This window comes from Amphiura filiformis, chromosome 19, assembly GCF_039555335.1.
Source record: "Amphiura filiformis chromosome 19, Afil_fr2py, whole genome shotgun sequence".
NCBI classification, from domain to species: domain Eukaryota; kingdom Metazoa; phylum Echinodermata; class Ophiuroidea; order Amphilepidida; family Amphiuridae; genus Amphiura; species Amphiura filiformis.
In genome coordinates this window covers 53,158,422-53,302,600 of record NC_092646.1, presented here as the reverse complement: position 1 = coordinate 53,302,600, position 144,179 = coordinate 53,158,422, and the positions used below count along the sequence as shown (strand labels likewise).

General features: G+C 36.8%; 3 protein-coding genes and 1 long non-coding RNA gene across 5 annotated transcripts in view; 2 read left to right on the top strand and 2 right to left on the bottom strand.

The window, feature by feature from the left end:
* LOC140141488 (cystinosin homolog) overlaps window positions 1-12,261 on the top strand; it is a 20,894-nt gene extending 8,633 nt beyond the window's left edge. Inside the window, exons 4-8 of one of the 2 annotated variants that reach the window (XM_072163370.1) lie at window positions 2,934-3,033; window positions 6,121-6,246; window positions 7,469-7,648; window positions 8,651-8,768; window positions 11,765-12,261. In XM_072163370.1, the coding sequence (XP_072019471.1) occupies window positions 2,934-3,033; window positions 6,121-6,246; window positions 7,469-7,648; window positions 8,651-8,768; window positions 11,765-12,009 (769 nt within the window). In that variant the 3' untranslated portion in view covers window positions 12,010-12,261. The remainder of the gene's footprint in view (window positions 1-2,933; window positions 3,034-6,120; window positions 6,247-7,468; window positions 7,649-8,650; window positions 8,769-11,764) is intronic. The other variant, XM_072163371.1, reaches the window with a different exon arrangement.
* Window positions 12,262-22,900: 10,639 nt separating this feature from the next.
* On the bottom strand, window positions 22,901-30,422 carry LOC140141478 (uncharacterized). The gene is made up of 4 exons (XR_011857417.1): window positions 29,771-30,422; window positions 24,582-24,747; window positions 24,003-24,109; window positions 22,901-23,132 (listed from the first exon to the last, which is right to left on the bottom strand). It is a non-coding gene; the product is annotated as an uncharacterized lncRNA (long non-coding RNA).
* A 5,984-nt stretch (window positions 30,423-36,406) lies between these two features.
* Window positions 36,407-63,571, top strand: LOC140141477 (cartilage acidic protein 1-like). Its single transcript, XM_072163355.1, is given in 10 exon segments — window positions 36,407-36,720; window positions 41,570-41,877; window positions 44,530-44,633; window positions 44,959-45,222; window positions 48,866-48,985; window positions 50,013-50,150; window positions 50,867-51,003; window positions 51,667-51,883; window positions 57,281-57,691; window positions 61,341-63,571. Coding segments are annotated over 9 exon segments (1,662 nt in total). The 5' UTR covers window positions 36,407-36,720; window positions 41,570-41,671; the 3' UTR covers window positions 61,406-63,571.
* A 7,640-nt stretch (window positions 63,572-71,211) lies between these two features.
* On the bottom strand, window positions 71,212-129,289 carry LOC140141475 (uncharacterized). The gene is given in 12 exon segments (XM_072163354.1): window positions 71,212-73,749; window positions 75,698-75,831; window positions 77,936-78,027; window positions 78,030-78,236; window positions 79,604-79,682; window positions 80,894-81,000; window positions 84,020-84,161; window positions 84,820-84,925; window positions 88,336-88,493; window positions 91,127-91,351; window positions 94,890-95,027; window positions 129,116-129,289. Coding segments are annotated over 12 exon segments (1,578 nt in total). The 5' UTR covers window positions 129,164-129,289; the 3' UTR covers window positions 71,212-73,607.
* Window positions 129,290-144,179: the final 14,890 nt, after the last annotated feature.

Genomic DNA, 144,179 nt, shown 5'->3' with positions numbered 1-144,179 from the left:
ATATCATTAAATGCTGTCAGCAGTAGATAACATATCATTTAATGCTATCAGCAGTAGATAGCATATCGTTTAATGTATCAACAGTAAATAACATATCATTTAATGCTACCAGCAGTAGATAGCATCTCATTTAGTGCTATCAGCAGTAAATAACATATCATTTAATACTATCAGCAGTAGATAGCATATCGTTTAATGCATCAGCAGTAAATAACATATCATTTAATGCTATCAGCAGTAGATAACATATCATTTAATGCTATCAGCAGTAGATTGCATATAATTTAATTCTATCAGCAGTAGATTGCATATCATTTAATCGTATCAGCAGTAAATAACATATTATTTAATCGTATCAGCAGTAGATTGCATATCATTTAATCGTATCAGCAGTAGATTGCATATCATTTAGTGCTGTCAGCAGTAGATAACATATCATTTAATCGTATCAGCAGTAAATAACATCATTTAATCGTATCAGCAGTAGAATGCATATCATTTAGTCGTATCAGCAGTAGTTAACATATCATTTAATGCTATCAGCAGTAGATAACATCTCATTTAGTGCTATCAGCAGTAGATAACATATCAATTAATGCTATCAGCAATAGATTGCATATCATTTAATGCTATCAGCAGTAGATAACATATCATTAAATGCTGTCAGCAGTAGATAACATATCATTTAATGCTATCAGCAGTAGATAGCATATCGTTTAATGCATCAGCAGTAGATAGCATATCGTTTAATGCTATCAGCAGTAGATTGCATATCACTTAATGCTAACAGCAGTAGATTGCATATCATTTAATGCTATCAGCAGTAGATTGCATATCGTTTAATCGTATCAGCAGTGGATTGCATATCGTTTAATGCTATCAGCAGTAGATTGTATATCATTTAATGCTATCAGCAGGCAGTAGATTGCATATCGTTTAATGTTATCAGCAGTAGATTGCATATCGTTTAATGCTATCAGCAGTAGATTGCGTATCGTTTAATGCTATCAGCAGTAGATTGCATATCGTTTAATACTATCAGCAGTAGATTGCATATCGTTTAATGCTATCAGCAGTAGATAGCATATCGTTTAATGTTATCAGCAGTAGATTGCATATCATTTAATCGTATCAGCAGTAAATAACATATCATTTAATCGTATCAGCAGTAGATTGCATATCATTTAATCGTATCAGCAGTAGATTGCATATCATTTAGTGCTGTCAGCAGTAGATAACATATCATTTAATCGTATCAGCAGTAAATAACATCATTTAATCGTATCAGCAGTAGAATGCATATCATTTAGTCGTATCAGCAGTAGTTAACATATCATTTAATGCTATCAGCAGTAGATAACATCTCATTTAGTGCTATCAGCAGTAGATAACATATCAATTAATGCTATCAGCAATAGATTGCATATCATTTAATGCTATCAGCAGTAGATAACATATCATTAAATGCTGTCAGCAGTAGATAACATATCATTTAATGCTATCAGCAGTAGATAGCATATCGTTTAATGCATCAGCAGTAGATAGCATATCGTTTAATGCTATCAGCAGTAGATTGCGTAACGTTTAATGCTATCAGCAGTAGATTGCATATCGTTTAATACTATCAGCAGTAGATTGCATATCGTTTAATGCTATCAGCAGTAGATAGCAAATCGTTTAATGCTATCAGCAGTAGATTGCATATCGTTTAATGCTATCAGCAGTAGATAACATATCATTTAATGCTATCAGCAGTAGATTGCATATCATTTAATGCTATCAGCAGGTAGTAGATTGCATATCGTTTAATGTTATCAGCAGTAGATTGCATATCGTTTAATGCTATCAGCAGTAGATTGCGTATCGTTTAATGCTATCAGCAGTAGATTGCATATCGTTTACTACTATCAGCAGTAGATTGCATATCGTTTAATGCTATCAGCAGTAGATAGCAAATCGTTTAATGCTATCAGCAGTAGATTGCATATTGTTTAATGCTATCAGCAGTAGATAACATATCATTTAATGATATCAGCAGTAGATTGCATATCATTTAATGCTATCATCAGCAGTAGATTGTATATCGTTTAATGCTATCAGCAGTAGATTGCATATCGTTTGATGCTATCAGCAGTAGATAACATATCATTTAATGCTATCAGCAGTAGATTGCATATCGTTTGATGCTATCAGCAGTAGATAACATAATTATCATTTAATGCTATCAGCAGTAGATTGCATATCGTTTAATGCTATCAGCAGTAGGCAGTATTCCGTTTGATGTTATCAGCACGAAAAAGAATGTTTGTGTTAATTTGTTTGCCCCTTTGCCGGTCATGTTAGCATTTGTTCTGTTATACATGTATCCTATTAATATTTCATTTGAAACTATATTTAGCAGCTGGCCTGTTCTGTTTTTAGAACAATTTCTTCCAGGTTAGAATATCTATCTTTTCATAATTATCAATCTGTATTTACCAGTTGGCCTATTCATTATAATTCCCCTCACAGGATGTTTTCATTTTTTATCTGTCATTTCACATTTCGCCATCAATTCAAATATTTCAAATCAAACTATTTCTAACAGCTGGTCTGTTAACAATAATCATTTTTATCCGTTTATTTTGATTTTTGATTTTCGAGTGTGCAATTATCTATATAATTATGTATTTCATATTTTTATAATATGCGAATGTTCCTAGTCTACTATTATTTTTATGTCATTTTATGTTTTGTTTTTTTAATATATGTAATTTGGCGGTTCGACCACTTATGTAAATTTGAAAAAAATATAAGCTATCACGTATCATTTCAAATAATTATTTGACCCTTTTGTGAAGATTATGGAGCCTTTATTGCTATCAGCAGTAGATATAGCTGTTCATTATGTTAATTGACACACATGTTTTGTTCATACCATTTTAATATTTCAGTGTTGTTGGTCTTAGTTTTGACTACTTGCTGCTTTCATTGATAACCTTCTTCACATTCGCTACATTTAACATAGGAAGTTACGCCAGCACAGATGTTCGGGTGAGTCTGTACTATCGATAAGATTAAAACAAAAATAGAATTGTTGAAAGGAGAAATGGCCTTTGAATGGGCCTGCCCAGACGGATCACATAATTGTGAAGTATGTCATGATAATAATACCCTTAATGATTTTCAACAATGTTTTTTTTTATTATGTTGTAGTTTGAAATGATTGTCCTGTATAAAGAATTCAAGGACAGATATATAATTTATGGTATAAATTATATATGTCCTTGATTTATGGTATTTAAAATAAAAATACCTTTAAAAGGGAGAGCTTGGCCTTGGAATACCCAAACTGAATGAAATATATCAAAAAATAAATACAAAGAACATACTACAGTTCTACAGGAACTCATATTGCAGTAGGCCTATAGGCTATACTCGGTTATATGAAACGATCTGATCCAATCAGTCCAAGTCAGCACTGGCCCTTAATTTAAACACCTGCTCCAACAGCAACTACCATCTATAGGAGTACCTGACCTCCCGCCTGACCTATAGATGCATTGTTACCTTCCTACCTATAGGCCATATATACCTACCTATAAACATAGACTTTGCATAGACCATTATAGTCTAGATCTGTGCTATGAAATACCTTAAACCCGTACCTACATGTATACAATCTACTACCAACGCACAACCTAAATACCCACCTACCTATAAAACAGTAGCTATCCATTCTCCCAAACGTCAAACATGACTGACAAACTCCACATATTAAATCAAGAATTTTGCAGTAACATAGACCATGGAAGTAAAACACATGAATACACTGTGGTATTACACTCTCTTATACCATGTATACTGTGATGCGAAAGTTCATTAACCACCAAAACTGTTCTTGGTCAATTGTTCCATGTCCAAGGACAATATAATAATTATTGGAATTTGGTTAAATTTATCTTGGAAACCCAAGCAAGTTCCATGTTATATGGTACACCTGTCAACAGTCATTAAAACTCATCATCCTTCAGGTCAAAAACAGTCACTACTGACCACTGCTTTAAGAGGGAAACAAGGTTACCTGGAGGTTGCTATTTCATCCCTGGGTTAACATGGTCAAGTCAAAGAGTTCACTGCTGAATATATAGCTAAATGAATTAAGTCATAGGGGAGTGAGGCTACTCTTTAGCCTCCTGCAAACCCACAACTTAAATTTTAAGCATTATCCTACAACATTGTTTTACTGGGGATGAAGTAAATGCATGTTAACAAGACTAGTTTCCTACTTCAGGTCAAAGGTCGAGGTCGCAAACGAATGATAATAGTGCTTGGCTATAATATTGCTTGGTCTTGTAAGCCAAGCAAAAAACCACGATTTTCATAAATTGCATGAAACTTTGTTTTTGGGGTGGTGTTTTTTTTTCGAAGTCCCTCAGCATGCACGAATTATGTTCACGCGTCTGGTTCCTACGGTGTTCCATCGACGCCAAAATTAAAAAAAATCAAAAATCAATTTGTCAAAATGTCAAAATTGGTAGGTTACGTACAATAGATTGATTTTTATATAGGATCCAAAATGGACCGTCCGATGTACATAAATCGCGGAGAAAAAAACATTGGTTTTAGGTGATAGGCGTATGGGATCACCACCCGGGTGGATGTGGAATTGAAGTGGTGTATTTTTTTTTTTTTTTTTTTCTGGGGCAATGGGTAAAACAATTACCCACTTTGGGTAAAAATGAGAAATTGTCCATTTGTCTGATGCCAGGCACACCGACATCGCCTTGCTAATAATTACTTGGTACACCAGAGATACTAAAATCAATACCTGAGATCGATACACGTGATCTGTGCTATGCACGATTTTGATATTCAGACGAAAATCTTTGCATACCGGGGTAGAAAATGATGAATATCTCCCGTAAATGATTTCGTCTAAAGAAACCAGACTGTGGTTCCTTGCACTTGAATATAGGCCTATGTGTTGAACAGATATGATAGTCGTTAGCTTGCGTCTTGAGAAAGAAGCTTGCGTCTTGAACCCAAAAACTGACAATAATTCTGATTTTATATGTGCCGAATTATATAGCGCAGTGTATAGGCCAATCGTGGGTAGTCTAAAAGTATATGACCTATGGCGTACCATGCTCGACTCACACACAGCGAGGTCAGTCACCAAGGCAATTGTCAGTAGCCTTAGTCAGATGTCCTTCGGCCCATTATGCGTCTCAAACTATTAAACAGGTCGGAACAAAATGGCCATGCGTGGCGGTGGATTCAACCTACCATGGCGATTTCTGCCATGAAGATATCGGGGCGATGACACTGTGTCAGGCTGACTACCAATCGGGGGCCATCTTTTTTTTTTTATATATATATAGGCCCCTGCCTTTTAACACCTGATCTTGACCTTTGATCAAAAATGGATTCAACACCACCCAAAAACCCATTAAAGGTGGTATTATACATCGTTCTAGAGCAAGAAGTTCAAAAGCTCAATTTTCAAGATGGGGAAAATAACATCAGAAATGAATTCTACACATCCAATGAACAACTTCAACCAGTATGATACAATTCTGGGGGTATTACAGTGGTTCAGTCACCAGAACTTGACCTTGAATTGAAAAAATAACCTCAAAAATGGATTCTACACCTCCCCAAACCCCGTAAAATTGGTATTATACATCATTCTAGTTCAATTTTCAAGATGGCGTCCGGCGGCCATTTTGGATTTATATGCTAAACACTAGTTGCGCAAAATTGATTAAATTTCTTCTATGACCCCATGGGATAATAAATCTGAAAAAAAGAATGTCTAGGAAAGTATATTTCTAGGATCAGGATAACAAACGGCCAATATCTCAGTCTTACCCATTTGATTATTTCATACTGCTCAAGTTGTGAACATAATCAAAATGTACGAGAATAAAAATTCCTTTAAAAGGAATGGGCGCCCAACTGTTTGGATACTTTTTTTTCTCTTTAAAACAATAATGTAATATTAGCATAGAAAGCAAAGAAAGATTTGGAAAATTCTGAGGTATGGTATACCGTTCTTGAGTTCAATATGCAAAAAGGTCAAAATGTCAATTTGTATTGCACTAATGTACGTAAACTGAATGTGATTCATCCATGCAGGAAGCTGATTTGAATTCTGACCCGCAAGCACCGGGAGTAGATTTAATTAATCTAGCCGATGTGTTGAATTCTGTCACCAATTTGGTTGTCATATGTGCTATATGTGCTCAATGCTACAGATATGAGGTGAGACTGAAGAAGAATAACTAAGAAGAATTAGGGTTTAAATAAACTTAAATAAATGAGCCCTGGCTTCGCCTTTCCTATGCTGATGCTCTACTCTCCTCTCTCTCTCCTCGACACTCAGCTACTCTACTCGAATCTTCTCTCCTCTCCTCTCCCCTCTCCCCCCGGCCCTCTCCTCATCCATGTATCATCGTTATAAACACGTGTTTCTAGATCATTATAGAAAAAGCTATAAACTCGGGAAAACGTTTGTGTCATCGACTCATCGCATTGTCGGATTGTAGTATTTACTCTCTAAGTATAAAAAAATGAAAATACTACTCACATTAATTTTGTTGAGTAAAAATTAGTTTGGAAAAAGTGCTTTCACAATCCTTTTAGATTAAATGGACCACTCCATCCCAAAAGCGATGTCCTTCATCCCACTCTTTTGCTTTGAGCGAGTCGAGTCCCAGCAAACACAAAAACGTTTTAAAAACATTTTAAATAAGTTATATTTTGGCTTTTGGTTTAGGTAAAAACGTTTTAATAACATTAAAATGTCGGGTTATATAAAGGTCATGATAACGTTTTAAAACGTTTTGTATTAAAACACACTACAACAATATTTTTAAAAAAAAAAAAAAATGTTACTGTAAACTATTTTTGCAAACATTTTGTCAAATATTGTGTCAATACTTAAATAACATTATGTTAAAATATTTGAACCCAGCAAACACAGAAATGTTCTTAAAATGTTTTTTCAAAACCTTTTAATAACATTTAAATGTCGGGTTATATAAAGGTCATGAAAACGTTTTTAAAACGTTATTGAAAATATTTTGGGCAAACATTTTTCGCAAAATATTTTTTCAACTCCCAAAATAACATTCTGTTTAGAATGTTTTGTATCAAGTTTTCAAAAATGTTTTTGGAATGTTATTAAAACGTTTTTATACCCTTTATATAACCCGACATTTAAACGTTTTCTGTAAAACATTTTTGTTTGCAGAGCAGTAGATTATCATAAAATGTTTTTTAACGGTTATGAAAACGTTTCATACTCTTAATATACCCTTTATATAACCCGACATTTAAACGTTTTCTGACAACCTTTTATAACCTTTTGCGAATGATATCGAAAACGTTTTGTGTTTGCTGGGGTATACAGAACTTATACAGTAGCTTGCTTCTGTTTTTAATAACACCTTTCTTTTGAATTTTGGTTTATTTCATTTCACAGAAAGGAGACCAGCATGTTTCCATCATCGCAAAGGTTCTACTCGTCATCATCAAATTTGCAATAGCATTGTTTTTCATTATCATGTTAGCAAGCCAATTTAAAGCCATCAGTTTTGTCACTTTTATAGATATCATGGGTTATTTGAAACTACTGCTGTCATTTTCTAAATACATTCCACAGGTGAGTTCCAATATAGGCCTAGAGATAAATCATGGAATACCCGTGGTCAAGTGGTACACACGCAGGTCTCGTAAACTTGACGTCCTGTGTTCGATTCCCTTGCGTCCGGCGAAACTGTTGAATTGAAACCTTGTGAAATTTGAGGTCCCGCGGTTCGAGATATACCGTATGTTAATTGTCGAGATCACACCATATATGTAAACGTTCATTGAAATAAATGTCACAAGGTTTCAACACTTTTCATTGTCGGAAAGTATTGAGCCACCAGTGCATGGCGTATAGCCAGGACATTATGGGGGACTTGAAACGTGAGAACAGAAGGAAGAGAAATGGAAACAGATAATGGGAAAAAGAGAAGAGACTTAGGAAAAGAGACAAAGGCAGAAGAGAGAAGAGACAACTGAGAGAATAAGGAAAGCGAAAAAGAAGAGAAAGAAAAGTAATGGGAAAAGGAGAGGAAAGAGATGAGGAGAATGGAAAAAGCTTCTGAAAATGAAATTTAAATAATCTTGCCCACCCAGATGAATGAAGCTGGCTAGATCTTCAGCAAAACCGTTGAAAGGTGTTAATAGAGGGTAAAAAAACCCAGATCACTGAGAACTTTTTCAAAAGTTTTTCAATAAGTCCTATCCTATAAGGGTAAATTTGTTTTTGGCCAAACTTGGTTTTGGGGCAAACTTTGGTGTAAAAAGTGGCGCAGCCAGGTTTTCGCCAGTGCGCTCAAGAATGGGGGGGGGGGGGGTAATTTCTTGAAAAATAAAATATACTTCTATTGTACTTGTACTACATAGGTACTAAGTCTCAGCTAGATAGTCCTTATTAGGGTAAAGGTAGGGACTTGGAGACCGTTAAACTCATTTGCATAATTTACATAAACATGAACAATGACACGCACTAAAAAGGTTGGTATTTTCTTTAGGAACTTCTCTATATAAAATGGTGAACATAAATTAATTGATTGTTATAAATTATTTTTAATTGGCACCAAAACCTTTTTTGCAGGTTCACATGAATTATGAAAGGAAGAGCACAGAAGGTTGGAGCATAGCCGTAGTCATTCTTGATCTTCTCTGTGGTGCTCTAACAGTGTCTGGCATGTTTATTGTAGCTTTCAATTACGGTGAGTGTAGGCTACCGTCTCCATGCGCGTATTTTTTGGGGGGCTTTAGGGCGACAGCCCCCGGGGTAAAAGTAGGGGCGGCAAAAAAGGAGGGCGACGGAAGATAAAGGGCTGCAAAATGAGTAAAAAAAGAAAAAAGGGCGGGATTTAAGGGGCGGCAAAAAAAATTATGAAGGGAAAGGGGCGAAAAATTATTGAAAATTAATGAAAATATACCTTTTTGACTGTCAACAGGGCTACAGGTCTAAGTTTTTAAGCTGTGTGGGTTATTAGGGGGGGTGTAATACATGTAAAATGTACCTTGAAAAAAATTGGTTGAATTTTTTAGCTCCTACCCCCCCCCCCCCCCTCCCCCACTTTTTAGATTTTCGAGAGTCGTCCTGGCTGGAAAAAATTGGGGTCAACCTTTTCTCTCATGATGTGAGAGACAATCTCATACTCCCCCTCTTCCTCCCCGGCCCCCTCCCTATCCCATTCTCTTCCTTTTCTCCCTCCCTTCCTTCTCTCTATCCCATATCTTTTTCTCTTCCATTCTCTCGCCAGGGGGTTTCCACCCCTACTACACCCCCATGGCGACGACCCTGGTTCAAGCTATGATATTACTCTTTTGGGGTTGGTTCAGCTAGATGTTGAGAAAGCCGTTGACAGAGCGTCACAAGAATATTCACATCAAGCACTGTATCAGAGTACCCCATGATAGGGTCAGACCCAACGCACTGAATGGTCTATTGTTCTATTGTGTCCGATTTGAGCGCTGACATATTGGAAAATGTTGCCAATCAATATTCATGAGAGTGTACATTCAACGTCCAATTTTCGAAATTGGGTGACTTGTGCTTGGCAGGTGTAAAATACATCTGACTGGGCGTTTTAAATACGTAACGCATAAAGGCATTGACATCATCGAATGGCTGCCTATAGTGCTGTTAGTGTTAGGCCTATGTGTGTAGGGGTGTGTGTGTGGGGTGGGGGCTGTGTTTAGTTTCTATAATAATTATTATAAGGCCTACATTTATTTGTCATTCCTTTATTTTCCTTTCTCTAGCTGTACTTGCTAAAGTATCACTCCCTCTTCTTATCGCCCTTCCCTTCTCCATCCCCTCTTACGTTTTGTCCCCTCCTATTCCTACCATTTTCCTTACCTTTCTATTTATTTACGTCTATTTACTTATTTCTCTTTATTTCTTCCTCTTTCTCTCTTCCTCCAGTCCCCTCTCATTCTTCATATCCCCTCCTCCACCCTCATCCCCTTATCTCACATAAGAGCTGCCCCCCTTCAGTACGCCACTGATTATGACATTCTCCTTCTTAAAAGTAGCTATTTAATACCATTATTGTACTATAGACATGCAGACATGGCAGCCTTGATGTGTAATCATTCAGCAAGCGCATTCAATTTATTTAAATGAAGCACCTAATGTCAGTAAGGTGACAACGAACTATACATTAGCGGCTAATGTGTGCCTTTTGTGCTTACGGCTACTCAATCACACCCTTGGGTTTATGGCAACAATAGGTACTTTTCGTTCCATTAGGCGCTTTCACACGACTTTCATTTGATCACTTATTGACAGTAGCCTGCTAGGTAAAGCGTTAATACACTGTTGGGTCAGCTTACCGATTTAATGGCGGAAGCCCTTTGTCCCAAACAAAAGGTACCTTTCGATGAATAGCTTGTCAGATTTCAAATGGGCACAAGGTTTCAATGCGTTACGTAATCTATTTCTTCTCCATCTTTAATAGCTCCATGGTCAGACCCGGTTGATGGTATGATGTTAGTTGTTGATTACACAGCCGTGACGTTAGTCACGGCTGTGTCTTTTTTCTTACAGGTTCTTTACACAGCCGTGACGTTACGTTAGTCACGGCTGTGTCTTTTTTCTTACAGGTTCTTTCTGCCGACCACTACATTTGCTCTAGCACTTACATGCTTACACCGATTTGGACCTAACTTGGTCAAAACCATCATTGACCATGCCCCTACATGTCACATGAAAATCGTGGGGTCAAAGGTCACGCTGGGGTCATAGGGGTCAAAAACGTGATTTCAACTCAAAATGCTTCTTCTCCTACAGATTACGTATGACGGTGACCCCACTTGCACACATGCATTGCTATTACCCAGTGTCTATGGGGTCCTCACAGATTTGGGGTCAAAGGTCATTAAGGGGTCACTTCCGGTATAAAACGAAAAACCTTCAAAATTTTTATTTGCTAAGAAAAACATAGTACAGTAACGGTATGTTCACACATAAATTGTAATTACCCTGTGTATATGTGGTATTTTTTATTTAGGGTCAAAGGTCATTAAGGGGCCACTTCCGGTACAAAACGAAATACCTTTAAAATGCTTCTTCTCCCACAAATTACGTAGGACAGTAACACCACTTGCATACATGCATTGTTATTACCCAGTGTCTATGGGGTCCTCACAGATTTGGGGTCAAAGGTCATTAAGGGGTCACTTCCGGTAAAAAACGAAAAACCTTCAATTTTTTTTATTTGCTAAGAAAAACATAGGACAGTAACGGTATGTTCACACATGAAGTGGGGTTGCCCAGTTCATATGTGGTATTTATTTATTTGGGGTCAAATGTCATTAAGGGGTCACTTCCGGTATAAAACGAAAAACCGTCAAAATTTTTTATTTGCTAAGAAAAACATAGGACAGTAACGGTATGTTCACACATGAATTATGGTTACCAAATTCATATGTGGTATTTTTTTATTTGGGGTCAAATGTCATTAAGTGGTCACTTCCGGTCTGAGACGAAAAACCTTCAAAATGCCCCTTCTGCCACAAGTAACATAGCAAAGTGGTGCCACATGCACCCATGCATTGACATTAGCCAATGTCTATGGCCGTTTTCATATATTTTGGGGTCAAAGGTCATTAGGGGTAACAACACGGCTGTGTTCGTGGGTTAGACCACAGCTTAGTCTAGTTTGTATTGTATTTGTATTAGTGGATTTGTATTATATCTTCTTTTTTTCAGGTCATTGGATTTCCTTCATCCATTCTCCAACTAGACTTGGTATCGCCTTATTCAGCATCATCTTCTCCACCATCTTCATCATTCAACATTACGTCATCTATAGGATAATATCTGAAGAAGATACCATCCCTATTATTGGGGCTGAAGATGGGGAGAATAAAACCCTGCAGGCTTCAGATGGGGACGAAGATGGGAAAGAAACACGCGATCAGGAGATGAAAATGTTACAGGGAAAGGGAGAGTGATCTTTATGCCCATCCCGGGGGGATTCGGAGAAGTTGGACAATCTTGCAAAAGGAAGGCCCAATTGAAGTTTGGTGCATCATTTTTACGATTTTGGACGATTTTGACATTATGTTTGTGTACAATTTAGTTTAAAAAGTTAGGAAATGGTGTGAAAATGAAGGCCCGATTGAAGCCATTCGTGGACATTATTCACTATTATACTATGAGCCTTACTATCAATTTATTGCTTAAAACATAAAGTGTACGGGTGTAAGAGCCCAATACGTAACAAAATCCCGGTACGTATCAATTTGATACGTATTGGGCTCAACCTCTTCTACCTAGAACAAAAAGTGGCAAAAAATAAATCATCCCGCCCAATACGTAACAACACTAAAATTTAATTAAAATTACTTTATTCATACTCCCTCCTCTGTAGTGGTTTTTGTTACGTATTGGGCTCTATACATTTTTTTTGTTACGTATTGGGCTCCGGTTGTTTTTCAAGCAAATTATGGATATTATGTGCATATGTTTTTATAGAAGTACTTTATATTGACCCAGTAACTCATTTTGAGTCTTTCTAGAACAAAATATTTGACAGTGTTTTATCTTTAGACTTGGAATTTAATTGTTACATATTGGCCTCTGGTTATTTTAAAAGGAAATTATCATGATTATTATCAGAATTACTTTATATTGACTCAGTAACTCATTGTGAATCATTTTGAGTCTTTCTAGAAAACATTTTTCGACAGTGTTTTTTCTCTAGACATAGAATTTTTTGTTACGCAAATTATGGGTTTAGGTGGATGTTTTTGTCATAGAATTACTTGATATTGACCCAGTAAATCCTTTTTTCATTATAGAAAAAAAAACTGTCGGAAAAGCTCTTTTATCCGGATTTTTTCGCATATATGGACATGACTTGACCTCCGGTTAATATTTATCGAAGAAAGAAAACAATTCGAGTGGGTCTAATTTTTTGTTACGTATTGGGCTCTTTACATTTTAATGCGTTTTGGAGGTTACACTGTCGGAAAAACTCTTATCCGGATTTTTTTCGCATATATGGACATGACCTGACCACCAGTTATTATTTATCGAAGAAAGAAAAAATTCGAGTGGGTCTAATTTTTTGTTACGTATTGGGCTCTGTATATTTTTATGCGTTTTGAGGTAACACTGTCGGAAAAGCTCTTTTATCCGGATTTTTTCGCATATATGGACCTGACCTGACCTCCAGTTAATATTTATCGAAGAAAGAAAAAAATTCGAGTGGGTCTAATTTTTTGTTACGTTGCGTTTTGGAGATTACACTGTCGGAAAAAGCTCTTTTATCCGGATTTCTTCTCATATATACGGACATGACTTGACCTCCAGTTAATATTTATCGAAGAAAGAAAAAAATTCGAATGGGTCTAATTTTTTGTTACGTATTGCGTTTTGGAGGTTACACTGTCGGAAAAGCTCTTTTATCCGGATTTTTTCTCATATATGGACATGACTTGACCTCCGGTTAATATTGATCGAAGAAAGAAAAAAATTCGAGTGGGTCTAATTTTTGTTACGTTATGCGTTTTGGAGGTTAAACTGTCGGAAAAGCTCTTTTATCCGGATTTGTTCTCATATATGGACATGACTTGACCTCCAGTTAATATTTATCGAAGAAAGAAAAAAAATCGAGTGAGTCTAATTTTTTGTTACGTAATATGGGCTCTGTATATTTTTATGCGTTTTTGAGGTAACACTGTCGGAAAAGCTCTTTTATCCGGATTTTTTCTCATATATGGACATGACTTGACCTACAGTTGATATTTATCGAAGAAAGAAACCAATTCGAGTAGGTCTAATTTTTTGTTACGTTATGCGTTTTGGAGGTTACACTGTCGGAAAAGCTCTTTTATCCGGATTTTTTCGCATATATGGACATGACCTGACCTCCAGTTAATATTTATCGAAGAAAGAAAAAAATTCGAGTGGGTCTAATTTTTTGTTACGTATTGGGCTCTGTATATTTTTATGCGTTTTGAGGTAACACTGTCGGAAAAGCTCTTTATCCGGATTTTTTTCTCATATATGGACATGACTTGACCTCCAGTTGATATTTATCGAAGAAAGAAAACAATTCGAGTAGGTCTAATTTTTTGTTACGTTATGCGTTTTGGAGGTTACACTGTCGGAAAAGCTCTTTTATCCGGATTTTTTCTCATATATGGACATGACTTGACCTCCAGTTAATATTTATCGAAGAAGGAAAAAAATTCGAGTGGGTCTAATTTTTTGTTACGTTATGCGTTTTGGAGGTTACACTGTCGGAAAAGCTCTTTTATCCGGATTTTTTCTCATATATGGACATGACTTGACCTCCAGTTAATATTTATCGAAGAAAGAAAAAAAAAATCGAGTGAGTCTAATTTTTTGTTACGTAATGGGCTCTATACATTTTTTATGCGTTTTGGAGGTTACACTGTCGGAAAAGCTCTTTTATCCGGATTTTTTTCGCATATATGGACATGACCTGACCTTCAGTTAATATTTATCGAAGAAAGAAAACAATTCGAGTGGGTCTAATTTTTTGTTACGTATTGGGCTCTTTACATTTTAATGCGTTTTGGAGGTTACACTGTCGGAAAAACTCTTATCCAGATTTTTTTCGCATATATGGACATGACCTGACCACCAGTTATTATTTATCGAAGAAAGAAAAAATTCGAGTGGGTCTAATTTTTTGTTACGTATTGGGCTCTGTATATTTTTTATGCGTTTTTGAGGTAACACTGTCGGAAAAGCTCTTTTATCCGGATTTTTTCGCATATATGGACCTGACCTGACCTCCAGTTAATATTTATCGAAGAAAGAAAAAAATTCGAGTGGGTCTAATTTTTTGTTACGTTATGCGTTTTGGAGATTACACTGTCGGAAAAAGCTCTTTTATCCGGATTTCTTCTCATATATACGGACATGACTTGACCTCCAGTTAATATTGATCGAAGAAAGAAAAAAATTCGAGTGGGTCTAATTTTTTGTTACGTATTGCGTTTTGGAGGTTACACTGTCGGAAAAGCTCTTTTATCCGGATTTTTTCTCATATATGGACATGACTTGACCTCCGGTTAATATTGATCGAAGAAAGAAAAAAATTCGAGTGGGTCTAATTTTTTGTTACGTTATGCGTTTTGGAGGTTAAACTGTCGGAAAAGCTCTTTTATCCGGATTTTTTCTCATATATGGACATGACTTGACCTCCAGTTAATATTTATCGAAGAAAGAAAAAAAAATCGAGTGGGTCTAATTTTTTGTTACGTAATGGGCTCTGTATATTTTTATGCGTTTTTGAGGTAACACTGTCGGAAAAGCTCTTTTATCCGGATTTTTTCTCATATATGGACATGACCTGACCTCCGGTTAATATTTATCGAAGAAAGAAAAAAATTCGAGTGGGTCTAATTTTTTGTTACGTATTGGGCTCTGTATATTTTTATGCGTTTTTGAGGTAACACTGTCGGAAAAGCTCTTTTATCCGGATTTTTTCTCATATATGGACATGACTTGACCTCCAGTTGATATTTATCGAAGAAAGAAAACAATTCGAGTAGGTCTAATTTTTGTTACGTTATGCGTTTTGGAGGTTACACTGTCGGAAAAGCTCTTTTATCCGGATTTTTTCTCATATATGGACATGACTTGACCTCCGGTTAATATTTATCGAAGAAAGAAAAAAAAACGGAGTGGTTGTAGTTTTTTGTTACGTTATGCGTTTTGGAGGTTACACTGTCGGAAAAGCTCTTTTATCCGGATTTTTCTCATATATGGACATGACTTGACCTCCAGTTAATATTTATCGAAGAAAGAAAAAAATCGAGTGAGTCTAATTTTTTGTTACGTAATGGGCTCTATACATTTTTATGCGTTTTGGAGGTTACACTGTCGGAAAAGCTCTTTTATCCGGATTTTTTCGCATATATGGACATGACCTGACATCCAGTTAATATTTATCGAAGAAAGAAAAAAAATTCGACTGGGTCTAATTTTTTGTTACGTATTGGGCTCTGTATATTTTTATGCGTTTTTGAGGTAACACTGTCGGAAAAGCTCTTTTATCCGGATTTTTTCTCATATATGGACATGACTTGACCTCCAGTTGATATTTATCGAAGAAAGAAAACAATTCGAGTAGGTCTAATTTTTTGTTACGTTATGCGTTTTGGAGGTTACACTGTCGGAAAAGCTCTTTTATCCGGATTTTTTCTCATATATGGACATGACTTGACCTAAAAAATTCGAGTTGGTCTAATTTTTTGTTACGTTATGCGTTTTGGAGGTTACACTGTCGGAAAAGTTCTTTTATCCGGATTTGTTTTCATATATGGACATGACTTGACCTTCGGTTAATATTTATCGAAGAAAGAAAACAATTCGAGTGGGTCTAATTTTTTGTTACGTATTGGGTTCTATACATTTTTTATGCGTTTTGGAGGTTACACTGTCGGAAAAGCTCTTTTATCCGGATTTTTTCTCATATATGGACATGACCTGACCTCCAGTTAATATTTATCGAAGAAAGAAAAAAATCGAGTGGGTCTAATTTTTTGTTACGTATTGGGCTCTGTATATTTTTATGCGTTTTGGAGGTAACACTGTCGGAAAAACTCTTTTATCCGGATTTTTTCTCATATATGGACAGGACTTGACCTCCAGTTAATATTTATCGAAGAAAGAAAAAAAAATTCGAGGTTGTCTACTTTTTTGTTACGTTATGCGTTTTGGAGGTTACACTGTCGGAAAAGTTCTTTTATCCGGATTTGTTTTCATATATGGACATGACTTGACCTTCGGTTTATCGAAGAAAGAAAAAAATTCGAGTGGGTCTAATTTTTTGTTACGTATTGGTATTGGGTTCTATACATATTTTTATGCGTTTTGGAGGTTACACTGTCGGTAAAGCTCTTTTATCCGGATTTTTTCTCATATATGGACATGACCTGACCTCCAGTTAATATTTATCGAAGAAAAAAAAAAAATCGAGTGGGTCTAATTTTTTGTTACGTATTGGGCTCTGTATATTTTTTATGCGTTTTTGAGGTAACACTGTCGGAAAAGTTCTTTTATCCGGATTTTTTTTCATATATGGACATGACTTGACCTCCGGTTAATATTTATCGAAGAAAGAAAAAAATTCGTGTGGGTCTAATTTTTTGTTACGTATTGGGCTCTATACATTTTTTATGCGTTTTGGAGGTTACACTGTCGGAAAAGCTCTTTTATCCGAATTTTTTCTCATATATGGACAGGACCTGACCTGCAGTTAATATTTAAAAACGCTGTCAAAATCTTTTTTCTAGAAAGACTCAAAATGACTCAAAACGAGTTGCTGAGTCAATATAAAGTAATTCTATAACAAAAACAAATATTAACCAGAGGTCAGGTCATGTCCATATATGCTAAAAAATCCGGATAAAAGAGCTCTTCCGACAGGGTAAGCTCCAAAACGCATAAAATATGTAAAGAGGCCAATACGTTACAAACAATTAGACCCACTCAATTTTTTTTCTTTCTTCGATAATTTTTAACTGCAGGTCAAGTCATGTCCATATATGCGAAAAAATCCGGATAAAAGAGCTTTTCCGACAGTGTAACCTCCAAAACGCATAAAAATGTATATAACCCAATACGTAACAAAAAATTAGAACCATTCGATTTTTTGTTCTTTCTTCGATAAATATTAACCGGAGGTCAAGTCATGTCCATATATGAAAAAAATCCGGATAAAAGAACTTTTCCGACAGTGTAACCTCCAAAACGCATAACGTAACAAAAAATAAGACCCACTCGAATTTTTTTCTTTCTTCGATAAATATTAACTGGAGGTCAAGTCCTGTCCATATATGAGAAAAAATCCGGATAAAAGAGCTTTTCCGACAGTGTTTCCTCAAAAACGCATAAAAAATATACAGAGCCCAATACGTAACAAAACATTAGACACACTCGATTTTTTTTCTTTCTTCGATAAATATTAACTGGATGTCAGGTCATGTCCATATATGCGAAAAAATCCGGATAAAAGAGCTTTTCCGACAGGGTAACCTCCAAAACGCATAAAAAATGTATAGAACCCAATACGTAACAAAAAAAAATTAGACCCACTCGATTTTTTTTTCTTTCTTCGATAAATATTAACTGGAGGTCAAGTCGTTTCCATATATGCGAAAAAATCCGGATAAAAGAGTTTTTTCCGACAGTGTTACCTCAAAAACGCATACAAAATATACAGAGCCCAATACGTAACAAAAAATTAGACCCGCTCGAATTTTTTTCTTTCTTCGATAAATATTAACTGGAGGTTAGGTCATGTCCATATATGCGAAAAAATCCAGATAAAAGAGCTTTTCCGACAGTGTAACCTCCAAAACGCATAAAAAATGTATAGAGCCCAATAGGCGTAACAAAAAATTAGACCCACTCGAATGGTTTTCTTTCTTCGATAAATATTAACCGGAGGTCAAGTCATGTCCATATATGCGAAAAAATCCGGATAAAAGAGCTTTTCCGACAGTGTAACCTCTAAAACGCATTAAAATGTATACAGCCCATACGTAACAAAAAATTAGAAATGTCTTTAAAAAGACAACACCATGGATGAAATTCATGTTTCATAATTATTTCCTAGCCTCTTTACCATAGATTTGGTATGTTACATACCATGTGTCTTGAATAGCTATTGTAAGGGATAAACTGTGCATATGAGATGTGGGTTCAAATGGTTTTAATGTTCACTGGCGTGAACAAAAAGACTGACTACTCAATCCCAGGGGTTCCCTGGCTTAATTCAATCTTTATTTTCTGAATGTGTTGATTATAATTGTTACTACCCAGCTAACCAAAAAACGTTTTCTGAACGTTGTGAGAACGTACCGTTGACGTTTTCTAGACGTTCTGATAAAACGTTTTTAAAACGTAATTTTGTGGAGGGTTTTTGACGTTTTAAAAACGTTATTAAAAGACGTTCTAAAAACGTTTTCGCAACGTAAAAGACGTTTTTAAGACCTATCTTTCCGTTACCCAAGACGTATCCAGGACCTACAGAAAACGTATTGGACGTTCTAGCACGCAACTAACGTACTAAGAACGTTACAGAAACGTCCAAAACGTCCTGAAAACGTTATAGCAACGTAAAAAACGTATTGGAGGATGCATTACTCACCACCAGAAAACGTATGTTACGTTTCTACTACGTTTTAGAACGTTTTCTTGACGTTTTAGTGACGTTTAGAAAACGTGCTATGTTTTATTAGTTTAAGACAATGAAAATAAAGCGAAAATGTAATTTAATAAAAGTCCAAAACAAATATCAAATATTATTAAATTAGGCCAATACAAAATTCATGAAACAAGTTAGTTTGGCAAATTAGTGATACTTACGACTTACACGACACATAATAAATCACACCAGACAATTAATGTTGATTTGATGTGTGATTCATTAGACTTTATTCCTGTGTATGAATACTATTCTTCATTCATTTTCGTTGAAAATACTGCTGAAACATAAATTAATTTTATACAAACATGCTATGCAAAATCACCCCATGGAACATGTGGAACTTGTGTTACCATGTATCGAGTCAACTATTGTCATGACCATTGATGACTGTTTATACACTCTATTACTCGATTTATAATAATTATTGTTTAATACATATGCATGGATGGAACTACTCATGAAACCCGATTATTGTACATTTATAGGATAACAAGTTTTAAAACATGATTTATATACATGAAAACTCTCAAATATAAGTTACTATTTATAATTGAAGACAGAATAATATTCAAAAGACTAGTTTGCGTATAATGTCCTGTCAACCAGACCAAAAATGCCGTTCTGCGCAGGTCAGCAACCAATCACACCGCGCCTTTGCCCTGACGTCAGACGCAAACTAATGTTTTCAATTCGGTCTTCAGTTAAATTCGACAAACTTAATTGATTACTCTCACGTACAAAGCGCAGTTAACACTCTAAGAAATAAAGATTCTAAAAAGATTATAAAGTTGTCCTCACAGGAGAACCCTTAGAGGTTTTCTAAAGAACCAAATATGGTTCCAAGACCATCGAAAATGACCCCAAACTAAAGAACCTTTTAGAGGTTCAAGATCTAAGAGGGCGGATTCTCCTGAGAGGACAATTATTTCTTAGAGAGTTGATGATGACTAGACTTGAAAGTGCTCGTAACTTTTGCCAACACTTTGCTAAAATTAAGTCATAATTATTGTTCATGGTTTACTTTAATTTTGTAGAATTTTGCCATAGGCCTACTATGTTCGTAATGTCTAGCCCCTCTCAAATTTAATTAGCATTTATGCAAAGTAACGTGGTCCGGTTTGACACTTTGACAAGAACGTATTTGCGCGATGTTGACAAGTCGCAACTCACAACGAATATATGGCGACGGAATTAACAACACGTTATACATTTTGATTGACCAAGTTTTAAGGCAGAATTCTGTAAAATAAAAGTACCATGAACATTTATGCATTTATTTTAGGCATAATATTGACAAATGTACAGTTCATGAGCCTTTTCACGGCTCATTACCTAAATTGATTAAATGTAGGCCTATAAAGATGATAAGTCTGCATTTCCCTTATAGAACTAGCCCCGTTCTCAAACCGCGACGCCTCTCGAACAGCGAGCGGAGCGAGCAGCGAGCGCAGTGGAAAATCATCATACAGGTATCAGAGTACAGAGTGCTAGGAACTACCGGTACCCAAAGCATTAACGAGCAAATTAGTCCTATAAACGAAACTACTTTCGTTTTCGGCCATCATCTCCTCCCTGCCAGAAACGTAAATCCACAAATGTTGAAAATTATCTTCTTAAAAGAAATATTTTTACAAACGTCATTGAGATTTGAAACCCACTCCCAAAAACCTCGATCTTTTTGGTTGTTCCTTTAAGGGATGGGGTATGAACGTTTGGACAAAATTTATTGTGGGACATGAGAGCACATCAGACATATCGAATGGCATTCTGAATACGAAGAATGTCATTCTGATATCAAATAATTTTGATTTTTTTAAATTCGCAATGTAATACACATTTTATGGCAAATGATTAAAATTTATATTTTTTGAAAACTTTATAAATTTGATGTTTTATACTTAAAGTGTATTTATTTAGGATAAAAAACCGACGATCAATTTAGAAAATTTTGACCTTTCGTATCATGGATTTTTTCTCCCAAACACCCAAAAAATAGGTCTTTTGGGGAAAAATTCCATATCTTCAATACGGAAGGTCAAAATATTCAATTGATCGTCGGGTTTTCCTCCCAGCTACATACACATTTAAGAATATATCATTAGATTTATAACATTTACTTCGAGGACTGTTAATATCAAAAATGTGAACAATATCAAATGTTAATAATTTGTCATAAAATTTGTATTATACCGTTAATTTAAAAAAAAGAAAATTATTTGATATCAGAAAGACATTCTTCGTATTCAGAATGCAATTCGATATGTCTGATGTGCTCTCATGTCCCACAAAAAATACTGTCGAAACGCTCAAAACGCTCATTCCAGATCCCTTAATGTCATTAAACACGTCAAATAATTTGAATACGCATAGTCTAGTCTCAAAGATAAAATAAAACTCCTCAAATTGAATTATTACCTCTTTACTAGTGTCCCCAAATACAACGTAAAAACCACTAATTTACATTGTTTACACAACATACAGATAATATCATCACTTCCGTTGCTGATGGGCAGAGCGATTAACTGTAAACCGTTGACAAGAGCGTACTTGCGCGATTGACAAGGCACAACTTGCGAGTATGGCGACAGAAATAACAACACGTACGGCGTGTAAAGCACACATAGTAGGCCTACGCTTCGGATCGGAGGCGCATTGTGAACATCGCGGAAGTATGCTCTCGTTTTACAGCAAATTAAAATCACGGTATAGTTACTATAATCGATAAGTCGCTATAATCTGAGGCAGAATTTAAAAGTCCGAGTACATTTTCGGTCTGGTTGGCAGGATGTCAGACGCCAATTAGTCTTTTTAATTCGGGCTCAGATTATAGCATGCCCTCGAGCGTCAAGTCGCAAGCCATACATGGCCTTTAATGCAACTTTGACCAAAGGGCCGTTCATATTACGCCGCAATTGCGGTGCGGTGCGGTGCCGCACTGCAGAATACTTCAATAAATGAAGTTCAATACATTTTAACTTGGAAATGCGACGAGTAGCGTTGAGTTGAGGCAAAAAGTAATCGATTTATCGGTACCGCATCGCACTGCATTGCGGCGTAGTTTGAACGGACCTCGACGCTGCAACAATAAGGCTTTTTGAAGTATGACGGGCACAAATGGAGATGGTGTACTTTTATTTGGGTAATCTTGTGTATGCTTTCTTTCAGCATACAAAAGATTACCCAAATAAAAGTACTCTCTTTTGTGCCCGCCATACTTCAAAAAGGCTTAATATAAATCAGCGATTGTGGAAACGCACTCAGCGAATACTAGGTGATTATACACTGGTGAAGTGACGTAGTTAGTCGGATTAACTACCATAGCAATAGATGAATAAAATTTTGACTGTATCCCCCGTCTGCCTACAACGTCCATGCGGTACCGATGCATTGAACCATATATTATGTCAAAGAAATGCTAATCACTTGCACCTGTAAGATTAGCCTGTTTGAAAAGAGCGGTATTGTATTCAATCTATTATATGATTGAAGACAGGTGATGAGTGCAACCTGCTGTAGTGCAGAGCGATCTATTCAAAAATTGTATTCATCTATTGCTATGGTAGTTAATCCGATTAGGACGTCACTTCGCCAGAAACAAAAACATCTTAACATGCTTATGAGAAATGTTTTAAAATAAAAGTCTATTTTAAACTTAAACCTTATATTTATCGAATATATATACTTCAATAGACAGTGAGCACCTTGTCCGACAATGTTGTAAAACTAGCATGTTTACCAGTACAGTGCCTGTGGTCTTCAGTTTCAATGTGTCCCCTAGTCTTGTTCTTCCTCTTCCTGTTGGGAGCCACGTTCATTTTCGCCGCGCTCATCATCCTCCAATTCCCCTACAGGTACCGCTGCATCCACATTCCCAGCTTTCTATAGATAATAAATGGAAAACAATCTATTTATAAGCATGATCATCATTTTGGGAAACATCATTTTTTAATTGAACTGAAACCCGATTCCCCTTAAATCTATCAGCTCACTAAAATAGCAGCCATGACAAAATATATATAAATAGGCATAAGAAATTCTATGAATAAAAAAATACTATCAGGTTATGGTCACCCTTAGATATCCAGACAACTTATTTATATTATCAGTATCATTAATTCTGAGTAATTTTCAAGGTCTGTATAAACCATAACGAAATCATAATGCGCGCGTGGGGGTGTGTGTGGGGAGGAGGGCATGGTGCCCCTACTGAACCTAAGAGAAGTGAAAATAAACAAAAATGCTCCATAGAGAAAGAAACATCACGTAGGTGTGTGAAATGTAAGGACAAAAAGGTATGTCTCAGATACATTTGGTAAAATAGCTTTGTGCTATGCTTTATTATTTTTTAAACATTATTTTTAAAAGAAAATGAGCTGTGCGATATGCGATATTTTTTCATTTTACATTCAACGAACAATATTTATGCACTTTTGATATTCAGATACAGAAACATAGTAATACACTGCAAAAACAGTGTCTAGAGATTGAACACTTTTTTTTTGTCCTCAATTTGTAAATACGTTTAAAACCTAAACACCAATGTCAAATTTCAAAACATCATATGTTTAATATCTAAACACATTAAGACATATTAATTCCTAAACATGTTTAGCATTTAAACGTGTTTACAAATAGAGGACAAGGTGGTGTCTAGAATGAGTGCTTATATTATAATCCCTAGACATTGTTTTAGGCCTACATGAATTAAATAAATGAATTTGGCATTTCAGCAATGATATTTGAACTTACTTTATACTTTTTTCCACCTGGAAGATTTGGTGTTCTTTTCAGATAATCTCCAAGTCCCTTCTCTATCTCAACCTCCTTAGCTTGAGGATGATTCTTCATGCAAGCTTCTATAGAAAGGTGGAAATGATATGAGTTCAGTATTAAATTAAACTCCTTTATCAAAATAAACGGTCTGTATCTCAATATTAGGATTTTCCAAAAGCCTACATGTCGACGTGTTACCATACGTGCGGTCTGTGGTCTTAGGGGAATTTTTTATTTGATAAGTTTATGAATAAAGTATACACATATAATCTAAAATAACAACAACAACAAAAACCAAGTTGGAAACGTATGTCCGATTTGGGGGTCAGATTTAAATATCCATATTTTAATTTTATAGTCACAGAATATGAGTATATTACACCCACTATGATTGGTTCAGACAGCATGACAAATTATATGCATTCTGTTTAGGCTTATAGCCGATCTTAGCTCTATGGAAGCTTATGGATCTGTTTTCTCACCCAAAAGGAAAGGCCTGCGTGATTTGACATATTATGTTAATCATAGATTGTATCTTGGGCCTATGAAACTTACTGACGATAACTTTGTAGAAACTTGAAAGGGCTATCTTTAATGCTCAGCTTGCCTTTTCTCCCTATACACTGTAGGAGGACCACAAATTGTTCGTTCCCAGCTTCCTCATCATCCTCCTGATGGTTTCGTTGAGATCATGTCCTCCAACAAGACTAAGGTGTCGTATCTGGAATAAAGACATATGAATCAAAGCTAAATATTTTTAATGCATTATCGCATGGAATTTGGAAGTCAATATCGTTTATGATGTTGCCGTTGTTGATGGTTCAGTATCTTGTGATACTTTGACCCACAACTGAATAAAGTTATTGTGATTTTCATCGCAAGTGCAAAATGTCAAACATAGGCCTATTTTGAATTATGGCCTATTTATAAATGATCATGATTATTAGTACTTCAATTGTGTAAATCAACCACAATTTCATATTGTGTACTTTTGAACACACGAAAATTGCATCTTAATTCATAATTTTGTTTTTAAAGCTAGTATAGGGTGGAGGCAAGGGAACATTTTGCACAGGTTATGATTGTTTGGTATAAAATGACAGTTCCTGAGAAATATTAAAATATTTAAAGAACCTCTCGTGTCTATTCGATATTCCTATATTAAAATACATGTATATAGAAATATTTTTGGCTGAGTGGAGTTTTAATATAAAACCACATGCGGCCCTCATGTGCATGTTTTGCAAAAGCAAACTTATAGTTAAGGGCTGGGGTATGAACGTTTGGACAGTATTTATTGTGGGACATTAGAGCACATCAGACATATCGAATTGCATTCTGAATACGAAGAATGTCCTTCTGATATCAAATAATTTTGATTTTTGAAATTCGCAATGTAATACATATTTTATGGCAAATCATTAAAAATTGATATTTTTGATATTTAACAGTACTTGAAGTAAACTTTACAAATCTGATGATTTATACTTAAAGTGTATGTAGGTGGGATGAAAAGCCGACGATCAATTGAAAATTTTGACCTTTCGTATTGAAGATATGGATTTTTTCCCAAAACAAAGTCTTTTGGGAAAAAAATCCATATCTTCAATATGAAAGGTCAAAATTTTCAATTGACCGTCGGCTTTTCCTCCCTGCTACATACACTTTAAGAATATGTCATTAGATTTATATAATTTACTTCGAGGATTGTTATATATGGCCATGCGTTATGAGTTGGGGGTCTCATAGGCTGGAGCCCGGACATTTGCGCAGAATTTTTTGCATAAATGTTGAATTATTTAATTACTGTAGATACCTACATAGGTAAATTATATACCAAATTAAAGCTCTTAGTGAGTGCTTCAAATTGGTACCTTAACTTTTAATATAGTACATATACTTCAAAAGTTATAGCAGCTTAACGAAAAAAATGCCAGGGTGGAGTCGGCCCATAATATGCTGGCCCATAATATGCACTTTTGTGTTAAAGTTTGCTCCAGCTTATTTACATGTTGTTTCTGATTTGTTTATTTGGCCAAAATGAGTAAAATGGCCTAATTATGACAAGCCTGAATACTATTAGGTATTCTGAATGTGTAATCATCTGAGTTTTAGGGTTTTAATTACATTAATTAGCCAGGGTGGAGTCGGCTTACGATATGCCTGCCTGAGAAATGCCTGCTCAGGATATGGTCTTTTCCGGTGAATTTTGCGAAAACTTATCAGGATTGCATTTCTGATTTGATATATACATTGTCAAATTTAAATATTTAAGATACAAACATAACCTCTACACATGTTCATGGTCTTGGTAAAAAAAAAATGGGGGGGGGGGGGCCAGGTATTTTACATGTTCAGTGACGCATTAGTACGTTTTTCGAGGGGCAAAGACAAAAAAATCCTGGTGGCAATCATTTTGACCATGTGTTACTGTGATAATTGTGCAAAGAGATGTACACTTTTGTACTCTACATTTAAGCCCAAAATTAAGGTGAAAATTTGTGTTTACCAGCTAGGACAATTTTCAATTTTACACTATGGGGGGGGGGGATTTTCTTTGGGGAGGGAGTTGGTGGGTTTTTTTTGGGAGGGGAGCATGAAATTTTCTTCTGGGGGGTTGAGTTAGCTAACCAACTAATTGTGGGGCTCAACCCCTAACTCCCTTGGTATTCACACAATTTCAAAGGACTACATGTATTTAAAGTCAACTTTGTTCATCATTTGATTATGTATTAATTAGCACTGACTTCATCTAAGTTTTTGCGATTCTTTGTACCGGTACCTGTACCTTTCTATCATTAAGTAATTTTGTACAAGACACTTCCCAGGAGGCAGTCATTCCAAAAGAAACTGTTTTGTATGTTGGGATTGATGAGTTGCAAACATAGATCTGCAATTAACTACAAAGCAACCAAACTTATTATTTTGAATCCTGTTGATGACTGTGATATCACGTGGCCACATGCAACTTAGTACATACATGTATGTAACTTCAAACTTCATATTATGGACAAGAAAATATTTCAAAATATAGCAGGTGAATAACTTGTTGTATTTATGTACATGGCATTCTTGTACTTAGAAAAGTTAATTTTTCTAAATAGAACATGTTTTATTAATTTCATCAAATTCTGCTCTGTTTTTGAATGGCACGTTTTAACCCTTGCGCAATCTGAACACCGTAACAGGTAGCATAGTAAAACTATATGTTTTCTGAAAGCATTTGATGTGAGGAATGCAAAAATGAAGTCTGTTTTGATGTAGGGTAAGGCATGTTGAAAATAGGACCACTTGATCTTTGGTTATTTTTTTTTTTAATTTTCCCTTTTTAACTTCATATATATTTCTTAGTACTACCCCTACATCAGAAATAACTGCATTTTTGGATTCCTCATGAAATTTCCTTTCAGAATATGTATACTTTGCCTATAGTAGCATGTACATGTACTGAAATAATTAATTATAAACGAAAAATGGTGCGATTTCCCAAAAATATGCAATGTCCGGCAAAAATCCCCCACCTCAAAACGCATGGCCATATCAAACATTTGAATTTATATCAATTTTTTATAATTTGTCATAAAATTTGTATTATATTGTGATTTTCAAAAAATGAAAAATATTTGATATCAGAAAGACATGCTTCGTATTCAGAATGCAATTCGATAGGTCTGAGGTGCTCTCATGTCCTCTAAAAATACTGTCGAAACGCAATAAACGCTCATTTTAGATCCCTTAAGAGTGCACCAAAATATTGACATAGTTTTTTTGTATTTCAATCAGGTACAATAAAAAGCTATCTTGTCATGTTTCTTTACAAAGTTCTAATTGATAACTAACTAAACAGCAGATTGCGTAACTATATCACTCTTTAAACAAATGATAAACTTCAATGTTGCAAAATATGGAATATGGATATTTTTCGACAATGTTCTTAGCACATCGAAAAATGTTTCAACAGAACGAAGGACAATATCTTAAACTTCTGAACCAGCAGTTGCCAGACCTTAAGGCCTATATGATTTTATGACATGTTACATGTACAAAATAAGTAATTGTCTTGCTTTTAAAACTTTATACGAAGGAGAACAACTAAGATTACAAGAGATGGTAATCTAATACTAATGGATATGCGTTTTCCCAGTCGCCACCCAAACAGGGTGGTGGGTTATGTATTTTAAATTGTGATCTGTTTAATTGATAAAATGTCATAGTTTGTTTTGGTGTCATTTGAAAGCTAAAACACCACTAACATTAGCAACCCTGTAAATATGAACAATGTAGCTTTTCAACTACTGGAGATGTGTGGTTGATCGAAAGTTGTGAGGGAAGGATGGGGAAGAGGAGCGCACAAAGTCTATGGGAACTGGGCGTTTCGCATGTGTAACTTGAATAAATTAATGACTACAGGGGCTACATGAACTTGATTTTGGTCTTAATTTACAGCTAAAAATTCTACTTGTTGTTTTTAATCATTTTGAACTCTTATGCATGCATACCTAGGGCTAAAGAATCGTACTGGTCATCGATCTCTTTGATTTTTTTTAATTCAGTGCTTTCAGGCAACACAAACCTAATTAATTACACTAAAAATAAAAACAAATGTGTTCCACTTCCAAGCAATCAATATACATCATTATTCATTTGCAATCATTTCATAAATATTCCAACATCTGCAACATTCCATTGTTTAGGGCAAAAATTAGCGTACTTGAACTTCTCTGGGTAATATATGATTTATAGGTCATACCATCTTTTGTTTTTAACCATGGACTTGGAGTTTGTGACTAACCCAGAACATAGGTCAAGACTGAGGTGGTACAGGTGAAGTTCTGGGTGCACAAAATACACCTCTGGGTGCAATAACCGGCAACATGATAATCATTTCAATGGATTTCCAGTAAACCCTTCTGCCTGACTTTAAAGTAATTATTCAAATTATGAGGTTTTGGGCGCTAAATACTCCCTATTAATCACATATTGCTTACATATTGGGTAACCACGGCCACTCTTTTTTGCACTTGTAATTATTAATGTTACTTCTCACGTGTTCTGTTTTTATACTTGATGACTTCTCTTACTACTTTCAGGAATTTGCCTGTGTAAATATACATGATATAGATGAGAATAATAATATAGCCTACTTGTAATTAAATCAGGTACTAAGTTGTCCGACGATCTGATGATCGAGTGTCATGAGTGTCATGCTAATCTAATACTCATCTAACACATTATGTCAGATAGACTTATGAAATAGGTATAACAATTTGACAAACAAGACAAAACTCAAGTCAATAAACCACCTTGAATTTCAACCAAATAATTAATTGTAGGCACGGCCTTTCGATTCTGACAACATCGCCGATCTTTTTCAATTTTGAGATTGCAATTTTATAAAGCTTTCAATCACGACGAATAGGCCAGCTATACGAATGCATCACGAACATACAAGTATTTTATTTAGTAGTACCAATACGGAATTAAACCATGAATATCATCAAACCTTACAACATACTTTTAAGTCAAGAATGGTAAATAATTAGAAAAACAATATCCTATTAAAAACATCTTAAGTCCTCAGCTTTTAAAGACTTTCCTCGAATTCAAATTACATCAACCGTCATTATATTGTGGATGCCATATGTTACTCATTGTACTTAAAACTTCACTGATTAAATTGACTAAAAACATACACGCTTTAACATGTTTAATGCAAATATAGTAATAATAAAATACAATCTTACCTTTGTTTGGTAGAACTGAAAGAAACAGATGCAAATAGTTCCTTTTGATGAGCAACTTGATGTATATTCCTTAGAACAGCATGCCAGCATAAACGATCGTGTGAAACGTATAATTTTTCACATTCCAGGTTTGAATTTTGGGTTGCCAGACGATTCACAAAACCATAAAACTTTTATATAGGTCACACTTAAAGATGTCAAGCAAGTCAAACACCCGGGTCATACATCACAATCTCTAAGACACAGTTCCTCACTAACCAGCAGCTTATGCTAGGCTTAGGCTGACTTTAAAATGTTGGTTGCAAAAGCTTATCTCTACAAATTGAGATCAACGTCCGAGAAGTGATGTTGTCGAATGCATATAATTGAACCGTGCTGTGATGAAGAGATTGTTATAATAAAAAGGACTGCGTGAAACACTTGCCAAATTAGGTACATGTTTCCTGATTGATGCACATATAATAAAGAATTAAACAGTTAAACTTGTATTCATCAACAATATACAGACATCATTGACTTCACAATTGCTGGGATTTATATGCGCGCACAGCAGGCGAACATTAAGTTTCATATTTTGAAGTGAAAGTTGATACACATTTGGGTTCATTTCCCACGAAGCGCGCAAAAATATGCAATTTTACACTATTTTATACCAAATCAAGGCGTTTAATGCTATCTATAAACAACAAGGAATTTTTCTTTCACTTTTTTCTTCTTTGAGATGTCGGGGGGAGGGTTGTCATAAGAATTCAAGGAATTATTTAATCCCTGTTGATTTAATATTTAGTCGGCGTTGTCATGTGTATCTTGTCTTTTTTTACTTTCTTCAATCCTTCGATTCCGTCCTTTTCCTCAGTCATCTGACATGATAGCTCCTCTTTTTCCTTTCTGTTAATTGCTGACGTACCAGATATCAGGGGTATGACATAGACAAATTGCTTTTTACCGGTCAAGTTTACGGGGAGATGCGCGTATTATTCACACAAATCTTGTTATACTATTTTAGCCCCCAATCACGGTGAATTGGATGTGAATATGAAGGTGAATTTGAATTCGATGAAGTACGCGGAGCGCGAGAAAATTTCAATTCTAAACTAGACCAGGGAAGTGTTTGCCGAAAACGGGGTGGGGGTGACATTTGATATCCCAAAGTGTATGCGGACGTGTCCCCGCTGTCCCCCAGGATTTACGACCATACAGTGCCTTAAACCAGAGTAGGCTACGTGTTAAAACATTTTGATAATATGAAATAATAATTAAACGCTTTAGAAAGACATTTAATTGACGTTGTACAAAACGTTCGGAAAACGTTCTGGAAATAACGTATTATAAACGTGGCAAAATAACGTAAAAAAACGAAATATTTTGTAACGTTTTAAAAACGTTTTCTGAACGTCATGGTAAAACGAACAATATTTTAACCAAGTCAAAACGTTTTTAAACCGTTTTTAAAACGTTTTGGAAGACGAAGACGTAAAAGACCAAACTAGAACCTAGAGAAAACGTTTTCTAAACGTTTTGTGTTTGCTGGGTACTAACTGCCCAGTTGCTCTACCAAAATGTATAAAACCAAAGCAGCTATCTACCCCAATTACTGGTATTTAACCCCCCCCCCCACTAGTGTCACTCCCAACATCAATTAGTGATGGTATTCTGTCGGTCCGTGTCACGTCACTTCCGGTTGATGATGTTCGAGTGAAAACAAGTCCCTGATTCGATTTTTGTTGATGATTTCTGTCATTGGTGTTATGTAAATTTCGATCGCAAATAGTCAGTGGAATCAAACAACCGTTCCTAAGTCTAAGTCTAAGAGTGAAAGAAACTTACTTGATTTACCGTTTATATACTGACAAACTTAAAATTAAATTCCATGGTCGAGTGTCGTTTTTTCCCAAAATTGAATGCCACTCCAGCAACATCGCTATGTAGCCTCCTTCACAGCCGGTTTCTGTTGTTCACAACAAACCGTGCGCCACATGCAGTTTGGGCCCGAGACTAGAGATAGCCCGGATGTTCGACCGACAGAATAAACTAACCCTAGTTAACAGTGCAAGTGTCTGGGCACCTTATACCCAGCTTGGTTCCTGTCTGGTCAGATAATTGCTCATTATACTAGTAATTGTTGAATTAGTGGTCACTTGTTGACAGCTTATCAGTAGCCTGGATCAGCAGGGGTGCATTTATATCATTTTTCATAGAGCAATTGTTCAAAATATTTAATGTCAAATGGTTCCTAAAAACCTTATTTGTGAATGGATTTTTATTGTTGACAAAACAAAATGTATGTTTAATATATCAATTATTCCATTAACAGCAATTTCCTAAGTTTCCATCCATAAATAATCACAGAGTATCATCTGTTTACAAAATAAGTTTTATTTTCAGATTTCCAATTAACCATTATCAGTATAGCTGGTAGGACCTTGCTAATAGTTATAGTCAGAAACAGGTATTTTGTCATGTAGTCCCTGGCAACCCAGTCTGTTTGTGGCTCACTCGCATATTTTCCGGCTGTGAAGGAGCCTAATGCACGTAAACAACTTCCTTATAACATGTATAATAAAATCCGATTTTGAGTATAATAAAGTCATGCATATGCAAAATGAAACAATTACCTATTGCTAACTTGGTATACGTAAAATGCATACTCGTAGGCTCGTAGCCCAATCTTGTACATCATAGCACCCAGTTTTGGTTTGTGGTTTCGAAATGTTTCAATTAAACATTAGTTCTTTCAAATATGAAACGCTGAAACACAAATCTAGAACAAACAATCATATATTTAGAAAGATATAGCAAACTTTCCATGATAGAGATTGGACCCAAGACAAAGTACACCCAAATTAAGTGTCAATTCAGAATTATCCCACCATGGTGGAAAAAATAGCTCTGAAGGAGTGACAATCGGTGAGTGGGTGTAATCAGAGAAGATGGTGTATTTATATCTGGCACGTGTAGTGGTCTGTTTGGACTTGAATGGGGGTGAAGGTTAAAAATGCAATGTTTGCAATCACTATCCATGGACCAGAATACTTTGCATGGACGCTAAGGACTTGCAGCAGACCCATTCCATGTCAACTCCAGGGATGTGCACCGCAGCACCTCTTCAATTTTTTTCTTTTTCTGTGTGGTGGTAGATATTGATGAGAAAGTAAAATTCTGAAAATTTGAGCTTCATACTCCATTTCGTTTTCCCGTGGCATCAATTTGAAATTTAGGGGGTCAGCGTAAAAAATGTGTCGCAACGCGAAAGACAACGTTTGGAGGTCCATAAATGTATAAAGGGAACCATTTACAACTTTTGTAACTCTGGGGTACTTATGTCAAAAATGTCAGGACATGTTTGATTCTTGATCAATATTGAGCTTTAGACTTTTAGCTGACATTTTGTACATTTTTTGTTTGTGTATAGAGTTGTACAATTTTGATTTCGCATGTATAATGACTTATGTACAACTCTATGGAGAATGCAAACCTTACTGATGTGTTGAAGCCATCGAGTCCCAAAGCCAATATCTCTCAGAAATGTTGTCCAAGGACATATTTTCAACATACCTGAAGTTGATGGTGGATCAAAATGCCTGACATTGGTTTTCAGGGGGTCAAATGTACAAAAATGTACAATTGGGGTTTTGTATGGGTAATATCTCAGCTAAAAATATTCTAATAGGCTCAATATTGGTTAAGAGCAGCATGTCCTACCAAAGGGCTCTGACTAGCAAAAAAATGGACAATAAAATTATTTTTACTTTTGGAGTTTTGACCCCCCAAAGTTGGTCCTGGATGGACGAAGTTGCATTTTGAGGGCCCTATATCTTTTAAAGTAAAGGAGTTACAAGTTTTCCGATGCCAGATTTGAATTCTACACAAATAAGCACCCCAGGATACATACTTTTCAAAGTTGTAAATGGTTCCCTTTATACATTCATGGACCTCCAAACATCGTCTTTCGCGTTGCGACACATTTTTACGCTGACCCCCTCTAAATTTCAAATTGATGCCACGGGAAAACGAAATGGAGTATGAAGCTCAAATTTTCGGGATTTTACTTTCTCATCAATATCTACCACCACACAGAAAAAGAAAAAAATTGAAGAGGTACTGCGGTGCACATCCCTGGAGTTGACATGGAATGGGCCAGCAAGTCTATTGCTAAGGTGGTATTGTTTTAGGCTAAGTAAAAATAAAAACATGTTTCTCGTCCGGGTTTTTAAAAATTAGGAGAATGAGGGGCTTTTTATTTTTTATTGGAAAACGACGCTAAATTAAAATATCTGTATTTTGCACCATGTTTCGGGTATTCGACATACAGATTGATATCTGAGAAAAAGGAGGAGGCCCTTTTTATTTTATTGTTTTGAGAGGTAGACCCCTCTAGTGATCACTAAACTCTTCTTAAATGATGTATTATGCATTTACAAAGCCGTAAAATAAGTTTCAACTTCTGAAACATCTTTTTCTACAAGTTATAACTGAAAGTTTACAAAATAAAAAGAAATTTGAAAAATCTTCAAAAAATGAGGAGGGCGCGGACGAGAAACATGTTTGTATTTTTACTCGGCCTTAGGGAGTGTTCAGAAATACTTTGGTGGGGTGGCTGGTAAAAAGGGAGGGGGGGCCAAAAAGTTTTGGACCTTAAAAGAGGGGGGACCAAAAGTTTTAGGTGGTAGGAAAGGGGGGGGTCAAAAAGTTTTCCCTTTAAAAACCTTAAATGTTTGCGCTTCGCGCGCATTGAGACCCTCTATATCACTTGTAACATGGGCAAGTTTTGGTTTTCAGTGCTTTTCTTTGAAAATGATGGCACTTAGTGTACACATATCTATTAATTAATATAACATTAAAGATGATCAGCAACATGCAACATCTGGGTTGTCTAAGAAATACTGGCACTTTTTATCATAGAATTTTATATCTCCTCAAAGTAGGCTACAAACATGATTATGTACCAATCTGATCAAAATACAACTAAATCAAGAAAATAATTGCAAATAAATATAGTTTACTATTTCTCATTGCAAAATTATTTTGTACACATAGGCCCATGGGTAGATTTACCATAAGACAGAGTGGGAACAGGCCCAGGTGCCACGGTCTTTGTGGGCCAAAACTGATACCTGTGTACATTTGTGTGACCAAATTAATCTCATATTTGACCATTTTAACTTTTTGCATAAATTAGTTCCAATTTTAACAATATTTGACCATTCAAGCTTCAATATGGCCAATTTTTTTATTGTACTATCATAATAGCCACGGATCCAAATTATATGCTGATGTGCCTATGAACCTCCAAATAAATCCTCTATTTCATTTATCCCTGTAAAATCAGATAAAACCCTGATTTGGGACAAATCTAAATTAAGTATAAAATGAAAATTTAATTGTCCTTGTATTTCATGCGCAATTGTCCCACCGGGAATGTTTCAAACATTTGCCTCCCTCAATGACATGTGACCCAGATACCACACCACTGGAAACAACATTATTAAGTACTAGGCGGTTACCCGTATTTCGCGGTTCTCGGCTGTCATAGTTATTGGTCTGACAAAAAGGTCACAACGGAACTTTTGTTTGTTAGTCCAATTTCCACCTACCCACCAAGTATGAGCTCCATAGAGAATGTGAAATTTTTACCTGTTTGCCCTCTTAACCGTAGGTCTGAAGAAAAGATCACAGTGGAAACTTTTGTTTGTTAGTCCAAGGTCCACCCACCCACCAAGTTTGAGTTCCAGAGGGGCAATTTGAAATTTGGACCTTTCTTGACCTATGATCTCTTAACCGTAGGTATGATGAAAAGGTCACCGTGGAAACTTTTGTTTGTTAGTCCAAGGTCCACCCACCCACCAAGTTTGAGCTTCATAGGGGCAGTTTGAAATTTTTACCTTTCTTGACCTTTGACCTCTTAACCGTTGGTCTGACGAAAAGGTCACCGTGGAAGCTTTTGTTTGATAGTCCAAGGTCAACACAATGGCATGGCTAGATTTGCCATTTAAAGTATTTGAAATTAGACTTCAATTGAACTTGCCCCCGTCCTTGACCTTTCACATTACAAAAATATAAACTCGTTCTTCCTCATATCAAGCTGCACCCACCCACCAAGTTTGAGCCCCGTTGGTGGCCTCACATTAGCAGTCAGAGACAGACAAACAGACAGAGAGACAGAGAGACAGAGAATAGCGTATTATTATATAGATAAATGTTTGTTATACGATAATGGGGGGGGGTCAAACAAGTTTTGTCTGTCAAAAGAGGGGGTCAAAAGGTTTAGCGGTCTATCGAGGGGGGTCAAAAAGTTTTCGAGCAAAAAAAATTTGAGTTAGACCAGCCCCCCCCCCCCCTACCAAAGTATTAATGAACACTCCCTTAGCCCGTGTTTTAGTGTGAGAAAGGGGATCATGGAAGGGGATATATCTGAACAGAATAATCCTAGTGTCATGATCTTGATAAAATTATATAAAAACAGTCACAAGTCTATATGCAACTAACAACATACATGACGGGAGCCATTCCCTTTATTTAAGATTTTTTATTTAACGAGATCATGGCCTAAATATTAATTTATAATGGTGGTGTTCAATATTAATTTGATGGTGTACGCCCTTAACATTACGAAAGCATTTCCCAGCTGATTACGTGATGATGCATGATGAGTGGTTTCGTAACTCTCACGCTCACGTTTTAAACAAACGGTCGACGTATTGGTGCAGGTTGGTTTCGCTCGCATCTCTGTTTGTATGCATATCTAGAAAACTCACACTATTGCATTTCATCTCTGAATGGAAGTATAAGGACAAGAGCTCACAAGTATATTTGTGATAGCGGGGACCATGCATGCATCGTCAATGAGATTTTGAGCAATAGCATTCGCCATGTACACCACGTTCCCCAGACTGCACTGACCAGTGAAGAACATTACCGTGTACCTAGTGCCTAGTACAAACACATCACAGGTAGGACATGTATACCGGTAACCTGGACACGTATAGATGTAGGCCTACTATAATTCAGTCTGGTCCCGGGAATTAGTGGGGATGCCTTCCCAGCACTTAGGAGCAAAAAATTTAGAGAAACACTAGTTCACAATGCAAAAAACTGGGCAAAAACAGATGACACTTTCGTTATTGATGCTGCCCTATTTTTTAGTTTGCACAGAATACCTCTTTTTTGGTGCGCCGATTTGAATCATAGTATGTTATGCATATTGTGAATAGTGGTGACTGGTGAGCTTATTTGCATATATTGCATATTATTTGTATTTACAACCATTTGTTATTTGCACACCTTTGTGTGGGGGCCACCTTTATTATAGGGGAGAGCGGGGAGTGTTCGCCCTTGAGGCAGGTTCGCTCACCCCTTGTTTCTCAGCACTACGGCTGTCGGGGGAATTTGGTGATGGCAAAATTAGGTGACATATAGGTCATTATAAACTTCTCATATTAGCTACGCGACATACAGGGACGTGTTCATCGAACTGAAGCAAAAACAAAAAAATTACACCAAAACGTAATTTTTCTTTTGCATTAATAATATCATTGATACATAAATACAGATGGTTTTATTAAATGGAAATCTGTACTGGGAACATATGGGATTTGTTAAAGATTTAATGCAGTTATAAACTCCTTATTCGATTTGTATTTTGCATACCCCGAAGAAAATACAAAAATGTGCACAAGGGGCACGTTCGCCCCTTTTGATGATGGGGCATGTTCGCCCTATCTTTCCTGGGCGGACTTACCCCAAACTGGAGGGCGGACCTGCCCCATCAGCGTATTATGCAAAATATTGATAATTATACCATTAAACAAGGTAAAACTACTGAAAAGCATGTTTTTTTTAAGTGATGTGGTATCAGTATTACTCATACCACCGTTTATATATCCTAATCCATAATGCCCCGGTTGTAAACATGGTACGCTTAAGCTCACTTTGGACCCTACATTTCACCCTGACCCGACCCCTGCAACAAATTTAGTGATTCCCCAGAAGAGAATGAATGCCCTGTATACTCTTGCTAAATGTTAGCATTAAATATGTAACTACACAATGTTTAAACCTTTTTTGTGATTAGGATGAACTTACATGTACCCCACCATATGGGCGAACCTGCCCCAATATGGGGCAAGTTTGCCACTTTGCAAAATTTTTTTGTTAGCTCTATCCTGTTGCTATTGTAAGGCCTATAGTTCTGGGATTGTGGTCGTATATAGCTAAGACATAGGGCTTTCATATGGGCTAATCAGGTCATCCCTAACCTTAAAATTGACATCACTAGGCTGGTCAGAAAAAAATAGGGCGAACACTCCCCGCTCTCCCCTATACCGCATAAGCCTAGTTATTTTGAAAATCACTATTTGGTGACTTCAAGTGTGCGGGCAGCCGAAGTGAAACTCAAAATTGAATATGGAATGTTAGTGTCAAATCTTTCAGTTTTCTTGATATATTTGATCAATATTTCCCTGATTTATCAACCATCTTTAAGCAACTTCAGAAAATATTACATATTTTTGGTCCTCTCAGATCTCAGGGGAGTCCTCCCGACAAAAAAAAAGGAAAGAAAAAGTGCCCTCTGACAAAAAATGAAATAGACTAGAAACGTCGCGGTTTTGGACACAAGGCGTTGAGTGGGATGCCTCCACCATGGGGCGATTTCAATGTGTACAAATCCATTCTTAGTAATGTGACCTCAGATGACCCCTGGGTGACCCCGGATGATTCCAAAATGACATGCCAAAAATTTGGCTCTAAATGTTAACTGTACCCACCAAGTTTCATGCCCATACGACCAATTTTATTAATTTGACCTTAGATGACCCTCGGGTGACCCCGGATGACCCCAATTGCCAAAATGACCTTCCAAAATGACCCCGGATGACCCGAAAATGACCTTCCAAAAATTTGGCTCTAAATGTTGACTGCACTTACCAAGTTTCATGCCCATACGACCAATTTTATTAATTTGACCTTAGATGACCCCTGGGTGACCCTGGATGACCCCAGAATGACCTTCCAAAAATTTGACTCTAAATGTTGACTGTACCCACCAAGTTTCATGCCCATAAGACAATATTTAGTAATTTGACCTTAGATGACCCCTGGGTGACCCTGGATGACCCCTGAAATGACCTTCACAAAATTTGGCTCTAAATGTTGACTGTACCCACCAAGTTTCATGCCCATATGAGTTTTTAGAAATTTGACCTCAAATGACCTTTGACCTCAATATATATGACATTGAACCCCACCCAAAAAAAAGTAGCCAGAGTTTTTGACCATGACCCACCTATCCTGAAAATTTGAGGTCAATCCGCCCATCCATCCCCGAGATACAGCATCCGGACGGACGGACGGAAGCACGGAAGCCTGGACATTGCAAAAACAGTATGCCTCGCGGTGGAGGCATAAAAATCAGGAGGACAAAGGAAAAGAAAAGGGGCAAGGAACCCCTATTCTTCCAAATTTCAGCCTGATCATGGACCAAAATAGTGTAAAATACAAAAAATGTGCGCGCTATGTGCGCACATTATAACAATAAAGACCTTTTAATCCGGAATGGATGAAAATAATGTAAAAATACCAAATTTTTGCGCCCTACGCGTGCATGTCGTCCCAATAAAGCCTTCCTTTTTTGGAAGCTCCAAGACATAGTACACAGTGTAATTTACCCATTACCAATTTCAAAGTAATGCACCATATTGCCTTAGCTCCTAAGCTGCAGCACCCATATTTATCCAACAGTCAAATATGATGAAAAATCACTCATAAACTGTCATATTCATTTTTATTAGGTTCAAATTATTGTTAAATTATTCAAATCCTTATATTTACACCATAATATATTTGAGAATAAACATTGACTTTTTTGTATAATTTTACACCCTGCTATGACTGGTACACTCTGCCAGCTGTATTAGTGTTTCTGCATGCAGGAAGTTATCAACAGAATCCATGCGCGCATAGCCGACTCCATTCACACACTGGCACACACCCCCCACCCACACAGAGGCTATGCGAAAGATTTTTAATGTCACAAAAAACAAAAGAACCGCAAAATTTGCAACGGACCCGCTTCACAAGTCTCGGCGCATTCAACGCTGGGGGTTTAGCATGGTGTGAGTACAAGTGCCTGTGTAACTATTAAAAGCAAGATACCCCACATGAGACCTTGCAGTGTGAGGCCAGGGATGAGACAACAGCAACCACAAACATTAGCAAGGATCAGTGGGTGGGTGGGGGGGGGGGGGCACCGGACAAGGACAAGCCATTTTTCAGCAATTTTCCTATTGGATTTTCCAAATTTTCGCTCAATGGGGAGGGGGGGGGGCACGTTACCCATGTACATACCTCCACCACCGTGCCCATATGACGCTATGCCACTGGCAGGGATGCCCTCATGTTTTTTAACGTGAGCACCAATAAAAGGTGGATTTGTTACATTTGCACCCCATGACGGGTCTTTGTATGCATGTATCATTACAATGCTTTGTAAGACAAACTTGAAATTGGTCTTATTTTAATGGCTAGTTATTAGGCTTTAAATCACAGTAGAAAAATAAAAATAATTTTACTTCTGCTAATTGCTACAGTTCGTTACGCATAATTAGTCAGGGATGGAAGATGTGGAGGAGGAGGATGTGGAGGAGGTCTAGGAGGAGGGGGTGAAAATACAACGTTTCTCAAGAAAGGAGTGATGCGTCATAATTCTGACAGTGGGAATGGATTCCTTGACCCCATATCTATAGAGTGAGCCATAAAATTGGACTTGATAGTTATTGAAATGATCATATCTTAATACATTAGGAATTTCCGGACCCCCCTCAAAAATTGTTTTTTGGCCTGTACAAACACATTTTCATCCAATTTTGGTAAAACAGGTGTCAAAATGCTCAGGAAATGATGCTACATCAAATTTTGGGAAGTCCTCTTACATTTGGAGTATTTCCGAGAATTTGCCTAAAACACCCATGTAACACCAGGGTGCCCCAGGTTAAAAAACAGGACCAATTATTCCTCTGACCACTTCCACCAATGTCCTAACAAAATGCAATTGGCAATGGTAGAAACCCTATCCAAAACAAATTTAACACAACACAAAAAGAAAGTCCCCACTTGTGTGACATGTCATGAATCTAAACCTGCGTATGTTTTGACTATTTGATTGACCCAGCTGTGGACAACATCTTGTTAGCTCCAATTTGATACCAAAACCTCTAAATTGACAGATTGATACCGGATAAATATTAAAATATGTAGTGATTGATTAGGCAAATGGTCATTAATAGGTTTTTTGTTTCTTATAAACATTTGGGAAAATTTAAAAAAAATACAGTGTTGATAAATATGTAGCTCAATTTAATTGTGAGTAGCTACAAGTGTCTCCCAAAATGATGTGACATTTTACCATTATGTTCTTTTGGGTCTTACACGACTTACAGGGTACAAAAATGTATGTTAGCATGGACATTCTTAATACAAGAATGCAAATGATATGATTTTTAGTGAATTGATGATTGATGATATAGCAAAATATCACTGATCCTAGTATCTTAAAACTGCAAACTGTTATTGGCTAGAGGTAATGTAACATAATGTGCAATACTTTGCTCACATTCACATTTTAATAAAGTTGTGTGTTTGCTTGTATTTTTGGGGAGGGGTGGGAGCTGTTTGTATATCAAGGACTTCCTAAATAAACAGTAAAAGGGTTTTTGTTGTTGTTTTAATTCAACTTACATAGATGCTATAAATGCTATGCTGTTTACATTTGTGTTGAATAAAATCATAATATCCCAAATATAGCATTGTTTTCTTTAACCCTAAGGTGACATCAACATTCAAAGGTGTGCAGGAAGTTCAGAGAAGAGCATAGTAAAGCACAGCAACAATTGATTGAGATTAAACATGCAGGTCCTTAAAGGAATGAACTTCCTTGTTTCATCGTTGTGCCTTAGGATGATATCAAGCTTGCATGTGAGTGAAGCCACTATGGGTATGTTTAATGATGTCAGTGACACGATGCTAGCTGGAGTGAACACCAGACAGAAGAACTATGGTGTGGCAGTGGCTGATGTGGATCACGATGGGCAGTTGGAGTGGATTGTTGCAGGGTAGGTATAGCGGGGGTGGTGTGTAGGTGTTTGCCAGCAAACAAGGACACAGTGGCGTAACTTTGGGCCAGGGTGCCCGGGGACGAAAGTAGATCGGGTGCCTCTGACCAAGGATATGCATAGTCCGACATGTAGGACATAATGGCACCCCTTCCCAATTCTTGGAGCGGAGCGCGCGAAAATGTGCACATAATTTTTGATCATAATGAAGTTGAATATTGGTCTTAAATTGATCTTTCAAATGATTTTGACTTTCATCGCTGGGGTGGAGGGGGTGCAGAATCTACGCTGAATTGGCTAATTAAGTGCCCCCCAAGGCCACGTACCCCTTCTGCCCCCCCCCCCCCCCGGTCGCTACGTGTGCATGGCGCAGAGCTAATCAATTTTGGTATTGAAAGCCATAGACCTACCGAATAACTTCATGTTAATAAAAAATATGTTTTCATCTTCTCCAATGTCTTTACTTTTGAAGATTCGTCACTAGCTGTAGTGACGTAGCTAGGGGTTGTGGCACCCAGAGGAAAGAATACACAGTGGCACGGGCGTGCAAAATGTGTATGCAAATTTGGTATAGCCTAATCAAGTTGAATTGTGGTCTTTCAAATGACAATTTATGTGCAATACACAGTGGTGTGGGCGCGCAAAATGCAAATTTGGTATAACCTAATCAAGTTGAATATTGGTCTTTCTAATGACAATTTTAAATGTGCAATGCTTGTGAAGCGCTCAAAATTTTGTGTTAAAGGGGCACCCTAATGAAGAGTATAATTCTATGCATGGTGGGAAAAGGTTTCCACTTCTTTCATACAACAAAGTATTATCGTGTCGAAAGGGTATCCGGTCTGCTGATTGTGGGTGCCCCTTTAGCCCGGGGCGCGGCCCCCCAGAGCCCATGCCATTGCAAGGACACACACTCATTTTTCACATTTAAACTGTGGACCACTTTGCAATGGGGGACCGGCCTCAGTTCAAGAAGGTCTGCTAATGACCGGAGTTGCATGTCTAATGTATTCGCTAAATACGTTGTCTATCATACGGGAGATATAACATCTGGTTGCAAGGTTAAATTTCATACAAACAAAAATACAAAAACAAAATGGCAGAAAATGTCCTCGGTATGTCGATTGAGTACAGATTCAGACAACCTCGTTTGCATTTGGAGGCATGTGGGGTGTGAGGGGGTGAGTAGGTGAGGTGGGTATAAGTGGCAGTCCCATGGTGCTATTGACCATTTAGCTAGAGTGATGTCAGTACTTTGTCACAATTACTTTATTTGCGCATGTAAACATGTCAGTTCTTTGAGTCAATGTGCACGCTTTTACTATATGCTGTCTCGAGGAAGCCAAGTGGACTATAGCAGCATATGAACACAAGACAGGTTGGGATGAAGTTGATCATGATCAGTGGCGTAGATAGGAGGCAGAGTTCCCCCTGAAAAAAAATAAAAGAGAATAGTGCCCGCCTGACAAAAAATGAAAGAGAAAATCGGGAAGGAAAAGAAAAGGGGTAATACCTGTTTTCCCACCAATAACACCAGGTCAAAATGATGCAACCAGGATTTTTTTATCATCTTTTCTTCAAAAATTTTATTTTGCCCCCCAACCCAAAATGCTGGCCACACCCCTGATCACAAGGTGGAGATGGGAGTATATTGTTGCAGGGCATGTATGTGCAGGGTGACATGTCCAGTGCAAGTGGCTTTGAATGACTTAGTCCCCCTTCCCTGATTTCTGAAAAATACAAAATCAACCTTGTATGGCACATGTTAACCACTCTAACAGCGTGTTTATACTGAGCGTACGGCTTTTTGACCCGCTATTTTCCGGGCACAAAATACCGATCATAATCCGGCCACCGTTACCCAGCTTGTTTCTACTGAGACCAGAAAGCCGTGTCTCGCACGATGCACGGCATTTTTTCCTGTAAACCGAAGTACGGAAAACAGATTTGACGGTTAATTATATCCTAAATTTAAATGTCTACGGATGGCAGCTCATGGCATATGACCTAAAATCACAATTTAGTATTTTCGTAAAATCCAAATAGCATTAATTTACCAGTGGATCTAGTAATTGGCTATTTTGATAATTAATTTACAGCTCATATATAACCAACTCATTAACTATAAAGATATAACCAACTCATTAACTATAAAGAAGTAGGCCTAGTCCATTTTACTTCATCAAGTTCATGCGAGTCACACATGTGTCCAGTGTATATAAATTATATCGGAAAGAAGGAACCTACTACATCATAGGCCTTAGCTAGACTATACAAGTAGAATATAAATCGCGTTATTTTTGCAACACGCATGACCTCGACCCGGCAACCGATGACACGGCTCGTTTCTACTGCGCAGATTACATGTACACGCTTTGATCCGGCATGATCCACCTCAAGAGGTGGATCACGAAAGGCGACACATGACCCGGCATGACACGGCAACCGATTACCCCAAGTCGTTTCTACTGGGCTCGTTACCCGGCACGGCACGGCACGGCATGGCCCGGAATTTTACCCTCAGTAGAAACACGCAGTAAGACCTCACTATGTTTTCAGGTTTTTGGGTATGCCTTTGGTGTGTGTTTGGGGGAGGGTGAGGATTTGAGTATAATAATAACTGCAATATAATTATTTTGCTTTTAACTATAGGTACCATGGTCCAAATCTTGTACTTAAATATGATCACATACATCAGAGGTTGAGGAATATAGCACTTCCTGATACACCTTATGAAGCACTCAGGGACGTGAGAGGTAAGACACATGAATCAACTAACAAAGTAGAGGTAGACGCAGACCTATTTATGACAAACTTGCATCCAGTTATTGCCTAATTATGGTAGCATTTCACTAATTTCATCAGAGTCTTGCTTGATGATGTACTTACAGATGTAATTTCATTGTATTTACTGCAAAAATATAATTTCCATGCGTTTCTATGGGCACCGCCATCAGTAGTAGTAGTAATCGTAAATCCCTAAAAAATCGTAAATCGTTTCTAATACCCCCCCTTTTTTGGAAAAATGCAACACCCCGGAGTGTTTATTCCAAACAATATACACCGTCTCATTTTACACAGGCAATGCCATTGGAGTGTGTGCATGTGACCTGGATGGTGATGGATGGGAAGAGATCTACTTCTTAAACACCAATGGTGCATTCAGTGGTCAGGCAACGTATGGAGATAAACTCTTCAAGATGAGGGATGGTGCCTATGTGGATCTATTCAGTGATGATGTCAACAGACACCTAACTGCTACAATGTATGCTGGCCGGTCTGTGGCTTGTGTGGACAGGAAAGGAACAGGCAAATATGCTTTTGCACTGGCCACATATGCTTATGGTACGTATAACCCCCCAGCACACTGGCCACATATGCTTATGGTACGTATAACCCCCAGCACACTGGCCACATATGCTTATGGTATGTATAACCCCCAACACACTGGCCACATATGCTTATGGTACGTATAACCCCCAGCACACTGGCCACATATGCTTATGGTACGTATAACCCCCAGCACACTGGCCACATATGCTTATGGTATGTATAACCCCCAGCACACTGGCCACAAATGCTTATGGTAAGTATAACCCCCAGCACACTGGCCACATATGCTTATGGTATGTATAACCCCCCCGCACACTGGCCACATATGATTATGTTACGTATAACCCCAGCACACTGGCCACATATTATTGTGGTACGTATAACCCCCAGCACACTGGCCACATATGCTTATGGTATGTATAACCCCCAGCACACTAGCCACATATGCTTATGGTACGAGTGGTATACCCCCCAGCCCACTGGCCACATATGCTTATGGTAGGTATAACCCCCAGCACACTGGCCACATATGCTTATGGTATGTATAACCCCCAACACACTGGCCACATATGCTTATGGTACGTATAACCCCCAGCACACTGGGCACATATGCTTATGGTATGTATAACCCCCAGCACACTAGCCACATATGCTTATGGTACGTCGTATAACCCCCCCAGCACACTGGCCACATATGCTTATGGTATGTATAACCCCCAACACACTGGCCACATATGCTTATGGTACGTATAACCCCCAGCACACTGGCCACATATGCTTATGGTATGTATAACCCCCAACACACTGGCCACATATGCTTATGGTACATCTAACCCCCAGCACACTGGCCACATATGCTTATGGTACGTATAACCCCCAGCACACTGGCCACATATGCTTATGGTATGTATAACCCCAACACACTGGCCACATATGCTTATGGTACGTATAACCCCCAGCACACTGGCCACATATGCTTATGGTATGTATAACCCCCAACACACTGGCCACATATGCTTATGGTACGTATAACCCCCAGCACACTGGGCACATATGCTTATGGTATGTATAACCCCCAGCACACTAGCCACATATGCTTATGGTACGTTGTATAACCCCCAGCACACTGGCCACATATGCTTATGGTACGTATAACCCCCAGCACACTGGCCACATATGCTTATGGTATGTATAACCCCCAACACACTGGTGGCCACATATGCTTATGGTACGTATAACCCCCAGCACACTGGCCACATATTATTGTGGTATGTATAACCCCCAACACACTGGCCACATATGCTTATGGTATGTATAACCCCCAACACACTGGCCACATATGCTTATGGTACGTATAACCCCCAGCACACTGGCCACATATGCTTATGGTATGTATAACCCCCAGCACACTGGCCACATATGCTTATGGTATGTATAACCCCCAACACACTGGCCACATATGCTTATGGTACATATAACCCCCAACACACTGGCCACATATGCTTATGGTATGTATAACCCCCAACACACTGGCCACATATGCTTATGGTATGTATAACCCCCAGCACACTGGCCACATATGCTTATGGTATGTATAACCCCCAACACACTGGCCACATATGCTTATGGTACGTATAACCCCCAGCACACTGGCCACATATGCTTATGGTACGTATAACCCCCCAGCACACTGGCCACATATGCTTATGGTATGTATAACCCCCAACACACTGGCCACATATGCTTATGGTATGTATAACCCCCAGCACACTGGCCACATATGCTTATGGTACGTATAACCCCCAGCACACTGGCCACATATGCTTATGGTATGTATAACCCCCAGCACACTGGCCACATATGCTTATGGTATGTATAACCCCCAACACACTGGCCACATATGCTTATGGTATGTATAACCCCCAGCACACTGGCCACATATGCTTATGGTACGTATAACCCCCAGCACACTGGCCACATATGCTTATGGTATGTATAACCCCCAACACACTGGCCACATATGCTTATGGTATGTATAACCCCCAACACACTGGCCACATATGCTTATGGTACGTATAACCCCCAGCACACTGGCCACATATGCTTGTGGTCAGAATAACGCCCAGCACACTGGCCACATATGCTTATGGTATGTATAACCCCCAACACACTGGCCACATATGCTTATGGTACATATAACCCCCAACACACTGGCCACATATGCTTATGGTATGTATAACCCCCAACACACTGGCCACATATGCTTATGGTATGTATAACCCCCAGCACACTGGCCACATATGCTTATGGTATGTATAACCCCCAACACACTGGCCACATATGCTTATGGTACGTATAACCCCCAGCACACTGGCCACATATGCTTATGGTATGTATAACCCCCAGCACACTGGCCACATATGCTTATGGTACGTATAACCCCCAGCACACTGGCCACATATGCTTATGGTATGTATAACCCCCAGCACACTGGCCACATATGCTTATGGTATGTATAACCCCCAACACACTGGCCACATATGCTTATGGTATGTATAACCCCAGCACACTGGCCACATATGCTTATGGTACGTATACCCCCAGCACACTGGCCACATATGCTTATGGTATGTATAACCCCCAACACACTGGCCACATATGCTTATGGTATGTATAACCCCCAACACACTGGCCACATATGCTTATGGTATGTATAACCCCCAGCACACTGGCCACATATGCTTATGGTATGTATAACCCCCAGCACACTGGGCACATATGATTATGGTACGTATAACCCCCAGCACACTGGCCACATATGCTTATGGTACGTATAACCCCCAGCACACTGGCCACATATGCTTATGGTACATATAACCCCCAACACACTGGCCACATATGCTTATGGTATGTATAACCCCCAACACACTGGCCACATATGCTTATGGTGCGTATAACCCCAGCACACTGGCCACATATGCTTATGGTATGTATAACCCCAGCACACTGGCCACATATGGTTGTGGTACGTATAACCCCCAGCACACTGGCCACATATGCTTATGGTATGTATAACCCCCAGCACACTGGCCACATATGCTTATGGTATGTATAACCCCCAACACACTGGCCACATATGCTTATGGTATGTATAACCCCAGCACACTGGCCACATATGCTTATGGTACGTATAACCCCCAACACACTGGCCACATATGCTTATGGTATGTATAACCCCCAACACACTGGCCACATATGCTTATGGTATGTATAACCCCCAACACACTGGCCACATATGCTTATGGTGCACGTATAACCCCAGCACACTGGCCACATATGCTTATGGTATGTATAACCCCAGCACACTGGGCACATATGATTATGGTACGTATAACCCCCAGCACACTGGCCACATATGCTTATGGTACGTATAACCCCCAGCACACTGGCCACAAGCTTTGGCTAAAGTTTGGTTACATTTTTGCGACCAATTTCCTGTGTTTTTGTTTTTACCAATTTTGTTGACAATGACAATTGAGCACTTTTTCAAAACTTATGGAGTCAGTGTGAAAAAGCACCCCTTCTTTAAACCGGTGTTCTGAATGTTACTCTATCAAGGAGATTGATGAATATTTTATTGTTTATTTGGCCTTAGGTCCAGATGGCCAGTTTGGTTTGCTAGAAATGGACGAAGAACATGACAGCAACAATGTGAATAGCGGCAGAATTGTTCTGAAAAATGTAGCTGTTGAAGCAGGGATTGATATGCCAACAGGTAAGCAAATGGTTTGGGATGGGGTTGTGTGTGTCACTTTTTGATTTGATTGGTTATAAAAATACAGCACCTAATTTTTGGGATTAAAAAATATTATCAAGTCCTACTAAATTAAACAAAGCTCAAAATCCTAATCATTCATTTAGCACTAACTGGAAATAAAAGAAAAAGTTCACTATTTTACGAATTTATTGAAAAAAAGAGCCAAAAAACATGCATTACCAAAATTGGAAGTAGAAAGTCATAACATTTAGGGGCAAATTTACCTATGGGTGCAGTCTGGGGCACATATGCAGGCAATTTGATACAATTGAATTTCCATTTGTCTTATGATAGAATCTGTTTCCGTTTTCCAGAATAACTTGTTATATACCTTTACATTTTAATAATAGTTATATACCTTGACATTTAAATTTAATTAAAATGTAAAACTTTTTAAAGTGCCTTCAGTTGAAAATGCAACATAATTATTTTGATTTAATTTCCCAATATTTGTATTGTTTTGACTTATCTGCATCTGAAAATGCAGAAACTTGTTGCAAATGTTTATAGAATCCAGTCTAAATGAACGTTAAAAGTGCGCTTTATTAACCAAAGTCAAAACAACCAGTGCAAAATTTGTTTGTTCACAAAGATTTTTGGCTATGAATTTTCAGTTCTGCTACATTGCTACCAGATCACGCTGATGGCGACAATGTCTTCAAATGGGACTTTGTTGAATCCTCTTCCTTTGTAATGAATATAGATAAGAGGGATTATTCAGAAGCGATTGATTTTGTTGTAATTCCTCCTCATCTACTATTTCCATGGTTAATATTGAACCACCATACTCTCAATCAATCAGTTGAATTAAGTTATTGTTATAAAATCTATGCATTGCCTATCACACTACTGAATATTTATAGATATATGAAAGAAAAGTTCCATAAAATGAAGATTCCTTCCTATCTAGGTATTTTAGTAACAATTTTTAAAACAATATAATCAACACATATAGGCCCTGTTTGTCTTTTTCTTATCCAACAAGGAGGGCGGGGCATCACAGTAGGTCCAATCCTGAACCAGGAAGGCTATTCTGACATGTTCTTTGACAATGAGGGTGGACCCAACTTTCTCTTCAGGAATAACAGAGATGGAACCTTTACAGATGTGGCTGCAGAGAAAGGTAGGCGGCATTTTGCTGAAAAGGTATATTGTGCAGGGAGTGTTTAATTTTTTATTTTTGAAGACTTTTTTAACAATGAGTCTAAATTTCACTGGGTGGGGGGGGGTGGGGGAGTAAAGACCAAAATATTTTTCATAAGTAACTATTATTAGTAAGTACTTTCTCAACCCCATACCTCCCTCTAGCTATTCATCTTTTTGGCAACGTTCAAATGATTCAATTAAATTCTTACATGAAGGCATGATGTAGACCCCATCTTCCCCAGGTGATGGGTATTTCTATATCAAATCATGGAATATTTGAACACATTTATATGTGCTATTTGTGCGTTTAAGAAAACCCTGGTAGTCAGGGCTGTCAACTTTTCAGACATATTATATGCTTGCCTGTTGTGCTTGTTAAATTGTCTAACACCATGCCTTTGCATTTATGCGATAGATATCAAGATGCATTTAAAAAAATTGAGGTCACAGGCAGTGGCGTAGCCAGGACATTTTAGAGGATGGGTAAGGGAGCAAGGCATATTTCAAGGGGGAAAACTGGGCTAAAAAGTACAAAAAGGCCTTAAAATCTTTAACATCAGGGTGGCCAGCATCAGATGGGGGAAGTAACTTAACTTGCTGGTTGGCTTTTGTACTGGTCACAGGTGCAGAGTGGACAGCATATATTGCTGTGCCTCACACCTCAATATTCTCAATGAATCTGATGTCCTACAGGTATTAGTGATTCAAGGAGCCATGGTAGAGGAGTAGCACTAGGAGACTTCAACCTGGATGGCAACATGGACATTGTATATGGAAACTGGATGGGATATCATAGGCTGTTCTTACAGAGGGAGAATGGACAGTTTGAGGTGGGTGATCTCAGCCTTGCATTGGATTTATAGGAAATTACAATATATTTGTTTGTTTGTTTGTTCAGTTGCTTAAAAAAATTCATATAAACACTTAAGTTATGGAATTGGATTAAGGCATATGATTTGTTTATCCACTTACATGGAACCGATAATGCACTGGTGTTGCATATTTTACTAAAAGATCCACAGTTTTTGAACATTATTTGGACCAACTTCAAAAAATTCCTGCTCATAAATATGTTGTCAGTCATTTATCTAAATTGTTCATTACTTGTTTGGTCTCTCACGGTCGCATTTTCCACTCTCCCAACTTATGCACTGCCCTCCTCCCATTTCCCCTTGGAAGACCAAGTCTTCTAGGCCTATTTTTGGTTTTGGGTTCCCCTGTATGAGAGCGTTGTGAGTATGATTATCCATGCAAGAATCGTTCAGAGGGGGTGCTGTATAAAGAAAGTGGGCGCTGAATTGATGCTCCAACAGTCACGCTGGAGGACCTTTAATTTTTGAAGTACAATTGCAATGACAAATGTATCAAATTGAACTTACTTTTTTGATCTATCCTGAATGTTTCCGTTACCCACTCACACCCACTTTAATAATTGTTTTCACACATGGCCCCTATGATATTGTAACTGGTTTCATCTATTCTCCCGCTTTCAGAATGTTGCAAACATGCCCTTTTCCACGCCATCAGCCATCAGGACAGTCATTGCTGCAGACTTTGACAATGATGGTGTCCTTGAAGTACTCATGAATAACATCTTCTACAGAGGTCCCCAGCCCAACAGTCTTTATAAGGTGGTGCCCTCTGGGAATGATGTTGACATCCAGCCTCTGCAGATAGGGGATGCTTTAGAACCTCATGGATATGGAACCGGTATGTATACACAGATGTGTGACACAATCTGGCCGGGGGCGGGGGTATTTGGGATTCTGGCCAGTTTCCCATGCTCGATTCGAAAAAAGCAAGACTAGCGCTAGACTACCACTAGGGTATCAATTTTTTTTTAATGACTCTCTGTATCATGTCTCTTCTAGTCCGGCTAGGGATATTAAATTCACTTTTTCTAGTCTCCAAGAGGGACTTCTGATTCCATGCCCACATATCATGTTTTTTATTTAAAAAATAGAACAAAGTGTGACTTTTTGACTTTCAAAAGTCATTTCTGGTAGAATAATTGTCATATTTGTGCACTTGGTCTTATTGGGGGGTACTTTCACCAAAACTCCTGGCGAGTTTGATTTTGATAAAAATATGGTTCCGCTAGGGGTGTGTGTGAATACAAATCTTATTCCGCTAGGGGTATATTTATACTTACAATTATAATCCCAGTAGGATTTACCTTCAGGAACCCTGGATCTAACATGGGTTCCAAGAAAATACTTGAGAACCTGTCACATAGACCTTAGAACCAATATGACTATCAATTGTTATACCGTTCTGGTTGAGATTATTCGATAGGGTCTATAGCAGACAATGGCCACTTGATATGCCACTCAATTTCAGTGTTGCATTTTCTTTTGTTCTGATGTTTTTCAGTGATACCCTGTCATTTTCAGTGTAAAAATTTCAGTGATTTGAGATTGGAGTTACAGGCCATGCTCTACAAATCCCATAATATATAAACACCCATAAACCACCTTCTTGTTTTGTTACGTGTAAGTGTCTGAATTTGCAACTATATAGTAAGTTGTAAATGATTACAGTGGCATATATTATACATACAGAGAGGATATTTGTTTGGGGTGAAGTTCATGTGAAGGGGCCCAACTTCAGTCCTCTAAATTGACAAGCTAAAAGGCCACACCTATATGAAATACAATATTGCATGATTTGAATTACTTTTCCTTTGTAAAGATGGAAAGCTCATACAATGGAACAGCTCTACAACTCAAATGACGGTCATCCCATGCCCTCCCGGAGCTTAGGCTCCAGTGGTTTATAGTGAGGGAGAGAGAGCTCTGGGAAGGCTGTCTGCTGGAATTAATTCCTCAATCGACAATTTTTGTACTGGTAGACGTGGCTGCAATTATTCTATCACATATCCAAAATCGACCAAAATCCACCATGGGCAAAAAAATCTACAGGCATTTGAAAATCACTATTTTACAGCAAAAATATACAAATCACAAACGTTTCCGACTTTTGAGCCGCATTTACGCAAACATGGTTAGCGCGTCTCGCTTACTGTTTTGTAATTGCGTTACAGCGCAACAAGTGAGCGTGTTGGCTTGCATACTGCGCAAAACCAGAGCGTCACGAACACATCACACGCATACGGTTGGTGTCTAATTGATCGCCACCTTGTGCAATAATAATTTGTCGCTTCGGATGAAATAGTGGCGTATCACAAAATGGCCATTTTGAGATAGGCCCTAATCGCGTTTGAAGTTCTTGCAACTTTTTTTTTGGGTGCGGCGTGCCGCACCCACCCTGTATTCTCTGACTATTGACCTACTTTTTCACATGCCGCAGTGTTGAGAAAATATTACGTTCGGTTATATCCCAAACACCCACAGAGGTGATAGTTTACTGGCCAGAGTTTTGTAATTATTACTTGATTTTGATATGTAAGTAATACGATAAAGTCGTCATAGGCAGTAATGTGTTTGTATTAAAAGAAATAACAAAAATAATTATTTAAGTAATAGAAATACTATTTGGAAATTGCAGCAAGATTTGCAGATGTTTTTATTTGAACAGTACCAGTTCACCAGTTTTGCTAGTTTTCCTAATCTTTGGGCTAAATTAATAGCATCGTGAAGGTCATATATATCATTTTATACTGACAGCTTTGGCATGTACTTAAATACAGCTTGTATGTACCTTGTGTTCAGTGTGTACATAGGCTATTTACTTTTCAAATCTTGTGACAAATAGTGTTTGCTGATGCTTGTATAAGGTATTATAGACAAATTATTAGAATGCATGTGCACCAGTAGAAATGGCCCAGGTTGAATGAAATAAATAAACATAATGAATGAATATTTTATTCCCTGGATTATTTTTGTTGGGACAAAATAATGATATAGTTTGACACTTTGAAATACAGTTATGTTAATCATAATAAAGTTACAAAGTTAAAAAATAATATCGAAATATTGTAAAATCAAACATTTCCCTCATAAGTTGCAATACAACATATTGAGGAAATTGATATGACAGATTTTTAAACTTTGATATGGAAAGATACCCCAGCCCTGTTGTCTCACCAGAGAAGATGAGCAGAAGTCTTTCTATCTGATGATAAAAAAACCTAGGTATGATTACGAAAATGTTTTAAATAACTATTATCTACAAAAGTTTTATAACCATGTTTTATATAAAATGTTAACATAAAACGTATTGTGTTATGATGTGAAGGGTTAATATAAAAACAGGGAAAATCTGTTCCAACTGACCAGCAGAGAACAAAGGATAAGCGATAGATCAGATTTAAATCAGGGAAAATATGACACAACCTCCTCAATGGGGGAATAACAAGCGTTTAAGCGTATAAAGTTAAAAACTCTTTTAACTTTGTTTATACGTTTGTGTTATTCCCCTATTGGAAATCGATGTTGTGTCATATTTTCCCTATTTTAATTGTGAACTTGACTTACTCATTCTTTCATTTCTCTTGACAATTTTCATTTGCCCACCCTATTCCTTTTAAAGGAATTTTTATTATCTGTTCGTCATACATGAATTAAGATGTCCCCATTTGTTGAATAGATATGAAAGAATAAATATTTAGGCCCTAGGTAATACATTTGATGTATAAAATACTTTGATGTCGTTCACCAATTAATTTAACCTATGGGCCTAATTGGTACTAGGCCAGACTATATCAGACATTGCAAGAAGCCTACAACGGAAATTAATAGTTATCTAGACCTGTACAATAATTATGAGCCCTGGAGGAGGGTGTAATTGGGAGGGGGGGACAAGATCATATAAGGTTTGCATATTGGGATCCCAAAAATTTGGCATGTGCAAGGGGCGGGGAAAAGGTTTTTGCGGGCCGAGAGGGAAGCAAGCGATTTTGACAGGCGAGAGGGGAGAGTAAGTGATGTTTTTTTTTTTTTGGGGCACAACTTGTAAATGTACCGACGGAAATATTTTTTGCCGACGGAAGTTGTTATTTGTTGACTCAAAAATTTTTGCATGGTTTGAAAAAGTGAAGAGCAAAAAAATAAATAAATAAATAAAAGGATAATAAAATGGACAATAGGCGGTATTCTCCCCTTTTTTCTGTCACTCTGGGTAAAAAATAATCTATTGTTAACCCAGTTTTTTTCACCAACGCCTTCCGTCTACCGACGGCCTTACATCATAAACCGGCGGCCATGACGAGCGGCAGAGGGGCACACGCCACCGTCTACAACCCATTTGGTCCGATGGTTTAGGCATACTAATTAAATGAGTTATAACTGGTTGGTATAAAAGCCTATTATGCAATTATTTTGCTAATGCAGTATAGATTTATCGTGTTTTTATTTTCCTAATATATGTAACTGACGGCCTAATAATATAGGACTATAGGCCTATACGTCATGTCATTGCATACCTGCTGGCACACGCTTTTACACATGTGATATCGCGGGAGCCTATTAGGCCCTATTATATAGATTTGATTGAAATGTTATCGCTCCATGAAATTGAGTCACTGACAATCGATGGCGGATTATCATTAGAAGGGGGGCACACCACCATTATGCTTCCCAATGAAATACGTGCGAAAAAGCCTCTCGGAAATCTCTTCTAATTATTTCCCTGCAAATAGATAGAGCAATGAAACTGGGCATGGTTATGGGATGATCCTTAAGCTTTGATATATTTTCTTTTGCACATAGATCGGCAATGGCAGTTTTTTGCAAATTTGACATTTTGATTTTTTTTCCGACATGGCATAACTGGGCATTAACAGCAGAGACAAATAAATCATTTAGAAGCTGCTGACGAAGATGCACCCAGAAAGCGATTAAGCTCCCTGCTAAAGCTGGCCCTCGATCTAATGACTGGAATTATGACAGGTAGAGAATTCCATAATTGGGCTGTAGATGGTAGAAATGATCTTTCATGGCTGACAAGGTTTGATCCTGGGACTTCCACTGTTAGGTTAGGCCTATATAACTTTAATAGATTTTTTTTCTGCAAGGTTGAAGTAAAAAACGTTTAGATTCTTATGATTGACAAATCCATTTTCTACTCTAGGCCTACTTCTCCTAGACTTTCACCATCTGGGCACTTCATGCTTCACGAGGGAAAATGTGGTCAATCGGGACACACCGTATGTAGGGCCTATAGGTATAGGCCTATGCCCGGGGGCCTACGATCCACTTAAAAGAACCAAACATCATGGAAGGTTTTGTGATCACATATAGGCCTAGCCTAACTTAAAGGGCCCTACTCCCGGGGCCTACCTCTCAGAACAACAAAAATAACTAAGCCCTTGTCTTTTTTTCCCAGACATTAGGCCAATAGATTATTATATACGCTAAAACAGCCCTAAGTTTATTTGTATTTGCACCAATTTTGCGATTATTCATTAAGAGATAAAAAGCAACTCTTCCTCTTTTTTGTTTTTAAAACCGGACTATAGAGCCGAGGGCGAGAGACATGTTTTTGGTGGTTTTTTTTGTTGGTTTTGGTTTTTGTTTGTTTGTTTTTTTAATAATAGGCCTAGACCTAGTGGGCTATTATAGCAGGCAGCGTAGGGGCATAATATAATTATTTAGACTTATACTAAATACGAAACCTTTGAAGTATCTTGAAAGCAGTTATATGCTGAAGATCCCAATTAATAATCCGCATTTCATTGGCAAACAGACATGAACAGTCCGCCGTCAATGAATGGCAAAATATGCAATCAATGATGCGAACCGTGTGTGCGGAAGGATAATTATAATAAAATGCGAGTTAGCGCGAACACGGTGTATCGTAATATACGCAATTTGACGCTCATGTATCAGCGCGTAATGCCGTCGCGATAGCCGATCGACCACGCTTCATAAAAGTGTTTTCTATTTACCTCTTGAATTAAACTTGCTCAAAGTTAGAATAAGTGCAATTTTCTAAGGCTTGTAATTTTTTTTGCCCAAAGTAGATTTTAGTTGATTTTTGTTATACAATACCACAATATATTCTACACCCGCTGGTACAAAAATCGTCGATTGAGGAATTAATTCTACCTAAACTGCTTTCACTCCCTGACTATTAGTTGTGAAGAACTTGTAGGATTTAGTATTGATTGTAATCATCTTGCCTTTCCATATGCTTATTTTACAATAGGCGGTGCAACAGGTGATTTTGATGGAGATGGCATCCTAGAGGTAATCCTCTCACATGGAGAATCTGGTACCCAACCTCTATCAGTCTTCAAAGTACCCACCGCTTCCACACGTCACCTACGTGTGATGCCATAATCACTTCACGGGGCACCAGCAAGAGGCGCCTTGGTGTCAGTCAAGATGGATGATAATACCATTCACAGCCGGGTCATTGATGCAGGTTCTGGGTATCTATGTCAGATGGAGCCAGTGGCACACTTTGGGCTTGGTGAGACTGGTCATCCAGTGGAAATGACAATCAGTTGGCCTGATGGACACACTCTGACTCGTACTCTTGGACAGAGTGATGAGAACAACCTACATTTAGTGGAGCACCCTGGTGCGAGTCCCAGCAGAGGCTCTTTTAACACAAGTAGGCACTCTGAATTATAGTTGAACTACTACAGGCATTCAAAAGTTGTCCCAACAGTAAGTTTACCAGAAAGATAGTAAACACTTGAACCAACAAAATATTGAAAGGGAGGAAAGATTTCAAATATCCTTTGTGTATTGTTGTAAACATTGATCATATCATATTATATTGGATCATTTAAAGGTCCGTAACCCGATCAACAGCATCATCCCCCCGATTTTTCTCATTGTTGATGAGTTTTTGATATCATAAAATGAATCATATTTTTCTCATTACCATCCTGCAATTTGACGCTTCAAATCAATGTATTTCCGAAGAAATCTTGAAAAAACCACCTTGTTACAGGCTACCAGTTGGTCGCATTTTACACGACACAGGAGTTTTGGGTAGTCTTACAATGAAATCGGAATAGATTCGGAAGACTTCACCCCAGTACCAATTCGTCCGCAAAAATACATCAAATAGGCCCCCTAATGTCAAACTATAGATGGCGCTATAATGATATAAAACAAAAAACAAAAATAAAGAAATACATAAGAGGCGAAATAAATAAGGAAACATGACCTATATTGTCAAGCATGATACAAGGAATATGAAAAAAATTATGAGAGCACCTCCCCCCATTAAAAAATTAGTTAAAAAATAAAACAAAGAAAAATCATAAATATGTGAAAATGTGCATGATATAGCTAAAAATAAAGAAATAATTAAGCGAAGTAAATACAGCATGGGCTATCTTGTCAAGAATGATAATGAGCGCAGTGGTATGTAATGTCTTTTTAAGATTAATCAGTATGAATAGAGGGTATAAAAGTGTACAGGGGCGAGCCGGTTATCAGTGCCAAAGCGAACACTTCCTGTTTCCACCGGGACATGCACTCGGCCGTTGTTTCGGGATGCCTGACCAGAATGCAATTCACGCGTACCAGTGTATTGGCTTGCTAATATGCTAATTATTCACATTTATGCTGAAATTGTTCCCGTTTTCTCACATGGATAAAGGGGACAATATTTGACATTGTATGTAAGTTTGAAGAGAATCCATATCCTAAGCCGATAGGGTTACCCCCTTTAAGGACTTGCATGGTTAAAGGGAAAGTTGAAATTCAACAAGATTTATATTCTGGCATCTTGCATCTGTGTGAAGGGGTCTTTCTTCCATATCGAAAGCATTCACTCAAAGTGCTTATACAAGCACACATGGCATGATGCAACACGCGCATGAAACAGCTGCCTCAATCTTTCTATTGCCCTTCTTGCTGCTCGCACCACATGTTGCATTATGCAGGTGAAGAGGTCTTCTATCCTTCGCATGCTCCTTTGACGCAGACCATGTTTTTTTGCTATCAGAAGGCAGAGAAGGAACAAAAAAGGAGAGAAGATGACCAAAGATTTCGCTTGGTACCCTGGGAATTGACCCTGGGAGCTATCGGGTGCCATGCACATGATCACCAACCTCGTGCCACAGGGGTTTGGCTGGCCGGCCAGCGATTTGGTGTGTATATGACTTGCGCAATGGCATCACGTGGCATGCGTGCATTCACATGCAGTGGGGTTCTTTGTAAGATTTTATAGCATTAGGGTTGATAGCTGTCATTCTGCAAGTCATGTGTTCTGTTACCTTGATGTAATGAATAATGATAAAGAACTTGCTCATCCCCATGTTGTTTACTTGAATTTTATTAAATTGAGTGATTTTCTTAGTTATTCTCCAGTTTCCAGTTTTATCATTTAATGTCAGGCCCATAGCCCTCTATAGTTCACACAGCCTGTGTGAAGAGAATTCAGTTTACAGAATAAAGCTGTTTATAGTATACCTGAATGTGATGAATCTAATTTGGGATCTTATATCACTAAGGGAACAAACCAAAAGATCGATGACGTCCTATAAACGTAACTAGTTTCGTTTCTCAGCCGACCCCTCCCTCCCTGCCAGAAAGCGTAATAAAGAAATGTTGAAACTTTTGACATAATAATAATAATGATGCATTCTTCAGACCGATGTTTTTGTACAAACGTAATCGGTATTTGTGGTATATAAGGTTACGGTTACGCTATCTCTAAGGTTACGCTATCGCTAAGGTTACGCTATCTCTAAGGTTCGTTATCACTAATTACGAAAAAGGTTACGCTATACCTAAGGTTCGATATCACTAATTTTGAATAAGGTTCGGTATTTCTAAGGTTCGATATCACTAATTTTAAATAAGGTTCGCTATCTCTAATTTTAAATAAGGTCCGCTATCACTAATTTATTGAAGGTTCACTATCTCTAAGGTTCGCTATCACTAATTTAAAATAAGGTCCCCCTATCTATAAGGTTCGCTATCTCTAAGGTTCGCTATCTCTAAGGTTCGCTATCACTAATTTCAAATAAGGTTCGCTATCTCTAATTTTAAATAAGGTTAAGCTATCTCTAATTTTAAATAAGGTTAAGCTATCTCTAATTTCAAATAAGGTTAGCTATAGCGGTCCTTATTTAAAATTAGAGATAGCGGACCTTATTTGAAATTAGAGATAGCGGACCTTATTTAAAATTAGAGATAGTGGACCTTATTTAAGATTAGTGATAACTTGAACCTTAGGTATAGCGAACCTTAATCGAAATTAGTGATAACGGACCTTAGAGATAGCGAACCTTAATTAATTAGGATAGCGAACCTGAAACAAAATTAGTGATAGCGAACCTTAGGTATAGCGGACCTTTATTGGAATTAGTGATAACTTGAACCTTAGAGATAGCGAACCTTCAATAAATTAGTGATAGCGGACCTTATTCAAAATTAGTGATAGCGAACCTTATTTTAAATTAGTGATAGCGAACCTTATTTATAATTAGTGATATCGAACCTTAGAACTAGCAAACCTTATTCTAAATTAGTGTTATCGAACCTTAGAAGTAGCGGACCTTTTTTTAGTTATAGCGAACCCTTTTCTCTATTAGAGATAGCGGGATTCTGATCTCCATAGACTTTACACGTTAGTGATAGCGAACCTTAGAGATAGCGAACCTTAGAGATAGCGGACCTTAAAAATATCGGGATGTCACCGTATTTGTACCCCCTTCCCCTAAACGAAACTAGTTTCGTCTATAGGACGTCATCGATCTTTTGATTTGTTCTCTAAATGTATGTTCTACATAATATTATTCATAATTATCTCTTTAAGGTTAGCTCCTCCGCAAAAAAAATCTTGCATGTTTTATTCGGGTCCCCTTCAATTATTGGTTACTAGAGCCTTGGTAAACTTACTCTTGGGATACTCTGTAGGTAAATCTATTTGTGCATGCATCAAATGATGTAGTATGCAATTATGGAAAAATATGAGGTGTCAAACGTAATCAATGATACTTGAAATGATACTTGAAAATTTCAATCCTACGAGTATATATTTGATGAGAAGAAAACTCACAAAATTGGGTTGAGTAAGAGTAATACCATTTTGTTGCACAAAGAAATGAAGTAGGTGCAATGTGAACTTTGACCTCCATTATGTGCATCAATGATTTCCCACTATTTGTACTCCAACTTGTTGGAGTGATACCATATTTATTTGGGATCTCATTGGGATAAAGAATAATGAAGGTCTGGTTTAGATAGATAGATTTGGATAGTAAAGTATTTGACAATTCCAAATTTCTTGATTTCAGATGAACGGGTGTACTTTGAAGGAACTCTGCGTGTGTCAAGCGGCCATGCAACTCTGCAGAAGTAAAACTAAGTGGCGCTGAAGATTCAAGTGAGCGGAACCAAGGATTGATTGATATATTGTATGGATTAGCAACTTCTAGCTGAGATCATGAGATCTGTGGACCAAGATAGAGTCTTAAGCGACGTTGGCATGAAGCACAAGTTCTTCTTTTTCTTCCTTTAAAGTGCAAACATCGCATGTGCGACGATAGATTCACTGTGTTTGTGTGCATGTGTCGGCTCATAGACGACAGGAATTGAAGACTGGTGCAAAATAATACATTATACAAGTGCAAGTAAAAACCAGATGAAAGGAAGAGCTACTTCTGTGGATGATCCCTCACCGCTGACTTGAAGCTTAAGGCATCAAGGGATAGGTACCCAGCTGTATCTTCTGGAAGGTTGTTCCAGTCCCGGATGGTTCGTGGGGAGAAGGAGTACACAGAAGAGCTGGTTTGAGGAACGAAGAAGCGGGAGCTGTGTCCTCTGGTGGCTGATGATAGATGAGTCAGATAATGTCAACCAAGTTGTAGCGAATCTTGTAGATCATTATCCGGCGGCTATGCAGACGTCGGTTCTGAAGAGATGACCAGTTGAGTTTCTGCAACATGGCGGAGACACTGCTTGTCCTGTTGTAATCACCAATGACGAAGCGAGTTTCTTGTAATGAATAATTTCTGACATACTGCCATACCAGGCTGGTGCATGACAACTTATCATCTTCTTCTGCCAAGCAGATCCACTTGATTGTGTAGGCTCCGGTAGCTGAATAGATCAAGAATTTCAAAACTGTCCATGTTTTCAAGAAAACCTGTACTAATCAGGCAAACTATTAGACGGGCATGCAGCTATTGTGTCCCGATTGGTTGCTACCAGTTGTTATTGTTGTTGCCTAACCCAAGCTGTAGAGATTGTAGAACATATTTCCTCTATTTTCTATTTAAAAATGCCCCTCGATCCTCTAATAAATGCCTTTGCAGTCTTTTTTGGCAATTTTAATTAAATAAGCACCCCTGTAATTTTCCCCTGAAACAAATAAAATTATATACTATCTTGTGTAGTAAGTTAATCATGGTGCACACACGATCAGTAATGGTGTTGGTGATTGATGAAAGAGACATCGTAAGTCATTGATCCCAAGTTCATAGTTCATCACTTCACCATGACATGACTTTTAAGATTGTAATGGGAATCATCATTCTAAAAATGATCTTTAATAACCCCTCCTTTTTTGAAAATTTCACACTCTGGGGGATAGTAATAGAGGAAATACGGTACTTTATTTAAAACTATGTCAAAGCAGCAACATGGATAGAAACTAGTATTTTTCATCCACTGTTATTATCCAGCTCCTGTGACACCTCATTAATTTCCGTGGATGCATTCAATTAGATCAGCATTTCACTAAATCAAAGGGCTGCAGTAGTGCTACCAAGTTTTCATGCCCCTCCATTAACATTGGCCTAATCCTACCCATGACTATGCATGAGGGAGGCCACTCGAGTGCAGATCCGTTGGAACACACCTTTCAATACGGAATAACCGCTAACCTAATTGTGACATCATCCAAGCAGCAAAGTTCATTTCCCATTGAAAAAGCGTTATGCGACAGATCTGCAGTGCACTATTCTTGAGGTGTCAGTGGAGTTGGAACAGAGCTGTATCACTGCACTGCAAGTTAAACAGTTCAGATGTAAATGACACTTGATATTGCAGCATAATTGACTTAGTGACTCTACAGACTTTTTATTTCACATAAAATATTCGATGTAACATATCTATGTTATTTAATTTAATCTCAATTAAATTTATTTCCAGTAATTTTAAAGTTATAACGAATGTTTGATGACATAAAAGCACACAAGAAAGCATCCTTTCCTGTGATTTCCGAAATCTGCTATCACCTGAGAACTGTGGATTTTGGAGACCATAATAAAGGGTGTTGTAGGCTGTCATTGATACATCCGAAGAACAAAGCTGATCCTTTCAGAAAATCAGTTGAGAACTAACCTCAAGCAGAAAAGGACAGAATGATCACATCAAAGTAAATACATGTTTATTATTTTTCTACTCCAGTTTGACAAAGCACACTTGAGATATAAAATTATTGCAATTATTGACAAAAATGTACATAAATTTGCATATTGAGAATTGTAAATACAATAAAAATTAAAGAACTATTTTCAATTGATTTCATGTGGGGTATTTGTTCAATGTCAATTGTTGGTGTTTTTTAAAAATACGGGGGCGGTCAGTAATTAATGAAAGTTGTCTTGTGACCCCCTATATGGATTATTTTCAAGGCATTTCTCAATGATAAAATAAACATAGTACCTTTCAAACAACGCATGTAAATATGATATTGCACACTTGAATACACAACAGCATTTAGCATAAAAACAATAGTCTACAGTCACTGGCTGAAAACAAGTCGATTTTTTCGAGGTAAATAAGATGCTGAAATGAGATAACGTTGTATTTTTTCCTTTTTCTCAGGAATTAAAATATGGAGAGTGCTGCCTTTTGGAATAGTAGAACTTCCAGCTCATTAAACCACCTTTGTCAAGCTGTTAAGGGATCTGGAATGAGTGTTTTGAGCGTTTCGACAGTATTTTTTGTGGGACATGAGAGCACATCAGACATATCGAATTGCATTCTGAATTCGAAGTATGTCTTTCTGATATCAAATAATTTTCACTTTTTGAAATTCACGATATAATACAAATTTTATGACAAGTTATTAAAAGTTGATATTTTTCACATTTTTGATATATAACAGTCCTCGAAGTAAATTTTATAAATCTAATGATATATTGTTAAAGTGTATGTAGCTGGGAGGTGTAGATATGGATTTTTTCCCCAAAAGACCTAATTTTTTTGGTGTTTTGAGAAAACAAATCCATTTCTTCAATATGAAAGATCAACATTTTCAATTGATCGTTGGCTTTTCATCCCACTGAGACGTACACTTTAAGTATAAATCATCAGATGTATAAAGTTTACTTCCAGTACTGTTAAATATCAACTCAATTTTTAATCATTTGCCATCAAATGTGTATTATATCGTGAATTTCAAAAAATCAAAATTATATGATATCAGAAGGACATTCTTCGTATTCAGAATGCAATTCGATATGTCTGATGTGCTCTAATGTCCCACAATAAATACTGTCCAAACGCTCATAACCCCCTTTTAGGTTTTAGTTGATTTATAATGTGTGGTCAAATATGTGTTATTTTTGTCAAAAACAAAGCACAGCTTTCTCTAAACATTTTGATATTTCCAAAAATAGCAAACGTGGAAATTAAGATTCTTTTGCCAGTTCTGTTTATAACCCCCAAACATTAAAACAGGAATCTCCCTAGAAAAATATTTGAAAGCATGATTAAAATATAATTGTTATTCTGCTATTGTTACATTTATACAAAAAGTAGTGGTACAAAGAGAGGGTTCATCGTTTGAATGGGAAATTTATGTTTAAAGATTTTCTGATCATTTCAGGTTGAGATCATCCATAAAAAAACACAAATTATTAAATTATTATTTACATAATATTTTGAGCCCTATTTACATGAATTTTGGTAATTTTAATACATTTCCAGCATGGTATATTGATCATCCCACCTAACATTGCCCTGAGTACCATCTCTCACATGAGACCAGTCATTATATTTTCCTCTTTTTCATTTTGGAGATAATGTCATTTGTAATAACTGCTTTATCATTTTCGACATAAGCAGAATAATCTTGCTTCCCTTCAAGTCCCAAAAGACGTCCCATTTCCATCCAAGTTTAAAGGCCAATATTGGAATGTCATCTTTCCCTAGGTAAGATCTGACACCAGGCCAGCCCATGGCCAGAGGGTAACATGAGTAGGTTTGTTTCACCTTGAAGGCAAGGATAGTCTTGCAAATATGGGCTAACTTTCCCCTAGGCCATCCAATATGCCATGAATTAGTACGTAGGACTACAACTGGTATCCACTGGTCAGTTTATGCTCTTATTTCCACATCTGTTAATTTTATATGGGCCTTTAATGACAAGTCTCATATATTGCCAAAAGCAGACCCAGGACCTACTGTAGCGTTTACTCCTGCTCAAAACTAGACACATGCACCATGTACTTTTGCTGTTCTCAAACTTTATAAACATGTGCTTTAGCTATGATTTAAAAGGCCGCCTTTTTGCATTTTATTTGGCTAATGATTTTATGCTAATACTGTTATGTAATCAAGAAAATGGTATAATATTTATACATATGTGATTTGAAAGACAAAGGTGCATTCTTTATGTGATCATCAAGAAATTGCATCTAAATATTCAATATAAGGGTCAAAGGTCAACTTTCATTATATACTGACCGACCCTCATATACACCAATCCAAGAAGCGTTTACTGTATTTGGCCCTCTATTGACGGCAACACAGATGTACCAGAGCGGGAGATTTAATTCGTAATTCAATACTCATGATTGTGTATTGAATATCACTGTTGTGTACAATTCCGGGTACAATTCTGTATAGCACACAATAAATAATGGATAGAACCCCCGACCTCGGGACACCGCAGTTTTACATCGGGGACGCCGCAGTAATGGCGAAGTCGGATAGGTGTATATATTAAAAGCTACAGATAAAACTGAGTAATAATTCTAGTTTCAGTACCTTGTTAGTTGAAAGTGAGTCTCCTATTCCCTACTGATACAGTTTATCAATGTATGCTTTTTTTTTCAGGTCAAAGTCAAAACATAAAACAACTTCATTTCACTAGGAATTTACTTTTGCTACAGCCTTATTCACTTAATTAAATTCCAGTAATTTTGACAAGATTTACACTGAATTGTAAACATGAAAATTAAATACCCACAAAAATGCTGGTCATTGGCCAAAAGAGAAATTTTAAAAGTGCTAGCAAAATTACAGTATTATTATAGGCCTAAGGGACGCACCATTTGATACTCAGGGGGGTAGGAAGTTGGGGTCGGGGGAAGAATTTCTTTTCGCGGCCGAAGTTTTCGGCGGCAAGTTTTTTTTTTTTAATTTCATGCATTATACACAGGTGGGGAAAGTTTTTTTTTTTTTTTAGTGTTGGTGGGAAAAGTTTTTTTTTTTGAAAAACTTCCTACCCCCACCCTGAGAATCTAATGGTGCGTCCGTCCCTAATTAGCTGAAATAGGTTTGTGTACTATATATTACTCGATTCATGTTTTTAAAACAGTCAAGAATTGTGAAAAAACTGTCACATGTCAGGATATCAACAAACTTTTTCTGCAATTCCCAAAATTAGGGTTGGTAAAACAAACAAAAATCTTGAAAAAAAATCTTTTTCCAGATTAAGGTCGTTCTGATGAGGACAATCAAACAGGGGTTTTTTTTGGCCCAAAGGCATATATTCCACTAACATTGTATTGCACTGGACTGAAAGTGGCTTAGAATTTTTTTAATTGCTCAAATTGGTTAAAAAGTACACCAAATTATTCCTCTCATTTCAAAGATTCAGAAAAGTATAGTTTGACCTACTTGCAACATACAATCTTCTTGAATGGTCAATTTTTTTAACCCAACGAAAATTGTCTTAAATTGCTTGTCATGTAAAAACAAGTCAAATAAGGAATAGTTGTAACCATGTGGGATGTTTGGTTAGCTAGGAAACATCATAATGTAGGTGTGGTCAATAGGCTGTAATGGTACTCACCCTCTCACCACCCCTCTTTGGCAATAATTCCAAGGCTTTTGACCTCAATCTGGAATTTGTATGACCAATATCAAAATTCCATGACTTTGTCTTTTTTTTCTAAATTCCATGACTTATTTCAAGAGTTTGTTGGAACCCTGACCTGATATATCACCACAACACAGCACAAATATTATATATCTTATAAATGTAACAGCATCGACAAACTACAGAAATACACAAAACCCTGTCTAGCCTAGCTAGTGAGTTTTAAAAAAGTACAAATTGCTGGTAAAACCCACCGTACAAATAATTATTGAATATGAAATCATACATTAATTTAAAAACAAATTGCTAAAAATACATTGTAATAATAAAAAATACTGTGTCCTTGAAAGTACTTACCGTACTAAAAGTTGGAATATTTTATGACATGAAATTTAGTATCCGTCTATCAAAGAAAAAACACATGGTATTTTTGACACAACAGTTAAATTAGACCAACTTAAATTGGACCAAGTACTCTAAAATGTAAAAGATGAGGAAATTTTAATTTCAGTGAAAAGTTGATTATTTTACCAACTGCCACCTGGTGTAACCGTGATTCACTCCTATAGTCCATATGCCTTCTTTGAGGCAGTAATTTAAATGTTTTTTATTGTATCTCTACAATGTAATGATGATAAATAAAAATGCATATTATTTTCAGAAAGGAAATGATGCAAGGAATCCAGTTAGCATAACAGATTCCTGCAAAAATGAACAGTTTTTGAGAAAATCACAAAATTTAGTTTTGCTTTACTGCCTCCAAGAAGGCATACGGAATGTACATGTAAAAGTGTGACTCACATGACGTCACTCATATAGTAATGTGGGTAACCGTGTGATAGACAACAGGCAGGTCAAAATATATCGTAGGTAGAGGATAGTAAAAACAAAATTCCTATCATTTATTCTCATTCTTAGTCAGTAAAATATTATTTCCGAGATGCCAGACTTCATGAAATTTCCTGATTTCAGGAAATTTTGCTCAGATGTTTATGTGCAAAAGTATACACAAAAGTAAATTTTCATGAAATTTTTAACCATTTCAGGAAATTTTGTCATCAACCACTGTTATTTTAATAACTGTAAACTATTTTTTTAAACAAAAACTAAGTTACAGTCATAAAAATAATTTCACATATTTTATTGCGCCTACTGCCAGCGCATGATCCGCACTATGCATACAACGCGATACATACACGCACCTCTACAAGAGTGTTACGCGTTATCAAAACTCGTGATGACGTGGGGTCATCTACGACCTGATAGACGGCACCCAAAATCATGTGATTGTCCAATCAGATGTGTCTACAAACTAGACCACTCCCACTGACTAAGAATGTACTATATAAGCTTCATCTCACTATGTGTGTGTTGTCCAATAAGGGTTAAAATAACAATATTTTGCATCTTTCCTAGTAACACAAATTTTGGACAGAAACACACTAGAAAGATATTCAAATACAGTTTACACTAAGTTTCATTTGACCATATATGGTCAATTGAAACTTATATTTACACAAAGTTTTTTTTCTAATTTTCAATTTGTAAAAGATACAAAATTTTCATCTATTAATTTAAAAAAATGTTTAAAATTGTGTTATTGAAATCACACATTAGATATTTCAGTACAATCATGTCAACTGTGATATTTGACACTGTAAAATCACTTGTAATATTGGATGTATTCTCTGAGAACCAAATTGAAAGACAAATTATGATAACCTTGTAAAAATTGGTGTAAGGAAGCCTAAGCTAATCCAAACCCTAATCCTAACCCTATTTTGTATGTTAAGTTTTGCATGAAGAAGTAACTAACAATGTTGATATAAGCTACTAATTGGAATTGATATAATGTAACAATGAGAAATGCAACTAATTTTATCAGGGCTGTCAACTTTTTGGAATTGCTTGGCGTGAGACAGAGGCGTACCGGGATTTGCCGACTCCAATGTTCATTTTGTACCATGGTTATTTGAGCCACGGCGCTCGAGAATGTGAAAAGCAGGGGGGGGTAGGAGTAACAAATTATTCATGACGATCGTGAGATTTTACTCATTGTGCGTGAGATTTACTACCTAGGCGTGAGATTATACTACCTTGGCGTGAGACCGTGAGAAAGTGACCCAATGCGTGAGACTCACGGCCAATGCGTGAGAGTTGACAGCCCTGATTTTATGCATATTGCAGAATAAAACCAATTTTGTTAACAAGGTTACAGTTCATCACTAGTAACTCTGGTAAATTTCATGATATGAGCTACACAGCATATGAGCTAGCCCACCTCTGAAAGATGCATGGGGAAAATAACATCCAAGTGTCAATGTATCAAAAGGTCTGTAAATAAGAAACTAGAAGGCTATATATTTGTACACAAATACGGCTATACCCGCATGTTATCGGTGTACCCAAACTTAGAGTCCTTATTTGCTGAGGACTTAAAATAAAGATATTATAAAAAGTCGCCCAATTGGACGGAAAATGTGTAAAAAGTGAAAGTCCAAGTCACAAGCTTTAATTTAATGTAGGTTGCACTCTTGTAGCACTTAAAATAAAGAAATTGTAAAAAGTCCCCTCCCAGTGGAGGCGTCTCTCTTACTCTCCATAGGTTGCTGTTGTCAGTCTCTCTTATTCACAGTGAGGCTATGCAATATGATTAGGGGAAAACTATTCAAGAGGGAGTAAGTAAATTAAATGGAACAGCCATTTCAGAGGGAGGATGTAAATTGAACGGAATAGCCTATTTTGGGCCATTTCAGAGGGAGTATGTAAATTAAATGGAACAGCCAATGGGTATGTAATTTAACTGGAATAGCCTTAACGTTGATGTCATCTATATTATAATTACACTATTCTCTGTGGATCTGTTTAGTCCTACGTGTATGGGGTGGGTGTTAGTAACAATATAATTCTCAGGTGCAATCTGTGTACGAACTCTGAGGCCTGAAGCTGCTTAATTTGATGAGAAACGACCGGCCCTTTGTTTTAACATTTGGGGCCCTGGGCCCATAGTATTTGACTTATGAGGCTCGTGAACATATATTGACGTATAATTCTCTGGTGCTCTCAGTAGACTCAAGCTGGGCACTGTAGCTGCTTTATTTACTGAGTAACGGCCGGCCCTGTTTTAGCGTTTGGGGCCCTGGGGCCCATATTATGTGACATATGGGGCCCATATGTACATATAACAATATAATTCTCAGGTGCATTCTGTGTACAAACTCTGAGCCCTGAAGCTGCTTTATTTGATGAGAAACGGCCGGCCCTTTGTTTTAAGATTTGGGGCCCTGGGGCCCATAATATTTGACTTATGGGGCTCATTTACATATGTTGAAGTATAATTCTCAAGTGTTATCATTACACTCAAGCTGGGCATTGTAGCTGCTTTATTTACTGAGTAACGGCCGGCCCTATGTTTTAGCGTTTGGGGCCCTGGGGCCCATATTATGTGACCAATAGGACTTATATATACATATGACAATATAATACTAAAGTCCTATCTGTGTACTAAATCTGAACCCTGTACCTACTTTATTTGCTGAGAAACGGCCGGCCCTTTGTTTTAACATTTGAGCCCCTGGGGCCCCTAGCCTTGTACATCTGGGGCCAAAATGGGCAAAAGGCACATCTACAACTTATGGCCCATACATATGCCACTTATGAGCCCTAGTGATCTTGTACTTTTTGAGCTAGGCTTGTCAATCTGTTGCACCATATTTTAACATTTGGGCCCTTGGGGCCCACAATATATAACATATGGGGCTCTTGTATATTTGTAAATATAGAGTACCCCTAGGGCTATCACTGTTCCAACTCAGGACCCTGAGGCTGCTTCATTTAATGAGAAACGGCCTGCTTTGTATTTTAACATTTGGGCCCCTGGGGCCCGTGACCTTTGACCTCTGGGGCCAAGATGGGCAAAAGGCACTTCTACGGGGTAGGGCCCATAAGTGTACCATATATGGGCCCCAGGGCCATTGTAGTTTTAACGCTAGCCTTGACAGAATGATGCGTTTGATGGAGGAGGAGGAGAAGGAGGAGGAGAAGATGAAACCCAAGGATGGCAATATACCCGTCCATGCTTCGCATGCGGGTATAATAAACTGAAATTTGCACATTTAAACAAACATACAGGTACATTCGGAAATTACAGGTTCGTCTTTCAAAAATATCAATTTGTACAGGTAGAATATAATGATTGTCCATATGGTTTAGTCCCAAACCTATTTCATTTATGGTCACGGTGGATGCCAAGTGGAGGGTGCAGAATTACAACTAATTCTCCCCCTGTGGACTTTCAAACATTAATTTAACAAAAATGGTGTATCATAAACTCAATTCCCGAAGGGGGGGGGCACTCAGAATTACACTTGTAAGCATCCATGTGAAAGAAAACACAGATTTAGGGTGGTTTTGAAAAGCAAAACAGGGATCCACGCTTAGAGTCTCAAAACACTCATTTTACTGGAAAAAGGGGTGTCTTTTTTTAAAAAGAACAATCCTCGCTTAGGGTAGTTTTTTAAAATTACCAAATTAACGGCCATTAGTGGTGACATATCTATCAAGTTATTTGGCACAAAAGAGTGGTTTCCGAGCGATTGTACACACCAGATTAAAAAAAATTTGGAGCGGACTTCAACAGCACCTTGAATAGCCGATCATCATCACTGAATGACTCAGGAATGATACTCATACCGACACACGCTGTGTCTATCCTTGTTTAGGGGCAAATTTCAAACCAGTTCCTTGCTTAGGGTGTTTTTATTTGAGTAAAATCCTCGTTTAGGGTTACTTTGACAAAATTTTGACGTCCTCGTTTAGGGTCATTTTTGAAAGTCAATTCACGCGAATGCTTACAACTATTATACATGAGTGCCCTCCCGCACTCAATTTCGAGAAAGAGACTTATGAATATGATTGACATGTCCATCGTATGAAAAAGACTTTTTAGGATGACTTTTACGAAAACACCAACCATGCACATGCATCAAAACATTTGACCAATCAATTTCTGGCAATTTGAATGTGTATTCGACCACGCAGGGGACACCATGTTCAATACGCTGCAACCAGTAAGAGCAACATAATACATGATTGGTGTGAACGTGTCATCATCAATGTTTGATGGGTTGTGGTGTTTTTGTTTCTGATCAGCTGATGAAAAGGTGTATTGAGATGTGTATGGTGAGACCATTGCACCTGTTACCTTGCTAAGTTAGTATCAATTCATTCATTCCACCTATTTAGTAAACTATAAATGGATATACCTTATGCTATAGGCTTTGATATTGCTGTAAGTTCTTTATACAGCTATTTATTGATGGATGGCGTCACTCATTAAGTGTCAATTCAATATGAGAGGTTGGATTTCTTAAGCAGTATTCAGACTTTTTATTGTACGTACAATATTGTATGCAACATATCTACGTTGTTTAATCTATTGCCATTCTATTTCCGGTAATGTTTAAGTTCTAACGAATGTTTGATGACGTAAAATCGATAATATATTTCTACTAGATATTACATGTAACATATTATCGATTTTTCGTCATCAAACATTCGTTAGAACTTAAACATTACTGGAAATAGAATGGCAATAGATTAAATAACGTACATATTGTACATACAATATTATACGTACAATACTGGAGTCTGAAGCGCACTTTACTCACCACTAGCTATATGCCAGTTGAATCAATTCTTAATTACTCTATTTTTGGTTATCAAATCAATTTTACGAGTACATGGCATACACATAGGTGTAAAAGCATTGGGCTATTTAAGTTGAAATCCATACACCCCAAATGGAAAACATGACCGCAATCTCCCACATAGGGAGTGTGAATTTCAAATATGTGACTCCATTTGAAATATACACCCCCTGTGTGGGAGATTAAGACCATGTCTTCCATACAGGGTGTATGGATTTGAACTGGAGTATCCCATTGAGGTTAGAAATCGTAACCTCCCAATTGTTATTATCTCACTTCTCTCCAAGAAAGTGTCAGCAAAGTTGTGTGGTAAATCCTAGCTCCTTGATATGATGGTTGCCCCTCAGAGGTTGATTAAATGTAAGCCCAGAATACATTGCAGCCACTGACAGCATGTTTGCAAAACACATGGTTATTTTCAGAAAACATCACGCTGAGCTCCTGCTGTGCATGGTCAAGGTTGTTATACAACAAGATAAGCAATGTGTCTGCATGCATGCATGTGCAAGAAAACTTTGCTGGTTGCACCTTCTTTTCCCAAGCATATAAAATATCTAAAATTGTTTTAAAACACACAACTTTTAACTTTCTTGGTAGCAATGTATCGACAAACATTACCCCTACCCAATTATCAATTCAAACCATAAAAGTCGCGATGAATATTCCATCAAAACTACTGGTTCTTATTTTGCACATAAATTTGAATGTGAAATGATGTTGAAATGGCTCCTTTATTACATTGCACCTAATATCATACTGCATGCTGGGATTACATTGAATCAACCTCTGGTTGCCCCTCATGGTGTAGACTTGATATTGTTATATAGTCTCTTGTAGATCCTACTCATATTTCCTTCAAATAAATCTCTGTGTGATTGTCCAGTTAGCTCATAGCTCCTTGTCGATAGATGATGGCCTTCATTAATATCTGCTGATATGCTGTATGAAAATTAATACAAAATTGAAAAATATATTGTGATCTAAATATAAATTTTGGCATTTCAATTGTCAAGTGTCTTTTCATTTTATTCAAAACACTTCATATTTATAGTGCTTCTATTATACCACGCCAAGTGGCTGCCAACAACAATGGCGCAGGTATGACTACCTCTCAACCGCTCCCTATTGTAAACCTCACTGGAATGGAACAAGGGGTCTTGCCCACTGCACATTGGCCCTAATGGGGCTTGAACTTGCAAACATTGTGATCAGGAGTTGAACACTGTAACTGTTAGGCTACCATACTCAATGGCGCAGGTATGAATGACTACCTCTTAACAGCTCCCTATTGTATACCTCACTGGAATGGAACAAGGTGTCTTGCCCACTGCACATTGGCCCTAATGGGGCTTGAACTTGCAAACATTGTGATCAGGAGTTGAACACTGTAACTGTTAGGCTACCATACTCAATGGCGCAGGTATGAATGACTACCTCTTAACAGCTCCCTATTGTATACCTCACTGGAATGGAACAAGGTGTCTTGCCCACTGCACATTGGCCCTAATGGGGCTTGAACTTGCAAACATTGTGATCAGGAGTTGAACACTGTAACTGTTAGGCTACCATACTCAATGGCGCAGGTATGAATGACTACCTCTTAACAGCTCCCTATTGTATACCTCACTGGAATGGAACAAGGTGTCTTAGATCTTAGAACTGAAAAGACGTAGCTAGCTTAGTGCCTGTTCTTATTGAATAATGATGACATGCGCTGAAATTGACTTGTTTTAATGTGTCACATGGGCATTCTAAGGTGTTTTTAATTCAAATTGCAACATTATTCTTTCAATATCATTTACATCAAGAACATTCCAATTAAGTGCACAAGTGATCAAACTGTAGGTGCCAATATATTGCCCATATTCTTTATTACCGGTAGTTGATTGTAAAAACAAGTGTTATAATAACCATTCATACAAGTGTCAACTTTCTTTTCAGGTTGTTATGTTAATCATCAATCTCCAATTGTCTTGTTGTTACGAGTTCCTTCACGTTACAAAGTTTAGCAACAAACATTCTGGACTTAGCATTAACGAATATACATAATCCATATAAATTAAAATGAAGGTGTGACATTTTTGTCCCCCTCCTACACTGAAACCATGCTATTATGCAACTCCAAAATTGGAACACTTGCTCATCTTAATATGACTTAAACTTTATTTTCATGAATTGAGAAGAAAATAATATATATATATTTTTTAATCTAGGAATTTCTGGAATAACAGTCGTGTCAAATTGGAAATGCATTGAACAGTTGAATAGTACCAGCATCAAGCTATAAATAGCTCTCATCATACCAGCATCAAGCTATAAATAGCTCTGATCATACCAGCCAGCTCTTGCCAACTACAAAGCCATTCAAGTTTGGACATGTCTACTTAGGGCATGTCTCCCACCATACAGTGGGTTATATATATATCACTATAGGAGAATTCCCAATATGTGTGATGATCTAACTACAAGTATTTCCCAGATTGCACAACAAGTTGAAAAAAAATACAACATGTACTATCTAGTACGTAACATATATTTATAGTGGCTAATTCATTCAACACTAAGCAAGAAGTTGAGTTGATGCATCATGCATGACAACTAGGCCTACATACAAACAGGAGCTAAATGGCAAACTGGCTACTGGCACCCAAATCAAGTTTTAAATTTAGCCTTTGGCTTCGTTAACAGGACACAAATTAACATGATTACCATCCCCATCACTTAACAACATAACTTGTAAGCCTGTATTATTGTGTTCAAGGACATTGATCTACAGTTTGTTGTGGAAACTTTGACAAGTTGGAACTCTGATAACACTTGTTGAAAGACAATACTCGCTAACAGGTTATTGAACAAACCTCACAGCTAGGGTCAAAAGTATGAGTACCTCCGATCTGCAGCAGTAGGTCTGAGTAGTGACCGGGTCAGTGCCTTACTGTGACCACTTGTCCTTAATGTTGACCTTAACTCATTTATTGCTTCCTCTGAGGTCACCGATGATACATCTGACTCTGATGATACCTGAAAATTGAAAAAAAGAATGAACAATAAAATAATTGTTACAAACATTGGTGTGTTATGCACTTCCTCATGCCTTTCACACAAAATATACTACTGTCACATTTCCACTTTTTGCAGCAATTATTTTGTAGCAGTGGCTTTATTTGTCGACTATTCCAACATTTGCAACAGACATTGGATACTTCCTGCACAAAATGCTTGTCCCAAAGCCTGTACTGACACATAAAAAAACTAACTAACTAACTACCTAACTACCTAACTAACAAACAAACAAACAAACAAACAAACAAACAAACAAACAAACAAACAAACAAACAAACAAACAAACAAACAAACAAACAAACAAACAAACAAACAAACAAACAAACAAACAAACAAACAAACAAACAAACTAACTAACTAAACTAACTAACTAACTAACTAACTAACTAACTAACTAACTAACTAACTAACTAACTAACTAACTAACTAACTAACTAACTAACTAACTAACTGCATTAGGTTTTCAATTTCTCATATGAATTAAGTTGGCCTAAGAATGGACAATTAGAAGTTCACTGATGGCCATATATATGTGGACTCATAAAGCTCTGCCTATGTGATCTTATTGCACCAGACAAGCATTATGACAAGTGCTGAACTTTCCTGCTAAATACTGTATTCAATTTCAAGATTAACTTTGACTTCACAAAGTGCACACAAATCTCACAATATACAAGAGTTCTTTATCAATCCAATGTCTCACCTATCATGTGTGGATCAAAGTTAATTGTGATCAGATTTCTGAACATCTGCCAAAATTCCATGTTCACTAAAATATTTTGCCAAATCCATAGAGAGAGTTAGTCCTCGCGTAGATGCCACGCAACATCAAACCTGTGCATAGGACCTTGTGCAAAATAATATGTGCTGGAAGGAGAGTAGTAATTTGTACAAAGGATTTGGCAAAACATTTTATGTCTGGTTATTAAGCGTACACCAGAAATTTCAAGACCTATAATGGAACTGTAACCTGAGGGGGTACTCAATGAGTACTACTCATACAACCACCACTACCCTGCTGGCTTCTCTGGTTGTACTTCCACACCCCAAGTCTAGCCTATGTCTAACACCAACACCCCAAGTATAGCCTACTCTAGATGTCTAACACCCATCCCCACTATCCCCATATCATATGCCCAATTCTTAGTTTTAAAGAATTTTTTGTGCCTAGTAATCCATTTGTGAGTCCCTACTTTCCGTAACTTTCATAACATTTCATTCCAAACAGTTTCACAAGACCTCTGTTAATTTCTAAATTACTTCCAAAGACTGCATATTCAAATTGGTTCTTCTAGTTTAATGGCAAGAACTTATAAGAATAACCCCAGAATCTCATTGCTACCTGACCAGGGGCAGATCCAGGATTTTGAAAAATGGTCAGGGGGCTGAGACGTGAATTTGACTGAAATATGCCTCAGGTCTAGCAACCCCCTGGAACAGCACCAGTTTACCCTATAATCTGACCATAATTCTAATCCAAATCCTATCACAACTTATAGTTGTGACTGTGACATCCAGTCACATAACCCCAATTTTATCTGATTTACATTGGCTGCCAGTTTATTTGAGACTCCAGTATAAGCTCCTTCTTCTCACATATCGCGCTGTTCATGGATCTGCACCATCATACATCACTGAACTTATTCATCCATACAATCCACCACGCACAGGCTTACGCTCAGCTAACAGAAATCTTCTTGTTGAACAAAAAACATCCCGTTCATGGGGGGACAGATCTTTTGCTGTGGCAGCGCCTCATCTGTGGAACAATCTACCTCATCATATCCGTACTTGCTCTTCACTTGAATCGTTTAAATCATGTCTAAAAACTCATCTTATGAATATTGCTTATGATTAAGTTCTTGTTTTTCTGTATCTTGTTTTCATAATATTTTGTTGTTGTTTGGTTTCATTGCTATATTTTTGCTTGAGCTCTTTGTTGCGCCATGAGTGCTTTTTGCAGATTTGTGCTGCGATATAAATGTTCATTATTATTATTATTATTATTATTATAATTGTCATCACACATTTATATGCAAAGAGTATTTTAAATGCAACTTACAAATTCATTGCTTAATGCCCGTACAACCTTGTTGTGAATGCGATCTGATGTGCGTGGTGAATAGGTTGGGTCTCCGTAGCGATCTCGTAGAGAGATTTCACTAATACTGGACTGATGGAACGCGATCTTGAACTACGCAAACTTGGTGAAAGTGACCGTCGTAACTGTGGTGATGGTGACCTTGACCGTGACCTTGACAACCTAGGTGAGTATGGTAAACGACCATATGAGACATCTGATCCTGGAATTGGTTCTGGTGATGTTGAGGTGAAGCTTATATTGTTCATGCTTGCTACGAGTTCTGAAAAAAATGAAGGAATATACCATATATTAGTACTTCAGTTAAGAAAATGAGTTTGGTTATGATGTCTTAATACATCTCAACAGAATCCAGGGTTGTAGCCAGCCCAAGATAAGTGCCGGCAAATTTTACTACCCAATTAGCACTGGCTCGGGGCACAATCTTTTAGCGAACTTAAGGGATTGAGGAATAAGCTACAGGGGTATCACCCCACTAAAAATGTTTTCTTTGCTCTTTTTATGATGAAAAAATTGTTTTAAAAAATTTGGTTTACTTTATTCCGAGAACAGTGTGTGCATTTGAAAGCTACGCAATGTAAAACATGCAGTGACATCACTATAGTAGATGACACTGCAGGCCTGGTGATTGTGGGGGATTATTATTATGATCTGGACATAGGGTCTGCAGTAGGCCTATATCTTCATAATTGAAGGGTGTGAACTTATTTTTGGACACGCCTCTATTATAATGATACCCACGCTGTGATCTGTCTGTACACAGATTATATTTTGATTGCAGTGACTGTTTCCTTTGTTAGCACATGTCAGTCATCTGATAGTTACTGGACATGTAAACTTGCCAAAAAGGCGATATACTGCTGGCCCTATGCAAATGGTAGCTGGAAAGAAATCATTAGTTTACTCTACAGGCCAAACACAACAGGAGATGATCGTCAAGGTTGGTGGAATGATTCCAAAGCCCCACACTTTCGCATGAAATTATTTGCAAATTTATGTGTATTGATTGACTATATATGTATATCTTGGCAAAAAGTATGCACTTCAATGGTGAAATCAAGCGGGCGATGGGCACCGTTTGGCCCCCAGAAACCATGCCAGTGCGCCAAGGCAAAATTATATTGACGAGCAGCACCTATTTTCTCCTGAGTGGCGCTTGTATGTAGTAGTCTGACAGTCCCTGACTCTTTAAATCTAACATAAAACAAGGTAGAAATTATACCTGTAAGCATAACAAGTTTGACCATGTTGACAAAAACATTGTTTATATATCATGAACTGTGTGCAACTCACTTTTGTGTTTCATGATCTTGTTTTTCTTTTTGCTGGTATCCGTATTAAACAAAGTATTCTCAAGTAATTATATACGATAGGATATGCCACACCTTTGCGCAAATGAAGTCAATCACATTCTCAATGCGCAATCAAGTGTGTGGTGATATATGTCTTGTACAAGAGATTGACTTGTGGAAGAGCTAACAACCAAAAATCACATTGTCATCAAATAAATTTAATTTTGTAGCTCAAATTTAAGAGTATAATTATGGGTAATTTCAATTCCCTGGCATGTTAGATAACAGAGATGTGATGATGGAGGTAGAACTTTTTGACTGACCCTATCATACTCACCATCTGTCTCATCACTGAGTTCTCTTTCTATCTGTTTCCTCAACCATTTGTCTGTCTCAGTCTCCAGCGTGCCATTACCCTGTAAGAACAACATAAGCTTAACAAAGGGCTAATAACTGCTGGAGTTTTGAAGCATAGCTAGCTATAGCCTGCGCAACTCCATCTCTAATGATAGTCAGTCATAGAGGTTGTGCATATGACGGACTACGAAATGCACTACGATGAAATAGGTTGATGATAACATTTGATTGAATGGACTGCACTGCACCATGATTACGGTAAACCGTAAAGGACACCGGTTCAAATCCTTTGTTTGGAGCCAATCGATAAAAGCATGCAGGGTCTTTATTGGTGAATTGGTTGTTATACGACTATCATTTGAAGCTTGAGCTCTTATGATATACATCCTCCAGGGAGCAGTTTCAGACAAAAGCTTGTGATTATTGGGGCAGAAGAGGTACCGCTAGAATATACCTCATTTCTTAACATGTATAATGACCACTTGTTTTGAATCACCAAAATTTCAGTGAAGTAATTGGATTCTTTGCCTCTATAATATATGTAAATTTTGTTACCAATGTGTAGTTATTTTTTGAGAAAAATGCAAAAATAGTTACAAAATTTATCAGGGGGTGTAGTACCACCTTAAGGGTAGATGCAGTATTGTTGGTCGAAGCAGCCAAAAAAATCGATTTTTTATTATCTGAATCAATATATTAGTGAAAAATAACACTGGGATGTTTTGCAAAAGTTCATTCTACAAACCATATACTTTGAAAACTTGCTTAATTTATTGTTGTTAATGAGTTATGTACATTTTACAAAAGTGTTGTTGTTTCAGCCCTCTTTACAACATAACTCAAGAACCACAGGACCTATCAAAGCATTTCTGTGATATTTGAATTCTTCTACACGCTTCATAAGGAAATGAGCAATGCAATTTTGCGAAGCTCACTACCATTCGCAAGATGTTGTGAACTACCAAATCGCAACACTTTAAAATAGTGTATTACCTTAAGCTGCTGAAATTGCTTTAAAATAATATAACATACATAAGCCTTGGTATTTGAAAAGTTCACAATCCACTTAATATAAAGACAAAACAAAATTATTGCTCCTTAGTTTGATAATTACATACATGAATTTCATAAAATGAATTGTTTAATTTTACATCTGACTGACTAATCAGTTATCTATTATCAATGCCAAAAGGCAAAAGGTTTGTGTGTATTTGGATATTTCTAGCCATTTAAAAAAAAAGCATGCTGCATCTGAAGTGACTGTACCTACCATGTTATGATTTGGATGATAGTACTTCTTATGTCCCCAGTATCGTTTACCAACATACTTCCTGTAAACACGGCAAATCTTGCAGTCTCGTTCAGAGATGTGTACACCTGCAAAGGAAAAATACAAAAATCAGGCTGCTTACAGTTTGTCTACTTTCAAGTACAGACGCGGACGCACACATTGTACCGACTTTGAAGGCATGCATACCTGCAACAGAGACGCAGCACTACGCACTGTATATGCACGCGTTGTTACTTTGTACTTGAGAGAGGACAAACTGTAGTATTTGTTTGTATTGACATGCAGAAAATTTGATTGTATTTTAACACAAGAAAGTTATGTCTAACAAGTGGAACATAGCCCATCTCTGAGTAACTCGGCACACTATAGACCACTTGACATCATTGTTTATCAACAAAGGCGAGGGATTGGTCTATCGATATGCTCGAACGAATCGCTTCACTGTTCAATGGCTTTCTTGTACTATATGAAATGTGGTGGGAGATTTAAAATACACATGCCCTGAGCAAACTACGATGCACACGCACACTGCAGGGCAAAGAACAATGGAAAGTGCCATAATGCGTTCGCATACTGCCGGGCAATGACGTCACATGTCAAGTGGTCTATACAGGAAATCACTGTGGCCCATGACGCACCATATAGACCCATTTACATGTACAGTATGAATTCCAATTGAATGAACACAGCTTTCAACAGCTGTACTCAATCCAACCGCGATCATGTATCGCGTATTTCAAACTACAACACGAACGCACGACTTTGGATATACTAAACCAATCAGAAGTGCATTGGCATGGTTGGATTCACTTCCGTGTTACTCAAGCACAGCCGCACACGCTGGCGTACATCGCACAGTGTACGCAAAAATATGTCACGCTGTGTCAGGCTGTGTTCATTCAATTGAAATTCCCACTGTAGTACACTGACTATAAAAGATATGCAAAATATAATGTTTTTCAAAATTATTATTACTTGCTGTTACAATTCTTTCACAACAATTTTAGTTGGACCAGTTTCTTTATTTTCCATATCAAGACCATAATACAATATGAAATTATGGGAGGCTGACCAAAAACAGGGTAATGCTAGAAAGAACTTTTCACTGTTTTAAGCCGTTTATGTGGGAAATATAAACTCAACCCAGAAAGTATCAAAACAATTATAGATGGTCAGATATATCGGGAACTGAAATATATAGCAAACTTATTTAATGTATATAAAGCACAGCTTTCTCCTGCGCATTTTGATACCTCTTTTGTTGCTCTATGATATCATTTGGTCGAGTTATGGGCGCTTGAGTGGCTTCAAGTCGGATTTTGAAAGTTGCACTTAGCTCCTAATCAAGCCAAATGCGTTCGTCGTGTACACACACACACGCACAAAATCAAGACAAAGGATACCGATGTGCTCTGTTTACTTAACCATGAACTTTACTTTATTTTACTCCTTCGACTTCCAACTTCAATACTTGCTACCCTTTACTTATCTCTGACTTATCACATGAACTCTTTCTGCTGACATCTCAATACTTGGTGTGCCCACCATCACTGTCTATCACTGCCTGGTCATTTATTGGTCACAGTACAACGAGCTCGAGCTAAGTGCAACTTTCAAAATCCGACTTGAAGCCAAGCACCCATAACTCGAACAAATGATATCGTAGAGCAACAAAAGAGGTATATACATTAAATGAGTTTTTGCTATATATTTCAGTTCCCGATATATCTGACCATCTATAATCGTTTCGATACTTTCTGGGTTGAGTTTATGTGCACAAACATATAGAAGTGGCTTCCTGACCAGTTTTGTTAAAATCTGAAAATTGTCAGTATTTCCCCCCGCCCTCCATTCTCCCAAATAAAGGGTTCACACATTTTAAGTTCCTCAAAGACTTTTTAAAAATAAATTGCAAAGGTTTTAAAACATTAGAAAACCTATAAAAGTAATTGATATCGCATTTTGTGTGACACAATTGATCCAATTTGCAATGTCACATATTACGGCGTTTGGTCACAATAGCTAATTATGTAAGAAAAGAACTTGGAACAGAGGGTGAATTTGGCCCCAGAAACTCTGAAATGGCCCCAGGTTCCATCTCAATTTTAGTTGACCAGGGACACTTTTATCACAAAACAGATCCCCTGGATAGTGAACCAAAAATATCAAATTCAAAGCAACTAGTGCTTATTCCCTCGCTTTGCACCACTGAGGTCCCGGGTTTAAGCCCCGGTGCGGCCCAAGGACTCATGTGCACTTGGTTTATCCCGATCCCATGCTCGCTCTCACAGGTTTTCTCCGGGATCTCCGGTTTCCTCCTGTATCGCAAAAATCGGTGATTAGTTGTTTGGTTATCAAAACTTCCTTCACCCAATGGAATTTGGGGAGCTGCACAGATAATTGGTGGATATTACAATCTAAATGCGGATAGATGTGCGCCATTCTGCAGCAACCTAGTTGATGCGATCTGATTGTGATGATTCACAATTGCAGCGAAATTACAGCGCTTTGAGCCCTCTAAGATCTGGAAAGGCGCTTTATAAATCCAAAATGTATTTATTTTTATTTTTATTTAACTCATTCTACAACTTGTAATAGCTGATGCATTGGTTGTAGACCTTTCTTTTAAGACATATTGGAAGATTGTCTTTCATGATGGTGCTGTATCTTCCAAATGCTTGCCACCTGGCTTTAATTCTCCTTCAAATTTCAGAGTCTTGGTTTTTGTCTTGAAGAGAGAAGCATTGTCCAAGATATACATATTCCTTGACCTGCTCGATTTCAACCCCTTTTACTTTCACTATCCTGTCATGACCTTTGTTTTCTTCATATTCATTTTAGCCCGGTTACCCTGCTTGCCTTGTCCAACTCTTGCAGCATTGTCTTAAGTTCATTTAGGTTGCTTGATATTGTGACAATGTCATCTGCAAAGTGTAAGTGACTCATGTGCTCTCCGTTTATGTTGAGATCTTAGTTGCTCCAGTCAAGTGTTTTGAAAATTCCTTCTAGGATGGCTGTAAAAAGCTGTGGTGAAATGGTGTCTCCCTGGCGCACACCCTTCTTTATCATATATATAGATAAGGGAATTTACTTGCATTCACTTACCAGGTGATGGTCCATTGTTTTTAACTCTTTTACTGTCCACCTTGGCTTTTATTCTCCTACGAGATGGCGGTGCAGACATGGGTCTTTGTGGAGATAATGATTTCTTATGTGAAGGAGAGAGTGCTCTGTTATGGGAATCCTTCTGCAAGAGGGATAAAGAGGGAGGGTGATGAGAGATGGAAAGAGAGGGTGAGGAAAAGAGAGAGAGGGAAGACAGACAAAACAGAGAGGAAGGGGAAATAAGAGAGAGATGGTTAACATAAACAAAACAGTGATTGTAAGATTTACAGCTCCTGATTTTTAAGAAAATATATGCAAGAATTTATCCACAAATTTATTCATAAAATCCTCTTTAAGGTTTTCATTTAATGAATGATTTGATCTTTAGAATTGGTATATTGGGTTTTTTTTGTAAGTTTTGTGTAAGTATACAATGGAAGTTACACATAAACTTACAAGCTTAAGTAGTGAAGATGATATTCATTTATCATTAGGGGCGGGATTCACCGTTTATCCTGCAAATAGGGTTCTGTGATTACTATTTTGATGTGGCACATCACATTGTTTGATAGGGGCAATACAGCTAAGTCATCAACGGTTCAATTTTGCAGAGAATAGTTGACAAACAATTATTTCATGAGTTGTTGGATTTTGAGATTGTTCATTAGGTGATTAAAATTGCTCTTGGAAGCATCTCAAGTGCTACTACCCTCAAACATGACACTGTAACAGTCTTAATGACAAAAGGTAGCTACTCCACATACAACTTTCTTTCACTAAACATGACAATTTTCTCTTACCCTTTTGAGTATAAAGGGAGGTCTATCCTCCATCTGTGAACTACTAAGTCTTGGTGATGGAGACTTGCTACGAGATGATATGGTAGAGACTTCGTAACTTTTTGTTCTGAAAACAAATGAGAAGATAAAAAACAACAAAATGCATTTTAATGCTCTTTGTGGTCAAAACCAGCAGTATGTGTGCCCTTTTAAGGCCATCTTATCTGGCAAATGTTAGGGGCTGTGCAATAATTATGAGCCCTGTGGGGGGGGGGGGAGTAAAATTTCCAAAAGGCATGCCAAAAGATACTTCCCCTTTGGCCTGCCAACCCCCACACCGACATCGCCTACAATAATAATTACTTTGTCAGCAGAGATATTAAAATAAATACCGGGATCGATACACATGAATTTGCTATGCACAAGTTTGATATGAGAAGAAAATCTTTGGATACCGGGATAGAAAATGACGAATATCTCCCGTAAATGATTTCGTATAAAGAAACCAGATGTGGTTCCTTGCACTTGAATATATATTTTGAACAGATATGATAGTTGTTAGCTTGCATCTTGAGAGCGTAGCTTGCGTCTTGAGTAAAAACTGACAATAATTCTGATTCATATGTGCCGAATTATATAGCGCAATGTATATAGGCCAATCGTGGTGGTAATCTAAAAGCATATGACCTTTGGCGTACCATGCTCGACTGACACACAGCGAGGTCAGTCACCAAGCTAATCGGGGCTATTGTCAGTAGCCTTAGTCAGATGTCCTTCGGCCCATTATGAGACTCAAAACTATTAAACAGGTCGATACAAAATGGCCATGCGTGGCGGTGGATTCAACCTACCATGGCGATTTCATGAAGATATCGGGGCGATGACACTGTACCCCCCTGCACATGCCAAATTGTTTGGGATTCCAATTTGCAAACCTTAAATGTGACCGTCCACGTCAAAACGCTCTTAAAGTCGGCCCCTGGTCAATTTTGTTTTCTTCCGTGTTTAGAAAATATATATCATAAGTTTTACAATGATATATCATTTGACTTCAAACAATATCCAGAAGCGGAGTTATGGCTTGTTAAACTTTGCTCCTTCAGTAAAAGGGTACATTATTTTGGTGCTACAATATTTCTCTTTTTTTACATCATTGGTATTACGTTATCAAATTGTCATAATTGGCGGTCACTTCAAATCATCCCCAAGTCAACGAGGTTCAGGAATGTTCTCTCATTGTTGATTGTTAGTTAACCCACCACTTGAACAGGATTTGGCCAAAGCAAACAAAGACTAGAGCTATTTACTAACTCTATACATAAGTAAGCTTATTATCGTTCTCTTCAACAATAGGATTGAAGATTAGCGTTTGACTGACACTAAGATGAGAAACATGTAGGACAAATATTAGGTAAATATGAATACAACCTTTATGCACATTTTGCACTGTAACTCGAAATACAATTTGCCGACTTTACGAGCGGTTTGAGATGGATGGTCACAAACGGTCTAGATATATTGTAAGTGCAGCAAGCATATTTGCATATTTACACACTGTTTTTCATTAACCTTTTAAGAGCAGTTGATTTAAAAGGCGTCCCATGAATATGTGCCAAAAATCACTTGTGACCCCCCACCCTCCTTTGGCTTACCAAAAATTGCTACCTCCCCTCTTGGCTGGCCAAAAAAATTCTTGCCCCCACCATTTTACCCTCCTCCAAGGCTTGTAATTATTGCATAGACCCTTAGATTTTTTAGCATGTCACACATTTTGGTTTGGTTTTTTTTTACTTGCTGGGTACGCTTATATTGAAACTTTAGCCCGACTAGACAAATATTACATTAAAATATTACATCAAAATATTATATCAAAATGATTCAAAGTGATATCTCTCAAGTTCACCATGGAAATAGTAGATGAGAAGGAATCACAACGAAATCGATCACCTGTGACTAGTCCCTCTTATCTATTCTTCATTACAAAGGAAGAGGACTCAACAAATTCTCTTTTGAAGACACTCACACTGCCGCCATCAGCGTGATCTGGTAGCATAACTGGAAATTCATAACAATAAATCTTTGCGAACAAACAAATTTTGAACCGGTTGTTGTGACTTTGGTTGATAAAGCGCACTTTTAATGTTCATATAGACTGGATTCTGTAAACATTTGCAACAAGTTTCTGTATTTTTAGATGCAGAGAAGTCAAAACAATACAAATATTTGGAAATTTAATCAAAATACATTGTATTTTCGACTAAAGGCACTTTAAAAAAAAGTTTACATTTTGTAAGGATAATCGTATTTTCGCTGACCCCAAATTTAATTAAAATGTAAAGGTATAAAACAAGTTGTTCCGGTTGTTTCCGGAAAATGGGAACAGATCCTATCATAAGACAAACAGAAAATCAATTCTATCAAATTGCCTTCATATGTGCCCCAGACTGCACCTATAGGTAAATTTGCCCCTAAATGTTTCAAATATATGACTCTCTACTTCCAATTTTGGTAATACATCCTTCCCACAAGGCATTATTTTTGGCTATGTTATCCCATCTGTCCAATAATGCATTCATATTTCCTGCCCTTTCCTGCTCACAAGGCCTCATTTAGTCCATAAGCAATGGTCGCTTGACTGCATTGACTTGCCTTATAGAATTGAAAATGTCATTTCATAGAAAAAGGGTATTTTTTCACAGTCAGCCACTGCGAATAGGGTATCAAATTCATGTAAAATTGGTGTAAAAGGGTACGTTTTGGAGCTCTCACGTACTAGGGTAGTTTTGCCAAGTTTGGGATTTTGTGCTTTTTCCTTCATTCTTGAAAAATGTTAAAACAAATCTGAAAGAAATCCTCACTATTTCATCCTGTGTTTTCTTCTCATGTACTATTCCTTTGCACATTCCTTCAGATCTCGACAGGCAGGAGGCATGTACGCATGCACACCAATGATTCACCAGGGGCGATTCACAGAGTTTGGATTAGGTGCTCTATTTGGGCGTATTTACTTCCGTTGTTCATAAAATGAACACAAAATGTGTAGGTCTGGTGTGATGGCGAGGTCTCATCAGTCGCATTCACACTCAATGCTTTATTTTCCCAGTTGATTGTTTGCTCTTTGCACTCGCCAATTTTTAATTATACTTTATAAAGCCTGCAGTATGAAAAAGCTCCTGAAGGCAGCAGCTTCTTTAGGATTAAAGGCATCTGTTTCTGTGTTTACTTGTTTAAGGGTAATAATTGCATCAATTACTTGTTTAAGTTTGGGGAAAAGGACTTGTTAAAAGTAGCAATTTCGCGCTACATATACGTTTTTTTTACTTTACTTACTTATACGGTTTAGGGGTGCACATTTCAGTCTCAGAAATACTTGTTTAGGGTGCTTTTTTGTGAGTCCATGGATGTACCTGATAGCCTCCCCTGCCACTATAGTGCCCCCCCACCCCCTCGGATAGGATGTCATCATTTGGATTTTTCACTGAGAACTGCAACTAGAATATTGATGCCTAATTTAACTGTAAACTTTAATATACAAACCGTCTACGAGCGGATCTGTGACTTGGTTTGATGGTTATAATTGCATCCTCATCCTCGTCTGATATCTGGGAGACAAGCTCTGAATAGCGTACAGATGTTGGTGTAGCTACATCACTTACAGTGGTACTACAACAAAATTCAAGCTTTGGTGAAATCCCCTGTGAAAGCAAGAACAATTGAAAGGTGAAACTTACAAATCTTACTATAAATAGGCTAATGTTGTATGTATGTATCTATGTATCTATCCATGTGTATAAAGGCTCCGTCAGTTTCGATCCAAATGTTGCCAAATTCATACGGGATATCGATGAATATACGGAAACGGTAATGCACTTTATTTCGTTGAAAACGGTAAAGAATTGGCCTCAAAATCAGTGAAAATGTGGTCCGTTGCTATCCAAAGTAAACAAAAAAGGAGTCAGTTACTAAGCTAGCCATTCGCGTCGCACAAGCGTATCTAATGCCAAGCAGCTCGCGTAGCACAGCGATACGATACCGCTGGTAACGCAGCACTACGCCCTGGCACGCGTAAACGACGCAGAGTCACGTAATGAATGATAATACGGGTGAACGACCTTAGCTAATAAATACGGGAAAAAGATGTGTGTTAAAAAGTACAAACAACATGAAAAGGTAGGCCTACTATAAATAAAAAACAAAACAAAATGAGGACAAACAGGCTGTACGAGTATGTGAGTACAAAATGAAAACGGGAATAAAATAGGCTAAGAAGGAAAGAAAGAAGCTCTTCAGGAAATGTAAGGAAAAAAAAAAGCTATAATAAGATCAGGAAATTTAAATAAAAAAAGCGATTAATTTACTGAGGACAGAATTAAATAAATAACATGAAAACGGGAAATCACAAGCTCTGCAGCAAATAAAAAAAAGCTAAAAATAAAAAAATAAAAGGAACAGGGCGGGATTGAATAAATTTAAAAAAATGGTAACAGAAAATCATAAGCTTAGCAGCAGATTTTTTTTAAATGGAACAAAATTGACCCATGTAGAAGAAACTAATAAAAAGAAAGAAAGAAGTTAAAATGGAAACGTAGGCTTAAGGAGGGTCAGGTTCAAATAAATAAAATTTACCTTTTCAATGATTCTACCTGCTCAGTAATTCCTCCTGTTTTAGTGAACGCTCACATTTACTCGCGTAGCGCGGGTGTCCCGCTAGTTAGTACAACTCTTGTAATAAAGTCTCAAGCTTAATTTATCAGGTCTGGTTTTGAAGTCTTCAACTTTTACTAGTGAATTAAAATCAGATGTGCAAGCTGCAAATCCCACCAACATCCAATTCGACACAGACACCCACACATATAGGCCTAATGCAGCTAATTGTACAGGATTCGATATGTATTTGTAGCATATGGATTGACTTTTCCCATCACATTTGTGTGTGGGTGGTGTGGGTGTATATACCCATATGGTACATTCTATACTTAAAGTCATAATGTACGATCTTTTTTCAGAATTTACCTTTATTTTTTTCAAAACCGATTTTTTGGCATATTTGTAATACTTACACATGTTCTAACTTAAATCTATGAGCAAACTGTCAAATTCGTCCTATTTGTAGTAAACGGGGCGATTCTGTTGGTCCGACATAAAGTCATAATTTTTTAGATTATGACTTTATGTCGGCCACGAATCATAAACAGCGTAACCGTAGTCTCGTACAAAACTAGCTTGATTACGCTCCCTCCACATGTGGAGGGAGCGTAACCAAACTGGCAGCGTGAGGAGACTAACTCTGAGGCCGCACTTTTCGCTGTCCTAATCCAAATAGTGCGAGATGTTTCGAGTGATAGAGGTGAAGTTTATGATGTTGTTTCTTTGGAAATTCCCAATGTTTTTCGCGTCCAAATGTATTGGGAACTTTTATAATGATTGCATATTATCATTTCAGAAGAAAAAAAGAAAAATCTAAAAATTGAAAAAGATCGTACATTAAGGCTTTAATGTAACTGCTAGAGAAGACATGCTTATGTATATTTACTGGGATTGATGTGTATGGATCTGCAGTTATAGGTCGATCATTGAGATATGCTGTATTTTGTCCTCATTTGATTTGATGGTGATTATACCCAAACACAAAAACACTTGGCGTACGGCACCTTACCATCAGGGTTCACAGTTTTTAGTAAGTTTTTACGTCCAGGATAACTACACAGTGTGGGATCACCCATCGTTATATCAGGGCGCACACCACCAAATCAATGCGCCATTTGTGTAACCCTAAAGAACTTGGATCGCCCAAAAAGTTGCAAAACACAATTTTTAAATAAAGTAGGCCCGCGGATTGAAAAATGGCCAGAAATCGCGCAGAGAAAAGTCATGTTTTCATGTGTGTTTCAATGGGGCGCTGCATTGGTGGTGTCGCCCATCATGCACAGATGTTTGATTAGCGATACAAGAGAAACTGTAGAAGAGGTTGCTTGGATCGTGCAAATATTACATTACACTGCTATATACATTTCTTGTATTTAATTTTTTCCATCTCCATGCCCAGCCTGCTGGACCCATTCAAGTTATGTAATCTTACTTTTCTGGGTCCGTGAGTGCCATTTTGAACTGGTGTGGATGCAGATCTGGAATCGGACCCAGATGGAATCGGATGCAGATGGAATCGGACCCAGAAAAGTAAGATTACATAACCTGAATGGAAAGTAAGATTACATAACCTGAATGGGTCCAGAAGACCAATTGTACATAGACTAAATGGATATTTAGACAAAATAGTATTATTAGACGAAATGGCACTAGACCCAAACATGTATGGATTAATACTTACACCAAACCATCTGGTCCTTTGCATCAATACTTCTCTCTCTGAGTCTGTATATGAAGGAGCCAGGGAATCCTCAGGATAGAGAAATTCTCTCACAGACGTCTCGTAAAAAGCCATGACTATACCATCCTGACTGTAATCTTGATTGAGCTGGATTAGTTCTATTAGAATTCTCTCATCAGATAAGATATATGATAAATGGGCTGGGTCTAAACAGTGAGGAAATGTCTGGAAATGACATGTAAAGACAGTCTGAATCGGATATGATTAAACCCAATTTATATTTCTTTATATTCGCAGTCATCCAATCCAGGTGTTGTCACATAACATTGACTATGTGTATGCATGATCGTTCCCAATTTCGGGAAAAAGGGGGTTATTTTTAAACTATGTTCGCGATGTTTAAAAAATAGGGTTGTTTTTGACGAAGGTGTACTCGAAATTAAAAATTATTATTTTTTAATCATGAGAATGTTGAAATACTTATCATGTATATTCATGAATGAAGCATGGCTCAAGTTGTTGCTTGAAGTATACATTGTAGATAACTGTATCATTATTCATATCAACCACATGATGCATCCAATTGGGTGTATTTGTATATACTTTCCTATTATTTGTTTTCCTCATATATAAAAAGGACAACAGAGGTCTCATCAGAAAAGAAAATGAATTGTGTGTGATCTTGAAATGTTAAAAAGGGGGTGCTTTTGTAAAAGTGTACTTGAAATGCAAAAAATAGGGGTATTTTTTAAGGCTAACTTGTACCCATTTTTGTGTCAAACAGGGGTAACAAATGCTGAAAATGTTCTTTTATATGAAACTGTGCAAAATAGGGGGGTATTTTTGACTTTGGGAACGATCAAGCGCTATGCCTTTGAATAGGAAGTGACAACACCGGGCATCCAGGTATCATACAAAATATCAAATTGATAATTAAAAGTTAGTCAACTGAACTTGTTTCATATATCCCATCCTGGATGCTTCTTGAAGCTTAACAGCAAACAGAATAACATTGTCTATGCAATTCAATGTAAAGACATGCAGCTCTTGGGATTTTACCTATTTGAAGTCCAAAATGGTGCCAAAAAGTCATTTAGACTCAATAAAAAGACCTTCAGCATACAAATCTTTTAAACATGGGTAAACATTATTATCGCTTCAATATATGGCTTTTTAAAAATAGGGATCATAAAAATATAGCAAATATAGGGCTGCTTGAGGCCCTGGTGTTGTGTTGATATTAAATGTACACACAAGGGAAGGGATACACCCACTGGACTATTTGGGGTCAGGACTCTAATCTCTTAAAGCCATATTATAACATTTGCTGAGGAGAACGCCCTCAAAATTCTGGTTTTTACACGATTGTAATGTACTTTAGTTAATAAAGATACTCTGCAAAAATCAAGACTTTAGGTGCTGTAGTTTTGTCAAAATCCGAGATTTTGAATAAAATGATGGAACCGGAGTTTTATTATTACGATGGAAATATTAGTCGAACGCGTATGCACCAGTGGCGGATTTAAGCTGTCAGCAAGTCAGCAGTTGCTGACAAGGCCCCCCCCCCTGCCATTTTGGTCAAAGGGCCCCCTGCATTTTTTTTTTTTTTTACTTTAATTGTTTTCTGCATGATTCAAAGGTGCGGTGTGTAGAATAGTATTAATGACAAGAGACCATTCTATTTATGATTCTTGGGTTGCTTCCTTCCTCATTCACATGAGTGTCAGGGCTATAATAGCAGCCCTAAAACTAAAACATATCAGGCCCGGTATGTGGCACACCTAGGGCCCTACCCCGAAAAGTTTCACTTTGCCCGCCCCGTTTTGGCCCCAGCAAGAGGTCAAAGATCAAGGGTACCAGGGGCCAAATTTAATATTTGGGAATGCAGTTCCTTAACAGGGCCGGATTTACTATTTGGCCAGATATCCCAACATTTGGGGGCCCCCCAAGGTTGCCATGTGCATGTTCATTTGTAGCCCGAAAACACCATGTTTTGGACCAATATATGGTAATAATGCAAAAATTATCCGGGCTTCGCGCGCACTACATTGTAGCCTATTACACACTAAAAATCACTTTCATCTTGGGCTAAAATAATCTGAAATTGAAATTTTTCGCGCCTTCGCGCGTAAACATCATATTAAAATCAAAACAAAATATGCTCATCACCCGAGTCTAAACCAAAATGCTTTCCTCACGGTGAGTTTGGGGCCTCCAAAGTCTGACCTAGCCCAGGGCCCCCAAAAAGGAAAATACGGCCCTGAGTTCACATAGATTTAGGACTACGAGTTGGTACACTGATAATCCTAGAGCATCATAAATTCTCAAATTAAAGCTGGATCTAAAACTACAAAGGGCCTCGTATGTGGACCGTGATACACTTAGGCCTAAAGCCTTTCCCCTAGATATGAATTTTGCCAATTTTGGCCCAGATATCCAAGATCAAGAGTTGCCCAAATGTCAAAACAAAGGGCCAGTCGTTTCTCAATAACTATTCATGGATACATGAACTCAAAAAGTCAAATATTATAGGCCACCTTGGCCCTTTGTTTTAAAATTTGCGGCCCTCTGCCTCTGGGCCAAAAACAAAGTAATTTAAAGCAAATATAACAGTTAGGCCTAATGGTTGTAAAGAGTTGACACACCCATTAACACTTAGGCGGTGTAGCTTTACATGAGTACGCGAGCCTCATGTCAAATAATATGGGCTACAGGGCCCAATTGTTTTAGCCCTTTGTTTTAAAAACAAAAAGGGCTTAGCTAACAGCTTGTGGATCCAAGTTTTAACTCTGCTGAAGACCTTGAATTACAAGAAAAACTTTGGTGGTAAAATGCACCTTGCTCCAAAGAAGAGTTATGGCTCATTAAACGTCATACATCAAATTTCAAACTTGATCAGAATTCAGATTTCTTTCAAAACCACATCAAAGTACTTATGTGGTAAAAGCGATTCAGAAAATGTTTACTGAAGTCTACCTGTGATATATGGTTCTGGAGTTGTAAGCAAAATGTTATAGGTGCATTTAGGGCTCCACAGGGTCTCTAATTATTCGTCTTGCAAGAGTAAATAAGTTTAAGAATAGTTTGAACCATTTAGTTACATCTAGGTAATATCGCCAAATACGTCAAGGTCAATACGGTTCAGTGGGTATTTTGCTGAAATGTTGTTCAAACTATGCAAAGTATTGCTCTGGTATAACTTTTGCTTATAGCCCTGCATCTCAGATAGGTCAAACCATACTTTGTCTGAATCGTTATAAACAGAGAAATACTTTGACAGGTTTACAACATGATCTGATCAATTTCGAAGTTGACCCGCCGTATGACTTTAACTTTTTTCTGAGCAAGGTGCATTTTTGCCACCTAAGTTTTCAAGTTCCTTTTCCTTGGGGTCAGATTATGATATTGAAACTGATTCTTGACCTTAATCACAAACAATGCAAGGGATTTTGCTTGCTTCTTGACTAAAAACAGAAAAGGAAATATTCCTTGTTCTTTAGTACCGAACAAATTTGATAAAACCTCTATTTGGGTATAGAATAGTGTAAAATAGTATGAAATGGAATGAATATTTGTGCAATGCTCGCACATATCCAATAACATTGGGCAGAACTAATGCTCAATTTTTTTTCTTGCCCTCCTCTCGACAAAATTTCAGTACTAATTGCGATATCACGGTACTAATAAATACTAATCTATTTTTACAGAAATGTTATAATATGGCTTTAACAGAGATGGGTATTATAAGATATTTTCTACTTACCCTCTCAAATCTGAGCAACTGATGGAATAAAAGAGGAAAGATGGGAGGTAAACTAAGTGTCCGTTTCTGCTGGCTAAGAAACACAATGCTGAGGTAGACATCTTCACGATTCCTGAGAACAGTTCCTGGACAAGTCACCTGCATGTTAAAAAAACCAAAAACAACATCTATAATAAATTACTGAGTTTGGTGAATTGGTAAGGCTAAAAACTTTAACAGTTTACATTGTTTTGGAAAACGGACTTTTGCGATGTGAAGAACAATTGTCCCCACCCCAATAAAACATCAAATTTTGTTTTTGTTTACGTTAAGGGTGTCAAATTAAGTTAACTAGGCGGTTACCCGTATCTCGCGGTTTTCGGCTATTATAATTATTGGCTTTCGCAGATCTCAGAATCAGGGTGTGTCCTTTGGCTAGGTCTGACAAAAAGGTCACCGTGAAAACTTTTGTTTGTTAGTCCAAGGTCCACTCACCCACCAAGTTTGAGCTCCATAGAGGCAATTTGAAATTTCTACCTTTTTGACCTATGACCTCTTAACCGTGGGTCTGACGAAAAGGTCACCGTGGAAACTTTTGTTTGTTAGTCCAACATCCACCCACCCACCAAGTTTGAGCTCCATAGGGGCAATTTGAAATGTCTACCTTTTTTTGACCTATGACCTCGTAACCGTGGGTCTGACTGAAAAAGGTCACCGTGGAAACTTTTGTTTGTTAGTCCAAGGTCAACACACCCACCAAGTTTGAGCTCCATAGAGACAATTTGAAATTTCTACCTTTTTTTGACCTATGACCTCTTAACCGTGGGTTTGACAAAAAGGTCACCGTGGAAACTTTTGTTTGTTAGTCCAAGATCCACCCACCCACCAAGTTTGAGCTCCATAGGGGCAATTTGAAATTTCTACCTTTTTTGACCTATGACCTCCTACCCGGAGGTCTGACGAAAAGGTAACCGTGGAAACTTTTGTTTGTTAGTCCAAGGTCAACCCACCCACCAAGTTTGAGCTCCATAGGGGCAATTTGAAATTAGACTTCAATTGGCCTTGACCCGGCCTTGACCTTTGACCTTAAAAAATATAAACTCGTTCTTCCTCATACCAAGCTGCACCCACCCACCAAGTTTGAGGAACGCGCGACCCCCAGTCTCCGAGAAAAGAGGCGGACAGACAAACAGACAGACAGACACACACACAGATTGTGGTGAATTATAGTAAGATTAGTTTCAAAAGCACTGAAAGCTCCCTGCGAGCTAAATATTTTCACACCAAAACAATACACTAATGTTGACAGAAGAATTTTGTCCTATTATTTTTCTGAAGATCATATGCCTGTAGTCTTGAATCCAGTGAATTAACTATTATACCTCAAGCAATCAAACAGTATGAACATCTCAAACAATGACCTAATCATGCTAATTAGCAGGGACAGGCGATTTTCGCGGTGCGAAATCGCGCGACGCGCCGCGAAATTTTCCTTTCTCCGCGCAATTTCATTTTCTCCGCGAAATTCATGTTTTTCCGTGCAATTCACTATGAAATGTGAACAAAAATGGTGTTTTGTTTGTCTGTATTGAAATATCAGCCTTGTTTGAAGAGTACGCGTCATGTAACGATAGATTAACAAAAACATGAATGTAACCATTTACTAATTTGTCTCGCACCAGTATTGCTTACTTTCGCTGCGTGGGGGTACTTCTCTAATTCTGTGGGATGTATTATATTAGTAGGGGTGAAAATAATGATTCTGTGACCAAAACACGGGAAATATGATTTGAAAGTGTTTTTTTCTTTTTTTTTTCTTTTTTACTTTGAAGCATGTAAAACATATGAAATGGTCAAATGGTGTGAAAAACTCCAGATAGAGGTCGCTTTTCAAAATGGCCGCCAAAATGCCTAAATTGGTCAAAAATTGCCACAAATTTTGTGATTTAGATATCATAATGTTAAACATACATAATACTCTGCATGACACGGTATATAATTTCATATTTTGATATGTTTTTTTTTCTTCGTGTTTTATATGTATGTTTTATGTATAAAAGTTCCGCGCATTTCCGCGCAATTTGCTATTTTTTTCCGCGCAATTTGCTATTTTTTTCCGCGCAAATCGCCTGTCCCTGCTAATTAGCCACACATCTGAGGCCACGATCACAATATGATGACAATAATGAAATTGACATATTGCGTGGGTGCTAATAGGTGTTAACTTTTTACTCTACCTATGTGGAGACTTTCATACTTTGTGTTTGTTTTTGTTGCATTTTGTAGTCCTACAGGGGGAGATGTTAATTAATGTATTTCTTTATTCACTGTGTATTTCTATAAGTGGGTAGTCATACCAGGTTTTACTGTGTAGACTACGGTGAAGGGGGGGGGGTTGCTTTTTGTAGTCCTACATTGGAATTCTGTTACTTTGTAGTCCTACTGGGGAGAAGATTCAACAATAGGCCTATTTTTAGTGAATGTGTGGTTGTACAGGCTTAATTCTTCTTTACGGGGAGAGGACTTAATCCCCTGATGCCTTCAGCAACTTAATCCTCCAATGGTCACAACATGCAAAGATTTCATGCAACACTTGCGAACAATCAAATCAAAACTCTATGCATTTACGAACCGCGAAGGACAGGTGATCTCCTAGTTAACATGGTTAATAGTAATACAAAAGTTAAAGGTCCAATTATAATGGTGATTCTATCCTCTTAGAGTGAGGGCCCTTTAAAAAAATCTGTAGCTCTGATGAGTGGCACAATGAGGCCACAAATGAGATTATTATTATCAAACTAGATTTAGCGGTTCTTGGGTTGGGAGGTTCTTGTGATATCTATATCTCATAACACCCGTTAGCCCCTTAATCCACTCTGTTTTGTAGCTGTGATGCTTACATGTACTTCAGGACCATTCAATCTGGAAACCCATCGTTCGCTTCCTACAAGCCCTGCCCTGCTACCACATTGGAGAACATTGGAGAAATGTGAGCGCAAATAAGGTCTAATATAATGTTTTTTACGATCTCATGCATGCTCAGTACCCCATATGATTTTGCCATTATCGATTTGTTGTCAGGTAAACCCCAGGTTTTGTTTTCAATACACTAACTGGAAATTCAATACACTCATCAGCGGCGATTGCTGTTTGGATGATTGGCTAAAGGGGCTTATGTATAACTGGTTGCAAGTAAAAAAAAAGTGGGATCATGTGGGCGCACTTATTCAATAGAGGTCAAAGTTCATACTTTTGTGCTGCATATGGGCAAAATATGAATTTGGCACAAAGTATGATTAACTTTGACCTCTATTGATTTAGTGCACCCACATGATCCCACTTTTTTGTTACTTGCTATATACTTAAGGCCCTCTAGCTAATCATCTAAAAAAGTAAGATGGGATCTTGTTGGCGCACAATTTTATTGCTGGTTAAACTTCCCACTTTTGTGCTGCACATGGGCAAAATGTCAATTCAGCACAGTATGAACTTTGACCTCTATTGAATTAGTGCCCTCATATGATCCCACTTGTTTCTTAACTTGCTATCAGTTATACATAAGACCCTCTAACTAATCATCCAAAAAGTAAGATGGGATCTTGTTTGGCACACATTTTATTGCTGATGGTCTAACTTCCACTTTTGTGGTGCACATGGGCAAAATATGTCAATTCAGCAGAGTACAATGTATGAACTTTGACCTCTATTGAATTAGTGCGCCCACATGATCCCACTTTTTTTTTAATTGCTTTTAGTTATACATATAAGCCCCTCTAGCTAAACATCCAAAAAGTAAGATGGGATCTTGTTGGCCCACATTTTTATTGCCGGTCAAAGTGGCACTTTTGTGCTGCACGTAGGCAAAATTAAAATTCAGCAGAAAGTATGAACTTTGACCTCTATTGAATTAGTGCGCCCACATGATCCCACTTTTTTTACTTGTTATCAGTTATACATTAAGCCCCTTTATCCAATCATCCAAAATGTAAGATGGGATCTTGTTGACGCACATTTTTATTGCCGGGCAAAGTTTCACTTTTGTGCTGCATATAGGCAAAATAATGCCAATTCGGCACAAAGTATGAACTTTGACCTCTATTGAATTAGTGCGCCCACATGATCCCACATTTTTTTACTTGCAATCAGTTATACATAAGCTCCTTTAGCCAATCATCCAAAAAATAAGATGGGATCATGTTGGCGCACATTTGTATTGCGGGTCAAAGTTCCACTTTTGTGCTGCACATAAGGAAATATGCATCACTTTGGCACAAAGCTTGACCTTTGACCTCTTTTACATTAGTGTGCCCACTTGATCCCAAGTAGCTGTTACTTTTTTTTTGTCTACCAGTTGCCAAAGAAGCTAGACGATGAAAAATAAAATAGGGATCTTGTAGGCGCATCTTTTTGTGATGCAGTAAAAATTATAGTCCAGGCCCTAGCTAGAACCCGGCCTACACCGGATAGGGCAGAGATTTTGACACTTGATTTGGGTTATTGGACCTTTGAGGTTAAAGAATCACGGAGGTGCTTTTGCGAAAGCGGCTGCGAATTCGAGAGTTCAAGATGGCCAAGTGCCATTTTGAAAATTTTAAATTTTAGTTTTCACTCAATATTCATGTGTAATACATCATTCTATAGGTTTTTGCATACAAGGAATCAATTTCTGACATTATTTTTATGATTGAAGGTCAGTATAACATGTTTACATTCAAAATGGCACTTGAATGGTTGCCAAAAGATGGGGTTTTCATTAAAATGCATTTAGAATTCAATATTTTAACTTATTTGATGTTAAAAATAACCATGGGATGCTGATATTATGGTCAGTTGTCTATGTCATTTCTATCATCTCCTAGATATGTTTAAAATCAAAATGGCTGCCAAAATGGCCGCCAAAATAGTCTTTTTTCATTAAAATGTGTTACAGGAGTATTATAAAGTACCAGATTTACAATGAAATGGTGCCAAACATTGTGTTCTTTTGTATTCAAAGTATCCCTCTGGTAAAGGGGTAACAATATGACATCGGCATCAATTAATATTATCTCATATGGGCATGTAAACATTCAAAATGGCCGCCAAAATGGCTGCAAAACATGATTTTTTCATTAAAATGGTATTTAAAACAGCATTTTAATAGATGTTGTGTTAAATATTTCCATGGAACGCTGATATAATGTTAAAGGGATATTTCTATCCCAATTTCTTCCTGCTCATGTGTTTTTACATTCATAAAAGAATCTTAAATCCTAAATTTCATGCAAATCGGACATTCCGTTGGCGAATTATGGACTATAACATACCGTATATTTCAATGGTCCATAGGATTGTGTGTTATACTTTTCGTTGGCGACAGAATAAAATTCAAAATCGAACATGTTGGCGGTTTCTCTGGAAAGGGAATATATTTGCAAGATTCCTCTTGCACATGATCATTATGCACCTAGTATATAAGGGGTCCCGTTGGTATGAGCATGCCGGCAGAATCATTTTACGACAGAATGTTAACCATATGCCATGAAGCTGAAAAAATGACATCTCCTGTAAAAAACTGGTATCTTGAAAGTTGGTGTAACAGTCATTTAAAAGAATATGACTGTTACACCAACATCCAAAATATTATTTTGGTGGCCAAGTTGAATTTTAAACATGCCCAATTACCCATAAGTCCATGCTGTTTTCCTATTACTGCTATGCTATAATGATTATGTGCGAAAATACTCTCCTTTTATGGCACCATCCCCTTGAAAACCAGATACCTAGTGTTGCTGTAACAGATTTTGATGAAAAAATAATATTTTGGTGGCCATTTTGGGAGTCACTTTTATTTCTTTGAACTTACCCATGGGATAATTTTGAATGACATATTTTACGTTACCCTTCTGCCACAAAGATATTTTTGGATCTCGAAGAAAGCACTCATGTGGCACCATTTCCTTAAAAAATCAGATAAATTACATGTTGTTGAGACATAATATTATCAATTTAAAACTACTTGCATGGTCATTTTGGAGAAAAAAAGAAAGGAAAGAAAGCACTATTGTTGCACATAATACATTATGTAAATTGTAAGTTGCTGGAAGGTATGGGTCTTGCTTAAAATGCCATATAGTTGAAAGCTTTCCATCCTGTTTCTGTTTTATGGAATTTGATGGAAAACAAAAAATAGACTATGGGGCAGGTTGGCCCACTTGTGCTGGGGCAGGTTGCCCCCATTGTGTTTATGGGCAAGAGTTATGCATACTTTCTCCATTTCACCCATTTTGTGTCAAATGAAGCAAAATACAATTTACACACCAACACTAGTCAGTTCCATGGATAAAATTGTTCAAAGGCGGAGTATAGTACAAAAAAATCTATATTGTTGTCCTATTTGAGCACTTTTGTAGGGAAATAGTGTAGATTTCAATATCGCCGTATTTGTTTATAATTGGGAATTTGTACATAAAAAGTAATTCATCACTCAGAATAGTTAAAAATGAAAAAAAAAGTCAATTACAATTGTTATCCACAGCCTTTCAGTTTTTCGTTATGGGTTTTATAAGATGATTGGTTAACGTTATTTCCTTGATTTTAGCTATTTCCTCAAGAATGACCCATGATGGCGCAAAATGAATTTTATTTTTTGATTATCTTGGAACTATGATAGGTGATATCTTACCACAGTTGTAACTTTAGAATGTTTTATTGGAAAGAAATATGGCAATAACACACGGTTGTGCATAGAGGGCCAACCTGCCCGTTTGGTGGGCCAACCTGCCCCGCCTGGTTAATTTTCTTTTCGCTCTCTCCTACAACTACTATAACTTTTGTATAAGTCACAGAGCCATATAAATTTGTTAGCATTTACCTAGAGTAAACAGCTCTCAAGTATCAAATTGATCATGAGAGCCTCCTAACCCACAAACTGAGCTCTCCAGATAAGTGGGGAAAAGGGGCCAACCTGTCCCGGTCTCCCTTACTAGGTGCATAATGATCATGTGCAAAAGGAATCTTGCAAATTTATCTTATAAATTTATAATTTATATCTAGAAAACGGGCGAAATGTTCGATTTTGAATTTCATTCTGTCGACAACGAAAGTATCACACACAATCCTATGGACCATTGAAATATATGTTATAGCCCATAATTCGCCAACTGAATGTCCGATTTGCATGAAAATTTGGGTTTAGGTTTCTTTCATGAATGTAAAACACATGAGCAGGAAGAAATTTGGATAGAAATACTCCTTTAACATTATATCAGCGTTCAATGAAAATATTTAACACAACATCTATTAAAATGCTGTTTTAAATATCATTTTAATGAAAAAATCATGTTTTTGCAGCCATTTTGGCGGCCATTTTGAATGTTTACATGCCCATGAGATCATATTAATTGATGCTGATGTCATATTTTTACCCCTTTACCAGAGAGATACTTTGAATACAAAACAACACAATGTTTGGCACCATTTCATTGTAAATCTGGTACTTCATAATACTCCTGTAACACATGTTAATGAAAAAAGACGAGTTTGGCGGCCATTCTGTCAGCCATTTTGATTTTTACACATATCCAGGAGATGATAGAAATGACATAGACAACTGACCATAATATCAGCAACCCATGGTTATTTTTAACATCAAATAAGTTAAAATATTGAATTCTAAATACATTTTAATGAAAACCCCATCTTTTGGCAACCATTTGGCAGCCATTTTGAATGTAAACATGTTATACTGACCTTCAATCATAAAAATAATGTCAGAAATTGATTCCTTGTATTCAAAAACCTATAGAATGATGTATTACACATGAATATTGAGTGAAAACTAAAATTTAAAATTTTCAAAATGGCATGCCAAGGCCATCTTGGATTTCTCGAATTCACCATGGCCGCTTTACATAAAAGCACCTCTGTGATTCGTTAACCTCAAAGGTCCAATAACCCAAATCAAGTGTCAAAATCTCTGCCCTATCCGGTGTAGGCCGGTTCTAGCTAGGGCCAGGACTATTAAGCCCATATCGAGCTACGCGTCATTATTAGGGGAAAAGAGGGCAATAATTATTGACCTCCACAATGAGGCTAATTCCATTTTCAAAAAATCAGAAAAATATGAAGATCAAGAGATCCCAAGCTAATTTTTTCAGTACTTACAGAGAATTACCTCTTCTTTGATGAAATGCTATTCGGAGAGTTGGGTGACATTGGCACGCAATAATACAGGCATGTAAAAATGTGCGAAAATAGGACATTTTGACCTTTGACCTATGTTAACTATGTGCGCCATCGAAATCCCAAAAACTTTTTGCTGAAAAATGAAACTTACCATTGAGGTCTTTAATTTCAAACTTGTTCTGACTTGGGATCTTGATTCTTTTTTTTTGGTTTTTGTAATGTAACCATTTGGTACTTCAAACAAATGCAAAATGAAGGTTGGGATAATGATGGCGCACGATGTTATGCACCTCCAAAGTTTACCATTCCCAAGTAAGGCTCAGATAGGCTGAAATTTCAAGATTTTTTAAAGCTGAACGAGGCGCTGTGCACGCTCATGATATTGGACATGTGCGTTGTTGGTGTAAATATGTACCAAAATTATTTTTTAGAGAAAATTCTGTTTTTTTTGTATCACAGTTGGGTACATAATAAGGGAAAATAAACGTATATATTTTACTGCATTTTCACCATTTTTGTTTTTAAATCATGTTAAAAATGTGATATATTCAACTGTTTGAGAATTATAATCACGAAAGGAACACGCATAGCCCATTCAACTCAGATCCACATGCTGTATAGAATATTAAATCACAAGTCTATAATACAATGCACCATATCGAGACACTATGCAACTTGATCTGCGTCAATAATAGAATATTGATTTAAATAGAATTGAATACATCTCTACATTTTGAGTTTATACTTCATCACTGAACGATCGATTTCTACATGTAGCCAATCAGATAGGACTCCTTTTCTTGCATTCTGTGAAATACCAATCGCCTGTCGCTCACCAAGGGAGTATTAAGATGTGATTCATTGCAGGGAAAAAAGTATTTATAATACAGGGTGCCGACACTGTGCACCATTCATCAACTTGGATCCCAACAATCTCACCACTCGATACAGTGCCCTCCACTTTCCACAGAATTTGTGTGAGAAATATGGCGTATCTGTATGTCCTTCCAACCGTCTAGTCTATTTGGGCACACCGACATCGCCTGGTTAATAATTACATTGTACAGCAGAGACACTAAAATGAATACCCGGGATCCCAACAAACGGAAGATGGAGCCTATTCTTGACTGTGTAATATTCCTTCAACACGCTGCCGTACCGGAACAGTCTTATAGTTATATACGATGGACAGATAGTATCAGTTTGCGAATGAGGACATCGACGTCGTATAAGTTCCTTGTACTACTATTACGCTGCACAGTGTCAACACCCTGTATTTTTTCCATAAAGCTCCATACTCCGTTGAAATCAATATTCTATTATTGACACAGATAAAGAAAGTTTACATATGCATTGTGTTAAATACTGTTATAGGACTTGCACCTGGAACTTAATGGGCTAAACGTGTTCCTTTATACCGTACCTATAAAGCAGTGTCCGAAATAAGGAAAATCTGGAGGTTATCCCGAGGATAACTAAAGCATAAATTCTGCTTGTCCTCAATACATTTTGGTTGTCCCCATAATGTGTCATACTTTTGGAGGTAAAATATAGTGATTGTCCAGGGGATAAGTACATGTACATAGCTCAATATGGTTGTCCCCAGTGATTTTTGGACAAGAGGACAAGAGGATAAGTACTTATTTCGAACACTGCTATAAAGTATCTTACTATAAATAGGGGAATGTTGGGTGTTAGTATGTATGTGGGTATGTAGATCGCAAAGGACGCAAGGCTCCGTGAGTTTGGATCCAAATGTAGCCAAATTCATACGGGAGATCGAGGAATATACGGGAAATGGACTGGACTTTATTTGGTTGAAATCAGTCAATAATTGGCTGCAAAAACTGCAGTGAAAATATGGGTAAAAACGGGGTTTTTGTTATGAAAATCGGTTGCCAGCCTACGCGTCACTGCAACTGGCAGGCATCGCGTCGGCGCCAGCGTCGTAATGCGCACTTTCGCCAATGCGCGTGTAAGCGGCGCAGAGCCACGCGACTTATGCGAGCCAGAGACCAGTGGACATGATAATACGGAAAGAAGGAAAAATAAAGGACAAAAAGGTACATGGACGTACATGAGAGGACGTAATAGATACGGAAAAAAAGATGTGTGTTGTATAAACAACATAAAGCGGTACTATAAAGAAAAATTTAATTAAAATGAGGACAAAAAAGGTACAAGTAATAGGCCAACAGGTTAAAGTAACTAAATGAAACGGGAACGAAACAAAGAAGGAAAGAAACTAATCAGAAATGTAAGGGGGAAAAAAGCTAAAATAATGAGAACAGAATTAATTCACATGAAAACGGGAAATCACAAGCAGCAAATAAAAAAAAAAAAGCTAAAAGGGAAATGTAAAAAAGAACAAATTTAGAAAATAATGGGAAATAAATAAATAAATAACATGGAAACGGAAAATCACAAGCTACAAAAATGTAAACAGCAAATATTTTTTTTATATGTGAACAAAATAGCTCCATGTAGAAGAACTGAAAAGAAACAAAAAAGGAAATGTAAGAAGAGACATATTTAGATAAATAAAATGTACCTTTTCAATGATTCTACCTGTTCAGTAATTCTTCCTGTGAACGCTCCCATTTACTCATCTAGCGGGGACCCGTGCGATGAAGCGCTGGTGTCCCGCTAGTAATTGTAATTCTCAAAATTAAATACCGTATATCACAATTTTTACGGGCGATTTAAAAATCTTTACTTCTTCTTCTTCTTCCAATAAGTACAGTCCTCTTAGAAGTTTTCACTCCCGAGTATAGTCGTACTGTGTGCAGTGCAAAGGGTGCGAGCGGAAACACGGATTCGCTGAGTGCAGATGAAGTGGTGCTGATGTGCGAGTAAAAAGTCCTCTTCTAGTCTAACAGGCGACAGTGGACTCAGCCGGCTTCGGAAAGTCTCCAAAGACGGGGCAGATACGACTGAAGCTGGTAGTGTGTTCCACAGGCAAATGGCGGTCGGGAAGAAAGAGCACTGGTAGGACTGGATCCTGCAGTTTTGTTGTCTAATTTGCAGGTGGTGGCCTCTGGTTGTGTTAGTAGCTGGAATGAAGTAGGGTGGACCACTTGGAATGGCGACTAGGCCGTGAACAATCCGGTATAACATGGTGACTTTGTTATGTGCTCGGCGTTCATTTAACGACTGTCATTGGAGATTTTCAAGCATCTGGGTCACACTGTGTCTAGGATGGTAGTCGGACTCAAAAAATCTTAAGCAGCTCGTCTTTGCACCATGTCTAATTGAGAAACCATGTCCTTGGTGTGAGGATCCCATACGGAGGAGGCGAACTCAAGCGTTAGTCGAACATACGTCTTGTAAGCCTGTTCCTTTACATTGGGTGGGAATTTCCGTAGGTTTCTGCGTAGAAAGCCCAGGGTGCTATTTGACTTCTTGCTGATGTTATGGTTTCCAATTGAGGTTATTCTGAATCGTGACTCCAAGATACTTTGCTTCATCGACGATGCGTAGTGAAGACCCATGGATGTTGTAATTTGCATTGATGATATTTTTCCTTTTATTAGTAACTCTTAACACTTCGCATCTGTCGGGGTTAAAGGACATTAACCATTTTCTCTCCCATGCTTGAAGATTTGCAAGGTCATCCTGGAGAGCTGTGACGTCCGCTTGTGATTTTATTGGCCGGTACAGGAGGCAATCGTCGGCAAAGATTCTGATATCAGATGTAACAAAGTCCGGCAAATCATTTATGAAAACCAAGAAAAGAAGTGGTCCTACATGTATGTAAGACCGTTCCTTGGGGCACGTCTGAGGTGACATTTGACAGGTTGCTTTTCTTTCCTTCTAGGATGACTTGCTGGGTGCGGGCAGTTAGGAAATCACGAATCCAGGATAGCAGTGGACCACGAATACCGTAGTAGTGGAGTTTCAGGAGGAGACGCTCGTGCGGTACCCTGTTGAATGCCTTTGAAAAGTCCAGAAGGATAGCGTCGATCTGTTCTTTGTCTCGTAGCCCTCTGGCAAGGTCGTGGATGGTCAAAAGAAGTTGCGATTCACACGAGTGTTTCTTCCTGAATCCAAACTGTCTCTCCGTAAGAAGACCATGAGTGTCGAGATGGTTGATGATCTGGCTATGGATGGTTTATATGTTCCATTATCTTAACGATTGAGGTAAGAGATATTATAGGCCGGTAGCTTGCTGGCTTGTGGTTATCACCCTTTTTGAAGATTGGTGTCACATCTGTGTGGTATTCTGCCCTGATGTAGAGTGGCTTCGAATAGAAGTGTAAAGACCGGAGCCAGTTCCTCAGCACCTTCTTTCAACGGGTATGCTGGAAGATTATCTGATCCAGATGCAGTGTGTGGCTTAATTTTGGAAAGAAGCTGCTGACACCTTCACTTCCTATCTCAAACAGAGGAGTTTCAGGATGAGGACTTGGGCCAAGGTCAGGCAAATTTTCAGAGTCTTCAGATGTAAAAACTGATACAAACTGGTCATTCAACAGGTTTGCTTTGATGGTACTGTCCCTCTGGAGGATGTCGAGCCACTCCGGTGTTTTCGCAGGGCTTACTTTTGACAAATGACCAAAATTTCTGCGGGTTAGTAGACAACTCACCACAAATCATGTTGTCAATGAAGGTGTTGTAAGCTTTGCGGCAGCTGAATTGCATGTACACTTAGCTTCTTGTAACGTGACCAGTCACTTTCTTTCTTTGATTTATTTGCTTACAAATAGGCCTTCTTCTTTCTCCTAGATAGAGCTTTAAGGTGACTGTTTATCCACGGTTGGTTGAATCTTGTGGTGGACATCTTCGATGGGACACAGTCATCAAGGATCTGGTGCAAATTGGTGGTGATTTGCTTCCACATGTCATTTACAGGGCAGTCAACTGTGGTGGTAGACACAAATAAACTGGCAAACTCAAGGAGATGAGACTTGATGTCATTCATGTCTGCTTTCTTCCACAGAAGGATTTTCCTCCGCACAGATTTTTGGCGTTTGGCACGGACATCAGATATAGTCAGAACCATCTTGTGGTCGCTCACACCTGGTAGGGGAATGCACTTGCTGACGAGAGACGGTCTATTGGTCAAAAACAGATCCAAAGTGTTTTCGACTCTGCATGGTGGGGAAATCAACAATTTGACTGAGACCCAGGTCCTGAAAGCTAGGTGGACAGGAAGCAGTTGTTGAGTGCTGCACTGTACTGATGACCAGTGATGGATTCAGTAGCCCAGTTGATCAGGCAAGTTAAAATCTCCACTTCACAGACAAAATGCAGTAAAACACATACCGTATTCGTTCCAATAAGCACCCATGCCCCAATAAGCGCCCACCCAGCGACTTTGCAACAAACACAAATGAAATTATTAACCACCCATCCAATGTTGTCAAAATACTTCCAGTACATGTAAGCTTACCTGTCGAGTGATTTTACATGCATGCAAGATATGAGGGAAATTGAGCATCAAAAGCACCCAAAATGTGCACCAAAATTAAATTATGACGCTATTTCATAGTAGGCAGATGTATAGATATTAAAAATACTTCACAATAACCACCTGCAAATGCCTTTAAGGGTACATGCCACAAAATAGCTTTCCATAGACTTTACGTGCAAAATAGGGGTCACGTTTTTAGGCTATAAGTCGAGATTCGTCTTACTTTGAAATATATATTTGATATCAACTTAAGGGATGGGGTATGAACGTTTGGACAGTATTTATTGTGGGACATTAGAGCACATCAGACATATCGAATTGCATTCTGAATACAAGGAATGTCCTTCTGATATCAAATAATTTTGATTTTTGAAATTACGCAATGTAATACACATTTTATGGCAAATCATTAAAATTGATATTTTTGATATTTAACAGTACTTTCGAAGTAAACTTTATAAATCTGATGATTTATACTTAAAGTGTATGTAGGTGGGATGAAAAGCCCGACGATCAATTGAAAATTTTGACCTTTAAGTATTAAAGATATGGATTTTTGTTCCCAAAACACTAAAAAAAATTAGGTCTTTTTGGGAAAAAAATCCATATCTTCAATATGTAAGGTCAAAATTTTCAACTGATCGTCGGCTTTTCCTCCCAGCTACATACACTTTAAGAATATATCATTAGATTTATAAAATTTACTTCAAGGACTGTTATATATCAAAAATGTGAAAAATATCAAATTTTTATAATTTGTCATAAAATTTGTATTATATCGTGAATTTCAAAAAAAGATAATTATTTGATATCAGAAAGACATTCTTCGTATTCAGAATGCAATTCGATATGTCTGATGTGCTCTAATGTCCCACAAAAAATACTGTCGAAACGCTTAAAACGCTCATTCCAGATCCCTTAATCAGAACAAAATTGTGCATAACATATCTGAAAATGACACCATATTTTAGGTCTACTTTTTGAGAAACATAGCGCTATATAAAAAGGCCCGCTTTTCCCGTGTTTACTTCCGACTGCTAACCGCGTTTTGACCTCGTGTGTTCATGCGCTCACCATCGTAAACATCACTCGAATTTTCGCGTTTTCTGTTCAAAAATCACATTCACAAGTTCTAGCAAAACACAATTTGCATCACTAAAATTGTTAATATTGTACCGATTTTGCACAATTTTTATGCAAAGTTGGGACTATAGTCGTGATAAACTTTTACGAAACCGCTTCACATGCGGATTTAGTGGTATGAACCCTTGAAGGGGCTAAAACATCGTTTTTAGGCCTCATTTTAAATTAATTGTAAGTAATTTGGGGGTATTTTCTTTCATACTTTAGACAGGATGTCGATTTCAAGCACAAGCATGATAGCCGACAATTGCCATTTTTCGTCATTTTGATGCACATGAATGCACAATGGTTGCTGATTTGCTATTTTCATGAAGATATTAATTGATGTTAAGAGTAAACGTTCTTTGAACATCTTTTACAAGTGCATACCTTCAAAATTAAAACATTCTCAGTACCTGCAGAATATTTAAAAAGATAAGAAATGTCAATCAAGTAGGCCTACCCCCCCCCTCCAGCGTCACTTTTAACTTGTTTTGTCCAAAAAGCGATGTAATGAATGGCTATTTGAAATTAAATATTAATATAAATTAAACTTTGAATGTTATAGCTATTTAAAATACTGGACAGTGGTATAAATAAAGCAAACTAGAAACTTAAATATCTTAAATCTAATATTTTATGTAATTTTATTAAAATTAAAGGTCAAAACTTGAGTTTAAATGACAAAAAAATTGGTTAAAAAATAACAATGAAATTGAAAAACTTCTTTGTAATTTAAACACCAATAAACAATGTTTTCAATATTTTGAAACTCTTCTTAATTCATATCAAAAGGTTTCAAACTTCTACCAAAATCGAAACTTTTATTAATTAAATTGGAAATAAAAGCAGGCCTATTCAAGCAAACGCATGCGTACAGCGAAAAACCTGGCGGCGTCCATGAACGCAGCTTGTTGATGTCCTCCTCTTTTCTTCGCGTGCATTTTAAATAGATAAAGACGCGGAAAACGCATGGAATTGCTCCTTTAAAAAGGGTAGGCCTACATGCCACAAAATAGCTTTCCATATAGACTTTACGTGTAAAATAGGGGTCACGTTTTAGGCTATAAGTCGAGTTACGTCTTACTTTGAAATATATATTTGATATCAACTTAATCAGAACAAAATTGTGCATAACATATCTGAAAATGACACCATATTTTAGGTCTACTTTTTGAGAAAAATAGCGCTATATAAAAAGACCCGATTTCCCGTGTTTACGTCCGACTGCTAACCGCGTTTTGACCTCGTGTGTTCATGCGCTCACCATCGTAAACATCACTTGAATTTTCGCGTTTTCTGTTCAAAAGTAGAGATCACATTCACAAGTTCTAGCAAAACACGATTTTTGCATCACTAAAATTGTTAATATTGTACCGATTTTTATGCAAAGTATTATTTATTATTCTATATAGGGAATAATGTTTTATCGTTAAAATCGGACATGAAAACCTATCAAAAACACGCATTGCTATTTGTTTGCATAAAACAAATTATAAGAATTGTACAGAAGTGACCTAACACTTATAAAGGCTGTATCTTGAGAAGGCGAATGGTCTGATGCTAGAATCTTGGCACTGTTCAAAATGTGACATCTACACCAATAATTACAGTCCCCGAAACGGTCTACTTTTTGGCCGACCTCAATTCCGAAACATTTAGTGATAGTTAAAAATGCGATCTCCAACCCTTTGGTTACCTTTGGATGAATTTGTAGAAATCTCAGCGGAGTCTCCGTGTCTAAAATTCCCCGGTTCAACATTGAAAATGTCGCATTTCTCAGTCCCGGTGATGATACTATATCCGCATCACTGTTTTCATACATGATTGAATATGCATATCTCTGACCCCTGTAAGATAACCAATCCGATCCACCGACTGTGACCACGTGGTCGGTTTCATGAATATTTAATAAGCAGCTTGATACTGACGTCATATCTGAGGTGACCAGGGCAGGAGGCACTATTTTGGTCAACTGAACTCGACTCGTGCGCCCGGCTCGTGCGTTCTTTTGGTTGACATAAATCTAACAAAATTTTCAATAACGGGTAATAGTAGGATTTCAATTTTTGATTAATGAAGTTACTTGTAGTTTTGAGGAATGACACATTTAGTTGTTTTTGGAAACTTAGATGTTTGTTTCAACTGATGATGGAGGATCGCAAGTGAATTCGTGAAGAGATTTGCTTGTTTGAGTGATAGTAGGATACGGGATTTAGGCAAGTCCTCTGTGTTTGTCCTGTTCATGCGGACGTCTCAATTCACGCGGAATTATTCGTACCTGCTAACCAGACAGCAATACTGCATATTGCTGTATGGAACCAGATATACCCTTGCAGGCCCCTATACAAGGAACTTATACGATGTCCTCATTCACAAACTGATACCTGTCCAGCATCATGCACATGAAATGACACAGCTAAAATCAGACATAGACCTTAAGGTACTAATTTCGAGGAGCATAACAAACACCAAATTGGTGTCGTATGACCTTTGACATGCATGCATTCTTTTGTCGAGAGTTGACATGGTCTTTCAATTCGTGCCGAGTGTCCTTGGCAGACTTGACTATGCTTCAGTGGTCATGAAAGGATTCAATAGATAACCTCTGCCCCACTAATCCCCAGCTATTGTCTGAAATTGCACCTCGGAAGATATATCATTTATAACAACTCAGTCCTCAAATGATAGTCATATAACGACCAAAAGATAAATGACTGACTATCATTGAGGACTGAGTTCCGCAGTCTAAGCTAAAATAATCGACCGGAAATCGGGGATCATTAAAACGTCAACAAATTTCAAAACACAGAAATCAGTAAACTTAAATTGTGAATTTGTGAATTTGTGTATTTGATGTGAACTTCTATTGATATGAACTACCTTTTGATGTGAACTTCTATTTTGTGAATGTGAACTACTGATACTTTTAGCATTAGCTAACCTACGTGTACCTTTTTGGTGGTGCGCCTGAAATAAAAGGCGGGAAATCCTATACTAAACTGAACTGAATGGCGAGCGGTCCGAATTTTGAGCCATACAAGTTTACGTGGTGAACTAACCGGACCCTGATGTATACGCATGTACGGTAGTACGAGGAACCCATACCGTAGTAGCTCTGCACAACCGTATGGGATGAAGTGTATAGAAAAAGGTAGTGCAACGTTGTACTAAAAAATACAAGGCTCCTGTAGCTTAAATAGTTGCATGTTTGTCATAACATAATATTAATTACACAGCTTCTTGTACTTCTTGTCTAAACTCCTCCTATATGCTTGTAATCTATACTATTGCCGATAATCGATACTTTGAAGAGGAACTGATCGATACTTTGAAGAGGAACTTGCCGATAATCGATACTTTATATGATCGATTCATCGGTATCATCTCAGAGATTATAGATAAATTATAAATTAATAAATAGATAAATAAATAAGTTCTAGCATTTCCAGATATATGGTAAATGCATAGATAGATAGATAAATTAATAAACACAAATAATTATTTGGATTTATTTGGTGCATCAACCAATGGTAGGCCTACGGTTGGTTAACGCGTTGCTTCGTTGCTACGGACAAGCTTTAATACGCGTATACTATACGCGCATGTTGAAGACGAGGGCGCACATTTCGTATTTACTTTGTAAAACCTATGCTGTAACCGCTATGATTTTCAAAAAATGGTCCAAGTGATATAATATTTTGAAAGTGATATTAGTTTATCCGTTCGTGATCATGGTGACTTTCGATGGAGAGTGGGCATTATGCAGCATGGTAACCGCAAATATAATAAATCGTTTATGATAACTTTCGGAAACTTCTTTTGTGATGACTTTCCAAAGATTTTAAATTCAAGGTAGGCCTAGGCATATATTGGAAAGTAATTTGAGTTTATTCGTTTGTCATGTTGTGTTGAATTTCGATAGGGAGGGTGGGGCATTATTAGCATGGTAGCCGCTACCGCTATTATATCTCAACAATGGCGTAGATTTCTTTTTGACATTGGAGGGATGAAAACATTTCTTGAAGTAGGCATATTAATAGTGAATCCGCATCTTTTGGCAACATTAACAATGGCGTAGATTTCTTTTGACATGGGGGGAACCGGACCCTGATGTATACGCATGTACGGTAGTACGAGGAACCCATACCGTAGTAGCTCTGCACAACCGTATGGGATGAAGTGTATAGAAAAAGCTAGTGCAACGTTGTACTAAAAAATACAAGGCTCCTGTAGCTTAAATAGTTGCATGTTTGTCATAACATAATATTAATTACACAGCTTCTTGTACTTCTTGTCTAAACTCCTCCTATATGCTTGTAATCTATACTATTGCCGATAATCGATACTTTGAAGAGGAACTGATCGATACTTTGAAGAGGAACTTGCCGATAATCGATACTTTATATGATCGATTCATCGGTATCATCTCAGAGATTATAGATAAATTATAAATTAATAAATAGATAAATAAATAAGTTCTAGCATTTCCAGATATATGGTAAATGCATAGATAGATAGATAAATTAATAAACACAAATAATTATTTGGATTTATTTGGTGCATCAACCAATGGTAGGCCTACGGTTGGTTAACGCGTTGCTTCGTTGCTACGGACAAGCTTTAATACGCGTATACTATACGCGCATGTTGAAGACGAGGGCGCACATTTCGTATTTACTTTGTAAAACCTATGCTGTAACCGCTATGATTTTCGAAAAATGGTCCAAGTGATATAATATTTTGAAAGTGATATTAGTTTATCCGTTCGTGATCATGGTGACTTTCGATGGAGAGTGGGCATTATGCAGCATGGTAACCGCAAATATAATAAATCGGTTATGATAACTTTCGGAAGCGTCTTTTGTGATGACTTTCCAAAGATTTTAAATTCAAGGTAGGCCTAGGCATATATTGGAAAGTAATTTGAGTTTATTCGTTTGTCATGTTGTGTTGAATTTCGATAGGGAGGGTGGGGCATTATTAGCATGGTAACCGCAACCGCTATTATATCTCAACAATGGCGTAGATTTCTTTTTGACATTGGGGCCGGGGATAGGGATGAAAACATTTCTTGAAGTAGGCATATTAATAGTGAATCCGGCATCTTTTGGCAACATTAACAATGGCGTAGATTTCTTTTGACATGGGGGGAACCGGACCCTGATGTATACGCATGTACGGTAGTACGAGGAACCCATACCGTAGTAGCTCTGCACAACCGTATGGGATGAAGTGTATAGAAAAAGCTAGTGCAACGTTGTACTAAAAAACACAAGGCTCCTGTAGCTTAAATAGTTGCATGTTTGTCATAACATAATATTAATTACACAGCTTCTTGTACTTCTTGTCTAAACTCCTCCTATATGCTTGTAATCTATACTATTGCCGATAATCGATACTTTGAAGAGGAACTGATCGATACTTTGAAGAGGAACTTGCCGATAATCGATACTTTATATGATCGATTCATCGGTATCATCTCAGAGATTATAGATAAATTATAAATTAATAAATAGATAAATAAATAAGTTCTAGCATTTCCAGATGAATGGTAAATGCATAGATAGATAGATAAATTAATAAACACAAATAATTATTTGGATTTATTTGGTGCATCAACCAATGGTAGGCCTACGGTTGGTTAACGCGTTGCTTCGTTACTACGGACAAGCTTTAATCTGGCGATACTATACGCCAAGCATGTTGAAGACGAGGGCGCACATTTCGTATTTACTTTGTAAAACCTATGCTGTAACCGCTATGATTTTCGAAAAATGGTCCAAGTGATATAATATTTTGAAAGTGATATTAGTTTATCCGTTCGTGATCATGGTGACTTTCGATGGAGAGTGGGCATTATGCAGCATGGTAACCGCAAATATAATAAATCGTTTATGATAACTTTCGGAAACTTCTTTTGTGATGACTTTCCAAAGATTTTAAATTCAAGGTAGGCCTAGGCATATATTGGAAAGTAATTTGAGTTTATTCGTTTGTCATGTTGTGTTGAATTTCGATAGGGAGGGTGGGGCATTATTAGCATGGTAACCGCAACCGCTATTATATCTCAACAATGGCGTAGATTTCTTTTTTTTTTTTTTGCCGGGGATAGGGATGAAAACATTTCTTGAAGTAGGCATATTAATAGTGAATCCGGCATCTTTTGGCAACATTAACAATGGCGTAGATTTCTTTTGACATGGGGGGAACCGGACCCTGATGTATACGCATGTACGGTAGTACGAGGAACCCATACCGTAGTAGCTCTGCACAACCGTATGGGATGAAGTGTATAGAAAAAGCTAGTGCAACGTTGTACTAAAAAATACAAGGCTCCTGTAGCTTAAATAGTTGCATGTTTGTCATAACATAATATTAATTACACAGCTTCTTGTACTTCTTGTCTAAACTCCTCCTATATGCTTGTAATCTATACTATTGCCGATAATCGATACTTTGAAGAGGAACTGATCGATACTTTGAAGAGGAACTTGCCGATAATCGATACTTTATATGATCGATTCATCGGTATCATCTCAGAGATTATAGATAAATTATAAATTAATAAATAGATAAATAAATAAGTTCTAGCATTTCCAGATGAATGGTAAATGCATAGATAGATAGATAAATTAATAAACACAAATAATTATTTGGATTTATTTGGTGCATCAACCAATGGTAGGCCTACGGTTGGTTAACGCGTTGCTTGTTACTACGGACAAGCTTTAATCTGGCGTATACTATACGCCGCATGTTGAAGACGAGGCGCACATTTCGTATTTACTTTGTAAAACCTATGCTGTAACCGCTATGATTTTCGAAAAATGGTCCAAGTGATATAATATTTTGAAAGTGATATTAGTTTATCCGTTCGTGATCATGGTGACTTTCGATGGAGAGTGGGCATTATGCAGCATGGTAACCGCAAATATAATAAATCGTTTATGATAACTTTCGAAACTTCTTTTGTGATGACTTTCCAAAGATTTTAAATTCAAGGTAGGCCTAGGCATATATTGGAAAGTAATTTGAGTTTATTCGTTTGTCATGTTGTGTTGAATTTCGATAGGGAGGGTGGGGCATTATTAGCATGGTAACCGCAACCGCTATTATATCTCAACAATGGCGTAGATTTCTTTTTGACATTGGGGACGGGGATAGGGATGAAAACATTTCTTGAAGTAGGCCTTAATAGTGAATCCGGCATCTTTTGGCAACATTAACAATGGCGTAGATTTCTTTTGACATGGGGGGATGGGGTCCGTTTAAATCAATTTCTTGAAATAGGCCTACAGTGAAGCCAGCATCTTGGTGGCGACAGAATAATTTATGGCAAGCTAATTAAATAAATAAATAAAATAAATGTTGGTGATTTAACGTGCACTACACCTAAGTACCAGCACACTTCAACAATTATTCCGCTGCCATTAGGATATATCAGAATCATTTCCGCTTCCACAAGTCCGCAACTGATGCGCATATGTACTCTCAGCGACTTAGATTGTGATTACCCCCAGTAGCTCCCCATTTTACACCTGGGTGGAGTAATTAGGCCTACTGGTGAATTATATTGTGCAAAAGTGGAACAAACTCGCATGAAGACCGCAAAAATTGGCACTTTTTTAGTTTGGCCAAAAATGAGGTTAATTTTGTCAGACACCTACATCTATTATACATTACATGTGTCAACTTGGGGGTGATTGTATGGACCATGCACTAAATCAAAATATTGGGGAGGGGTTATCCCCACCCCACCGACTATGTAGGCCTAACTCAACTTTCTTGAAACCCAATGTTGCTATAGGCCCTCTTGATGAAACAGAAACAAATATAAAAGAAACTAGATGGCACAGTAACTGTGTTTGACCAAACACGAATATCTATGCCCGTGACCACACCTAACTCCCTTCCCCTATTCACAAACGAAAACTTGGTGAGCACCATGTGAAAGCCCTTGTTTAAAGCTTTCATTTGATACACATGTAATGCTCATAACACCAGACTGGCCCACACTCTCTCTAATACCCTACACTGCTTCACTCTCTTTTTTACCTCATCAGACCATCACTCTCTCTCTCTCTAAAACAACATCAGACTGGACCACACTCTCTAATACCCCCCCACGAAACCCCATACTCTCTTATACTCCACCAGACCATCACTCTCTCTAAAACACCACCAGACTGGATCATACTCTCTCTCTAATACCCCACCCAGCCTCCACTCCCTCTTATACCCCACCAGACCATCAATCGCTCTAAACACCACCAGACTGGACCACACTCTCTCTAATACCCCACCAGACCCTCACTCTCTCTTATACTCCACCAGACACTCACTCGCTCTAAAACCACCAGGCTGACCCATACTCTCTCTAATGCCCCACCAGACCCTCACTCTCTCTTATACACCACCAGACACTCACACGCTCTAAAACACCAACAGGCTGACCCATACTCTCTCTAATACCCCACGAAGCGTTCACTTTCTCTTATACCTCATCAGACCATCAATCTCTCTAAAACACCACCAGACTGGACCACACTCTAATACCCCACCAGACACTCACTCTCTCTATACTCCACTAGACACTCACTCGCTCTAAAACACCACCAGGCTGACCCAAACTCTCTCTAATACCCCACCCAGCCATCACTCTCTCTTATACTCCACCAGCCACTCACTAGCTCTAAAACACCACCAGACTGACCCACACTCTCTCTAATACCCCACCAGACCCTCACTCTCTCTTATACTCCACCAGACACCCACTCGCTCTAAAACACCACCAGATTGACCCACACTCTCTCTAATACCCCACCAGACCCTCACTCTCTCTTATACTCCACCAGACACCCACTCGCTCTAAAACACCAACACGCTGACCCAAACTCTCTCTAATACCCCACCAAGCCTTCACTCTCTCTTATACTCCACCAGACACTCACTCGCTCTAAAACACCACCAGGCTGACCCAAACTCTCTCTAAAACCCCACCCAGCCATCACTCTCTTATACTCCACCAGACACTCACTAGCTCTAAAACACCACCAGACTGCCCCACACACTCTCTAATACCCCACCAGACCCTCACTCTCTCTTATACTCCACCAGACACTCACTAGCTCTAAACACCACCAGACTGGCGCACACTCTCTCTAATACCTCACCAGACCCTCACTCTCTCTTATAATCCACCAGACACTCACTCGCTCTAAAACACCACCAGGCTGGCCCAAACTCTCTCTAATACCCCACCAAGCCATCTCTCTCTCTTATACTCCACCAGACACTCACTCGCTCTAAAACACCACCAGGCTGACCCAAACTCTCTCTAAAACCCCACCCAGCCATCACTCTCTCTTATACTCCACCAGACACTCACTAGCTCTAAAACACCACCATACTGGACCACACTCTCTCTAATACCCCACCAGACCCTCACTCTCTCTTATACTCCACCAGACACTCACTAGCTCTAAAACACCACCAGACTGGCGCACACTCTCTCTAATACCTCACCAGACCCTCACTCTCTCTTATAATCCACCAGACACTCACTCGCTCTAAAACACCACCAGGCTGGCCCAAACTCTCTCTATACCCCACCAAGCCATCTCTCTCTCTTATACTCCATCAGACCCTCACTCTCTCTGAAACACTACCAGTCTGGAGAATACCCCTTTAATCCCAAAACATTGTGTCCCTAAAACCTCTTAACCACATTGTACGTCTTGGCGTATATTTGAAGCCTTCATCATTGCAAATACAGGTAGCTACCAAAATGCTACCTATTGCGATATACTGTGTTAACCGGTCGTACCTATTTTGCTTTTTAAAGCATATGAACTTTGACCTCTGGGGTTGCGGCTAGCATAGCATACTTCTAGGGTCATAGGCCATCATTGTACCAAGTATGAACCCTGAGGGCGCTATAGTTTTTGAGCTAGAGCTGTTTGAAATTTTACACATATTGCCCCCTGTAGCCCATGACCTTTGACCTCTGGGGTCGGGGGTACCCTAAGATGTATCTAGGGGTCAGGGGCCATCATTGTACCAAGTATGGGCCCCGAGGCTTCTTTGGTTCTTGAGCTAGAGGAGCGCAAAGGACTGATCTTGAGAAGGAGAAGAAGGCGAAGGAGAAGGAGAAGCCAAGACTAAACACAACAAATACAATATCTATGCCCGTTGCACGGGCATAGATAAGAACGAACGAAAGAAAGAAAGAAACCCACATGCGTCAACATGGAGGTGATTCAGTAGACCATGCCCCTTATCAAATATTGAGGAATTTATTACTCACCTCGGGATTTATGGGGTAAAGGTATTTTGCGAGTTGCGAGTTGGCATTTGCGAGTTGCGAGTTGGCATTTGCGAGTTGATATTTGCGAGTTGCGAGTTGAAATTTGCGAGTTGTGAGTTTACATTTGCGAGTTCTTCTGAGTTGCGAGTTGATAATTTGTCAAAATATACAGACATTGTTTTACCCCCTATTTTACCCCCTATTGGAATTAGACCTTCATTACCCATTAAAATCAGATCATTTTAACATACACATGTGTGAGTTTTACATGCAAAATCATCCGGCTTATCGCAATGTAAGAGACCCCATGTCACATGGGAAAAGATGGTAAATCGCACAATATATTTGCACAATCTCTGCTCATTAATCACCATTTTGTAGAATTTAAGCGATTTTGGCGATGTTAGCCGTTTGATCAAAATTTGAAACTATTTTGTAAAATTTACCTCAATTTGCTGTGATTTATGAAAATTTTGCACGATTCATAGTGATCGGTCACAATTTAGCATAATTTACTGTGATTTCCAGCAATTTGTAGATTTTAAGTTTTCTCAGCAGAATTTTGGCGATTTTACAGATTGATCAAAATTTGAAACAATTTTGTAAAATTTACCTCAAGTTGCTGTGATTTATTAAAATTTAACACGATTCATAGCGATCGGTCACAATTTAGCATAACTTTCGGCAATTTACTGTAATTTCCAGCAATTGTCAGTTTTGGGCGATTTACCGTATTTTCTCATGTGACATGGGTTCTTACTTCAAGATCATTTTACAAAAATTTGGTTTTAGTGTTTTACAAAATCACCCGGGTTACAGCAAGTAAAAATAGAACAACATTGGGGTGTGGGGTTGGTGTGTGTGGGGGAGGGTGCAAAGTGACATTTTCATTTTTTCACCCAAACTTTGAAATATTTTCTACACACAACATCTCCAGGGAGGCAACATTATAAAGGAAAGTGCCAAAAGGATAGAAAAGTTCAAGCATGTGCTACACGTACTGTATACATTTCTTTAATTGAACTAATGTTTTGTCAATTCCAAACAGTTTTCCTTCTCAAAATTAGACAAAATATAATGTTCACCAGTTTTGTTATAAAAGAGAGTAGTCCTGAGAGAGTAGTGAGCTTTTTATACAGAGGAGAAACAATATTAACACACTCACAAAAATGTGAACTAAAAATTCATTTGATCATGTTGAAAGGTGACCCGATTCTATACAAAGATTTTGCAAAATATTGGAGATGTGTTGCATTACCAGTTAACACTTCAAATTATTTTTTATGAATAAGGTCCTGTTGAATTCCACATTCAAACAACATCTCTGAACTCGACCCAGCCACCTGAAAATCTAGGTGAAATGTGAACACGGAAAATACATGACAATGTATCAGATAGGGTGTGAATGGGACATGTATAATAGCAGGTACAGGGGTAGCGCTAGGTTGCTTTTTGGGGTCCCGGACCCACCAAAATAGAGTTCGGACCCCCTGTTTTTAAATTTTCTGCAAGTTCAGGGGTCCCTGCAGACCCCCAGTTTTTCAATCTAGCGCTATTGCAGACATACTATTTATGCTGCATTTGTGCAACTTGGACTCGCCAAATTCTACTCCGGACCCCCTACTTTTTAATTTTATGCAAGTTCGGTGGTCCCTCTCACGGACACTGGAGTGTTTAGTTCTAGCGCTGCCCCTGAGCAGGTACACTGTTAGTAACACAAACAGCACACAGGTTTCATACTGCACTGTTGCAAATTGTACACCTGTGCAGTCAGGGCCAGATTTACCCTTTTTCCGGGCCCTTGGCCAGGCTAAAATTTATAAGGGCCCCTATCCGAATCCATGTGTTACACTTCTACCCAACCAAATCCATGTTATGATGTAACCTATTCCTCATTCCAAACCAGTGCTTCACTCAATTTTTCCACTTTCCTTTTTAAATTTATTTTTGTACAACCCTTATTATTCTAGTCAAACAGCTGAAAAGATAATAACACTGGGAATAATGACTTGCACATATTGTAGCTGTGTACAATATACATAAATGGGATTGCAATTGGTTCAAATTCATCTCTATTTGGAATCTTTGACATAATGTTCATAACTTTAATTTTGAACATGAAGTCAAAGTGAGTCAGAGACTTGAGCCGGACTCATTTCATTTAGTTTTGCTGGACTCTGACTCAGCTGAGACTCGGCACCCTGATCTTGAGTCCGTTCAGACACAAAAGGACTCTGACAGTGGTTCATACTCGGATTCGAATGGACTCGGCTTGACTTATACGAGGTAGACTCAAGTCGGCTTGACTCAGACGAGGTAGACTCGGATACAAGTCTAGCTAATTTATAACCTGTTTACATAGTGCAGATGTGGGAGAATCAATGATGGATGACACCACTAGAGCTCTTCCTATGTTATAGGCCTATTATGGTGTTCTTTGAGCAGCTCTTAGAGCTCTGTCATGCCACCACACATGGCATAAACATGGTCACAGTAAATACAATCATGATGATTGTTCATCCCATTTAATGCAGTGGAATTGACTAGTTTCAAGCTCTACAATGTTAGCCACAATCTGTGGCCCTCACACAATAGCAAGTGTGTGTCGAGAAACAACCGCGATGAATGCACCCCGCTTGATAGTATATAAAGCAACAGAGCCTGAAAGTAGTGCTACACAATGTATGTGTATACACTTGTGTACTTGTAAAACATCACTCCAGATCCAAAGTCAGCCGGAGAAATATTAAGGAGAAATATTTTCAAAGCAACTGTCAATACTTTCATATGTAGTCTTATGCCCATATTATAAATAATCCAATTTAGGTGATTTCATTTCAGAAGTACAGTACAATGTATTGTGGGATGTGTGCAATTCATAAACAATTGTGACACCCAGATTGAATGCTTGCCCTGCTTTGCCTTTGCATATTCCTGTATACATCATTTTCATGTAGTCCAAGTGTTTTCCATAAATTAATCATAGCAGATAAATCGTTCTACTTCTTATAATAGGGGCCTATATTATTTTACTACTGATTATTTTGGGATTTTAACACTGACAGCCAAGTTAATTTTTCTCCATCCAGGCCATGGTCCCGATACGTTACACAGAAATGTGCTGCTATATAGTACATGTATGACTAATATTGCCATGGAGATGTTTTATAAAAACTGTGAGTTGTAAGCAAATCACACATTATGGCTTTGAAAGTTCAGAACATTCAGAATGTGAAGAATTCGCAACTCCTCTTGGCAACTTACAAAATTTCAACTCACAACTCGCAAATTTCAACTCGCAACTCGCAAATTTCAACTCGCAAATGTCAACTCGCAATCCAACTCACAACTTCCTTTGACAACTCGCAAATTTCAACTCGCAACTCGCAGATTTCAACTCGCATCTCGCAACTCGCAACAAGAACTCGCAACTCGCATCTCGCAACTCGCACTCGCAATTCACAACTCACAACTCGCACTCGCAACTCGCACATTATCCACACCCGGATTTATGCCTATGTAAAGAAAGAAGAAGGAAGGAAGGAAGGAAGGAAAAAAGGAAGGAAGAAGGGAAGCAAAGAGGGAAGGAAAGAGCGAAAGAAAGAGGGAAAGAAAGAGGGAAAAAGAAAGAAAGAAACTCACATACATGCGTCAACATGGAGGTGATTCAGTAGACCATGCCCCTTATCAAAATATTGAGGAATTTATTACTCACCTCGGGATTTATGCCTATGTAAAGAAAGAAGAAGGAAGGAAGGAAGGAAAAAGGAAGGAAGGAGGGAAGGGAAGAGGGAAGGAAAGAGGGAAAAAGAAAAGAAAGAGGAAAGAAAGAAGGAAAGAAAGAAAGAGAAACAACGGGAAAACGAAAAGAAAGAAAGGGAAAGACAAAGAAAAAATAGACAGAAAGAAAGAAGAGAGAGAAAGAAAGTGAAGCAAGAAAAAGAAAGAGAGAAATGGAACGCAGGAAAGAGAGAGAGAGAAACTGAAAGAAAAAAGGGACAGACAAAGAAAAAATAAGTAAAAGGGTGTTTGGTACAAAAATTACATAAAAGAATTTATGCCAAGGAAGTCGTTTGCAAAGTAGAGGCAACAAATATAGGCCTACCACATCACTAACCGCGTAATAATTGAGCTGTTAAAAGCGATACCAATTGCCATGATTAGTTACCATTTCCATCGTTATACTAACCGCTCCCGTTTACTCATCTAGCGGGGGCCCGCGCGAAGCGCGGGTACCCGCTAGTTGTAATTAAAGGAGTATTTTGTGATCCTAGCATCCTCTTTTTAATTTTATGACATTTTTCAGTACATATCCACGAAAAAAGCATATTCCCAAAATTTCAGTTGATTCCGATTTTGCGTTTGAAGTTATGCATGATTATGTGTATTACACTGCTCCATAGACATGATAGACAATACGTTGTAATTTCGTTCTGGTGCACCAGAACGAAATTCAAATTTCAACGATATCTTTGCTAAACAAATTAATCTGCAAGAAATATTTTGTACATAAACATTATGTAGCCAGAGTATTCCAGTGATATAAAAATCTCAACTTTTTTTGAGAAAAGAGGGGGGATGAGGCTGTGTATCACGAAAATGCCCTTTTAGGCCTGGCAAAGTCGATTTTGAGTTTCCGTCGCCACCCGCACTTCATTTTCGGGCCCGCACTTGAATTCATTATTGCGATTTTCGAAAAATAAAAATAAAATCTTATCATTTTTGCAAAAAAAACCGATGAAATCCGTTTACTAACCGCTCCGTTTACTCATCTAGCGGGGCCAGTGAGCGCTGCAGGTACCCGCTAGTTGTAATAAAGGAGTATTTTGTGATCCTAGCATCCTCTTTTTAATTTTATGACATTTTTCAGTACATATCCACGAAAAAAGCATATTCCCAAAATTTCAGTTGATTCCGATTTTGCGTTTGCGAGTTATGCATGATTATGTGTATTACACTGCTCCATAGACATGATAGACAATACGTTGTAATTTCGTTCTGGTGCACCAGAACGAAATTCAAATTTCACGATATCTTTGCTAAACAAATTAATCTGCAAGAAATATTTTGTATAATTATAAACATTATGTAGCCAGAGGTTTCCAGTGATATAAAAATCTCAACTTTTTTTGAGAAAAGTGGGGATGAGGCTGTGTATCACGAAATGCCCTTTTAGGCCTGGCAAAGTCGATTTTGAGTTTCCGTCGCCGCCCGCACTTCATTTTCGGGCCCGCACTTGAATTCATTATTGAAAAAAAAAAAAAATAAAAATAAAATCTTATCATTTTTGCAAAAAAAACCGATGAAATCCGTGCATTTTAGTGGAAAAATCAAATTCAAAACATCGATTTCGCTACGGCAGTAAACTCATTGCGGCCGGTTGATTGGCGCTGATAGTGATAGCCTAGATCCTGTAGGTCCGGTTCGCAATACTTTGTAAATATGTTGGCGTCGCTGTCCTTTTCCACGCGTCGTATCATACTGGACTGACAGATTAATGCTGTCATGCAGATCAATGATTCTACAGTGCTGTTCGCAAAATCGCACAATGAATAGTGATGTTTGTGCTAATTAAAAAAAAATATATTGATTCTGTTATTTTTGGATTTCTTTTCATAAATATGAATCATATATTTTAAAATAGTACTTGGTATCGTTTTACATTAATTTGACTGTACAAAATGGCAAAATTTATATATTTCAACTCTGCTCTATTGTGACACTGTTGCACGAAATATGCGGTCGAACAAAAATATTTGTCAATTCTGATTTTTTATTCTGCAGTGCTGTTTGTGACTTTGCACAATATCGTTGTTTGTGGTAATTAAAGAAATATATTAATACTGTTAATTTTATATTTGTTGTCCCGATTGATCAATTATTTATTTTTAAATAGTATTCAACGTAGTTTTAAATTTAATTTAATATACAAAAAGAGCAAAAAATTATATATTTCAACTCCGTTGTGTTTATGACATTGCTGCAAGAACTATGCTATTCAACATCAACAAAATACGTACGCGTGGGGTTTTCCCTTTAATTTTGTTGGCGCAAGATTCGATAGTGGAGCTGTAAAAACTTACCAATTCATGAATTGCAATTGTTTCAGTATTTTGATTTCAATTTGATGGGACTTTGCTGACGCTTGTATTACAGATTTGTCATGTACATATCAATTAAGATATGCGACAGTGGTCGTACTGTCATGCCAGGGCGTAACCAGACCTGACCTTCCGGGGGGCAAGATTGAAAAATTTCAGATCAAAAGTTGTAGCATTTATGTCGCGAGCGGCTTGCCGCAAAGCGTAAAACGGGTGGGGTCCAGGGGCCCGCCTTAGGGCCCCTGGTGGGGTCCAGGGGCAAAGCCCCGGCGGGGGTCAAGGGTGGCAGAGCCCCCTAAAGCTCCTGGTTTTTTGCATATATATGAGAAGCTAAAAAATCAGTGTTTCAGATAGAGTTGGGCGACTATCACTTTTTTCCTAGTCGACAGCAAATAGTCGCGACTACGACTATAGTCGCGACTACCTGTGGTTAAAATTGGACTGAAAAATCGGGTGAAAGATTGGTGGCAATTTAGTATTTATAATGCATGATTACAGGATCCGTGATTGCCGGCATCGCATCACAGTTTGCTACACAAACCAGCACTGTTGCGATACAAATTGCTACACTGTGACTGTATCGCACGTTTGCGATGCAAATATTTGACTGTAAAATGCTGTAATATAGGCCTAACTTTTCTGTTCAATTAAATTCACTTGCCACTTTCCAGCACAAGAAACTTCATATAATTTCTCAAACCTTCAATATTCCAATAGCGATCTTCGTTCGTTTCCATGTTGCTGTGCATGGAAATATGTAAACATGCCGGTACGGCAGTGCATATTTTCCATGGTATGCTCATGAACGTGTTGCATCGTGCATGTACGATTAACTTTCACCTCCGACCTACGTCACCTGACCTCATCTAGACTACTGCATTTGTCGCTACAGGGGTGGCATTGCAACATTACGACTGTTTGTCAGCTAATTTGTTTATTTTCCTGTTGCTTTCTAAATATTCTGTTACCACAATAAGCATAGCTTTTTGAAATTACGTGAAAAGTATTTCTAATCTAATAATATTTTCCTAAATTTTCCCTTTTGGAAAACACTTCTCGGAAGTTCTCGCTGTTTCTTTCCAAAGTTAAAATAATCTCATACCTTCAGTAGTTGGTACAAACACCCAACCTGGGTCTGTACATGCACGCTATGATGCTGCTACACCTGTTATCGCTGCATAAATTATAATCATAATGAGATGTTCGACAGTTCTAAGTAATTTGAGTTTTTTTACGGCTTTTATCTTGTGGGAAAGTAGTTCGACAACAAGTCAATAACACCAATTTAATGATGATTTATGGACTTTATGATTACTTGTTGGTCAGTGTTACTATTGGTAAGACAATGACTAACATTTTTTCACATTTTTCGCAGTTTATATGTTAGTATTTGGTTGGTTTTGGTGCTCTTTTAAAGTAATTTTTTAACACAAAAATATACTTGCATTAGTCGACTTTTGGTTTTCAATAGTCGTAGTCGCGACTATCAGTAATAGTCGCGCCTAACGACTATTGGCGACTTAGTCGCCCAACTCTAGTTTCAGAGTACAATTTCACAATGAAAGTAGTAGGCCTATAGATCTTCTTCCCTCTTTTACTTCCCTTTCTCTTCTCCTTCCCTTTTTCTTTCCTCTTTTCTTTTCTTCTTTCCCCTTTTTCTTCTTCCCTCTTTTTTCTCTTCTTTCCCCTTTATCTTCCCTCTTTTTCTCTCCTTCTCCCCTTTCCCCTTCCAAATTTTTGCTCTTCTTCCCAGTTTTTTTTTGTGCCCAGGCGCCAGGGGGGCAGCTTGCCCCCCCCCCCCACTGGTTATGCCACTGTGTCATGCAGTGGACGATATCGCATGTCAACGTCAACTGGATAATTTGTACTTAAATCACACAAAATCTTACTATAAATAGGCTAATGTTCTATGTGTATATGTATGTATGTATGTGGTTTATGTAAAAGGCTCCGTCAGTTTCGATCCAAATGTCACCAAATTCATACGGGAGATCGAGGAATATACGGGAAATTGCCTCGACTTTATTTGGTTGAAATCGGTCAAGAATTGGCTGCAAAAACAGTGAAAATATGGGTAAAACGGGTTTTGTTATGAAAATCATCAGTTACCAGCCTGCGCGTCACTGCAGCTGGCAGGCAGCGCTTCGACGCTGCGTACGTAATGCGCACTACGCCAATGCGCGTACAGAACGGCGCGAGAGCCACGCGACTTGCGAGCCAGAGACCAGTGGACATGATAATACAGAAAGAAGGAAAAATAAATAAAAATTAAAGGACAAAAAGGTACATGGACAGGTCAAGGGATTATGATAAAGATGATCACTTCCGCATACACGCTCTGAGAGTACGGGAAAAATATGTGTGTTGTATAAACAAAATGAAGCGGTAGACCTATACTATAAAGAAAAATGAAATTAAAATGACAAAAGAGGTACGAGTAATTAGGCCAACGGGTTAGAAAATAATGGGAATGGGGTTAAATAAATAAATAACATGGAAAAAAAGAAAGGAAATGTAAGAAGAGACAGATTTATATAAATAAAATGTACCTTTTCAATGATTCTACCTGTTCAGTAATTATTCCTGTTATAGCGAACGCTCCCATTTAGGCCTACTCACTAGCGGGGTGTCCCGCTAGTTATAAATAAATAAGATAAATAATAGTAAAAAGAAAGGAATTGACCAGTATCAATTTTGACCTTGCAGCCTCTTTGACTTTGCAAGTTTATATCTTTGGTTAAACATCCTTTGAGTGAGTGAGCGGTAAATAACAACATGTTTTACACTCGCATTTTGTCATATAATGAAAGTCACGAAAATAATGAATAATGAAAAAGTTACCTCACTTGTTTTCAAAAATTATGTGACGGGAAACTCAAAATCGATTGTTCGGGGCCTTAAATACCCCATTATTTATCCAGAATAAATAAAAATTCATTAACACATGATGCAAACTTAGATAGGGCAGCACCAATACGAAAATGTCATACCGATAAATGATGTGTCTGTTTTGCCCGTTATTTAAGTTTGTGTTGCGAACTAGCATGTACGGTATGGGTTCCTCGTAGTCGTACTAGCATGTAACTTGTAAGGTATGAATTTTCATTTTCACACACTCATGACACTGGAATCTTACCGCCTGGATGTTCAGATCGGCTACAACTTTAAGACCCTTACGTGGCATTATACTGATAATACTCTGGTGAACTTCATCCGATCAAACTTGCAAAACATCCCCAATTTTTAGCTATGTTTCCGTCGCAGGTTATGAGGTTGTACATGCTCATCACCTTGGTGTCGAGACGCAGAAAAAATCCCAGGTCAGGTCAGTCATGATTGGGGGTCAAATTAAAAATTCCCTTTAAAAGGGAAATACGGTCCCGTTATAAGGGAGTACACCACCATAAGATTCCGCGGCCAAATGTGTAACAAAATAGTCCTGATTGGAATTTGTTTCCACATTTTTACAAAAAAATCAAGTATACCCTATTTCGCCTAATTCGTGTTCAAATTGCATTTTAGGTGATTTCGCCATTTTGAAATAATTGCTTGGAATTTTTTTAATTTTTTTGTCTTGTCAATGTGTTCTACATGATAAGTTCTACTGGGGAAATACAAAAAAATTGGAATTTGTTTCCACATTTTTGCAAAAAATTCAAATATACCCTATTTCGCCTAATTCGTGTTCAAATTGCATTTTAGATGATATCGCCATTTTGAAATAATTGCTTGGAAAATTTTTCTTTTTTTTCTTGTCAATGTGTTCTACATGATAAGTTCTACTGGGGAAATAAAAAAAATGGAATTTGTTTCCACATTTTTGCAAAAAATTCAAGTATACCCTATTTCGCCTAATTCGTGTTCAAATTGCATTTTAGGTGATATCGCCATTTTGAAATAATTGCTTGGAAAATTTTTTATTTTTTTTTTTCAATGTGTTCTACATGATAAGTTCTACTGGGGAAATTACAAAAAAATGGAATTTGTTTCCACATTTTTGCAAAAAATTCAAGTATACCCTATTTCGCCTAATTCGTGTTCAAATTGCATTTTAGGTGATATCGCCATTTTGAAATAGGCCTAATTGCTTGGAAAATTTTTATTTTTTCTCTTGTCAATGTGTTCTACATGATAAGTTCTACTAGGGAAACACAAAAAAATTGGAATTTGTTTCCACATTTTTGCAAAAAATTCAAGTATACCCTATTTCGCCTAATTCGTGTTCAAATTGCATTTTAGGTGATATCGCCATTTTGAAATAATTGCTTGGAAATTGGCGATATCACCTAAAATGCAATTTGTTCACGAATTAGGCGAAATAGGGTATACTTGAATTTTTTGCAAAAATGTGGAAACAAATTCCAATTTTTTTATATTGTATTTCCCCAGTAGAACTTATCATGTAGAACACATTGACAAGAAAAAAAAATTTTTTTCAAGCAATTATTTCAAAATGGCGATATCACCTAAAATGCAATTTGAACACGAATTAGGCGAAATAGGGTATACTTGAATTTTTTGCAAAATGTGGAAACAAATTCAATTTTTGTATTTCCCAGTAGAACTTATCATGTAGAACACATTGACAAGAAAAAAATTAAAATTTTCCAAGCAATTATTTCAAAATGGCGATATCACCTAAAATGCAATTTGAACACGAATTAGGCGAAATAGGGTATACTTGAATTTTTTGCAAAAAAAATGTGGAAACAAATTCCAATTTTTTGTATTTCCCCAGTAGAACTTATCATGTAGAACACATTGACAAGAAAAAAAATTAAAATTTTCCAAGCAATTATTTCAAAATGGCGATATCACCTAAAATGCAATTTGAACACGAATTAGGCGAAATAGGATATACTTGAATTTTTTGCAAAAATGTGGAAACAAATTCCAATTTTTTTGTATTTCCCCAGTAGAACTTATCATGTAGAACACATTGACAAGAAAAAAAAATTAAAATTTTCCAAGCAATTATTTCAAAATGGCGATATCACCTAAAATGCAATTTGAACACGAATTAGGCGAAATAGGGTATACTTGAATTTTTTGCAAAAATGTGGAAACAAATTCAATTTTTTGTATTTCCCCAGTAGAACTTATCATGTAGAACACATTGACAAGAAAAAAAATTAAAAATTTTCCAAGCAATTATTTCAAAATGGCGATATCACCTAAAATGCAATTTGAACACGAATTAGGCAAAATAGGGTATACTTGAATTTTTTGCAAAAATGTGGAAACAAATTCCAATTTTTTGTATTTCCCCAGTAGAACTTATCATGTAGAACACATTGACAAGAAAAAAAATTAAAAATTTTCCAAGCAATTATTTCAAAATGGCGAAATCACCTAAAATGCAATTTGAACACGAATTAGGCGAAATAGGGTATACTTGAATTTTTTGCAAAAATGTGGAAACAAATTCCAAATTTTTTGTATTTCCCCAGTAGAACTTATCATGTAGAACACATTGACAAGAAAAAAAAATGAAAAATTTTCCAAGCAATTATTTCAAAATGGCGATATCACCTAAAATGCAATTTGAACACGAATTAGGCGAAATAGGGTATACTTGAATTTTTTGCAAAAATGTGGAAACAAATTCCAGTAGAACTTATCATGTAGAACACATTGACAAGAAAAAAAATTAAAAATTTTCCAAGCAATTATTTCAAAATGGCGATATCACCTAAAATGCAATTTGAACACGAATTAGGCGAAATAGGGTATACTTGAATTTTTTGCAAAAATGTGGAAGTAAATTCCAATTTTTTGTATTTCCCCAGTAGAACTTATCATGTAGAACACATTGACAAGAAAAAAAAATGAAAAATTTTCCAAGCAATTATTTCAAAATGGCGATATCACCTAAAATGCAATTTGAACACGAATTAGGCGAAATAGGGTATACTTGAATTTTTTGCAAAAATGTGGAAACAAATTCCAATTATTTTGTATTTCCCCAGTAGAACTTATCATGTAGAACACATTGACAAGAAAAAAAATTGAAAAATTTTCCAAGCAATTATTTCAAAATGGCGAAATCACCTAAAATGCAATTTGAACACGAATTAGGCGAAATAGGGTATACTTGAATTTTTTGCAAAAATGTGGAAACAAATTCCAACTTTTTGTATTTCCCCAGTAGAACTTATCATGTAGAACAATTGAAAAAAAAAAAAAAAAATTTTCCAAGCAATTATTTCAAAATGGTGATATCACCTAAAATGCAATTTGAACACGAATTAGGCGAAACAGGGTATACTTGAATTTTTTGCAAAAATGTGGAAACATTTTCCAATTTTTGTGTGTTTCCCCAGTAGAACTTATCATGTAGAACACATTGACAAGAAAAAAAAAAATTAAAATTTTCCAAGCAATTATTTCAAAATGGCGATATCACCTAAAATGCAATTTGAACACGAATTAGGCGAAATAGGGTATACTTGAATTTTTTGCAAAAATGTGGAAACAAATTCAATTTTTTGTATTTCCCCAGTAGAACTTATCATGTAGAACACATTGACAATAAAAAAAAATTAAAAATTTTCCAAGCAATTATTTCAAAATGGCGATATCACCTAAAATGCAATTTGAACACGAATTAGGCGAAATAGGGTATACTTGAATTTTTTGCAAAAATGTGGAAACAAATTCAATTTTTTGTATTTCCCCAGTAGAACTTATCATGTAGAACACATTGACAAGAAAAAAATTAAAATTTTCCAAGCAATTATTTCAAAATGGCGAAATCACCTAAAATGCAATTTGAACACGAATTAGGCGAAATAGGGTATACTTGAATTTTTTGCAAAAATGTGGAAACAAATTCCAATTTTTTTGTATTTCCCCAGTAGAACTTATCATGTAGAACACATTGACAAAAAAAAAAAAATTAAAAATTTTCCAAGCAATTATTTCAAAATGGCGATATCACCTAAAATGCAATTTGAACACGAATTAGGCGAAATAGGGTATACTTGAATTTTTGCAAAAATGTGGAAACAAATTCAATTTTTTGTATTTCCCCAGTAGAACTTATCATGTAGAACACATTGACAAGAAAAAAAAATTAAAAATTTTCCAAGCAATTATTTCAAAATGGCGATATCACCTAAAATGCAATTTGAACACGAATTAGGCGAAATAGGGTATACTTGAATTTTTTGCAAAAATGTGGAAACAAATTCCAATTTTTTTGTATTTCCCCAGTAGAACTTATCATGTAGAACACATTGACAAGAAAAAAAATTAAAAATTTTTCAATTTATTTCAAAATGGCGATATCACCTAAAATGCAATTTGAACACGAATTAGGCGAAATAGGGTATACTTGAATTTTTGCAAAAATGTGGAAACAAATTCAATTTTTTGTATTTCCCCAGTAGAACTTATCATGTAGAACACATTGACAAGAAAAAAAAATTAAAAATTTTCCAAGCAATTATTTCAAAATGGCGAAATATCACCTAAAATGCAATTTGAACACGAATTAGGCGAAATAGGGTATACTTGAATTTTTTGCAAAAATGTGGAAACAAATTCCAATTTTTTGTATTTCCCCAGTAGAACTTATCATGTAGAACACATTGACAAGAAAAAAATTAAAAAATTTTCAAGCAATTATTTCAAAATGGCGATATCACCTAAAATGCAATTTGAACACGAATTAGGCGAAATAGGGTATACTTGAATTTTTTGCAAAAATGTGGAAACAAATTCCAATTTTTTGTATTTTTCCAGTAGAACTTATCATGTAGAACACATTGACAAAAAAAAAAATTAAAAATTTTCCAAGCAATTATTTCAAAATGGCGATATCACCTAAAATGCAATTTGAACACGAATTAGGCGAAATAGGGTATACTTGAATTTTTTGCAAAAATGTGGAAACAAATTCAATTTTTTGTTTTCCCCAGTAGAACTTATCATGTAGAACACATTGACAAGAAAAAAAATGAAAAAATTTCCAAGCAATTATTTCAAAATGGCGATATCACCTAAAATGCAATTTGAACACGAATTAGGCGAAATAGGGTATACTTGAATTTTTTGCAAAAATGTGGAAAAATTCAATTTTTTGTATTTCCCCAGTAGAACTTATCATGTAGAACACATTGACAAGAAAAAAAATGACAAATTTTCCAAGCAATTATTTCAAAATGGCGATATCACCTAAAATGCAATTTGAACACGAATTAGGCGAAATAGGGTATACTTGAATTTTTTGCAAAAATGTGGAAAAATTTTTCAATTTTTTTGTGTTTCCCCAGTAGAACTTATCATGTAGAACACATTGACAAGAAAAAAAAATTAAAATTTTCCAAACAATTATTTCAAAATGGCGAAATCACCTAAAATGCAATTTGAACACGAATTAGGCGAAATAGGGTATACTTGAATTTTTTGCAAAAATGTGGAAACAAATTCAATTTTTTGTATTTCCCCAGTAGAACTTATCATGTAGAACACATTGACAAGAAAAAAAAATTAAAAATTTTCCAAGCAATTATTTCAAAATGGCGAAATCACCTAAAATGCAATTTGAACACGAATTAGGCGAAATAGGGTATACTTGAATTTTTTGCAAAAATGTGGAAACAATTCCCAATTTTTTGTATTTCCCCAGTAGAACTTATCATGTAGAACACATTGACAAGAAAAAAAAAATTAAAAATTTTCCAAGCAATTATTTCAAAATGGCGATATCACCTAAAATGCAATTTGAACACGAATTAGGCGAAATAGGGTATACTTGAATTTTTTGCAAAAATGTGAAACAAATTCAATTTTTTGTATTTCCCCAGTAGAACTTATCATGTAGAACACATTGACAAGAAAAAAAATTAAAAATTTTCCAATCACAATTATTTCAAAATGGCGATATCACCTAAAATGCAATTTGAACACGAATTAGGCGAAATAGGGTATACTTGAATTTTTGCAAAAATGTGGAAACAAATTCAATTTTTTGTATTTCCCCAGTAGAACTTATCATGTAGAACACATTGACAAGAAAAAAAATTTTAAAAATTTTCCAAGCAATTATTTCAAAATGGCCATATCACCTAAAATGCAATTTGAACACGAATTAGGCGAAATAGGGTATACTTGAATTTTTTTGCAAAAATGTGGAAGCAAATTCCAATTTTTTGTATTTCCCCAGTAGAACTTATCATGTAGAACACATTGACAAGAAAAAAAATTAAAAATTTTCCAATCAATTATTTCAAAATGGCGATATCACGTAAAATGCAATTTGAACACGAATTAGGCGAAATAGGGTATACTTGAATTTTTTGCAAAAATGTGGAAGCAAATTCCAATTTTTTGTATTTCCCCAGTAGAACTTATCATGTAGAACACATTGACAAGAAAAAAAATTAAAAATTTTCCAAGCAATTATTTCAAAATGGCGAAATCACCTAAAATGCAATTTGAACACGAATTAGGCGAAATAGGGTATACTTGAATTTTTTGCAAAAATGTGGAAACAAATTCAAATTTTTTGTATTTCCCAGTAGAACTTATCATGTAGAACACATTGACAAGAAAAAAAAAAAATTTTTGCAATCAATTATTTCAAAATGGCGAAATCACGTAAAATGCAATTTGAACACGAATTAGGCGAAATAGGGTATACTTGAATTTTTTGCAAAAATGTGGAAGCAAATTGCAATTTTTTTTGTATTTCCCCAGTAGAACTTATCATGTAAACCAAATTGACACGAAAAAAAAAATTAAAAATTTTCCAAGCAATTATTTTTCAAAATGGCGATATCACCTAAAATGCAATTTGAACACGAATTAGGCGAAATAGGGTATACTTGAATTTTTTGCAAAAATGTGGAAACAAATTCAATTTTTTGTATTTCCCCAGTAGAACTTATCATGTAGAACACATTGACAAGAAAAAAAAAAATAAAAATTTTCCAAGCAATTATTTCAAAATGGCGATATCACCTAAAATGCAATTTGAACACGAATTAGGCGAAATAGGGTATACTTGAATTTTTTAAAAATGTGGAAACAAATTCAATTTTTTGTATTTCCCCAGTAGAACTTATCATGTAGAACACATTGACAAGAAAAAAAAATTAAAATTTTCCAAGCAATTATTTCAAAATGGCGATATCACCTAAAATGCAATTTGAACACGAATTAGGCGAAATAGGGTATACTTGAATTTTTTGCAAAAATGTGGAAGTAAATTCCAATTTGTTTGTATTTCCCCAGTAGAACTAATCATGTAGAACACATTGACAAGAAAAAAAATTAAAACATTTCCAAGCAATTATTTCAAAATGGCGAAATCACCTAAAATGCAATTTGAACACGAATTAGGCGAAATAGGGTATACTTGAATTTTTTGCAAAAATGTGGAAACAAATTCCATTTTTTGTATTTCCCCAGTAGAACTTATCATGTAGAACACATTGACAAGAAAAAAAAAATTAAAAATTTTCCAAGCAATTATTTCAAAATGGCGAAATCACCTAAAATGCAATTTGAACACGAATTAGGCGAAATAGGGTATACTTGAATTTTTGCAAAAATGTGGAAACAAATTCCAATTTTTTGTATTTCCCCAGTAGAACTTATCATGTAGAACACATTGACAAGAAAAAAAATTAAAATTTTTCCAAGCAAATATTTCAAAATGGCGAAATCACCTAAAATGCAATTTGAACACGAATTAGGCGAAATAGGGTATACTTGAATTTTTTGCAAAAATGTGGAAGCAAATTCCATTTTTTTTTGTATTTCCCCAGTAGAACTTATGAAGAAACACATTGACAAGAAAAAAAATTAAAATTTTTGCAATCAATTATTTCAAAATGGCGAAATCACCTAAAATGCAATTTGAACACGAATTAGGCGAAATAGGGTATACTTGAATTTTTTGCAAAAATGTGGAAGCAAATTCTAATTTTTTTTGTATTTCCCCAGTAGAACTTATCATGTAGAACACATTGACAAGAAAAAAAAAAATTAAAATTTTCCAATCACAATTATTTCAAAATGGCGAAATCACCTAAAATGCAATTTGAACACGAATTAGGCGAAATAGGGTATACTTGAATTTTTGCAAAAATGTGGTAACAAATTCCAATTTATTTGTATTTCCCCAGTAGAACTTATCATGTAGAACACATTGACAAGAAAAAAAAAAAAATTAAAAATTTTGCAATCAATTATTTCAAAATGGCGAAATCACGTAAAATGCAATTTGAACACGAATTAGGCGAAATAGGGTATACTTGAATTTTTTGCAAAAATGTGGAAACAAATTCCAATTTTTTTGTATTTCCCCAGTAGAACTTATGATGTAGAACACATTGACAAGAAAAAAAAATTAAAATTTTGCAAAAAATTATTTCAAAATGGCGAAATGACGTATAATGCAATTTGAACACGAATTAGGCGAAATAGGGTATGCTTGAATTTTTTGCAAAAATGTGGAAACAAATTTCAATTTTTTGTGTTTCCCCAGTAGAACTTATGATGTAGAACACATTGACAAGAAAAAAAAAAAAATTTTTGCAATCACTTATTTCAAAATGGCGAAATAACCTAAAATGCAATTTGAACACGAATTAGGCGAAATAGGGTATGCTTGAATTTTTTGCAAAAATGTGGAAACAATTTCCATTTTTTTGTATTTTCCCCAGTAGAACTTATCATGTAGAACACATTGACAAGAAAAAAAATTGAAAATTTTTGCAAAAAATTATTTCAAAATGGCGAAATAACGTAAAATGCAATTTGAACACGAATTAGGCGAAATAGGGTATACTTGAATTTTTAGCAAAAATGTGGAAACAAATTCAATTTTTTGTATTTCCCCAGTAGAACTTATGATGTAGAACACATTGACAAGAAAAAAAAAAAAAATTTTTGCAATCACTTATTTCAAAATGGCGAAATCACGTAAAATGCAATTTGAACACGAATTAGGCGAAATAGGGTATACTTGAATTTTTTGCAAAAATGTGGAAACAAATTCCAATTTTTTTGTATTTCCCCAGTAGAACTTATCATGTAGAACACATTGACAAGAAAAAAAATTAAAATTTTTGCAATCACTTATTATTTCAAAATGGCGAAATCACGTAAAATGCAATTTGAACACGAATTAGGCGAAATAGGGTACACTTGAATTTATAGCAAAAATGTTGAAAAAAATTCCAATTTTTTTGTGTTTCCCCAGTAGAACTTATGATGTAGAACACATTGACAAGAAAAAAAAATTAAAATTTTGCAATCAATTATTTCAAAATGGCGAAATAACGTAAAATGCAATTTGAACACGAATTAGGCGAAATAGGGTATGCTTGAATTTTTAGAAAAAATGTGGAAACAAATTCAATTTTTTGTGTTTCCCCAGTAGAACTTATGATGTAGAACACATTGACAAGAAAAAAAAATAAAATTTTGCAATCAATTATTTCAAAATGGCGAAATTACCTAAATGCAATTTGAACACGAATTAGGCGAAATAGGGTATACTTGAATTTTTTGCAAAAATGTGGAAACAAATTCCAATTTTTTGTATTTCCCCAGTAGAACTTATGATGTAGAACACATTGACAAGAAAAAAAATTAAAATTTTTGCAATCACTTATTTCAAAATGGCGAAATAACGTAAAATGCAATTTGAACACGAATTAGGCGAAATAGGGTATACTTGAATTTTTTGCAAAAATGTGGAAACAAATTCAATTTTTTGTATTTCCCCAGTAGAACTTATGATGTAGAACACATTGACAAGAAAAAAAAATTAAAATTTTTCCAATCAATTTTTTCAAAATGGCGAAATAACGTATAATGAAATTTGTACACGAATTAGGGGAAATAGGGTTGGAATTTTTTGCAAAAATGTGGAAACAAATTCCAATTTTTTGTGTTTCCCCAGTAGAACTTATGATGAAAGAACACATTGACAAGAAAAAAAAAATTAAAATTTTTCCAAAAATTATTTCAAAATGGCGAAATGACGTATAATGCAATTTGAACACGAATTAGGCGAAATAGGGTATGCTTGAATTTTTTGCAAAAATGTGGAAACAAATTCCAATTTTTTGTATTTCCCCAGTAGAACTTATGATGTAGAACACATTGATAAGAAAAAAAAAGAAAAATTTTCCAATCAATTATTTCAAAATGGCGAAATAACGTAAAATGCAATTTGAACACGAATTAGGCGAAATAGGGTATACTTGAATTTTTTGCAAAAATGTGGAAACAAATTCAATTTTTTGTGTTTCCCCAGTAGAACTTATGATGTAGAACACATTGACAAGAAAAAAAATTAAAATTTTCAATCACTTATTTCAAAATGGCGAAATAACGTAAAATGCAATTTGAACACGAATTAGGCGAAATAGGGTATGCTTGAATTTTTGCAAAAATGTGGAAACAAATTCAATTTTTTGTATTTCCCCAGTAGAACTTATGATGTAGAACACATTGACAAGAAAAAAAAATTAAAATTTTCCAATCACTTATTTCAAAATGGCGAAATAACGTAAAATGCAATTTGAACACGAATTAGGCGAAATAGGGTATACTTGAATTTTTTGAAAAAATGTGCAAAAATTTTCCAAGTTTTTTGTGTTTCCCCAGTAGAACTTATGATGTAGAACACATTGACAAGAAAAAAAAAAAATTTTTGCAATCAATTATTTCAAAATGGCGAAATAACGTAAAATGCAATTTGAACACGAATTAGGCGAAATAGGGTATACTTGAATTTTTTGCAAAAATGTGGAAACAAATTCAATTTTTTGTGTTTCCCCAGTAGAACTTATGATGTAGAACACATTGACAAGAAAAAAAAAATTAAAATTTTGCAATCACTTATTTCAAAATGGCGAAATAACGTAAAATGCAATTTGAACACGAATTAGGCGAAATAGGGTATGCTTGAATTTTTTGCAAAAATGTGCAAACAATTTTCCAATTTTTTGTGTTTCCCCAGTAGAACTTATGATGTAGAACACATTAACAAGAAAAATTAAATTTTTTGCAAAAATTATTTCAAAATGGCGAAATAACGTAAAATGCAATTTGAACACGAATTAGGCGAAATAGGGTATACTTGAATTTTTTGCAAAAATGTGGAAACAAATTCAATTTTTTGTGTTTCCCCAGTAGAACTTATGATGTAGAACACATTGACAAGAAAAAAAAAAAAATTTTTGCAATCACTTATTTCAAAATGGCGAAATAACGTAAAATGCAATTTGAACACGAATTAGGCGAAATAGGGTATGCTTGAATTTTTTGCAAAAATGTGGAAACAAATTCCAATTTTTTGTGTTTCCCCAGTAGAACTTATGATGTAGAACACATTGACAAGAAAAAAAATTAAAATTTTTGCAATCACTTATTTTTCAAAATGGCGAAATAACGTAAAATGCAATTTGAACACGAATTAGGCGAAATAGGGTATGCTTGAATTTTTTGCAAAAATGTGGAAACAAATTTTGCAATTTTTTTTGTATTTCCCCAGTAGAACTTATGATGTAGAACACATTAACAAGAAAAAAAATTAAAAATTTTGCAATCACTTATTTCAAAATGGCGAAATAACGTAAAATGCAATTTGAACACGAATTAGGCGAAATAGGGTATACTTGAATTTTTTGCAAAAATGTGGAAACAAATTCAATTTTTTGTGTTTCCCCAGTAGAACTTATGATGTAGAACACATTGACAAGAAAAAAAAAAAAATTAAAATTTTTGCAAAAATTTATTTCAAAATGGCGAAATGACGTATAATGCAATTTGAACACGAATTAGGCGAAATAGGGTATGCTTGAATTTTTTGCAAAAATGTGGAAACAAATTCCAATTTTTTTATGTTTCCCCAGTAGAACTTATGATGTAGAACACATTGACAAGAAAAAAAAATTAAAATTTTTGCAATCACTTATTTCAAAATGGCGAAATAACGTAAAATGCAATTTGAACACGAATTAGGCGAAATAGGGTATGCTTGAATTTTTTGCAAAAATGTGGAAACAAATTCAATTTTTTGTGTTTCCCCAGTAGAACTTATGATGTAGAACACATTGACAAGAAAAAAAAATTAAAAATTTTGCAATCACTTATTTCAAAATGGCGAAATAACGTAAAATGCAATTTGAACACGAATTAGGCGAAATAGGGTATACTTGAATTTTTTGCAAAAATGTGGAAACAAATTCAATTTTTGTGTTTCCCCAGTAGAACTTATGATGTAGAACACATTGACAAGAAAAAAAATTAAAATTTTGCAATCAATTATTTCAAAATGGCGAAATAACGTAAAATGCAATTGAACACGAATTAGGCGAAATAGGGTATGCTTGAATTTTTTGCAAAAATGTGGAAACAAATTCCGATTTGTTTGTGTTTCCCCAGTAGAACTTATGATGTAGAACACATTGACAAGAAAAAAAATTAAAATTTTGCAATCACTTATTTCAAAATGGCGAAATAACGTAAAATGCAATTTGAACACGAATTAGGCGAAATAGGGTATACTTGAATTTTTTGCAAAAATGTGGAAACAAATTCAATTTTTTTGTGTTTCCCCAGTAGAACTTATGATGTAGAACACATTGACAAGAAAAAAAAATAAAAATTTTTGCAATCACTTATTTCAAAATGGCGAAATAACGTAAAATGCAATTTGAACACGAATTAGGCGAAATAGGGTATACTTGAATTTTTTGCAAAAATGTGGAAACAAATTCAATTTTTTGTGTTTCCCCAGTAGAACTTATGATGTAGAACACATTGACAAGAAAAAAAAAATTAAAATTTTGCAATCACTTATTTCAAAATGGCGAAATAACGTAAAATGCAATTTGAACACGAATTAGGCGAAATAGGGTATGCTTGAATTTTTTGCAAAAATGTGGAAACAAATTTCAATTTTTTTGTGTTTCCCCAGTAGAACTTATGATGTAGAACACATTGACAAGAAAAAAAATTAAAATTTTTCCAATCACTTATTTCAAAATGGCGAAATAACGTAAAATGCAATTTGAACAAGGATTAGCCGAAATATGGTATACTTGAATTTTTTGCAAAAATGTGGAACAAATTCAATTTTTTGTGTTTCCCCAGTAGAACTTATGATGTAAAACACATTAAAAAGAAATAATATTTAAATGATACGACGACCACTTATTTCAAAATGGCGAAATAACGTAAAATGCAATTTGAACACGAATTAGGCGAAATAGGGTATGCTTGAATTTTTTTTGCAAAAATGTGAAACAAATTCAATTTTTTGTGTTTCCCCAGTAGAACTTATGATGTAGAACACATTGACAGAAAAAAAATTAAAAATTTTTGCAATCACTTATTTCAAAATGGCGAAATAACGGTGGTCGCCGTATGATTAAAAAAAAAACAAAAAAGGGTATGCTTGAATTTTTTGCAAAAATGTGAAAAAATTTTCAAATTTTTTTGTGTTTCCCCAGTAGAACTTATGATGTAGAACACATGACAAGAAAAAAAATTAAAATTTACTGCCATCCCCTTTTCGAAGATGTCGCGATCTAACGTAAAATGCAATTTGAACACGAATTAGGCGAAATAGGGTATGCTTGAATTTTTTGCAAAAATGTGAAACAAATTCAATTTTTTGTGTTTCCCCAGTAGAACTTATGATGTAGAACACATTGACAAGAAAAAAAAAAATTAAAATTTTGCAATCACTTATTTCAAAATGGCGAAATAACGTAAAATGCAATTTGAACACGAATTAGGCGAAATAGGGTATGCTTGAATTTTTTGCAAAAATGTGCAAAAATTTTGCAATTTTTTTGTGTTTCCCCAGTAGAACTTATGATGTAGAACACATTGACAAGAAAAAAAAAAACAAAATTTTGCAATCACTTATTTCAAAATGGCGAAATAACGTAAAATGCAATTTGAACACGAATTAGGCGAAATAGGGTATACTTGAAATTTTTATAAAAGTGCGGAAAAAAATCGCGATGTGTTAGTGTGTCCCCAGTAGAACTTATGATGTAGAAAAAAAAAAGAAAAAAAATTAAAATTTTTCCAAGCAATCACTTATTTCAAAATGGCGAAATAACGTAAAATGCAATTTGAACACGAATTAGGCGAAATAGGGTATGCTTGAATTTTTTGCAAAAATGTGGAAACAAATTCAATTTTTTGTTTCCCAGTAGAACTTATGATGTAGAACACATTGACAAGAAAAAAATTAAAATTTTGCAATCACTTATTTCAAAATGGCGAAATAACGTAAAATGCAATTTGAACACGAATTAGGCGAAATAGGGTATGCTTGAATTTTTTGCAAAAATGTGGAAACAAATTCAATTTTTTGTGTTTCCCCAGTAGAACTTATGATGTAGAACACATTGACAAGAAAAAATATTCAAATTATTGCAATCACTTATTTCAAAATGGCGAAATAACGTAAAATGCAATTTGAACACGAACTAGGCGAAATAGGGTATACTTGAATTTTTTGCAAAAATGTGGAAACAAATTCAATTTTTTGTGTTTCCCCAGTAGAACTTATGATGTAGAACACATTGACAAGAAAAAAAAAAATTAAAATTTTGCAATCACTTATTTCAAAATGGCGAAATAACGTAAAATGCAATTTGAACACGAATTAGGCGAAATAGGGTATGCTTGAATTTTTTGCAAAAATGTGGAAACAAATTCCAATTTTTTGTGTTTCCCCAGTAGAACTTATGATGTAGAACACATTGACAAGAAAAAAATTAAAATTTTTGCAATCACTTATTTCAAAATGGCGAAATAACGTAAAATGCAATTTGAACACGAATTAGGCGAAATAGGGTATACTTGAATTTTTTGCAAAAATGTGGAAACAAATTCAATTTTTTGTGTTTCCCCAGTAGAACTTATGATGTAGAACACATTGACAAGAAAAAAAAATTAAAATTTTGCAATCACTTATTTCAAAATGGCGAAATAACGTAAAATGCAATTTGAACACGAATTAGGCGAAATAGGGTATGCTTGAATTTTTTGCAAAAATGTGAAAAAATTTTCCAATTTTTTTGTGTTTCCCCAGTAGAACTTATGATGTAGAACACATTAAAAAAAAAAAAAAAAATTAAAATTTTTGCAATCACTTATTTCAAAATGGCGAAATAACGTATAATGCAATTTGAACACGAATTAGGCGAAAT